Source organism: Manihot esculenta, chromosome 2 (assembly GCF_001659605.2).
Source record: "Manihot esculenta cultivar AM560-2 chromosome 2, M.esculenta_v8, whole genome shotgun sequence".
NCBI classification, from domain to species: Eukaryota; Viridiplantae; Streptophyta; class Magnoliopsida; order Malpighiales; family Euphorbiaceae; genus Manihot; species Manihot esculenta.
Window position 1 is genome coordinate 24,107,941 of NC_035162.2, and position 144,179 is coordinate 24,252,119.

The 144,179-nt window shown below is 38.8% G+C and overlaps 4 protein-coding genes, 2 long non-coding RNA genes and 1 pseudogene across 7 annotated transcripts; 4 read left to right on the forward strand and 3 right to left on the reverse strand.

Annotated features, from left to right (window-relative positions):
- Positions 1-30,775: 30,775 nt before the first annotated feature.
- Positions 30,776-31,514, reverse strand: LOC110620892. The gene is made up of 2 exons (XM_043951009.1): positions 31,338-31,514; positions 30,776-31,298 (listed from the first exon to the last, which is right to left on the reverse strand). The coding sequence occupies exons 1-2, from the start codon at positions 31,497-31,499 to the stop codon at positions 31,185-31,187; spliced, it is 276 nt and encodes a 91-aa protein (XP_043806944.1). The 5' UTR covers positions 31,500-31,514; the 3' UTR covers positions 30,776-31,184.
- A 4,946-nt stretch (positions 31,515-36,460) lies between these two features.
- Positions 36,461-60,264, reverse strand: LOC110620894 (annotated as a pseudogene).
- Positions 60,265-72,451: 12,187 nt separating this feature from the next.
- LOC122722303 lies at positions 72,452-74,258 on the forward strand. Its single transcript, XR_006349271.1, has 2 exons — positions 72,452-72,980; positions 73,780-74,258. It is a non-coding gene; the product is annotated as an uncharacterized LOC122722303 (long non-coding RNA).
- A 1,590-nt stretch (positions 74,259-75,848) lies between these two features.
- Positions 75,849-78,096, reverse strand: LOC110618586. Its single transcript, XR_006349272.1, has 4 exons — positions 77,474-78,096; positions 76,467-76,642; positions 76,281-76,364; positions 75,849-76,176 (listed from the first exon to the last, which is right to left on the reverse strand). It is a non-coding gene; the product is annotated as an uncharacterized LOC110618586 (long non-coding RNA).
- Positions 78,097-80,129: 2,033 nt separating this feature from the next.
- LOC110620667 (probable serine/threonine-protein kinase At1g09600) lies at positions 80,130-84,168 on the forward strand. Of its 2 annotated transcripts, XM_021764481.1 has the most exons (7): positions 80,130-81,562; positions 81,648-81,932; positions 82,023-82,340; positions 82,428-82,652; positions 82,736-82,836; positions 83,027-83,381; positions 83,607-84,168. In XM_021764481.1, exons 1-7 carry the CDS (start codon positions 81,101-81,103, stop codon positions 83,766-83,768), a joined length of 1,908 nt encoding a protein of 635 aa, XP_021620173.1. In that variant the 5' UTR covers positions 80,130-81,100; the 3' UTR covers positions 83,769-84,168. The 2 variants fall into 2 exon arrangements, with proteins under 2 accessions (XP_021620173.1, XP_043808719.1); XM_043952784.1 differs by having other exon boundaries at positions 81,648-82,340.
- Positions 84,169-107,932: 23,764 nt separating this feature from the next.
- On the forward strand, positions 107,933-110,518 carry LOC122723075 (nischarin-like). Its single transcript, XM_043953828.1, has 2 exons — positions 107,933-108,398; positions 110,475-110,518. Exons 1-2 carry the CDS (start codon positions 107,933-107,935, stop codon positions 110,516-110,518), a joined length of 510 nt encoding a protein of 169 aa, XP_043809763.1.
- Positions 110,519-114,218: 3,700 nt separating this feature from the next.
- Positions 114,219-115,519, forward strand: LOC122723076 (extensin-like). Its single transcript, XM_043953829.1, has 2 exons — positions 114,219-114,675; positions 115,410-115,519. The coding sequence occupies exons 1-2, from the start codon at positions 114,219-114,221 to the stop codon at positions 115,517-115,519; spliced, it is 567 nt and encodes a 188-aa protein (XP_043809764.1).
- The last annotated feature ends 28,660 nt before the right edge of the window (positions 115,520-144,179 follow it).

Consider the following 144,179-nt stretch of genomic DNA (forward strand, 5'->3'; position numbering starts at 1 on the left):
AATAGTCAAAAATATATTTGAATTTCAAGCCCTTAATCTCATACCGAAAAAGGGTAATTCAATTTGACTTATTTTAAAATTGAAGACACATAAATATCTATTAGGGCTATCTTTGAATTTCAATTCTTTAATCCCTGATGAAAAAAAAAATGGCAATGGATAAAATACATATTAAACTCATCCTATTTAAATTAAAGTCGATTCAAATATATTTTAAATTATTTAAATCAATATTAAATTTAAATATTATTATCCGAATAATATTAAAACTATTTAGTCTTATATATATATATATATTATATTTACAAGTAATATATAAAATATTTAATTAATATTAGAATGACAAAAATTAAGATTGATTTGTATAATTTCTTTTTTTAAAAAAAATTCGACCATTTACGTTAATCTTTCTTTTAAATTGAAAAAAAAGATATGTATATGTAAAAATTCAATTGACTTTCTTTTATATTGGTTTATTTCCAATAGAATGCATAATAAAAATAAAATTAATACATAAAATGCTAAATACAAATAACATGATAAATATATATATATATATTACTATTCATTTCAAATTTATTTGGACAACCTCCTACAAAGACGATTAGTTATTTTAATTTCAAAATCCTTAAAAAATTAAAAGTAAAACTTAAACCTATATATGGAAAATGCTAAAGCTAGCTAAAATCTAAAGGAAAAATTAAGTATATGTATGGATTGAGTGAAAAAGCAACTAATTGTATTTTGCAACTAATCAAACAAGCACTTCCTCATGGAAAAGTGATTTGAAATTTAGGTCTTCATTATGAGAAAATACATGCTTATGAGAATGATTGCATGCTATTTTGAAAAAACGATTCTAATGTCAAGCATTGTTTCGTCTGCAGTGCGTTGAGGTGGAAATCAATTCATGATAAGATTCTGTAAATGAAGGCAAAAAGATTCCTAAGAAAGTTTTACGCTATTTTCCTTTGAAGCTTAGACTTCAAAGATTATTTGTCATCTAATATAGCTAGAATATGAGGTGGCATCATATTAGTCGTTTAAAAGATGGTGATCTTAGACATCCAGCTAACTCTGACGCTTTAGAGATCCTCATAATGTTAGACTTGGAATATCAGCTGATGGCATCAACCCTTTCAGTAACATGAGTATCTCTTAGAGTGTTTAGCTAGTGGTTGTTACTGTGTATAACCTACCGAAGAAAGAAAATAAGGAAAAAAAAAAGAAAAATAGGGTTAATTTATATTTCTCTTTTTTCTTGAATAAAAACAAGTAGAATAGAATTTACCTTCCTTTAAGCAGTTAAAAAAAATTAATAATAACTTACCACCAAAAAGATCCCATTAAGTCCAGAATTATCCAGAAGGTTTAATTTGCTCCAAAAATAACGGAGAAATTAATTAAAACTGAAAATTAAAAGAAACTCACTGGTGACTCTACAGGCTTGGACAAGTCTGTAACTTTGGGTTGCCTCCCAAGTAGCGCTCTTGTTTATTGTCCTAGGCTAGACTTCAGTGACATGTTAAGCTTCATCCACTTCCATCTTCGTATTCATTCAGCACCCAAATCAACTTCACTACTTTTAAAGGATTTAACTTGGAGGTGATTATGATTGGAAGTGTGTTATTACTTCCCGAAAATGCATATCTCAAATGAGTTGGAAGCATTTTTAACTCAAGTTCTGGTGCCTTGTGGCTCAAAGTGTCCAATGAGTGGACTGTTTCTTTGATTTATTCACTAAATTGTGATGTGCTATTTTCAAGGCAATCCATTGTCAAGTTTTTGGTTAAAACTACCTCTAACTTATCTTCCTTTCTTAATCCAAATGCTTCTTGAGCGAGTGGATTAATAATGTCTATGTTTCAAAGAGAAAAATTATCATCAGAATACTTCATTGCATTGTAGATATTAAATTTTACCTATTTTTCATCAAACTCCATTTTGAGCGTGCCTTCATGCACGTCGATCTTCATTCTAGCTGTGCTAAGGAATGGTCTTCCTAGCAATAAATCTATAGAGTTGGATGAACTATCATCTTCCATATCCAATACAAAGAAGTCTGCTGGGAAAATTAATTTTTCCACTTGGACCAAAATATCATCTAACACGCCTTTAGAATAAACTATTGATCTATCGGCGAGTTGGAATATAATTCCTATTTGTTTCAAAAGACTTGCATCTAAAGACAAATAAACTGACAGAGGCATAACATTTATGGAAGCTTCTAAATCACACATTGCCTTCTTGACTTCAAGGTTTTCAACTTTACATGATATTGCAAACATGCCTTTATCTTTGCATTTTTATGGAAACTTTCTTTGAAGTACAACTGATACATTCTCCCCTACTTTAATCTTTTCATGCTCATACAATTTTCTTTTATTAGTACAAAGGTCTTTTAGAAATTTCGCATACCTGCGTATTTGCTTTATGATTTCAAGAAGGGGTATATTTACCTAGACTTTGCAAAAAATCTCCAAGATCTCTTTTTCTTCCTTTTCTCTTTTTGATTGAGCAAGTCTTTCAAGAAAAGGAGGACGTATTACTTGAATTTGGGGCTGTTCTACCTCTGATTTTTTAGGCTGATTCTCTGCTAGAATTTTTATTTCTACTTCTGCCTGCAAGTCTATCGTATTGCCTTAGGCAGCCTCTTCGGGCTGGCAAATTCCAACTCCTTTCCGCTTTGCAGCGTAATTGCGCTTGCGATATGTTTTGGATTTGGCAAGATTTGGGAGACTAGTTTCCCTTAAGATTCCAGCTTGCTCATTGACATAGCACGTTAGTTCACTTGATTTTTCAAATTCTGTATGCTTGATTTCGTTTTCTGTTGAAAAGCAAGAGTGCTATTAGCAAGGGATTGAATAATGTCTTCTAAAGACATACTTGATTTTGCAGCTTAATAGTTGGTTCTTGGATGGTAATTCTGTTGTCTATTCTCATAGCTAAGATTTGTATGATCTCTCCATCCCAGATTGTAGGTACTTGAAAATGGGCCATAATTCCTTTGTTATCCATTAAACCCTCCAATAGCATTTACCTGTTGCTCTCCTTCCTGAAGGATAGGACACATATCTGTGGGATGGTAAGCTTGTTTGCAAATACTACAAGTTCGTGCATTATTCCCTGCAATCAATTGTTGAATTGCAGCTGTCAGTTGTGAAATTTTAGAATCTAAAGATGCAATACTTACCTCGTTGGCATTTCTTGAAATGTCCTCCTCTTGGCCATACTGTCTAGAATTGGTGGCCATTTTTGAGATTAAGGTTTTACCTTCTTTAGGTTTCATTTCCACAATAGCTCCTCCACTAGCAGCATCTATTATTCTTCGTTCTAATGGCAAAAGTCTTTCGTAGAAGTGAAGGTTAAGCTGTTTTAAAGTGATTCCATATTTTGGATAACTTGTAATTAATTTCTTATAACATTCCCAATATTCATGTAAAATTTCATTTTTTCTTTATTTGATTTCACTTATTTCCTTTCTTATAGATGATGCTTTGATTGCTGGAGAAAACCTTTCTAAGAATAAGTCTCTAATTTGTGCCCAAGTGGTGATTGAACCTGGGAAGAAATAGTATAGTCAATCTTTGGCAGATTCAATCAAAGTAAAAGGAAAAACTACGAACCTTATTTATTCGTTAGTTATACCTTATGGTCTCATACTTGAACAAACCACATAAAAATCCTTTAGATGACGATGAGTCTTCAATCTCCAAACCTTGAAGTTTTGATAACATGTGAATAATACTTGTTCGCAATTCCAAGGGTGCATTCAACACTGAGTATGTGATGCAAAGGGGTTGTTCTTCAGCGGCAGCAGCGGCCATAGTTATAATACCCGGCTAGACTCCGGTACCGGAATTCCTACCGTCCAGTGGAATCTCGGATGTCGAAAACCTCTAGAAGGGTAAAATCATATTTTTATAAAATATTTTAATACATTTTAAGGTTTTAAGTGAGAAAGAAATTGAATTTTGAATGAAAAAGACCTTAGAGGGAATTCCAGGTTCGGCCGCCGAACCCCATGTTCGGCCGTCGAACTTGCATGAGTTTTGGAGGCACTTTAGGCTTCCGAAGGTGGCCTGGCCAACCCCTATAAGAAGCCCCATGGCCGAAAATGGGCGAGTTTCTTCCCCATTTCTGGCCAGAGGTGAGTCCATGCCCTCCCACGGTTGGTTTTGATGATTTTCCTCAAATCTTTCAAGTTTTAACGAGTTTTAACTTAGTTTTGAAGTTTTGAGCTAAAGATCAAGTTTTTAGAGCTTGGAGACCCAAGGAGCTAGATCTCTCCCATCTCCGAGTTGGATTGCCTCTCCTCTCGATCTTCAAGAGGTAAGAGTAGATCCTCACCTCTTTTCATGTTTTGGTTAAGTTTCATGAAGATTCTTGAGGTAGAAATGCATGTTTAGGTTTATGTGCTTGTTTGGTTAATGTGTGTTGTATATGTATGTTTTGTGTTGTTGTTGGGGGTTTAGGATAGCTTGAGGCCCCTATAAGCTTATTTGCTTGAGTATGCATGTTGTAGAATAGCTAAATGCATGTTTGAATGGTTTGGGAGGCAAAATGTGCATGAGGAGGCGGGGTTCTGCCACTTTGGGAGAACCCAGGTTCGACAGTCGAAGGCCCTTTCGGCCGTCGAACCTGCCTGTGGAGGCAAACTTTTGGCTGCCGAACCCTGCCCTCGAAAGTGGACTTTCAGCTCTAAAAGGGAGTTTCGGCCGCCGAAGGTGCCGCCGAACATGCACGAGTTTTGGATCTGGAAGGAACCTTCGGCCGCCGAAAGTGCCGCCAAAGGTGCATGACTTTCGACTCTGGAGGGACTTTCGGCCGCCGAACCTGCCGCCGAAAGTGCCCTGTTCAGCCTTCCTTTGCATGATTTCTATGATTGTTTTAAGGTGTTTTAAGGGGTTTTTGGGGAGTAGTTTAGAGTCATGTTCATGTATGTTTGGTCCATCATTTGAGTCCACCTGTGTAGGTTCGGACCCGAGGAACCGAGGACCCCAGCAGTGAGATAGCTGCTTCAGTGTGTTCTCAGAGCTAGCCTGAGGTGAGTAGAATGACTCCTTATGTTTCAAAGTAAAATAATGAAAGTTTTAGAATGATTCATGCATCATGAATGCCATGAGATATATTAGGGTGCTTGCATTAGAATTCACGAATATGTTGCATTGCATGTTATGTTGTTGATGTGGATGAATGTTGGATAATGCTTTAGCCCTCACTATGATATGATATGATATGAGATAGTGATGATACGGTATGAAAGACCAGTGAGGCCTATTCTACGCTCCTGGCACTATTGGAATGTGTAGAGGGCTATTGGTGACAAGTTCATCCTTGATTGTGATTTGTTTGTGATGTGATGCATTCCATGAGATCATATGTTTTATTATTCTGCTCACTGGGCTCTAGTAGCTCACCCCATTCCCTTAACCCCAGGTTTGCAGGTACGGGATAGACCAGGAGGTCAGCCAGAATAAAGTCATGTTTTATGTAATAGCTAGATGTGGACATGAAAAATTATTGTAATATAACGTATAGTATAGTAATGTAATGCAATGATGTATATTGAGGTATAGAATTGTGCTTGGCCCTAGTGTATGTTAATCCCTTTTTGGGTACATGATCTTTTTAATGAAAGGTTTTATTGATGTTTACGTAAACCAAGCTTAATGTATGTTATGTTACCCCATTGGAGCATTTGATGAGGGCTCCAGTGTGGGGTTTTATGATTATGAGTTGTGCATGCACAGGTTAAGCTTGGTAAATGAAAGAAAAGTTTAAATTTTTATGCTTTTGTATGATCATGTATGGGATTAAACAGGTATACAGGATGTATGATAAGGCTTGCTATGGGTCCCAGCAACCTTATGTCGATCTGGATCCTAGCACCGGTAGCGGTCCGATTTTCGGGTCGTTACAGGTTGGTATCAGAGCCCTAGGTTCATATGGTCGGACCTATAGAGAGTGTCGGGCTCATAGGTGTTATAGAAGGGCAAGCACAATAGGAAAAATCATGTCCACTAGGATAGGATGTAGAGTCTTGTCTTGTATGATGATGTGAAATGCCATGATGATATGCATGTGCATTAATGATATGTGATGTATGTGATGCGGGTTCATGTGTTTCCACATAAACCATTTGATGCTAATATTTTATGTGATGTGTGCTGTTTTTCAGTAAACAGGATGAGAGGAACTCGTCGATCTGCACGATTGATTGGAGTACCACCTCAGGACGAGGGCACGGATGCCCGTCCTCCTGCATTGCCTAGGACAATGTCCTGCAGGTCTAGCAGGGAGAGAACATCGAGGGACCCTAGAAGGTCTTCTGATGTGAGCAGAAGAGAAACAGTTCAGGGAGGAGTGTCAGAAGATGTGGGGAATGATATGGATGTGGATCAGAGGAGGGATGACAGTCTTGGTGTGAGCATGTCTGAAGAGGGCATGGGAGAGTCTCAAGGAGGCACTCAGGCCTCGGGGTTTGTTCAGCCACCCCAATACCCACCCTTTTCACAGAATCCCGGGTATTCGATGGGAGGTACGTCGGATTACTCCAGCTTTAACCCTTACCCTTCTCACATGCCATACCCACCTTTTTACCCACCATACCCACAGTACCCTATGTACCCACCTCCATCTTTCTATCCAGGTACAGCAAACCCTAATCCAGGGGATGTTGCACCTCCTCCACCACCAGCAGAACCTACTGTCCTAGAAACCCAAGTACCTAAACCTAACTCATCTGGAGGGAGCAAGGTCAAGATGACCGATTACATGAAGCTGGGTGCTCCCCAGTATGAAACAGGTGATGACCCGTTTGAGTACCTTGGGAGGGTTAAGATGATTACAGATGAGATAGAAGCTGATGATAGTAGAGCCATTCTAATGGCTGGGTTCACACTGAAGTGCAAGAAGGCCCGAGAGTGGTTTAAAAACTATGTGAACCCGAGGTTGGATAGCCTATCATGGGAAGAGTTTGCTAATGAGTTTGCAGGATGGGCTTTCCCTGATAGCTCAAGGGAATTGAAGATGATTGAGTTCGAGCAGTTAAGGCAGACGGAGGAGATGAGTGTAGATGAGTACACAGATAGATTCTTGGAGCTGTTGCCGTTTGCAGGGCAAAATCTTGACACAGATCAGAAGAAGGCTAGGAGGTATATCATGAGGCTTCATTCCAGGTATTCCTCCTTTATCCAGTCAGCAGAGAGGGAGAGTTTTCATGCCATAGTGGATATGGCCCGGAGAATGGAGGCTAGTGCAATCATTGAAGGGAAAGTTAAACAGTATGTAGCACAACCTTCTGGTTCCAAGACCCCAGGTGGGGGAAAGTTAGATCCCTCATCTTTGAGTGCAGCAGCTTCAGGCAGCAAGAGGTGGAGCAGTACCACCAAAAAGTCAAAGAAGAACAAGTTCTGGAACAATATCAAGTCAGGTCTGGGATTAGAAGGTGGCTCGAGCTCAGGTGCAGACAGTGTAGTATGTATGAAATGTGGGAAGCCGCACAAGGGAATATGTCGGTTTGGGATGACAGCCTGCTTCAGATGTGGGCAGGAGGGACACATGGCACGGGAGTGTCCTAGAGCAGCTTTTGTGGCACAGTCCCAGCAGACAGCTTCTAGTAGTGTGACTCAGCCAGTAGCTCTAGCCGCAACGCAGGCCAGTGGCAGAGGCAGAGGGAGAGGGGCAGCCTCTTCTTCAGCGGGTTTCAGGGGTAAAGGTCTATCAGCTCCAGCACGAATCTTCACTATGACACAGCGGGAGGCAAATGCATCAAACACCGTGGTGTCAGGTAATCTCATCATTGGTTGTTCTGATGTTTATGCCTTAATGGACCCTAGTGCATCTCATTCGTTTATTGCTCCGAGAGTCGTTGAGAGGTTGGGGTTGATGGTCTCTGGGTTAGAGTGTCCCCTATGGGTCAGTGGACCCAAGTGTGACCCGTCAGTGGCAGAGTCAGTCTGCCAGTGTAGTCCAGTTTTTGTTGAGGGGAGATGCCTTTCAGCCGACCTTTGGTTCTAGATTTGACAGATTTTGATGTCATTCTAGGGATGGATTGGCTATCTACCCATGGTGCTACCTTGGACTGCAGAGACAAGGTAGTCAGGTTTAGAGGTCAGGATGGGTCAGAGGTTGTCTTTAGAGGAGACAGAAGGGGTACACCTAGAGGTTTGATATCAGCCCTACAGGCTCGTAGGTTGCTCAGGAGGGGTTGTCAGGGTTTTCTAGCTCATGTGAGAGAGCTGGATAGTCATGTTAGAGAGCCCGCCTTAGTGCCCGTGGTCAGAGAGTTTTTAGATGTTTTCCCAGACGAGCTGCCAGGTTTACCACCTGCTAGGGAGATAGAGTTTGAAATTGAGTTGATGCCTGGAACCAGACCGATCTATATCCCTCCCTACAGGATGGCACTAGCTGAGTTGAAAGAATTGAAAGATTAGTTGCAAGAGCTGGTGGATAAGGGCTTCATCCAACCTAGTAGCTCGCCTTGGGGTGCTCCAGTGCTTTTTGTGAAGAAAAAGGATGGATCTCTCAGACTTTGTATCGACTACAGGCAGTTGAACAAAGTCACTACCAAGAATAAGTATCTGTTGCCTAGGATCGACGATCTATTCGACCAGCTAGCAGGAGCAGGTTGTTTCTCCAAAATAGATATGAGATCCGGGTATCACCAGCTGAGGATAAGAGAAGAAGATGTGCCGAAGACGGTGTTTAGGACCAGATATGGGCACTATGAGTTCCTTGTAATACCGTTCGGGTTAACAAATGCCCCTGTAGCATTCATGGACCTCATGAACAGAGTTTTCAGTCAGTATCTGGATCACTTTGTTATTGTCTTCATAGATGATATCTTAGTGTATTTCAGGAATGTAGAGGAGCATGCCCATCATCTGAGGTTAGTCTTGCAGACCTTGAGGGAACACGGCTTGTATGCCAAGTTCTCCAAGTGTGAGTTCTGGTTGAGGAGCATATCATTCTTAGGGCATGTTGTGTCAGAAAATGGAATTGAAGTGGACCCCAAGAAGGTGGAAGCTGTAGCCAACTGGCCTAGACCCACTACAGTGACAGAGATCAAGAGCTTTTTGGGTTTAGCAGGTTACTACAGGAGGTTCGTTCAGGATTTCTCAAAAATTGCCGCTCCCATGACCAGATTGACTAAGAAGAATCAAAGGTTTGTGTGGACTGACCAGTGTGAAGAGAGTTTTGAAGAGCTAAAGAAGAGGTCAACGGCAGCACCGGTGTTAGCTCTGCCTATCAGTGATGAGGATTTCACAGTGTATTGTGATGCGTCCCGTGTGGGACTAGGTTGTGTGCTGATGCAGAATGAGAGGGTAATTGCTTATGCTTCTAGGCAGCTAAAGAAGCATGAGTTGAATTATCCTACACATGACCTAGAGATGGCAGCGGTGATCTTTGCACTCAAGATGTGGAGACATTACCTTTATGGGGTAAAATGTGAGATCTTTACAGATCATAAAAGCCTGCAGTACATCCTGAGTCAGAGAGAGTTGAACCTGAGACAGAGAAGATGGGTAGAACTGCTTAGTGACTATGATTGCAAGATTCAGTACCATCCGGGTAAGGCGAATGTTGTGGCAGATGCCTTAAGCCGGAAATCACTTGGCACTTTGTCCCATATCACAGCAGAGAGAAGACTGGTGGTGAGAGAGTTCTATAGGCTAATTGATGAAAGGCTGCAGTTAGAGTTGTCTGGTACAGGTGCTTTGATAGCCCAGATGAGAGTGACACCTGTGTTTCTGGAGCAGGTGGCTCAGAAACAGCATGAGGACCCAGAGTTAGTAAAGATTGCCAGGCCTGTTCAGTCAGGCAAGAATGATGAGTTCAGATTTGACAGCAAGGGGAACCTCCGCTATGGGAATAGATTGTGTGTACCAGATGACGTGGGTCTGAAGGGAGACATTATGAGGGAAGCTCATAATGCCAGATACAGTGTTCACTCTGGAGCCACCAAAATGTATCAAGATCTGAAGAGAGTTTCTTGGTGGCCAGCTATGAAAAGAGAAGTGGCACAGTTTGTGTCAGCCTGCGAGATATGTCAGAGGGTGAAGTTGGAACATCAGAAGCCGGCTGGAATGCTTAACCCACTGCCGATTCCAGAGTGGAAATGGGAGAATATCGCTATGGACTTCGTGGTGGGGTTACCGGCAACGTCCAACAGATTGGGCTCCATATGGGTGATTATGGACAGACTGACCAAATCTGCTCACTTCATCCCTGTTAGGAGTGGCTATTCTGTGGACAAACTGGCGCAGGTGTTTATTGATGAAGTTGTCAGGTTGCATGGGGCTCCTGTTTCAATAGTGTCTGATAGAGGACCCCAGTTCGCCTCTAGGTTTTGGCGGAGTCTGTAGAGTGCTATGGGTACCAGGCTAGACTTCAGCACTGCTTTCCATCCTCAGACGGACGGACAATCAGAGAGGACCATCCAGACAATTGAGGATATGCTCAGAATGTACGTGCTAGATTTCGGCAGTTCTTGGAGGCAACATCTACCTTTGGTGGAGTTTGCCTACAATAACAGCTATCATGCTAGCATAGGGATGGCTCCATATGAAGCTTTGTATGGAAGGAAGTGCAGGTCACCTGTCTGTTGGGAAGAAGTTGGAGAAAGGGCCTTGGCAAGGCCTGAGCTAGTAGAGATCACCAGCAGAGTAGTACCCATAATCAGAGAAAGGATCAGAACTGCTGTGAGCAGGCAAAAGAGTTATGCAGATGTCCACAGAAGACAAGTAGAGTTTTAGGAGGGGGATTTGGTATTGCTCAAGGTGTCTCCGATGAAAGGGGTGATCCGGTTTGGGAAGAAAGGTAAGTTAGCTCCACGGTACATCGGACCCTTTGAAATCTTGCAAAAGATCGGGAATGTATCGTACAAGTTGGACTTACCTGCTTCAATGGAGAGAATCCATCAGGTTTTCCATGTTTCCATGTTACGAAAGTTCGTGTCAGATCTGGGCAAGGTTCTTAGTGAGCCTGATGTGGAGATCCTTGGAGATCTCACCTATGTAGAGCAGCCAGTGCGGATCCTGGACACGCAGATCAGAGAGCTAAGGAACAAGGAAATCCCGATGGTGAAAGTCCTTTGGAATCACCACAACATCGAGGAGTGTACCTGGGAGACACGGGAGTCCATGCTCCAGCAATATCCTTATCTCTTCTAAGGTGAGTGTTATGTGTTTTCATGAGTATGTTTATGTTTATGTTATGCATGTGCTAGTTGAGGAACATTCGGGGACGAATGTTCTTAAGGGGGGAGAATGTAATACCCGGCTAGACTCCGGTACTGCAATTCCTACCGTCCGGTGGAATCTCGGATGTCGAAAACCTCTAGAAGGGTAAAATCATGTTTTTATAAAATATTTTAATACATTTTAAGATTTTAAGTGAGAAAGAAATTGAATTTTGAATGAAAAAAACCTTAGAGGGAATTTCAGGTTCGGCCGCCGAACCCCATGTTCGGCTGCCGAACTTGCATGAGTTTTGGAGGCACTTTAGGCTTCCGAAGGTGGCCTGGCCAGCCCCTATAAGAAGCCCCATGGCTGAAAATGGGTGAGTTTCTTCCCCATTTCTGGCCAGAGGTGAGTCCATGCCCTCCCACGGTTGGTTTTGATGATTTTCCTCAAATCTTTCAAGTTTTAACGAGTTTTAATTTGGTTTTGAAGTTTTGAGCTAAAGATCAAGTTTTTGGAGCTTGGAGACCCAAGGAGCTAGATCTCTCCCATTTCCGAGTTGGATCACCTCTCTTCTCGATCTTCAAGAGGTAAGAGTAGATCCTCACCTCTTTTCATGTTTTGGTTAAGTTTCATGAAGATTCTTGGGGTAGAAATGCATGTTTAGGTTTATGTGCTTGTTTGGTTAATATGTGTTGTATATGTATGTTTTGTGTTGTTGTTGGGGGTTTAGGATAGCTTGAGGCCCCTATAAGCTTATTTGCTTGAGTATGCATGTTGTAGAATAGCTAAATGCATGTTTGAATGGTTTGGGAGGCAAAATGTGCATGAGGTGGCTGGGTTCTACCACTTTGGGAGAACCTAGGTTCGGCAGCCGAAGGCCCTTTCGGCCGTCGAACCTGCCTGTGGAGGCAAACTTTTGGCTGCCAAACCCTGCCTCCGAAAGTGGACTTTTGGCTCTGGAAGGGAGTTTCGGCCGCCGAAGGTGCCGTCGAACATGCACGAGTTTCGTGTAATACCCAGCTAGAGTCCAGCATCAGAATTCCTGTAGTCCGGTGGAATCTCGAATGTCGGAATCCTCTAGAAGGGTAAGAATGATGTTTTTCTAAATGATTTTCTTCAGTTTGAATGTTTTAAGTATAAAGAGAATGAGTTTTTGAAAGAAAAGCACCAAGGGAGAAAAGCCAGGTTCGGCCGCCGAACATGCATGGCTTGCGGAATCACATTTGGCCGCCGAAGGTGGTCTGGCCAGCCACCTATAAAAGGCCATAGATCGGTGAATGGATAAGATTTTCTTTCCATTTCCACCAGAGGTGAGACCATGATCTTCCTTGGGTGATCTTCATGTTTCCTTCAAATCTTGCAAAGTTTTGAGAAGTTTTTATGTTGTTTTGAAGCTTTTGAGCAAAAGAACAAAGTTTTGAAGTTTGGAGACTTTGAGAGCGAGTTTCTCCATATCTCCACGTTAGGATCACCGATCCTCTCGATCTTCTAGAGGTAAGTGGAGATCCTTAGCTTCTTTGATGTTTTCTGAAGGTTTTATAGAAGTTTTATGGGTAGAGATGCATGATTAGGTTTATGTGAGTTTTTGTGTAAAAGCATGTTTATGTGATGAGTTGTGATGCTTGTTGGGGTTTTGAGTTAGTTTTGAACCCTTTTGTACATGTACTTGAGTATATGCTTGTTGTTGAGTTGTTGGTTGCATGTTTAAGGAAAGTTGGGAGAGTTTTGCATGAAGCAGAGCAGGGTTCTGCCTTACTGGAGAACCCAGTTTCGGCCGCCGAAGGAAGGTTCGGCCGCCGAAGGAAGGTTCGGCCGCCGAACATGCTAAGGAGGTGGTTTTGGCTGCCTAAGCTTGCCCCCGAAAGTTTGGACTTTCGGCTCTGGAGGGAGGTTCGGCCGCCGAAAGTGCCGCCGAATATGCATGAGTTTCGTCTCTGGAAGGACTTTCGGCTGCCGAAGGTGCCGCCGAAAGTAGCTGAGTTTCAGCTCTGGAGGGACTTTCGGCCGCCGAACCTGCCGCCGAAAGTGCCCTGTCCAGCCTTCTTTTGCATGTTTTAGGTGATTGTTTTAGGATGTTTTAGGGGGGTTTTGGGGAGTTTTATAGAGTTGTTCTTGAGCTAGTTCGGTCCCTCATTTGAGTCCACCTGTGTAGGAACGGACCAGAGGAACCGAAGAGATCAACAGTGAGCACTGCCTCAGTGTCAGTTCAGAGTTAGCCAGAGGTGAGTGGAACGAAATTTAATCTCTTATATGAGAAATTAAAAATTAAATGCTTTTAGCATGTTTCATGCACCATGATTATACAATAGGTTGATTGCATTAGAATTCACTAAGATGTGCATTGCATTATTTATTGAACTTGCGGACGGACATAGTTTGGATTCATTAGCCCTCCTATCAAGTCTTGAGGAGCCCGAAGGGCCGGGCACAGAGTACTTTTGTACTATTGTTTGTATTATCAAGTCCTGAGGAGCTCCATCGCTGGCCGGGCATAGTTTGAGGGAGTTTTGTTTCCGTCCGTCCGGTATGTGATTACTTGTGATGTGATGCATTCCATGAGAGCATGTTTTTATTGTTTTACTCACTGGGCTATAGTAGCTCACCCCTCTCCCTTAACCCCAATCTTGCAGGTTCAGAGTTTAAGGGAAGTTCAGCAGAGTACAGAAAGAGTAAAGAGTTATGTAATAGCTTAGTGTGGACATGTAATATTGTAAAGAGATGTTGTATAGCATTGTGCTTGACCCATATGTTTGTAAATCCCTTTTTGTATACATGGTCTGGTTATGTAAGTGTTTTATTGATGAGAATGAAAACCAGGCTTAACATATATAGTGTGGACCCAGTTGGAGCATTTGATGATGGCTCTAGTAAGGGGTCTGTGCACAGAGTTCAGAGTTAGTGCATGCACAGGTTGAGCCTTGGTACAGAGTAGAGTTTTTTTCAGTTTTTACGGAAAATGTTTGATCATGTATGGGATTTTACAGGTACGCAGAGAGTTTAATAGGCTTGCTACGGGTCCCAGCGACCTTAAGTCGACCTGGATCCTAGCGCCGGTAGCGGTCCGATTTTTGAGTCGTTACAGATTGGTATTAGAGCCCTAGGTTCATATGGTCGGACCTATAGAGAGAGTGTCGGGCTCATAGAGGTTATAGTAGGTCAAGCACAATAGGAAATCATGTCCACTAGGATAGGATGTGGAGTCCTGTCTATATGATGATGATGTGGAATGCCATGATTTATGCATGTGCATTCTTGATATGTGATGTATGTGATGTATGTTTGAGGGTTCATGTGTTTTCACACGAACCATATGTTGTTAATGTGTTATGTTATGTGTTGTTTTTCAGAATTAAGATGAGAGGAACTCGTCGATCTGCACGATTGACTGGAGTCCTACTAGAAAATAAGGGTGTGAATGCTCGTCCTCCTGCGTTGCCAAGGGCAATGTCTCAGAGATCAAGCAGGGAGGGTACGTCAAGGGACCCTAGTAGGTCTTTTGACGAGAGCAGAAGAGGAACAGATAGAGGAGGGAGGTAAGATGAAGTGAGGGAGGCTATGGATGTTGATCAAGGAAGAGATGAAAGCATGGGTATGGACAGGTCTGAAGAGGGTATGGGAGAGTCCCAAGGAGGCGCTCAGGCCTCGGGGTTTGGCTATCTACCCTTTCCACAGGACCCAGGGTATCCGATGGGGGGTACGTCAGATTACTCTAATTTTACCCCATATCCTACCTTCATGCCTTGTATGCCTTATCCTTCTTTTTACCCACCATATCCCATGTATCCACCCTCAGCTTTCCATCCGAGTACAGCATACCCTGATCCAAGAGATACAGCACCTCCTCCTCCACCAACAGAACCAGTAGCCCCTATTGTCCAAGCACCTCAGCCTAGCTCAGCTGGGGGAAGTAAAGTGAAAATGACAGAGTATCTAAAGTTGGATGCTCCCAAATTTAACACGGGAGATGATCCATTTGAGTACCTCAGATCGGTTAAGATGATAACCGATGATTTGGGAGCTGATGATAGCAGAGCCATTGAGATGGCGGGGTTCATACTGAAGTGCAAGAAAGCCCGAGAGTGGTTCAAGAGTTATATGGACCCCAGGTTGGACAGCATGTCATGGGAGGAGTTCGCCAATGAATTTGCTGGGTGGGCTTTTCCTGACAGTTCCCGGGAGATGAAAGTCATAGAATTTGAGCAGCTAAGGCAGTCTGAGGAAATGAGTGTTGATGAATACACTGATAAGTTCCTGGACTTGCTACAGTATGTGGGTCAGGCTTATGACACTGACCAGAAGAAGGCAAGGAGATATACTTTGAGACTTCATCCCAGGTATTCCTCCTTGATTCTTCCAGTAGAAAAAGAGAGTTTCTACTCTAGAGTGGATGCGGCCAGAAAGATGGAGGCTAGTGCCATTATTCAGGGGACAGTTAAGCAGCAAGTGGCACAGTCTTCGGGTTCGAAGACCCCTAGTGCAGCAGCTTCTGGCAGCAGAAAGGGAGACAAGTTTAAGTCTAAGAAGGGCAAGTTCTGGAGCAAGATCAAGTCTGGACTGGGAATGGGTAGTGGCATAAGCTCTGGCACAGGCAGCTCAGTTTGTATGAGATGTGGGAAGCAGCACAGGGGAGTTTGTCGATTGGGATCTACAGCCTGCTTTAAGTGTGGGCAGGAGGGACATTTTGCACGGGAATGTCCTACAGCGACCTTAATGGCACCATCCCAGCAGATGACTTCTGGCAGTGTGGCTCAGCCAACAGCTTCAGCCATGCCTCAGAATAGTGGCAGAGGTAGAGGGAGAGGGTCAGCCTCTTCTTCAGTAGCAGGTTCCTAAGGTGGAGGTCCAACAGCCCCAGCACGGATATTCACTGTGACTCAGGAGGAGGCAAACACGTCAAACACAGTGGTGTCAGGTAATCTCATCATTGGGTGTTCTGATGTGTATGCTTTGATGGACCCCGGTGCTTCTCATTCCTTCATTGCTTCTAGAGCCGTAGAAAGGTTGGGTCTGATAGTCTCTGGGTTAGAGTGTTCTCTCTGGGTCAGTGGACCCAAGTGTGATCCATCAGTGGCAGAGTCAGTCTGCCATTTTAGTCCAGTGTTCATAGAGGGTAGATGCCTTCCAGCTAACCTTGTGGTTCTAGATTTGACGGATTTTGATGTCATTCTAGGGATGGATTGGTTATCTACATATGGTGCTACCTTGGACTGTAGAGACAAGGTAGTTAGTCTCAGAGATCAGGATGGGTCAGAGTGTGTCTTCAGGGGAGACAGGAGGGATACACCTAGAGCATTGATATCAGCCCTTCAGGCTCGTAGGTTGCTCAGGAGGGGATGTCAGGGGTTTCTAGCTCATGTGAAAGAGCTAGATAGTCAGGTTAGGGAACTAGTCTCGGTACCGGTAGTCAGAGAGTTTCCAGACGTGTTCCCAGACGAGCTTCCAGGACTACCACCTGATAGGGAGATAGAGTTTGAAATAGAAGTGCTGCCTGGTACCAGACCGATCTCTATTCCTCCCTACAGGATGGCACCAGCTGAGTTAAAAGAGCTGAAAGAGCAGTTGCAAGAGTTGGTAGATAAGGGTTTCATCTGCCCTAGTACCTCAACTTGGGGGTGCTCCAGTGCTTTTTGTCAGAAAGAAGGATGGATCCCTCAGACTTTGTATCGACTACAGGCAGTTGAACAAGGTCACTACCAAGAATAAGTATCCCCTACCTAGGATCGACAATCTATTTGACCAGCTAGCTGAAGCAGGTTGTTTCTCTAAAATAGATCTGAGGTCCGGGTATTACCAGTTGAGAGTCAGAGAAGAGGATGTGCCAAAGACAGCCTTCAGGACTAGATATGGGCATTATGAGTTCATAGTACTGCCGTTCGGGTTGACTAATGCCCCTGCAGCATTCATGGATCTCATGAACAGAGTTTTCAGTCAGTATCTGGATCACTTCGTTATTGTCTTCATTGATGATATCTTAGTGTATTCCAGAGATGCAGAGGAGCATGCCCATCATCTGAGGATAGTTCTACAGACCCTGAGAGAGCATGGCTTGTATGCCAAGTTCTCTAAGTGTGAGTTCTGGTTGCGGAGCATTTCATCCTTGGGGCATGTAGTATCAGCAGAGGGTATTGAGGTAGACTCCAAGAAGATAGAGGCTGTAGCTAACTGGCCTAGACCCACTTCAGTGACTGAGATTAAAAGCTTTTGGGTTTGGCAGGTTACTACAAGAGGTTCATACAGGACTTCTCAAAGATTGCCGCTCCTATGACCAGACTGACCAAGAAGAACCATAAGTTTATATGGTCTGATCAGTGTGAGGAGAGCTTTGAAGAGCTAAAGAGAAGATTGACATCAGCACCGGTGTTAGCTCTGCCAGTCAGTAATGAGGACTTCACAATGTTCTGTGATGTGTCCCGAGTGGGACTAGGTTGTGTGTTAATGCAGAATGAAAGGGTGATTGCTTATGCTTCTAGACAGCTGAAGAAGCACGAGTTGAATTACCCCACACATGACCTAGAGATGGCAGCAGTTATCTTTGCACTCAAGATGTGGAGGCATTACCTGTATGGGGTTAAATGCGAGATCTTCACAGATCATAAGAGTTTATAGTATATCTTGAGTCAGAGAGAGCTGAATTTGAGGCAGAGAAGATGGGTAGAACTGCTCAGTGACTATGATTGTAAGATTCAGTACCATCCGGGTAAGGAGAATGTTGTGGCAGAAGCCCTAAGCCGGAAATCACTTAGCAGTTTGTCCCACATAGCAGCAGAAAGAAGACCAGTGGTGATGGAGTTTTATAAGCTCATTGACGAAGGGCTACAACTAGAGTTGTCTGGTACGGGTGCATTGATAGCATAGATGAGAGTGACACTAGTGTTTCTGGAGCAGGTGTCTCAGAAACAGTATGAGGACCCTGAGTTAGTGAAAATTGCTAGGATTGTTCAGTTAGGCAACAGTGCAGAGTTCAAATTCGACAGCCAAGGGATCCTCCGCTATGGAAATCACCTATGTGTACCAGATGACACAAGCCTGAAAGGAGAGATTATGAGGGAAGCTCATAATACCAGGTATAGTGTTCACCCTGGAGCCACCAAGATGTATCAGGATTTGAAAAAGGTGTATTGGTGGCCAGCTATGAAGAGAGAAGTGGCACAGTTTGTGTCCGCCTGTGAGGTTTGCCAGAGGGTGAAACTGGAACATCAGAAGCCGGCTGGAATGCTTAACCCACTGCCGATTCCAGAGTGGAAATGGGAGAATGTAGCCATGGATTTTGTGGTGGGGTTACCGGCAGTGTCCAACAGACTAGACTCTATATGGGTGATTGTGGACAGATTGACTAAATCTGCTCACTTCATTCCTGTTAGAAGTGGCTATTATGTGGACAAGTTAGCACAGGTTTATGTGGAAGAGATAATAAGGTTGCATGGGGTTCCAGTGTCTATAGTCTCAGATAGAGGACCCCAGTTCACCTCCAGGTTTTGGCGGAGTCTGCAGAGTGCTATGGGCACAAGGTTGGATTTTAGCACTGCTTTCCATCCACAGACTGATGGACAGTCAGAGAGGACCATCCAGACCATAGAAGATCTGCTCAGAATGTGTGTGTTAGATTTTGGCGGTTCTTGGAGGCAGCATCTATCCTTGGTGGAGTTTGCCTACAATAACAGCCATCATGCTAGCATAGGGATGGCTCCTTATGAAGCCCTATATGGGAGGAAGTGCAGATCACCTGTTTCCTGGGAAGAAGTGGGAGAGAAGGCTCTTGCAGGGCCTGAGCTAGTAGAGATCACCAGCAGGTTAGTGCCCATTATCAGAGAGAGAATCAGAACTGCTGTGAGCAGACAGAAAAGCTATGCAGATGTTCGCAGGAAGCAGATAGAGTTTTAGGAGGGTGATATGGTGTTGCTGAAGGTGTCTCCAATGAAAGGAGTGGTTCGGTTTGGAAAGAAGGGTAAGCTAGCTCCACGGTACATTGGACCCTTTGAGATCTTGCAGAGGATTGGGAATGTATCGTATAAGCTGGATTTACCTGCTTCTATGGAAAGAATTCACCCGGTGTTCTATGTTTCCATGCTCCAGAAGTTCGTGTCAGATCCGGGAAAGGTTCTTAGTGAGCCTGATGTAGAGATCCTTGGAGATCTCACCTATGTAGAGCAGCCAGTGCGGATCCTAGACACGCAGATCAGAAAGCTGAGGAACAAGGAAATTCCGATGGTGAAAGTCCTTTGGAACCACCACAATTTAGAAGAGTGCACCTGGGAGACACGGGAGTCTATGCTCCAGCAATATCCATATCTGTTTTGAGGTTAGTTTGTTTCTCCTTTCTTATGTGTTTAGTTGTTTGAGGAACATTCGAAGACGAATGTTCTTAAGGGGGAGAGAATGTAATACCCGGCTAGAGTCCGGCATCGGAATTCCTATAGTCCGGTGGAATCTCGGATGTCGAAATCCTCTAGAAGGGTAAGAATGATGTTTTTCTAAATGATTTTCTTCAGTTTGCATGTTTTAAGTATAAAGAGAATGAGTTTTTGAAAGAAAAGCACCAAGGGAGAAAAGCCAGGTTCGGCCGCCGAAGGTGAAGTTCGGCCACCGAACATGCATGGCTTGCGGAATCACGTTTGGCCGCCGAAGGTGGTCTGGCCAGCCACCTATAAAAGGCCATAGGTCGGTGAATGGATAAGATTTTCTTTCCATTTCCACAGCCAGAGGTGAGACCATGATCTTCCTTGGGTGATCTTCATGTTTCCTTCAAATCTTGCAAAGTTTTGAGAAGTTTTTATGTTGTTTTGAAGCTTTTGAGCAAAAGACCAAAGTTTTGAAGTTTGGAGACTTTGAGAGCGAGTTTCTCTATATCTCCACGTTAGGATCACCTATCCTCTCGATCTTCTAAAGGTAAGTGGAGATCCTTAGCTTCTTTGATGTTTTCTGAAGGTTTTATGGAAGTTTTATGGGTAGAGATGCATGATTAGGTTTATGTGAGTTTTTGTGTAAAAGCATGTTTATGTGATGAGTTGTGATGCTTGTTAGGGTTTTGAGTTAGTTTTGGACCCCTTTGTACATGTACTTAAGTATATGCTTATTGTTGAGTTGTTGGTTGCATGTTTGAGGGAAGTTGGGAGAGTTTTGCATGAAGCAGAGCAGGGTTCTGCCTTACTGGAGAACCCAGTTTCGGCCGCCGAAGGAAGGTTCGGCCGCCGAACATGCTAAGGAGGTGGTTTCGGCTGCCTAAGCTTGCCCCCGAAAGTTTGGACTTTTGGCTCTGGAGGGAGGTTCGGCCGCCGAAAGTTCCGCCGAACATGCATGAGTTTCGTCTCTGGAAGGTCTTTCGGCTGCCGAAGGTGCCGCCGAAAGTAGCTGAGTTTCGGAGGGACTTTCGGCCGCCAAAATTGCCGCCGAAAGTGCCCTGTCCAGCCTTCTTTTGCATGTTTTAGGTGATTGTTTTAGAATGTTTTAGGGGGGTTTTGGGGAGTTTTATAGAGTTGTTCTTGAACTAGTTTGGTCCCTCATTTGAGTCCACCTGTGTAGGAACGGACCAGAGGAACCGAAGAGATCAGCAGTGAGCACTGCCTCAGTGTTAGTTCAAAGTTAGCCAGAGGTGAGTGGAACGAAATTTAATCTTTTATATGAGAAATTAAAAATTAAATGCTTTTAGCATGTTTCATGCACCATGATTATGCAATAGGTTGATTACATTAGAATTCACTAAGATGTGCATTGCATTATTTATTGAACTTGCGGACGGACATAGTTTTGATTCATTAGCCCTCCTATCAAGTCCTGAGGAGCCCGAAGGGCCGGGCACAGATTATCAAGTCCTGAGCAGCCCGAAGGGCCGGGCACAGAGTACTTTTGTACTATTGTTTGTATTATCAAGTCCTGAGGAGCTCCATCATGGGCCGGGCACAGTTTGAGGGAGTTTTATTTCCGTCCGTCCGGTATGTGATTACTTGTGATGTGATGCATTCCATGAGAGCATGTTTTTATTATTCTACTCATTGGGCTATAGTAGCTCACCCCTCTCCCTTAACCCCAGTCTTGCAGGTTCAGAGTTCAGGGAAAGTTCAGCAGAGTACAGAAAGAGTAAAGAGTTATGTAATAGCTTAGTGTGGACATGTAATATTTTAAAGAGATGTTGTATAGCATTGTGCTTGACCCATATGTTTGTAAATCCCTTTTTGTATACATGGTCTGGTTATGTAAGTGTTTTATTGATGAGAATGAAAACCAGGCTTAACATATATAGTGTGGACCCAACCATTTGATGAGGGCTCTAGTAAGGGGTCTGTGCACAGAGTTCAGAGTTAGTGCATGCACAGGTTGAGCCTTGGTACAGAGTAGAGTTTTTTTTTCAGTTTTTACGGAAAATGTTTGATCATGTATGGGATTTTATAGGTACGCAGAGAGTTTAACAGGCTTGCTACGGGTCCTGGCGACCTTAAGTCGACCTGGATCCTAGCGCTGGTAGCGGTCCGATTTTCGGGTCGTTACATTTCGGATCTGAAAGGATCCTTCGGCCGCCGAAAGTGCCGCCGAAGATGCATGACTTTCGGCTCTGGAGGGACTTTTGGCCGCCGAACCTGCCGCCGAAAGTGCCCTGTTCAGCCTTCCTTTGCATGATTTCTATGATTGTTTTAGGTGTTTTAGGGGGTTTTTGGGGAGTAGTTTAGAGTCATGTTCATGTATGTTTGGTCCCTCATTTGAGTCCACCTGTGTAGGTTCGGACCCGAGGAACCGAGGACCCCCAGCAGTGAGATAGCTGCTTCAGTGTCTTCTCAGAGCTGCCTGAGGTGAGTAGAATGACTCCTTATGTTTCAAAGTAAAATAATGAAAGTTTTAGCATGATTCACGCATCATGAATGCCATGAGATATATTAGGGTGCTTGCATTAGAATTCACGAATATGTTGCATTGCATGTTATGTTGTTGATGTGGATGAATGTTGGATGATCCTTTAGCCCTCACTATGATATGATATGATATGAGATAGTGATGATACGGTATGAAAGACCAGTGAGGCCCATTCTACACCCCTGGCACTATGTAAGAGAAAGACCAGTGAGGCCCATTCTACGCCCCTGGCACTATTGGAATGTGTAGAGGGCTATTGGTGACAAGTTCATCCTTGATTGTGATTTGTTTGTGATGTGATGCATTCCATGAGATCATATGTTTTAAATACAATGTTTTATTATTCTGCTCACTGGGCTCTAGTAGCTCACCCCATTCCCTTAACCCCAGGTTTGCAGGTACGGGATAGACCAAGAGGTCAGCTAGAGTAAAGTCATGTTTTATGTAATAGCTAGATGTGGACATGAAAAATTGTTGTAATGTAACGTATAGTACAGTAATGTAATGCAATGATGTATATTGAGGTATATAATTGTGCTTGGCCCTAGTGTATGTTAATCCCTTTTTGGGTACATGATCTTTTTAATGAAAGGTTTTATTGATGTTTACGTAAACCAAGCTTAATGTATGTTATGTTACCCCATTGGAGCATTTGATGAGGGCTCCAGTGTGGGGTTTTATGATTATGAGTTGTGCATGCACAGGTTAAGCTTGGTAAATGAAAGAAAAGTTTAAATTTTTATGCTTTTGTATGATCATGTATGGGATTAAACAGGTATACAGGATGTATGATAAGGCTTGCTACGGGTCCCGGCGACCTTATATCGATCTGGATCCTAGCGCCGGTAGCGGTCCGATTTCCGGGTCGTTACAATAGTGTCTCTTCGGTTGGTGTCAATTAGAAGCTCGATTGGTGTTGAAGACGTGGTGTCTTCGATGCACAAAAGTGATCGGGCAGGTTGTTGAGAGGCACTTGAATCAGCCTGTTTTTATAACTTGGTTGCTTTTCTCATCCTTTTTGTAGTCTTCTCGATTTTTAGATCAAATTTAATTATGTTATTTTCATACCTGATCATAAAAATATAAGCAAACTGTTAAAGGTCCCCGGCAACGGCGCCAAAATTTAACGGGTGTTGAATTCACCAATTAAAATTTACTTCCCTTTCCTTAATTTAATAAGAACTTGTAGATAGGGTAAGTGAGTATCGATCCCACAGAGACATTAACTCTGTTTAATTTAGATGTCTAGTTGAAATAGAAGAGTAGTTTAATACAAAAAGTGAGAAGAACAGAGTTTTTGATGAAATTGGTTTTTGCCTTGGGCAAGCCAAAAATACTTAAAAGAAAAACAAGCAATGCAATTGAGATCTTGAAATAAATAATTAAATTAAATTCGGCTAAAAGGTAATCAAATTGAGGGGTTTGGCAGTTGATCATTGATTAGAAAAATAATTCATTTTATTATCTATTGTTTGGTTATAGTGGTCAAACATGTGAATTCCACCAATTATTTCTTACAATTAAATTAATCTATTTCGCGCTTAAATTAATTCATAGTTAACTAACAACCCCAAAACGCGTGTAGATTTAATTAGTTAACTGCTTTAAAAAAGAAGAACCCAAACTTGATCAATAATAACACGTGAATTATTTAAATCAAATTTACTAATTTCTTAACATAAACGAATATGCTAATTGCTACTTGTTATTAATCCAATTAAAAAATTACGGATTTAATTGGGTTAATTAGCAATATGTTGTCTTTCCAAGAGATTCAATGGGCCCCTTGAATTCCTAAGAGGACAATAATGAAGTTAGTGTTCCTCGAAAATAGAAATTAATAGAAAATAGAAATAAGATGAAGAGAATTTAAGCACATAATCTCACAACTTGAATAAAACCTCAATTTGGATTAACTTTCAACTGAAAAGATTTGTTTAGCTTCTAAGATCCATGATAAAATTGCAAAAACTAAAAAAAAAAAAGAAAAAGGAGGCGGCAAGGAGTGGCCGAATATGGGAGAGGAGAAGAAGAAGAGAAAAATATGATGTAGGTTTAATTTTTTGAGAGCCTTTATATAGGTTTTTTCCTCAACAAAAAGATAAAATTTAATAATTTAAAATAAACTCTACTACTCTTATCTCATCCCTATCTTAATCTGATTGTATTTGATGCAATTTGAAACTGATCTTATCCTTACTTAAGTGGAAAAATCGGGCTTAGGTGATATTTTTTGAAATCTGGAGCTGTCCATCGCCTTGGGCTACAGGCTTGCCCAAGGCTATAAACTCCCAGTCCGAAAATCTTCCAATTCAGCCTCTTTTCATTCCTTTTCTTAACTTTCGCTGAAAAACCTGTCTAAAACCAAATTCCAAGTAAAAATTGATTATTTATATCAAAATTATAGCAAAATCATGGAATTTAATAAGGAAAAAGTGCTGAGTTTTGCAACTCATCAAAATCTCAAATAGACAAAAAATTTTAGTAAACTTTTCAAACTTCTTTTAGGCTCAACAAAATACTTGATTTGATTTTTTGAGGATCAAGTTATGGGACCTAGAAATGGTACCGTACCACTCACTAGAAGCGTCCAGAACTAGATCCCTCTTAATATTTGAAAATTCATAATATTTTGTAGAAAAAATCATATTAATACAAATAATATATAAAAATCATAGAAAATTTCATTAAGAAACCAGTAAAAGTATTTTAAAAGGCATTGTTCCTATAATCCGAGATGTATTCTCAAGCAGAAGGGACTTGCAATCTAGCTAATATGCACAAAGTTGTGTTGGTCTTAAATATCACATAAAACTTTATGGAAGGGATGTCCAACACTTCAAATAAATTAAAGAACATACTTTAGGATGCTAGTATGCCTTGGTTAATTATCCTTGAAAGAGATTATCTTTATTTAGATAAAAGAAAAAGAAAAAAAAAAAAAGAAAGAAGACAATTGTGAGGGTAGCAACACTAAAGGAAGATTGACTATCCAAGGGTTTTATTTTTCTCTGGTACTTGGGAAGCGGAGTATAAAAGGAGTATGTGCGATTGTGTGATTGAGTGAATGAATGATCTACCCTAGGGTTAGGAGATGCTTAAAGGAGTTTGTAGACTCCTAATCAAAATTGAAGAACCAAAACCTTAGATTTTGGATAGCTTGGCAAGTCATAAGTGGTTCATTTGACTGATTTTGGTTCTTAAATTATTTAATTTTTCCTAAAAAAAAAAGTCCCCTAAAGATTAATGAAATTAAACTTAGATTTCATGTAATCTTAGTTGGCTAAATAGGCTAAAGTACATAGCCTATTTGGCCACCCATTTAATTTTTTAATTCAAATCCGTTAATCTTAAGGGCTAAATAGACCTTAGGCCTTATGGAAGAGATCTAGGAATATAAATGAGGCCCATAGAACATACCTTTGACTAAATTGCCTAAGGTTTTAGCCCAATTCTCTTTATTTTTGCATATCTTATTTTATTTTATTTTTCTTTCGTTATTATTTTTATTTAATTTATTATTTATTTAGGAACAAAACATTATCCTAGAGCTCTTTTAATTTACTTCACTTTCATCCCGAAGCTCATTTAATTTACTTCACTTTCATTCCGCAGCTCATTTAATTTACTTCACTTATATTGGAACTGTGGATGATTTTCATCATCAAACTCTTACTACATTAGATATGCATGAATTTAGCCTTTAAAGTATACCAAATAAATTTTAAAAAATGATAAAAATACCAAAATAATAAAATTGACGTAAGTGCAATTCGGCCATATATGCATTATGCAATCTAAAATTGTGTCACGTATTCACATGTGTTGAAGAGAGTGTAGCTCGTTTTATTACTATCCATACTTTCCAAATATAGTTCTCATCTTGTAATCATTGAATTAAGCAATGGTAACTTGTTTCATCATGATTTGGAGCTTCCCATATTGAATCTTTGAAGAATGTGAAGACTTCAATGCACAACTTGTTATTAAAGAATTGTGTCATTCCCGTACTCGCATTATTCTCTCATTCCTCAAAAAGATTCGTCCTCAAATCTTCAACCATAATGACAAGAAATGGATTGACATGCGCAGGATCATCTCCATACAGGTTGTCTTGTGCAAGAATGTCAAAGGTAATTTGAACCTCAACTTCTTGAATGGAATAATCATCTGAATCAGAATTAGATCACTAATATCAGAATTTTGCTCAATTTTAATATCTTGAAAATCATCCTCATATTGGTTGTGTCTTTCAACAATTATTAGGGTAACATGAATTTTTTAGAATTGATCTACCAAAATGCTTTCTATCACATCTTTTGGCTTTCTTCTATATGACAATGTTTAGATTCAGAATCATCTTCTTTATTATTTTTAAATCGATCTACATCATTATTGGTGGTTCATTCTTTCTCTTTCTGAATGGCTTTCTCCATGATTTTCATAAAATCTTTGAATTCAATCTGAAATTTTGCAAATAAAGCACTGAACTTTGATATCTATCCTTATTTTTTTAACAATCTCACACAATTGAAATGAAACTTCTTTTTTCTTCTTTTTTTTTTCTACATAAATATGTCTAAAACATTTTTCTCCTTTTTTTTACAAACTGAAATTATGAGATAAAACTAAAATTAAATAAAAATAAAATTTTAAACTTATGAAATAAATAAACATAGATAAATAGAAATTTATCTATCACCGTGCTCTGTTACCAACTGATGTGAAATCCAGGATCAACTCGTGATCAAAAATCTCGAATACAACTTGATAAAGAACGAGGTAAATTCTTGATAAGTTAACTAAGCATAGATAATCAAGTGATTACAACTAGAGAACGCTACTAGAAATTCTTGATAAGTTAACTAAGTATGAAGTGAGGAAATTCATATTAGAATGCCATGAGGTTGAACCTTGATAAGTTGTTAAATAATGGAGAAAAATCAAAGTTCTAAGAATAAATTCTCATCATGGAGAGAGATCAACTTCTTTAACTTATTGATCAATCAATGATATTTCATGGCTGCCACCTAAAGGATGTTTTTATAGTCTCAAATCTCTAATTCTAGTATAGAAAGTATAATTCTAATATAGGATGTGTATGAAGTCAAATAGTTAAATTTAAATTATATTAAAGATAATTTTTCTAAATTGTCTTAGAGAATATTTCTTTCCAATAGGGCTGCACGAATTTAGCATTTAAAGTAAGCCAAATTAATTTAAAATAAATTTCATAAAATATTAAAATATTAAAATAATAAAATTGGTCTAAATGTAATTTGACCATACATGCATTATGCGATCTGAAATTATATCACATGTCCACATGTGTTGAAGAGCGTGTGGCTTGTTTTCTCATTATCCATACTTTCTAAATATAGTTATCATCTCATAAGTCTTGAATTAAGTGATGTGATTTGTCATGATTTGGAGCTTCCCATATTGAATCTTTGAAGAGCATGAAGACTTCAATGCACAATTTATTGTTGAAGAATCGTGTCATTTTTATGCTAGCATGAGGCATCCAATTTAAGGTATTCATTTTTGTTTTATCTCCTCCTTCAGGGTTGATTCTTTGTGGCTGGATTTTTGAGACTATTGCTTCTATAGGGCGAGGTACGGGTGTAGAGCTCCATCTTCTAAGTAAGGTCTATTAGTTTTTGGTATTATAGTAGAGGTGTATACATTGGGTAAGGCTAATATGGTGGGTAATATGGTGGACAGGACAAGTAGGATAGGTATGAGTGCTAAGAAAAATATCTCACTGATTTCACCATTGGAAATCCAATAATCATAAGGTAATGTTGATGTTATGGTGGAAAGACTAATTCTAGCCTTGAAGCGTCTCTGAATCTCCCTTCAAATCACCAACACCCTATTTGTAAATTCACATCTCTTTTCTATTCATTTCAATTTAGATTTCTATTATCTACTAATATTCTACCTGGATTTGTTCTCCTTTAATTTATATTAAAGGACCTTTTACGATATCTTGATGATTCTCTCTTACTGCTTTTACTAGCTCGATCTTTGGCTACAAAAGTAGGTGGAAAGGTATTTATTTTCAAATTAGCCATGTGAATTTCTTTATTAGAGTCAGGTCTTCTTTTTTTTTTTTTTTTTTTTTTTTTTTTGAAATGGAGAGTCAGGTCTTCTAAATTTCTAATATTATTAGCAAATTAAATCTTATAAAGTTGATCATAAGGTTGTTTGTCAATTAGAAAATAATTAGTAAGCTGATGCTTATTAGTTTAATAATTAAGGAAAGATTAGATTAGTAGACCGTATTAACATCTATAATCGGCTGATCAGATATTAAAATAAATAGCCTTGCATCTATGATCAATCCCGCGAGATTAATATTGAAATATTCTTAAAACTAGATATTTTTCTAATAGAAAAATTATTTTTTTTCTTCTTTGAGATATAACATAATTAACGTATTTGTCTCTCTATTTTTAGAATCTAATACTTTAGTCCTTCAACTTTAATTCCATCCAAATTAGAGGTCTCTCTGTCAAAAATGTTGTTAGTGAAAGAAGAAATTACCTAATTACCCTCTTTAAAGCCTAACACTTTAGTTCCTTAAGTTTAATTTCATCAAAATTAAAGATCCTTCTCTCAAAAAATTGAAGCAATAAAACCTTATCTTCCTTCAAATCCACCCAACCAAGAGCCAACCATAATTCAAATCCAAAACCAAAAACATAAAATTAAACCCAACTTAATCCAACCCCAATCTCCAACCCAAACATAAACACTAAAGATTCCTAGACGACTAAACCTACATCTTCCTTCAATAATTAAAAATTTTCAGTTCCCAATCTCCACGCTGACTACCGCACCAGCCCCCATGCTTTGTTACATGAGTTTCATCTAGTTGACGGCTTCGAAGACTTCTCTATCTGGTCGACATTGAGCATCTAATGTCCAACCTTCGCAATCGAAGTCATCTTCTTCCATCTCGTCAAGCCTTTGAGGTTGAGCCTTGAAAGCCTCTTCTCCATCTCGTTAGCATCTCGAACTAACGTGAATCGTGAGCTGTCGACTTCTGTTTTAGGTTGCAGCATTTCAAGCCTCTCCTTTCAGCTTTCAAGCCTCAATTCCACTGATTGCAGGTCATAAGTCGCAAAAGGGTTAATGGAAAAAGTGGATTTTGCTTTTAGATGAAGGAGAGCTAACTGGAGGATGATTTTCATTTTTTTGTTCATCTCCTATTAATTTTCAGATTGCTTTTTATTTGGTTTTTGTAATTTATTTGAATTTCAATTGATAAAAAATTAAATCGAACTGATATTTTTTGGTTTGGTTCAGCTCGATTATCTTAACACTTTTGGTTTAATTCGATTAGAATAAATAGTGATTTTATTTTTTCAATTTTTGGTTTTAATTCGATTCAAAATCGAATCGAACCGACCACTCACTCCTAATTTTGGTGATGGATTAGATATGAATAATGAAAGGAATGAAAGAAATTTGAGGATTTGAAGGGTAAATAATTTTTATTAATGATAAGAGTATTTTTAGGATTATATTTTACTCTCTTTCTTTTGACTAGACTTAAATCATTAATATAACATAAGTTTTTGGACGAAAAAACTTTGAATTTGGACAGAATAAAAGTTGGAGAATTAAAGTATTAGGTTTTAAAAATAAAAAAATAAAATCGTTAATTATGCTATAATTTGAGGACGAAAAAATAATTTTCTCTTTTCTAATTTAATTACTTGATTTAGTTATTTGCTGCCCAATCAATTTTCATTTTATTTCATCTAATTTAGTTAATATTTATGAATTCAAAATCCTCAATTTTATATTTTATATTTTTTATTAAATAATAGAATTAAATTATTGTTTGTGGATTCAAAATCCTACTTATCATATTTACCGTTTATACTTGGGAAAAAGCATAGCATGACTTATTTTTATGTATTCGACACTCACTAAGACTTGTATATGTTTTTAGCTCAATTTAATTCATATATTTTTATATATTTTTAAAAGTTAAAGAGTTTATTTATTTTTAAAAAGTAAAAGAAAAATTAATTTATTTTTATATTTAAAAGATTTATTGAATATATTATTTAATTAAAAATTAAAAATTTTATAATTTATTAATGGCCTGTTAATTAAACATATTTGTAGAAAGTATGAAATTTAAGCTCCAAGGACATCATTTATTTTATAAAAGTTTTTAAATGTAAATTATGCCTCGATTTTTTTTTTTAAATATCTCGTTGAGTCCTTGTAAATATTTTTCGCTCTTGCCTCATTACTAAGCACAAATATAATTTCTAATTTCTAAAAGTATACTGTAAAATAATTTCAAAGTCAGAATCTTATTATCAATCTATTTCAAAAAAAGAATCTTATTATCAATAAACATGCAAAAACTACATGAGGGAGAGAAAACACGTGACTGAGCTTTTTCCTTCCCCTTTCGTCTTGATCAATTTCTCCGTCTCCCTCATTCATCCACCGCGCTCCAATCACCCCAAACCCGTCAGCGAATGCCCACTACAGCCTGGGGGAACTCCCATGACCCAGTAAACTCGAGAGACAATAGGAAATAGAAGAGAACTCATCAAACTTTTTAGTGAAACTAATGATTATGGAACTCTAGAAGTTGAGAAATGAGATGCATATTGCGATGTTGATTGAAATACGCGACATCCAAGTAAGACGTTGGGGACCTACACCTTCTGTATAACATTTATAATAAAATCATTCTGTCACTGGACATATGTATGAAAGAAAAGCTCATATTTCTTACCAATTGAGACAATTACAAAAGCAACCACTTGACTTTCATAAATATATCATAAAGCAAGTACTTCTTTATATCTTATTTCTCTTAATGTTACTGATAACAACGATAATATTGAGATATAAATAATATAAGGGCAACGAGCTAATCTTAGGGAGCATAGCCGCCTCCATGGCCACCACCTGCACCACTCCCTCCGCCTGCTCCATATCCTCCTCCATGGGCTCCTCCAGCTCCACCACCACTAATGCCACCATTGCCACCACCTCCGTATCCAGAACCACCAGCACCGTAGCCTCCACCAGATCCAGCTCCTTCACCTCCACCATAGCCGGCACCACCTGAACCAATTTCGGCTCCACTCCCGCCACCAGCTCCACCACCAGCTACGCCACCACCGCCATAACCAGCACCCTTTTCTCCTCCAGAACCATATCCAGCACCACCTCCATTACCACCACCGCTGCCATATCCAGCACCAGTAGCCCCTCCAGCAGAACCTGCACCACTTCCACCACCAGTAGCCCCTCCAGCAGAACCTGCACCACCTCCACCACCATTACCACCGCCGCCACCACCTGTATATCCTGTAGCACCACCACCTTCACCTCCACCACTACCATATCCTGCACCACTTGCTCCACCAGCATAACCGGCACCACCGCCTTCGCCACTACCATCTCCTCCTCCACCACCTGCATGCCCTAAAGCACCAACACCAGCACCACCACTACCATATCCAGCAGCACTGGTGTAATATCCGGCTAGACCCCGACATAGAAATTCCTACCTTCCGGTGGAATCTCCGTTGGAATCTGGAATTTCACCGATGTCGGAATCTTCTAGAAGGGTAAAATAAAGGTTTTCTAAAATGTTTTTATATGTTTTTATGGTTTGATTAAGAAAGAAAATTGAGTTTTGAAACAAAAAAAAAGTTTTGAAGGGAGATGCCAGGTTCGGCCGCCGAACCTCATGTTCGGCTGCCGAAAGTGGCTCCCTTTTGCTGCCGCCGAATGACAAGTTCGGCCGCCGAATGACAAGTTCGGCCGCCGAATGTGGTGGAGTTGTGGAAGCACCTTTGGCCTCCGAAGGTGGTCTGGCCAACCACCTATAAAAGGCCCCATGTCCAAAAATGGGCGAGGTTTCTTCTCCAATTTCGGGCAGAGGTGAGTCCATGCCCTTCCATGGTTGGTTTTGATGTTTTCCTTCAAATCATTCATGTTTTGATGAGTTTTAACTTGGTTTTGAAGATTTTTGAGCAAAGATCGAAGTTTGGAAGCTTGGAGACCTCAGGAGTTAGTTTCCTCCATATCTCTAAGTTTTGATCGCCTCTTCTCTCGATCTTCAAGAGGTAAGGGTAGATCCTCACTATCTCTTATGTTTTAAGTAAGTTTGGAGGGGTTTTAAGGGTATATGATGCATGTTTAGAGTAGATCTAAAGTGTTAGGGTTTATGTACCCATTATGGTAAATGTATGTTAAATGTGATGTTTGTTGGGGTATAGGCTAGTTTTAAGCCCCTAAATGCTTAAGAATGTGTTTATGCATGTTTTAGAATAGTTAAATGCATGTTGTGAGGTTTTGGGGTGGCGAATTGCATGAAGCGAACCGGGTTCTGCCATTCTGGAGAACCCAGGTTCGGCTGCTGAAACCATGTTCGGCCGCCGAACCCTGCCCCCAAAAGCTTGAACTTTTGGCTCTGGACAGGCTTTCAGCCGCCGAACCTGTCCCTGAAGGTTGCTGAGTTTCGGATCTGGAAGGGACTTTCGGCCGTCAAAGGTGCCGCCGAAAGTGCCTGAGTTTCGACACTGGAGGGACTTTCGGCCGCCGAACCTACCGCCGAAAGTGCCCTGTCCAGCCTTCCTTTGCATGTTTTCTATGAATGTTTTGTGATGTTTTAGGGGGTTTTTGGGGAGATGTTTAGAGTTATGTTAGAGTATGTTTGGTCCCTCATTTGAGTCCACCTGTATAGGATCGGACCTGAGAGACCGAGGAGGTCAGCAGTGAGCTAGCTGCTACAGAGTTAGTAAAGCGTCAGCCAGAGGTGAGTAGAACAGAACTTGTTTATTTTAAAGAAAGACACCTCTTTTACTCTTGACGACTTCCCGGTCTATCCTGAACCTGCAAACCTGGGGATTAGGGGAAAGGGGTGAGCTACTAGAGTCCAGTGAGCAGAATAATAAAATAATTTATAAAGATATGCTATCATGAAATGCATCACATCACAAGTAAATCACCTTAAGATGGTATTGTCATCAATAGCCCTCGTCATATCCAATAATGCCCGGCCCTCGATGGAGCTCCTCAGGACTTGCTCTTAACATCACATAACATGTCCAATTGTGCCAGGGGCGGTTAGGCCACACCTGGTCTTCTCTTATTCTGTGCCAGGGGCGATTAGGCCACACCTAGTCTTTCCATCTCATATCATATCATATCGCATCAAGGGCTAATGGGTCATCGAATATCCATCCACGACATGTGAATTGTAAAATAATGTAATGATGATTAGTTTTGTGCTTCGCCCTAATGTTTATAGTTCATCCCTGTTGTACATGATCTTGATATAAATGTTTTAATGTTATGGTATGTTGAACCAAGCTTGATGTATGAGATGTTGACCCAACTGGAGCATTTGATGAGGGCTCCAGTAAGGGGTTTTATGTTTATAGTTCAGTGCATGCACAGGTCAAGCTTAGTATATGTGAAAGTTTAAAGTTTTTTTATGAAAATATGTGATCATGTACAGGATGTATACTAGGCTTGCTACGGGTCCCGGCGACCTTAAGTCGATTTGGATCCTAGCGCCGGTAGCGGTCCGGTTTTCGGGTCGTTACAGATTGGTATCAGAGCTCTAGGTTCATATGGTCGGACCTAGAGTGTGTTGGGCTCATAGATGTCATAGAAAGGCAAGCACAATAGGAAAAATCATGTCCACTAGGATAGGATATAGAGTCCTGTCTTGATGATGATGTGAAATGCCATGATAACATGCATGCGCATTAATGATGTGATGTATGTGATGCGGGTTCATGTGTTTCCACATGAGCCATGTGATGCTAATGTTTTGTGTATATGTTATGTTCTCAGAAACCAGAATGAGAGGCACTCATCGATCTGCACGATTGACTGGAGTTCCACTAGAGATGAGGGCATGGATGCCCGTCCCCCTGCGTTGCCAAGGGCAATGTCTAGTAGATCTAGCAGGGAAGGGACATCAAGGGACCCTAGAAGGTCTTTTGATGTGAGCAGGAGGAGATTAGTTCAGGGTGGTATGTCAGCGGATGCGATGGGATCAGAGGAGGATGAACAGAGAAGAGATGGTAGCTTGGGCATGAGTATGTCAGAAGAGGATATGGGAGAGTCCCAAGGAGGCACTCAGGCCTCGGGTTTTGTTCCACCACCCCAGTATCTACCCTACCCTCAAGGGCCAGGGTATCCGATGGGAGGTACATCGGATTTCTCTAGCTATAACCCATATCCCACCTTTGTGCCCTATCCTCCCTTTTACCCGCCATATCCACAGTATCCTATGTACCCACCCTCACCCTTCTTTCCAAACCCAGCAAACCCTAACCCAGGGAATACTGCACCTCCTCCACCACCAGCAGAACCTATAGTCCCGGGTGTCCAAACATCCAAACCTAGCTCATCAGTGGGGAGAAAGGTAAAGATGACCGATTATCTGAAGTTGGATGCTCCCAAGTTTAGGACAGGAGACGATCCATTTGAGTATCTCAAAACGGTAAAGATGATAACGGATGAGCTAGGAGCTAATGATAGTAGAGCCATTCAAATGGCAGGGTTCACACTGAAGTGCAAGAAAGCAAGAGAATGGTTCAAAAATTATGTGGACCCAAGGTTGGAAAGCCTATCCTGGGAAGAGTTTGCAAATGAGTTTGCTGGATGGGCGTTTCCAGACAGTTCCAGAGAGCTGAAAATTATTGAGTTTGAGCAGCTAAGGCAGGCGGAGGATATGAGTGTAGATGAGTACACAGACAAGTTCCTTGAGTTGCTTCGGTATGTGGGGCAAGCATTTGATACAGATCAGAAAAAAGCTAGAAGGTATATCATGAGACTTCACTCTAGGTATTCCTCCCTGATCCTTGCGACAGAGAGGGAGAGCTTCCACACCATTGTGGATGCAGCACGAAAGATGGAGACTAATGCCATCATTGAGGGGTCAGTTAAGCAACAGGTGGCACAATCTTCGGGTTCCAGAATCCCAGGGACAGAGAATATTAGTCTCTCCTCTCCGAGCGAGGCTGCCACGAAGAGTAAAAAGGGAGGCAGAGGCCTCAGAAGATCGAAGAAGAATAAGTTTTGGAATCGGTTAAGATCTGGTCTAGGATTAGGCGATGGTTCGAGCTCTGGTTTGGATGGCTCCGGATGTGCGAGGTGCGGTAGGCCACACAAGGGAGTCTGTTGGTTAGGGTCAACAGCATGTTACAGGTGCGGACAGGAGGGACACATAGCACGTGAGTGTCCCACTGCGACCTTGTCGACACAGTCCTAGCAGACAGCTTCAGGTAGTGTGGCACAACCGGTAGCTCCAGCTGTGACTCAGGGCAGAGGCAGAGGGAGAGTGACAGCTCCTTCTTCAATAGGTTCCCACGGAGAAGGTCCATCAGCTCCAGCTCGGATTTTCTCCATGACCCAGTAGGAGGCTAACACATCGGACATGGTGATGACAGGTAATCTCATTTTCTTATGTTCTGATGTGTATGCTTTAATGAACCCTGATGTTTTTCTCTTTCTTTGTTTGCTCCGAGAGTCGTAGATAGAGTGGGTTTGATAGCTTCTGGGTTAGAGTGTCCCCTTTGGGTCAGTAGATCCAAGTGTGATCCATCAGTGGCAGAGTCAGTCTACCGATATAGTTTAAAGTTTATTGAGAATAGATGCCTTCCAGCCAACCTTGTGGTTCTAGATTTGACTGATTTTTGACGTCATTCTAGGGATGGATTGGCTTTCTACTCATGGTACCACCTTGGATAGCAGAGACAAGGTAGTCAGGTTCAGAGTTCTGGATGGATCAGAGGTAGTTTTTAGAGGGGACAGAGTAGAGATACCTAGAGGTTTGATATCAGCCCTGCTGGCTCGTAGGTTGTTCAGGAGAGGTTGTCAGGGGTTTCTTGCTCATGTTAGAGAGCATAACAGTCAGGTCAGGGAACCAGTTTCAGTGCCCGCCGTCAGAGAGTTCTTAGATGTTTTCATAGACGAGTGGCCAGGTTTACCACCTGCTAGGGAGATAGAGTTTGAAATTGAAGTGATGATGGGAACCAGACCCATTTCTACCCCTCCCTACAGGATGGTACTTGCAGAGTTAAAGAAGTTGAAGAGCAGTTGCAAGGGTTGGTAGATAAGGATTTCATCCGACCTAGTACCTCATCTTGAGGTGCTCTAGAGTTGTTTTATGAGACTAAAGGATGGATCCTTAATACTTTTTATCGACTGCAAGTCGTTGAACAAAGTCACTACCAAGAGCAAGTATCTGTTACCTAGGATTGACGATCTATTTTAGACCAGCTAGCAGGAGTCGGTTGTTTGTCCAAGATAGATCTGAAATCTAGGTATTACCAGTTAAGAGACAAGGAAGAAGGTGTACCAAGATGGCGTTCAGGACCAGATATGGGCACTATGAGTTCCTAGTGATGCCGGTCAGGCTAGTTAATGCCCTTGCAGCATTTAGGGATCTCATGAGCAGAGTTTGTAGTCGGTTTCTGGCTCACTTTGTTATTATCTTCACTGACGATATCTTGGTGTATTCCAGAACGTAGAGGAGCATGTCCATTATCTGAGGATAGTATTGCAGACCCTGAGAGAACATGGCTTGGATGCCCAGTTCTCCAAATGTGAGTTTCGGTTAAGGAGTATGTCTTTCTTGAGTCACGATATGTCAGAAAAAGGGGTTTTGAGGTAGACCCCAAGAAAGTTGAAACTGTAGCTAACTAGCCCAGACCCAGTACAGTAATGCGGTCTAAGAGCTTTTTGGGTTTGGCAGGTTAACTACATGAGGTTCATTCAGAACTTCCCTAGAGTTACTGCTCCTATGACCGGGTTGACCAAAAAGGAATCAGAGGTTGGTTTGGTTAGGATAGTGTTAAGAAAGCTTTGTAAAGCCAAAGAGAAGGTTGATGTCAGTACTGTTGTTAGCTTTGCCCACCAGTAATGAAGACTTCACAGTGCTATGTGATGCGTCTCGGGTGGGACTAGATTGTGTGTTGATGCAGTATGATATGGTAATTGCGTATGTTTCTAGGTAGTTGAGGGAGCATGAGCTGAATTACCCTACACATGATCTAGAAAAGGTAGTTGTGATCTTTGCACTCAAGATGTGGAGGCATTACTTGTATGGGGTAGATGTGAGATCTTTTCAGATCAGGAAAGTCCACAGTACATCTTGAGTCAGGAAGAGTTGAACCTGAGGTAGAGAAAATGGGTAGAATTGCTTAGTGACTATGGTTACAAGTTTCAGTATCATCCGGGTGAGGCAAATTTTTTTGGCAGATGCCCTCAACCGGAAATCACTTGGCAGTTATCCCATATTACAGCAGAGAGAAGACCGGTGGTCGGAGAAAGAATCAGAACGGCTGTGAGCCGGCAGGAGTGCTAAGCAGATGTCCGTGGAAAGCTTGTAGTGTTCCGGGAGAGAGAGTTGGTGTTGCTCAAGGTGTCTCCTATAAAAGGGGTGGTTCGTTTTGGGAAGAATCCGTGGAAAGCTTGTAGTGTTCCGGGAGAGAGAGTTGGTGTTGCTCAAGGTGTCTCCTATAAAAGGGGTGGTTCGTTTTGGGAAGAAAGGTAAGTTAGCTCCATGATACATCGGACCCTTCGAGGTCTTGCAAAAAGGTTGGGAATGTATCGTACAAGTTAGACTTACCTGTTTCCATGGAGAGAATCCATCCGGTTTTCCATATTTCCCTGTTATGGAAGTTCGTGTCAAATCCGAACAAGGTTCTTAATGAGCCAGATGCAGAGATCCTAGGAGATCTCACCTATGTGAGCAGCTAGTACGGATCATAGACACTTAGATCAGAAAGCTGAGGAACAGGGAAGTCCCGATGGTAAAAAGCCCTTGGAACCACCACAGAATGAAAGAGTGTGTCTGGGAGACCCGAGAGTTCATACTCCAGCAATATCCTTGTCTCTACTAGAGTGAGTGTTATAGGTTTTATGTGTTTCTCTTAATTCTATGTTTGTTTGTTGAACATTCGGGGACGAATGTTCTTAAAGGGGGGAAGAATGTAATACCCGACTAGACCCCGACACCGGAATTCCTATCTTCTGGCAGAATCTCTGTTGGAATCCGGAATTTCACGGATATTGAAATCTTCTAGAAGGGTAAAATAAAGGTTTTCTAAAATGTTTTTACATGTTTTTATGGTTTGATTAAGAAAGAAAATTAGGTTTTGAAAGAAAAAAAAAAGTTTTGAAGGGAGATGCCAGGTTCGGCAGCCGAACCTCATGTTCGGCCGCCGAAAGTGGCTCCCTTTTGCTGCCGCCGAATGCCAAGTTCGGCCGCCGAACATGGTGGAGTTGTGGAAGCACCTTTGGCCTCCGAAGGTGGTCTGGCCAGCCACCTATAAAAGGCCCCATGTCCGAAAATGGGCGAGCTTTCTTCTCCATTTTCGGGCAGAGGTGAGTCCATGCCCTTCCATGGTTGGTTATGATGTTTTCCTTCAAATCATTCATGTTTTGATGAGTTTTAACTTGGTTTTGAAGATTTTTGAGCAAAGATCGAAGTTTGGAAGCTTGGAGACCTCAGGAGTTAGTTTCCTCCACATCTCCAAGTTTTGATCGCCTCTCCTCTCGATCTTCAAGAGGTAAGGGTAGATCCTCACCCTCTCTTATGTTTTAAGTAAGTTTGGAGGGGTTTTAAGGGTATATGATGCATGTTTAGAGTATATCTAAAGTGTTAGGGTTTATGTACCCATTATGGTAAATGTATGTTAAATGTGATGTTTGTTGGGGTATAGGCTAGTTTTAAGTCCCTAAATGCTTAAGAATGTGTTTATGCATGTTTTAGAATAGTTAAATGCATGTTGTGAGGTTTTGGGGTGGCAGATTGCATGAAGCGAACCGGGTTCTGCCATTCTGGAGAACCCAGGTTCGGCTGCCGAAACCATGTTCGGCCGCCAAACCTGCCTGGGAGGCAGTTTTGGCTGCCGAACCCTGCCCCCGAAAGCTTGGACTTTCGGCTCTGGACAGACTTTCGGCCGCCGAACGTGCCCCAGAAGGTTGCTGAGTTTCGGTGTAACGACCAGAAAATCCGGACCGCTACCGGCGCTAGGATCCAGATCGGCATAAGGCCGCCGGGACCCGTAGCAAGCCTACTATGCATCCTGTACAGCTGGTATAATCCCAAACATGATCAAACATATCCATAAAACATTTAAAACTTTACCTTTAACTAGTTTGACCTGTGTATGCACTATGACTGAACTCATAGAACCCCTAGGGTCAGCATACCCTATGTCAAACTCGGTCCATCACATGTAGCAACATAAAATAAAACTCATGTACAAAGGGATTATCCAACTCGGGCCAAGCACAATACTACAACTCTGAACATATAACATAATATCATTATGCAATACAACTCTTTTTTACAATAATACATAAACTTACATTACATCATGTCCACTACTATTCTATTACATAAACATGACCATGGACGTAACCTGCTGATCTCCTGACTATCTCTGACCCTGCAAACCTGGGGCTAGGGGAGAGGGGTGAGCTAAAAAGCCCAGTGAGCGGAAACCATACTAGCAAAACAGTTCATTTACAAGTATGCCATCATGGAATGCATCACATCACAAACATATCACATCAAGGATGAACTTGTCACCATTAGCCCTCTACATATCGAAATATGTCCAACTATACCAGGGGCGATGAGGCCACACCTAGTATTCGCTTACTTAAATCATATCATAACATGTCCAACTACACCAGGGGCGATTAGGCCTCACCTAGTGTTCGCTTTCATAACATAGTGCCAGGGGCGACCTGGTCTTTCTATCTCATATCATACCATGGCATATCATATCATTTCATATCGTACTAAGGGCTAAAGGATCATTCAAAATTCATCCACATCAACAACATATATTATGCAATGCATCATATTCGTGAATACTAGTGCAATACAACCTATTACATATCATGGCATTTTATGATGCATGAACATGCTTAACATTTGATTTATTTTAAAATATAAGGTTTAGTTCCACTCACCTTTTACTAGCTCTGAGCCGACTCTGAAACGGCTGACACTGCTAAACACCTCGGATCCTCGGGTCCGATCCTACACAGGTGGACTCTAGTGAGGTGCCAAACATACTCTAAACAACTCATAAACAACTCCCCAAAAACCTCCTAAAACATCATAGAAACATGCATAGAAAACACCCAAGAAAAGGCTGGACAGGGCACTTTCAGCGGCCGAAGGTCCCTTCTAGAGACGAAAGTCGGGCAGGTTCGGCGGCACCTTCGGCGGCCGAACCCTCTCTCCAGAGACGAAAGTCATGCACTTTCGGCGGCCGAACATCACCTTCGGCGGCCGAAAGTCTGCTTCGGTCCAAAACATAACTTTCGGGGGCAAGGTTTGACGGCCAATCTAAGCATCCATGGGCAGGTTCGGCGGCCGAAACCACCTTCGGCGGCCGAACCTGAGTTCTTCCCAGAAGGGCAGAACTCAGCTTCTCATGCATTCAAGCCTCCCAAACCTTCCAAACACCCCAAAACAGGCACCCAACTTAACCAAAACATGCATAAACCTTTAACCATGCACAAAGGAGCTTAACAACTTGATTAAACTCCAAAAACAACATCAAAGCATACATAGACAGTTTATGACCCACATAGGCCAAAACCATCAAAACAACCAAATCCTCACACACTCTTTCCCAATCATGCATACTCACTCCCACAAGCATAAAGGAGCATAAACTAACATAAACTCCTCAACACAAACATCACATAACATACATTGGGCATAAAACCCACATAAACCTAAACATGCATATCTACCCATACTCAACCATCAAAACCTTCATAAAATTTCATAAAAACACTAGGGACGCAAAGATCCACACTTACCTCTTGAAGATCGAGGGTGGTGTGATCCCTAACTCGGAGGTGTGGAGAATCTAAGCTCCAAGAGCTCCAAGCTCCCAAAACTTGATCTAAGCTTGAAAACTCTTCAAAATAACCATGGAACTCTTGAAAACATGAAGGAGATGAAGAAAGAACATGAAAACGGCCAAGGAAGGACAAAAACTCACCTGAGCTCGAGAATGGGGAGAAAACTCTCCCATTTCCGATCTGAGGGCCCTTTATAGGTGGCCTGGTCGAAGACCTTCGGCGGCCTAACGTGCCCCCTAAACTCATGCAAGTTCGGCGGCCGAACTTGACTTTCGGCGGCCGAACCTTGGCTCGTTCAAACAAGACTTTCGGAGGCCAAAGGCGCTCCCGAAGCCTTTCCATGTTCGGCGGCCGAACTTCACTTTCGGCGGCCGAACCTGGCAATCGCCTCCTTGGTATTTTCTTTTCAAAACTCAAATCTTTTTCATTTAAAACCATGAAATCAGTAAAAACATTTTAGAAAACACATTTTACCCCTCTAGAAGACTCTGGCATCATCAAAATTCCATATTCCAACGGAGATTCCGCCGGAAGGTAGGGATTCCGATGCCGAAATCTAGCCGGGTATTACATTCTTCCCCCCTTTAAGAACATTCGTCCTCGAATGTTCAAACAAACAACTCAAAACATAGCATCTAACATACATAAGCAAGCAAGCAACAAGCAAGCAAAACCTAAAAAACCTCTCTTCTAAACGAGAGACACGGTCATTGCTAGAGCATAACCTCTCGGTCTCCCCGGTGAACTTTTCATCTTAAGGTGATTCTAAGGGGCTGTCACCATCGGGATTTCCTTGTTCCCACACTTTCTAACTTGTGTGCCTGCGGTCCGTACTAACTGCTCAACATAGGTGAGATCCTCTATGATCTCCACCTCTGGTTCTTTCTAGAACCTTACTCGGACCCGACACGAACTCATATACCGTGGAAACATGGAAAAACGAATGGAGCTCTTCCTTTGCAGTAGGTAAATCTAACTCGTGGAATACATTCCCAATCCTTTGCAGGATTTCAAGGGTCCAATGTATTTGAGAGCTAATTTACCTTTTTGCCCAAAATGAATCATCCTCTCTTTAGGAGACACCTCCAGCAACCTCAACACGCTTCCGCGGCGCACTCTGACAAAACTCTTCTCGCTTCTGAAACCTTACATGCCTCTTGCGGACGACTTCATGCTCTCCTGCTGACTCACAGCAGTTCTGATTCTTCTCATCTTCTGACTATTGGCTTCCTTCTTACTGTACTAAGGGACGGGATAAGCTGTCAAGTGGTTTTCGGTTGAGGGCATCTATCAAAAATATCTGCCTCAGCCGAATGATGCTAAACCTTGAAGTCGCGAATACCACGCAGTTTTTACCCATCTCTTATACCTCATGTCCTTCTCCCTTGACTCAAGATGTATTGTGAGCTCTTTCGATCTGTAAGGATCTGTCATCATACCTTATACAGGTATCGCCTCCACATCTTGAGTGCAAGTATTACCATTGCCATCTCTGGATCGTGTGTAAGATGATTCAACTCATGCTTCTTCAGCTACCTAGAAGTATAAGCAATCATCCTGCCACTTTACGTTATCACACAATCTAGTTCCACTCGGAACGCATCACAGGACAATGTGACATCCTCATTTCTGGTGGACAGAGCCACCACTGGTGCTGACATCAACAGTCCCCTTGGCTCTTCAAAGCCCTCTTCACACTGAGTAGACTACACAACTCTCTGGTTCTTCTTGATCCATCTGGCCATAGGAGCGGTAACTCTAGAGAAGTTCTAAATGAACCTCCAGTAGGTAACCTGCCCAACCCAAAACACTCTTGATCTACTCCACTACAATGGGTCTGGGCTAGTCAGCTACAACTTCAACTTTCTCGGGTCTACCTCACTTTTCTCTTTCCGACATACAATGACCTAAGATTGTAATACCCGGCTAGACTCCGGTATCGGAATTCCTACCATCCGGTGGAATCTCGGATGTCGGAGATCTCTAGAAGGGTAGAATCATGTTTTATAAAAATGTTTTCCTATTTTAATAGTTTTAAGTATGAAATTAAATGAGTTTTTGCATGAAAAGTCTTTGGAGGAAAACCCAGGTTCGGCCGCCGAAAGTCAAGTTCGGCCGCCGAACGTGCATGCGTTTTGGAGGCACGTTAGGCCCCCGAAAGCATGAGTGAGGGCAGTCTAGGTTCGACCGCCGAAAGTCAAGTTCGGCCGCCGAACATTTCATGGATGCGGAGGCACATTCGGCCCCTGAACGTGGCCTGGCCAGCCGCCTATAAAAGGGGCACTTAGCCGAAATGGGCGAGCTTTCTCCCATTTTCGGCCACAGCAAGCTTCCGACCTTCCCTTTGCAAATCTAGTGTTTTTCCTCCAAATCCCCACCATTTTTCTTGAGTTTTAAGCTTGCATTGAAGGTTTTGAACTTTTGAAACAAGTTTTGGAGCTTTGGGGACTCAGGAGCTCATTTTCTTGGATCTCCAAGTTTAGGTCGTCTCCCTCTCGATCTTCAAGAGGTAAGAGCCGATCTTAAGCTCCTCATGTGTTTTAAGTAAGTTTTAAGTGATTTTATGGGTTAGAATGGCATGTATAGGGTTGTATGAGTTTTTAAGCAAATGTTAGGTTTTATGTGATTCTTGAACAATGTGGCATGTTTGAGTATGCTTGGAGTGTTGTAGTTGGGGCATTTGTTTGTTTGAGGCCCCTAGGAACTTGTATGCATGATTTAACTGAGGTATATGCATGATTGGTGAGTTTGGAGGCGAAAATGCACAAAGGAGCCAAGTTTCTGCCCTTTGGCAGAAACCAGGTTCGGCAGCCGAAGGCACTTTCGGCCGCCGAACATGGCTGGTGAGGCAGGCCTTTCGGCTGCCGAAGTTGCCCCCGAAAAGAGACTTTCGTCTCTGTCTGGGACTTTCGACCGCCGAAGGTGCCGCCGAACATGCATGAGTTTCGCCTCTGTCTGGGAGTTTCGGCCGCCGAAGGTGCCGCCGAACCTGCCTGACTTTCGGCTTTGGAGGGACTTTCGGCCGCCGAAGCTGCCGCCGAAAGTGCCCTGTCCAGCCATTTCTTGCATGTTTTTATGAAGTTGTTTCTTGATGTTCTAGGGGGGTTTTTGGGGAGTATATTAGAGTTATGTTTATGTATGATTGGTCCCTCATTGGAGTCCACCTGTGTAGGTTCGGACCCGAGGAACCGAGGACCTCAGCAGTGAGATAGCTGCTTCAGAGTCTGTAGAGCTTCAGCCAGAGGTGAGTGGAATAACTCTTATGCTTTTAAATAAATAAATCAGTTTTAGCATGATTCACGCATCATGAATGCCATGAGATAATAGGGTGTTGCATTAGACTCACGAATATGTTGCATTGCATATTATGTTTGATGATGTGGATGGATGTTGAATGATCCATTAGTCCCCCTATGCTATGATGATGATGATACGATATGGAAGACCAGTGAGGCCCATTCTACGCCCCTGGCACTATGTGAGAGAAAGACCAGTGAGGCCCATTCTACGCCCCTGGCACAGTTGGACCATGTTATGTTATGTTATGTTATGTAAGAGAAAGACCAGTGAGGCCCATTCTACGCCCCTGGCACAGTTGGTCCATGTAGGGGACTATTGGTGACAAATCCATCCTTGATGTGATTAGCTGTGATGTGATGCATTTCATGTTATCATATGTTTTAAATGTTTTACTATTCTGCTCACTGGGCTTTGTAGCTCACCCCTCTCCCCTAACCCCAGATGTGCAGGTACAGGGTAGACCAGGAGGTTAGCCAGAGTTTTGAAGCATGTTTTTTTGTAATAGTTAGATTGTGGACATGACAATTGTAATATGATGTAATGTAAAAGTGTTTTAAGTTATGTTATGTAATTTGAATATTGAGGATAGAGTTGTGCTTGACCAATACAGATTGTTAATCCCACTTGTATGTACATGGTCTTTATGATATGAGATATGAGGTTATGTTCAGCCAAGCTTATGTATGATGAGATACCCCATTGGAGCATTTTGATGAGGGCTTCAGTGGAGGTTTATGTTATGTTTATGTTTATGTACAGGTTGAGCTTGGTTGTTATATGAGAATGTTTACAGGTTTATGAGTATTGTTGATCATGTATGGGATTAAACAGGATTACAGGTTATGTCAGGCTTGCTACGGTTCCCGGCGGCCTTATGCCGATCTGGATCCTAGCGCCGGTAGCGGTCCGATTTCCGGGTCGTTACAGAATGGTATCAGAGCCCTAGGTTCATATGGTCGGACCTAGAGTGTCGGGCTCATAGATGTTCTAGAAGGTCAAGCACAATAGGAAGGTCATGTCCACTAGGATAGGATGTTGAGTCCTGTCTTATATGATGATGTGAAATGCCATGATTTTGTACATGTGCATTGATGATATGCTATGCTATGTGATGTATGTGATGAGGGTTCATGTGTGCCCACATGAACCATATGATGCTAATGTTTGCTTGTTATGAGCTGTTTTTCAGAGAATAGGATGAGAGGAACTCGTCGATCTGCGCGATTGACTGGAGTGCCACCTGAGGATGAGGGCACGAGCGCCCGTCCTCCTACATTGCCTAGGGCAATGTCTTGTAGAGCCAACAGAGATAGAGTGTCAAGGGACCCTAGAAGGTCTTTTGATGCTAGCAGAAGGGGGACTGATAGAGGAGGAAGTTCTTCAGATGTGAGGGAGGTTATGGAAGAGGATCAGAGGAGGGATGGGAACCTGGATGTGAGCATGCAGGAAGAAGGGACAGGGGAGTCACAGGGAGGCGTTCAGGCCTCGGGGTATGGTTTTCCACCCCATTATCCACCCTTCCCACAGGGTTCAGGGTATCCGATGGGAGGTACATCGGATTACTCCAGCTTTAACCCCTACCCTACCTACATGCCTTATCCACCTTTCTATCCACCTTACCCACAGTACCCAGCTTATCCACCCTCACCCTTCTATCCTAACTCGGCAAACCCCACCTCGGGGAATGCTGCACCTCCACCTCCACCACCTACAGAACCAGCAGCCCCAGTTACTCAACCTCCTAGACCTAGCTCAGTCGATGGGAGCAAAGTGAAAATGACAGATTACCTCAAGCTAGATGCTCCCAAATACAAGTTAGGGGATGACCCCTTCGAGTATCTGAGAGTGGTGAAGACAATAACTGATGAGCTAGGGGCAAGTGACAGTAGGGCCATTCAGATGGCAGGGTTCACTTTGAAGTGCAAGAAGGCACGGGAATGGTTCAAGTGTTATGTGGACCCGAGACTAGACGGTATGACATGGGAGGATTTTGCGAATGAGTTCGCTGGGTGGGCTTTTCCAGACAGTTCTAGAGAACTGAAAATGATTGAGTTTGAACAACTGAGGCAGTCAGAGCACATGAGTGTAGAGGAGTTCACGGATAAATTCTTGGAGCTATTGCCTTTTTCAGGGCAAGCTCTAGATTCAGATACTAAGAAAGCCAAGAAATATGTTATGAAGCTGCATTCCAGGTACTCCTCGTTGGTTCAGTCAGCTGAGAGAGAAAGTTTCCACACGGTGGTGGATATGGCTCGAAGAATGGAGGCAAGTGCTATAGTTGAGGGGTCAGTGAAGCAATCAGTGACCCAGTCTTCAGGGGTTAAGACCCCAGGCTCTTCTTCTTTTAGTGCAGCAGCTTCAGGCAGCAAGAGGTGGAGCAGTACCACCAAGAAGCCGAAGAAGAATAATTTTTGGAACAAGTTGAAATCCGGTCTGGGATTTGGCGGTGGCTCGAGCTCAGGCTCATATGGTACAGAATGCCAGAGATGTGGAAGACCACACAGGGGAGTGTGTCGAGCTGGGACTAATGCATGTTTCAGATGTGGACAGGAGGGACACATAGCTCGGGATTGTCCTAGAGCGCCTTTTATGGGCCAGCCCCAGCAGACAGCTTCTGGTAGTGTGGCACAGCCAGCAGTTCCAGCCACAACTCAGGGCAGTGGCAGAGGTAGAGGGAGAGGGGCAGCCTCTTCTTCTGGTTCCCGAGGTGAAGGTCCATCAGCTCCAGCCAGGATCTTCACCATGACTCAGCAGGAGGCTAACACATCCAACACCGTGGTGTCAGGTAATCTCGTCATTGGGTGTTCTGATGTGTATGCATTAATGGACCCGGGTGCATCTCATTCATTTATTGCTTCGAGAGCCGTTGAGAGGTTGGGTCTGATAGTCTCTGGGTTAGAGTGTCCCCTATGGGTCAGTGGACCCAAGTGTGACCTGTCAGTGGCAGTGTCAGTCTGCCAGTACAGTCCAGTTTTTATTGAGGGAAGATGCCTCTCCGCCGACCTTGTGGTTCTAGATTTGACAGACTTTGACGTCATTCTAGGGATGGATTGGCTATCTACCCTTGGTGCTACCTTGGACTGCAGGGACAAGGTAGTCAGGTTCAGAGATCAGAACGAGTCAGAGGTCGTCTTCAGAGGAGACAAGAGGGGCACACCTAGAGGTCTGATATCAGCTCTTCAGGCTCGTAGGTTGCTTAGGAAGGGATGTCAGGGGTACTTAGCTCATGTGAGAGAGCTAGATAGTCAGGTCAGGGAGCCGGCCTCGGTGCCAGTTGTCCGAGAGTTTCAGGATGTCTTTCCAGATGAGCTTCCAGGTTTACCACCTGCTAGGGAGATAGAGTTCGAGATAGAGTTGGTGCCTGGAACTAGACCGATCTCTATCCCTCCCTACAGGATGGCCCCAGCCGAATTGAAGGAGTTGAAAGAACAGTTGCAAGAGTTGGTAGAAAAGGGCTTCATCCGACCGAGCACTTCACCGTGGGGTGCACCAGTTTTATTCGTAAGAAAGAAGGATGGATCCCTTAGACTTTGTATCGACTACAGACAGTTGAACAAAGTCACTACCAAGAATAGGTACCCATTGCCAAGGATCGATGATCTATTCGACCAGCTAGCCGAAGCGGGTTGTTTCTCCAAAATAGATCTAAGATCGGGGTACCATCAACTAAGGATAAGGGAGGAAGATGTGCCGAAGACAGCCTTCAGGACCAGATATGGGCATTTTGAGTTCCTTGTAATGCCGTTCGGGTTAACCAACGCCCCTGCAGCATTCATGGATCTCATGAACAGAGTGTTTAGCCAGTACCTGGATCACTTCGTTATTGTCTTCATAGATGATATCTTGGTGTATTCCAGGAATGCAGAGGAGCATGCCCATCATCTGCGGTTGGTCTTGCAGACTTTGAGGGAACATGGCTTGTATGCCAAGTTCTCTAAATGTGAGTTCTGGCTGAGGAGCATTTCGTTCTTGGGGCATGTAGTGTCAGAGAATGGTGTTGAGGTAGACCCCAAGAAGACAGAAACTGTAGCTAACTGGCCTAGACCCACTTCAGTGACAGAGATTAGAAGTTTCTTGGGTTTGGCAGGTTACTACAGGAGGTTCGTTCAGGACTTCTCGAAAATAGCAGCTCCTCTGACCAGACTGACCAGGAAGAATCAGAAGTTTCTGTGGACCGACCAGTGCAAAGAGAGTTTTGAAGAGCTTAAGAAGAGGTTGACTTCAGCACCAGTGTTAGCTCTGCCATCTAGTGATGAGGACTTTACAGTCTTTTGTGATGCGTCCCGTGTGGGACTGGGTTGTGTACTGATGCAGAATGAGAGGGTGATCGCTTATGCTTCTAGGCAGCTGAAGAAGCATGAGTTGAATTACCCCACGCATGACCTAGAGATGGCAGCAGTAATCTTTGCACTCAAGATGTGGAGGCACTACCTCTATGGGGTTAAATGTGAGATCTTCACAGATCATAAAAGTCTGCAGTACATCTTGAGTCAGAAAGATCTGAATTTGAGGCAGAGGAGATGGGTAGAGCTGCTGAGTGACTATGATTGCAAGATTCAGTACCATCCGGGTAAGGCGAATGTTGTGGCAGACGCCTTAAGCCGGAAATCACTCGGTAGTTTATCCCACATATCGGCAGAGAGGAGGCCAGTGGTGAAGGAGTTCTACAAGCTCATTGAGGAAGGTCTACAGTTGGAGTTATCTGGTACAGGTGCCTTGGTAGCCCAGATGAGAGTGGCACCCGTGTTTCTGGAGCAGGTGGCTCAGAAACAGCATGAGGACCCGGAGTTAGTGAAAATTGCCAGGACTGTTCAGTCGGGCAATGATAGTGAGTTCAGATTCGACAGCAAGGGGATCCTCCGCTATGGGAGCAGAATATGTGTACCAGATGACATTGGGCTAAAAGGAGACATTATGAGGGAGGCTCATAATGCAAGATACAGCATTCACCCCGGAGCCACCAAGATGTATCAAGATTTAAAGAAGGTTTATTGGTGGCCAGCTATGAAGAAAGAAGTGGCACAGTTCGTGTCAGCCTGCGAAGTGTGTCAGAGGGTGAAGCTGGAACATCAGAAGCCGGCTGGAATGCTTAACCCGCTACCTATCCCAGAATGGAAATGGGAGAATATAGCTATGGACTTCGTAGTGGGGTTACCGGCGGCGTCCAACAGAGTGGACTCCATATGGGTGATTGTGGACAGACTCACCAAATCTGCTCACTTCATTCCTGTCAGGAGTGGCTACTCTGTGGACAAGTTGGCGCAGGTGTATGTGGATGAGATTATCAGGCTGCATGGGGTTCCTGTTTCGATAGTGTCAGATAGAGGGCCCCAGTTCACCTCCAGGTTTTGGCGGAGTCTGCAGAATGCCATGGGTACTAGGTTGGATTTCAGTACTGCCTTCCACCCCCAGACCGACGGACAGTCAGAAAGGACCATCCAGACTATCGAGGATATGCTCAGAATGTGTGTGCTGGACTTTGGCGGTTCTTGGAGGCAGCATCTACCTTTGGTGGAGTTTGCCTACAACAACAGCCATCATGCTAGCATCGGGATGGCTCCATATGAAGCTTTGTATGGAAGGAAGTGTAGATCACCTGTTTGCTGGGAGGAAGTTGGAGAAAAGGCCTTGGCAGGGCCTGAGTTACTAGAGATCACCAGCAGGGTGGTACCCATAATCAGAGAAAGAATCAAGACTGCTGCAAGCAGACAGAAGAGTTATGCAGACGTCCACAGAAGACAGTTAGAGTTTCAGGAGGGGGATCTGGTATTGCTCAAGGTGTCTCCTATGAAGGGAGTGGTTCGCTTCGGGAAGAAAGGTAAACTAGCCCCACGATACATCGGACCCTTTGAAATCTTGCAAAAGATTGAGAATGTGTCGTACAAGCTGGATTTACCTGCTTCGATGGAAAGAATCCATCCGGTTTTCCATGTTTCAATGTTGAGGAAGTTTGTGTCAGATCCGAGCAAGGTTCTTAGTGAGCCTGATGTGGAGGTCCAAGAGGATCTCACCTATGTTGAACAGCCAGTGCGGATCATAGACACCCAGATCAGAAAGTTAAGAAACAAGGAAATCCCGATGGTGAAAGTCCTGTGGAACCACCACAACTTGGAAGAATGCACTTGGGAGACACGGGAGTCTATGCTCCAGCAGTACCCTCATCTCTTTTAAGGTTAGATCCCTATGTGTTTATGTGTTTTGCTTGTGTGTTATGTTTTATGCCATGCTATGTGTGCTAGTTGAGGTACATTCGGGGACGAATGTTCTTAAGGGGGGGAGAATGTAATACCCGACTAGACTCCGGTATCGGAGTTCCTACCGTCCGGTGGAATCTCGGATGTCGGAGATCTCTAGAAGGGTAGAATCATGTTTTATAAAAATGTTTTCCTGTTTTAATAGTTTTAAGTATGAAATTAAATGAGTTTTTGCATGAAAAGTCTTTGGAGGAAAACCCAGGTTCGGCCGCCGAAAGTCAAGTTCGGCCGCCGAACGTGCATGCGTTTTGGAGGCACGTTAGGCCCCCGAAAGCATGAGTGAGGGCAGTCCAGGTTCGGCCGCCGAAAGTCAAGTTCGGCCGCCGAACATTTCATGGATGCGGAGGCACATTCGGCCCCCGAACGTGGCCTGGCCAGCCGCCTATAAAAGGGGCACTTAGCCGAAATGGGCGAGCTTTCTCCCATTTTCGGCCACAGCAAGCTTCCGACCTTCCCTTTGCAAATCTAGTGTTTTTTCTCCAAATCCCCACCATTTTTCTTGAGTTTTAAGCTTGCATTGAAGGTTTTGAACTTTTGAAACAAGTTTTGGAGCTTTGGGGACTCAGGAGCTCATTTTCTTGGATCTCCAAGTTTAGGTCGTCTCCCTCTCGATCTTCAAGAGGTAAGAGCCGATCTTAAGCTCCTCATGTGTTTTAAGTAAGTTTTAAGTGATTTTATGGGTTAGAATGGCATGTATAGGGTTGTATGAGTTTTTAAGCAAATGTTAGGTTTTATGTGATTCTTGAACAATGTGGCATGTTTGAGTATGCTTGGAGTGTTGTAGTTGGGGCATTTGTTTGTTTGAGGCCCCTAGGAACTTGTATGCATGATTTAACTGAGGTATATGCATGATTGGTGAGTTTGGAGGCGAAAATGCACAAAGGAGCCAAGTTTCTGCCCTTTGGCAGAAACCAGGTTCGGCAGCCAAAGGCACTTTCGGCCGCCGAACATGGCTGGTGAGGCAGGCCTTTCGGCTGCCGAAGTTGCCCCCGAAAAGAGACTTTCGTCTCTGTCTGGGACTTTCGGCCGCCGAAGGTGCCGCCGAACATGCATGAGTTTCGCCTCTGTCTGGGAGTTTCGGCCGCCGAAGGTGCCGCCGAACCTGCCTGACTTTCGGCTCTGGAGGGACTTTCGGCCGCCGAAGCTGCCGCCGAAAGTGCCCTGTCCTTGCATGTTTTTATGAAGTTGTTTCTTGATGTTCTAGGGGGGTTTTTGGGGAGTATATTAGAGTTATGTTTATGTATGATTGGTCCCTCATTGGAGTCCACCTGTGTAGGTTCGGACCCGAGGAACCGAGGACCTCAGCAGTGAGATAGCTGCTTCAGAGTCTGTAGAGCTTCAGCCAGAGGTGAGTGGAATAACTCTTATACTTTTAAATAAATAAATCAGTTTTAGCATGATTCACGCATCATGAATGCTATGAGATAATAGGGTGTTGCATTAGACTCACGAATATGTTGCATTGCATATTATGTTTGATGATGTGGATGGATGTTGAATGATCCATTAGTCCCCCTATGCTATGATGATGATGATACGATATGGAAGACCAGTGAGGCCCATTCTACGCCCCTGGCACTATGTGAGAGAAAGACCAGTGAGGCCCATTCTACGCCCCTGGCACAGTTGGACCATGTTATGTTATGTTATGTTATGTAAGAGAAAGACCAGTGAGGCCCATTCTACGCCCCTGGCACAGTTGGTCCATGTAGGGGACTATTGGTGACAAATCCATCCTTGATGTGATTAGCTGTGATGTGATGCATTTCATGTTATCATATGTTTTAAATGTTTTACTATTCTGCTCACTGGGCTTTGTAGCTCACCCCTCTCCCCTAACCCCAGATGTGCAGGTACAGGGTAGATCAGGAGGTTAGCCAGAGTTTTGAAGCATGTTTTTTTGTAATAGTTAGATTGTGGACATGACAATTGTAATATGATGTAATGTAAAAGTGTTTTAAGTTATGTTATGTAATTTGAATATTGAGGATAGAGTTGTGCTTGACCAATACAGATTGTTAATCCCACTTGTATGTACATGGTCTTTATGATATGAGATATGAGGTTATGTTCAGCCAAGCTTATGTATGATGAGATACCCCATTGGAGCATTTTGATGAGGGCTTCAGTGGAGGTTTATGTTATGTTTATGTTTATGTACAGGTTGAGCTTGGTTGTTATATGAGAATGTTTACAGGTTTATGAGTATTGTTGATCATGTATGGGATTAAACAGGATTACAGGTTATGTCAGGCTTGCTACGGTTCCCGGCGGCCTTATGCCGATCTGGATCCTAGCGCCGGTAGCGGTCCGAGTTCCGGGTCGTTACAAAGATAGGTATGCTCCTCGACCGTAACTCACATTTTGGAGAACTGCGCATCCAAGCCAGGTTCTCTCAGGATCTGTAAATCCTGATTTCAGATAATGGGCATACCCTTCTGCATTTCTGGAACTCACCGAGGTACCGTCCATGAAGACAATAACGGAGTGATCCAGAAACCGACTAAAACTCTGCTTATGAGACCCATGAATGCTGTAGGGGCGTTCATTAACCCGAACGACATTCTTAGAAACTCATAGTGCCCATATCTGGTACTAAACACTGCTCTCTGAACATCTTCTTCCTTGATCTTAACTGGTGGTACCTGGACTTCAGATCTATCTTGGAAAAGCAACTAGCTCCTGCTAGCTGATTTCAAATAGATCGTCGATCCAAGGTAACAAACAATTATTCTGGGTAGTGACTTTGTTCAACGACTTGTAGTCGATACAAAGTCCTAGGGATCCATCCTTCATCCTCATAACAACATTGGAACACCCCAAGGTGAAGTGCTCAGTCAGATGGGAACCCTTGTCTACCAACTCTTGCAACTGATCCTTATAACTCTTTTAACTCTGTGGATACCATCCTGTGGGGAGGGATAGAGATTGGTCCAATTCCATGCATTACTTCTATTTTGAACTCTATCTCCCTAACAGGTGGTAGTCCTGGGAACTCGTCTGGGAACACATCTAAGAACTTTTCTAACAACTGGCACTGAGGCTGGCTCCCTGACCCGACCATCAAACTCTCTCTAAAGAGCTAGAACCCTTGATAACCTTTCCGGAACATCCTACGAGCCCGTAGGGCTGATATTAAACTTCTAGGTATCCCTACACTGTCCCCTCAAAGGACTACCTCTGATCCATCCCGACCTCTGAACTTGACTACCTTGTCTCTGCAGACCTAGGCAGTACCACTAGTAGAAGAACCAATCCAACCCTAGAATGACGTCAAACAGTCAAATCTAGAACCGTTAGGTCAGCTGGAAGGCATCTACTCACAACACATACTCTGACTATACCGGCAGACTGACTCTGCCACCGATGGATCACACTTGGGTGCACTGACCCCAAGGGGATACTCTAACCCATAAGCTATCAAGCCCAACCTCACAATGACTCGCAAGCAAACAAAGAAAGAGAAACATCAGGGTTCATAAAACATACACATCAGAACACACCAGAGTGAGATTACCTGATCCCATCGGGTTCGATGTGTTAGCCTCCTGCTGGGTCATAGTGAAGATCCGCGCTGAAGCTGATGGACCTTCACTTGGGAAACCTGCTAAAGAAGGAGTTATCCCTCTTCCTCTGCCTCTGCCCTGCGCCATGGATGGAGCTACTGGGTGAGCTACACTGCCTGAAACTGTTTGCTGGGACTGTGCCAACAAGGTTGCAGTGGGACACTCACGTGCTATGTGCCCCTCCTGTCCGCACCTGAAGCATGCCGTTGTCCCCACCAAACAGACTCCCTTGTGCGGCCTACCGCACCTCGTACATCTGGAGCTACCCGAACCAGAGCTCGAACCATCACCAAAACCCAGACCAGACTTTATCTGATCCCAGAACTTGCTCTTCTTTGACCGCCTGAGGCCTCTGCCTCCCTTCTTACTCTTTGTGACAGCCTCGCTCAGAGGGGAGAGATTAACCTCACTTGTCCCCGGGACTTGGAGACCCGAAGACTGTGCCACAGACTGCTTAACTGTCCCTCGGATGATGGCACTAGCCTCCATTCTCCGTGCCATATCCACTATAGCATGGAAGCTCTCCCTTTCTGCTGATTGAACCAACGAGGAATACCTGGAGTGAAGCTTCATAACATATCTCCTAGACTTCTTTAGGTCTGTGTCAAGACCTTGTCCTGCAAACGGCAACAGCTCCAGGAACCTGTCCGTAAACTCCTCTACACTCATCTCTTCCGTCTGCCTTAGCTGCTCAAACTCAATCATCTTCAATTCTCTGGAACTATCTAGAAAAGCCCATCCTGCAAACTCATTGGCAAACTGCTCCCAGGATAAGCTCTCCAACCTTGGGTCCACATAGTTTTTGAACCACTCCCTTGCCTTCTTGCATCTGAATGGCTCTACTGTCACTTGCTCCTAGCTCATCTGTTATCATCTTTACCGTTCTGAGGTACTCAAAAGGGTCATCGCCTGCTTCGAACTTGGGGGCATCCAACTTGAGATAATCTGTCATTTTTACTTTACCCCCAACTGATGAACCATGTTTGGGTATCTGGACATCAGGGACTATTGGCTCTGCTGGTGGAGGAGGAGGTGCAGCATTCCCTGGGTTAGGGTTTGCTGAACCTGGGAAAAAGGGTGAGGATGGAAACATGGGGTACTGTGGGTACGGTGGGTAAAAGGGAGGATAGGGCATAAAGGTGGGATATGGGTTATGGCTAAAGAAATCTGATGTACCTCCCATCGGATACCCTGGCCCTTGCGGGTAGGGTGGATACTGTGGTGGAACAAAGCCCGAGGCATGAGTGCCTCCTTGGGACTCTCCCATATCCTCTACTGACATACTCATGCCCAAACTACTATCTCTTTTCTGGTTATCCTCCTCTGTTTCCATCACATCCGCTGACACACCTTCATGAACTGATCTCCTCCGACCTACATCAAAAGACCTTCTAGGGTCCCTTGCTGTACTTTCCCTGATCGTCCTACAAGATCTTGCCCTCTGCAGAGCAGGGGAATGGGCATCCATGCCCTCATTCTCTGGCGGAGCTCCAGTCAATCTAGTAGATCGACGAGTTCCTCTCATCTTAACTTCTGAAAGCACAACATAGCACATAAATATTAACATCAAATGGTTCATGTGCAACACATGAACCCGCATCACATACATAACATAGCATTAATGCACATGCTCATCATCATGGCATTTCACATCATCATACGAGACAGGACTCCACATCCTATCCTAGTGGACATGATCTTCCTATTGTGCTTGCCCTACTATAACCTCCATGAGCCCGACACACTATAGGTCCGACCATGTGAACCTAGGGCTCTGATACCATTCTGTAACGACCCGAAAATCCGGACTGCTACCGGCGCTAGGATCCAGATCGGCATAAGGCCGCCGGGACCCGTAGCAAGCCTACTATGCATCCTGTACAGCTGGTATAATCCCAAACATGATCAAACATATCCATAAAACATTTAAAACTTTACCTTTAACTAGTTTGACCTGTGTATGCACTATGACTGAACTCATAGAACCCCTAGGGTCAGCATACCCTATGTCAAACTCGGTCCATCACATGTAGCAACATAAAATAAAACTCATGTACAAAGGGATTATCCAACTCGGGCCAAGCACAATACTACAACTCTGAACATATAACATAATATCATTATGCAATACAACTCTTTTTTACAACAATACATAAACTTACATTACATCATGTCCACTACTATTCTATTACATAAACATGACCATGGACGTAACCTGCTGATCTCCTGACTATCTCTGACCCTGCAAACCTGGGGTTAGGGGAGAGGGGTGAGCTAAAAAGCCCAGTGAGCGGAAACCATACTAGCAAAACAGTTCATTTACAAGTATGCCATCATGGAATGCATCACATCACAAACATATCACATCAAGGATGAACTTGTCACCATTAGCCCTCTACATATCGAAATATGTCCAACTATACCAGGGGTGATGAGGCCACACCTAGTATTCGCTTACTTAAATCATATCATAACATGTCCAACTACACCAGGGGCGATTAGGCCTCACCTAGTGTTCGCTTTCATAACATAGTGCTAGGGGCGACCTGGTCTTTCTATCTCATATCATACCATGGCATATCATATCATTTCATATCGTACTGAGGGCTAAAGGATCATTCAAAATTCATCCACATCAACAACATATATTATGCAATGCATCATATTCGTGAATACTAGTGCAATACAACCTATTACATATCATGGCATTTTATGATGCATGAACATGCTTAACATTTGATTTATTTTAAAATATAAGGTTTAGTTCCACTCACCTTTTACTAGCTCTGAGCCGACTCTGAAACGGCTGACACTGCTAAACACCTCGGATCCTCGGGTCCGATCCTACACAGGTGGACTCCAGTGAGGTACCAAACATACTCTAAACAACTCATAAACAACTCCCCAAAAACCCCCTAAAACATCATAGAAACATGCATAGAAAACACCCAAGAAAAGGCTGGACAGGGCACTTTCGGCGGCACTTTCGGCGGCCGAAGGTACCTTCCAGAGACGAAAGTCGGGCAGGTTCGGCGGCACCTTCGGCGGCCGAACCCTCTCTCCAGAGACGAAAGTCATGCACTTTCGGCGGCCGAACATCACCTTCGGCGGCCGAAAGTCTGCTTCGGCTCCAAAACATAACTTTTTGGGGCAAGGTTTGGCGGCCAATCTAAGCATCCATGGGCAGGTTCGGCGGCCGAAACCACCTTCGGCGGCCGAACCTGAGTTCTTCCCAGAAGGGCAGAACTCAGCTTCTCATGCATTCAAGCCTCCCAAACCTTCCAAACACCCCAAAACAGGCACCCAACTTAACCAAAACATGCATAAACCTTTAACCATGCACAAAGGAGCTTAACAACTTGATTAAACTCCAAAAACAACATCAAAGCATACATAGACAGTTTATGACCCACATAGGCCAAAACCATCAAAACAACCAAATCCTCACACACTCTTTCCCAATCATGCATACTCACTCCCACAATCATAAAGGAGCATAAACTAACATAAACTCCTCAACACAAACATCACATAACATACATTGGGCATAAAACCCACATAAACCTAAACATGCATATCTACCCATACTCAACCATCAAAACCTTCATAAAATTTCATAAAAACACTAGGGAAGCAAAGATCCACACTTACCTCTTGAAGATCGAGGGTGGTGTGATCCCTAACTCGGAGGTGTGGAGAATCCAAGCTCCAAGAGCTCCAAGCTCCCAAAACTTGATCTAAGCTTGAAAACTCTTCAAAATAACCATGGAACTCATGAAAACATGAAGGAGATGAAGAAAGAACATGAAAACGGCCAAGGAAGGACAAAAACTCACCTGAGCTCGAGAATGGGGAGAAAACTCTCCCATTTCCGATCTGAGGGCCCTTTATAGGTGGCCTGGTCGAAGACCTTCGGCGATCTAACGTGCCCCCTAAACTCATGCAAGTTCGGCGGCCGAACTTGACTTTCGGCGGCCGAACCTTGGCTCGTTCAAACAAGACTTTCGGAGGCCAAAGGCGCTCCCGAAGCCTTTCCATGTTCGGCGGCCGAACTTCACTTTCGGCGGCCGAACCTGGCAATCGCCTCCTTGGTATTTTCTTTTCAAAACTCAAATCTTTTTCATTTAAAACCATGAAATCAGTAAAAACATTTTAGAAAACACATTTTACCCCTCTAGAAGACTCTGGCATCATCAAAATTCCATATTCCAACGGAGATTCCGCCGGAAGGTAGGGATTCCGATGCCGGAATCTAGCCGGGTATTACATTCGGATCTGGAAGGGACTTTCGGTCTCCGAAGGTGCCTGAGTTTCGGCTCTGGAGGGACTTTCGGCCGCCGAACCTGCCGCCGAAAGTGGCCTGTCCAGCCTTCCTTTGCATGTTTTCTATGAATGTTTTGTGATGTTTTAGGGAGTTTTTGGGGAGATGTTTAGAGTTATGTTAGAGTATGTTTGGTCCCTCATTTGAGTCCACCTGTGTAGGATCGGACCTGAGAGACCGAGGAGGTCAGCAGTGAGCTAGCTGCTACAGAGTCAGTAAAACGTTAGCCAGAGGTGAGTAGAACAGAACTTGTTTATTTTAAAGAAATGAAATCCTTTTAGCATGACTCATGCATCACAAATGCCATGATATGTATTAGGTTGTTTTGCATTAGAATTCACGAATATGACGCATTGCATTATTTATTGTTGTTGTGGATGGATATTGGATGACCCATTAGCCCTTGATGTGATATGATATGATATGAGATGGAAAGACCAGGTGTGGCCTAATCGCCCCTGGCACAGAATAAGAGAAGATCAGGTGTGGCCTAATCGCCCCTGGCACAATTGGACATGTTATGTTATGTTAAGAGCAAGTCCTGAGGAGCTCCATCTAGGGCCGGGCATTATTGGATATGACGAGGGCTATTGGTGACAATACCATCTTAAGGTGATTTACTTGTAATGTGACGCATTTCATGATAGCATATCTTTATAAATTGTTTTATTGTTCTGCTCACTGGGCTCTAGTAGCTCACCCCTTTCCCCTAATCCCCAGGTTTGCAGGTTCAGGATAGACCAGGAAGTCATCAAGAGTAAAAGAGGTGTCTATGTAATAGAATAGTAGTGGACATGATGAAATGACATGTAATGTAATGAATTGTAAAATAATGTAATGATGATTAGTTTTGCGCTTGGCCCTAATGTTTATAGTTAATCCCTGTTGTACATGATCTTGATATAAATGTTTTAATGTTATGATATGTTGAACCAAGTTTGATGTATGAGATGTTGACCCAACTGGAGCATTTGATGAGGGCTCCAGTAAGGGGTTTTATGTTTACAGTTCAGTGCATGCACAGGTTAAGCTTGGTATATGTGAAAGTTTGAAGTTTTTTATGAAAATATGTGATCATATACAGGATGTATAGTAGGCTTGCTACGGGTCCCGGCGACCTTAAGTCGATCTGGATCCTAGCACCGGTAGCGGTCCGGTTTCCGGGTCGTTACAACTGGTTTCTCCAGCATGGGCAGCGCCGCCACCACCTCCTCCGCCATTACCACCTCCACCACCTGCATACCCTATAACACCACCAGAGCCGGCACCACCACCTTCACCACCACCACTACCATATCCAGCAGCACCGGTTTCTCTAGCATGGGCAGTACCGCCACCACCTCCTCCGCCATTACCACCTCCACCACCTACATACCCTATAACACCACCAGAGCCGGCACGACCACCTTCACCACCACCACTACCATATCCAGCAGCACCAATTTCCCCAGCATGGGCAGCACCGCCACCACCTCCTTTTCCCCCGCCACCACCCCACCACCAAGTCCTATAGCGCCACCATATCCCGCACCACCTCCTTCACCACCACCAGTGCCATATCCAACACCACCAGCTCCTCCAACATGAGCAGCACCACCCCCACCACCGCTACCTCTACCACCTCCTCCACCAATTCCAACACCACCACCTTCTCCACCACCAATACCACCTGCATAAGTATTAACCCCATGTCCCCCTACAGCTGCATACCCTGAACCACCTCCACCACTTGAGCCACCTCCATGTGCAATACCACCATAACTAAGTGCTTTAAAGGAAATGAGGTTTCTTTTGGCAGAACATATGCCTAAAGCTAAGAACACAAAGAGAATGGTTAGAAGAACTTTATGATTATCCATGGGAATGTATTTGTATCCCATAACTTTGATTTGGCAATGCATGCCAAAGACATGCTATTTATAGGGATGGAGTTGAGGTTCAAAAGGGTTGTTTGCTTCATAGGGAGTAGGCAGGTGAAGTTAAATTTTAAAAAATTAGATGTTGGACTAATGACCCCACTAGGTGGTCCAATAGACAAAACACATAAAAATAAACACTCACACTAGTAGAGCCACTAGTGATGTGCTTTTGCTATCTCCACGCACTTTGTCTAATACATGAAAGATTTGTTAGGCTAATAATGACATATTTTACCTAATTTTTATTATTCTTTAAGTGCTGAATGACTCGTATCATTTCACAACAATGTATAGCATAGCATGTAGATTCAAAATAGAATGCATATAGTTAAACGAAACGTTTTGGTTGAATAATATTACTAATTTGTTCGTAAATCACTCTTCTTGTTGCTTGTTAAGCAACCATGGAGCCAATTGTTAGCTCTTTGGTTTTGACTATATTACAATTTTTTTTTAATTAGAATATTATTTGGTGCATATTGGGAAACCAAAAGTCTGGCTGAGAGACGCATATGGGGCATGAGAATGTTTTGCTGGAAAGAATAGTTGAAATTGACGTGTGTTGTTGAATACAGTGGTGTTGCTGCCTTGCGAAGCAAAGATTTCAGCACTACTGACTAGTATTTATAAAAATTAAATCTGAATTATGATTTTTATTTTAAATTTATTTTAACTATTTAATTAACTGCAATGTTATCACATCTTAAAATCAAATTTAAAATAGATATATCTAGTTAAATGATCTCTCTATTATTTATTTATTTATTTAGGACTCCGAATACTTAAAGATTTTAAAATGATATCAAAATATATATCAAATATACTTGCAGATTACACATTACAAATGCTATTGTACTTGGATTTAGTTATCATAAAGATGAGCACCATTAACATCTTCCAATATCTTCAACCCTCCATTTCACATATATACACATTTCATCCGTTTTCCCTCCATCTTCCAACAACTCTAAGTCTATAATACACATATATACACATATACTCATAACAATCCGTTTTTCCACTAAATATTGAAGTTTTATTATTTTATTAATAACACTATAAAAATCAATCTTTTTAGAGCCTACAACTCCTACTAGAACACCATTGTCTTTAATTCACTTAGTATAAAACCTGAAACCATTTATAATATATCCTGTAAACAGTTTAACACCAAAAAGAGGACCTCAAGCCAAAGACAACAATTCATTATTTGCATTTTTTTCTTCATACAATTGCACAGTCTATTAGAAAAGAAAAATACAAATTATATTAAAGCTAAAAGTAATTTATTAATATTATATCAATAATAGGAATAAGATACGAGTAGTAGAGTTTATTTTAAATTATTAAATTTTATCTTTTTGTTGAGGAAAAAACCTATATAAAGGCTCCCCAAGAATTAAACCTACATAATATTTTTCTCTTCTTCTCCTCTCCAATATTCGGCCACTCCTTGTTGCCCTTTTCTTCTTCTCTTTCTTTAGTTTTTGCAATTTTATCATAGCCCTTAGAGGCTAAACAATTCTTTCCAGTTGAAGGTTAATCCAAATTGAGGTTTTATTCAAGTTGTAAGATTATATGCTTAAATTCTCTTCATCTTATTTCTATTTTCTATTAATTTCTATTTTCGAGGAATACCACCTCCATTGTTGTCCTCTTAGGAATTCAAGGGGCCCATTGAATCTCTTAGAAAGACAATATATTGCTAATTAACCCAATTAAATTCGTAATTGTTTAATTTGGTTAATAAGGAATTAGTAGATTTGATTTAAATAATTCACGTGTTATTATTGATCAAGCTTGGATTCTTCTCTCTTAAAGCAGTTAACTAATTAAATCTACACGCGTATTGGGGTTGTTAGTTAACTAGAAATTAATTTAAGTACGAAGTGGATTAATTTAATTATAAGAAAGAATTGGTGGGATTCGCGTGTTTGACCACTATAACCAAACAATAGATAATAAAATAAATTATTTTTGTAATCAATGATCAATTGCCAAACCCCTCAATTTGATTATTTTCGGCTGAATTTAATTTAATTATTTATTTCATGATCTCAATTGCATTGCTTGTTTTTCTTTTAAGTATTTTTGGTTTGCCCAAGACAAAAACTAATTTCATAAAAAACGCTCTTCTTTTTACTTTTTGTATTAAATTACTCTTCTATTTCAACTAGTCATTTAAATTAAACAGAGTTAAAGTCTTTGTGGTATCGATACTCACTTATCCTATCTACAAGTTTTTATTAAATCAAGGAAAGGGAAGTAAATTTTAATTGATAGCTCGACACCCATCAGATTTTTATGTTTAGGCCTTTAAACATATGTCATATCAAATACAAAATCAATGTTAAGAATCTGTCAATTTTTGGAACAACCATCTTGTGATGGTAATATCTCGAGTTTTATAGAAGTATTATGCATGATTTTTCTAGTTTTTAGTTTTATTCTTTTATTTTATTTTTTAAAAAGTTCATATTTTTTTGGTTTGATTTTTTTTTTTTGTTATTTTCTCTAGTGGTGCCAAAATTTGTCCAATCAGGTATACAACAGACAAGCTCTTTTCATATGTTCTTGAGTTCTTTCATTCATTCGTTCAATTTTCTACATTTTAATCTTTTTTTTTATAATTTAACATGTACTTTTATATTAGAACAGGATCTAAGGTAGCTAGGGTTCCCTTTTTTATTCATATTGTTCGAAAATTGATCTTTACACTCAAGATGTGGATGCACTACCTCTATGGGGTGAAGCGTGAGATCTTCATATATCATAAAATCCTATATTGCATTTTGATTCAGAGAGAACTGAATTTGAGGCAAATGATTTAGGTAAAAGTGCTTACTAACTATGATTATGAAATCCAGTACCACCTAGGTAAGCAAATGTAGTAGCAGATGCCTTTAAATAGAAATAAGTTAACATTTTGTTATATATTATATTGGAAAGAATGTTAGTGGTAATAGATTCTTACAGCCTTGTCAATGAAGGATTACAGATTGAATTTTCTAGTAATGGTGCTTTAGTGGCACAAATGAAGGTGACACATGTGTTTCTAGGGTAAGTAGCATAAAAATAGCATGAAGACCATAGTCAATGAAAATAGTAGGAGTATTTCAGCATAAAAGAAATGGTGAATTTAAATTTGATGATGGATGGATCCTTTAATGTAGAAGTAGATTGTGTGTACCATATGACATAGGATTAATTAAAAGAAGATACTGTGAGAGAAGCTCATAATGCAAAGTATAGTTTATACCCCGGTAGCCCTAAATAGAGAGAGAAGTTATTTAGTTTGTGTTTGCTTATGAATTGTGTTAAAGGATAAAGTTAAAGCATCAAAAGCTAGCTAGAACAGTTAACTCACTACTAATTCTAGAATGAAAAATAGGAGAATTTAACAATGGCCTTTATAGTAGAATTACTAGTGACATCTAATAAATATGACTCAATATGGTTTATAATGGATAAATTGAACAAGTATGCTCATTTGATCCCTACTAAGAGTAGGTGCTTTATAGATACGCTGATACAAATATGTACGAAGGAGATCATTACGCTTAATGGAGTCCAATTTTCTATAGAATTATATAAGGGACCCCAATTCACTTAAGTTTTAATAGATTCTACAAAATGCTATATTCAATAGGTTAATCTTTGCATCATCTTATATCCCCAATTCACTTAAGGAGATCATTACGCTTAATGGAAGCAACATTTTCTTTTAGTAGTTTGCTTATAACAACAATTACCATGCGAACATTAAGATGGTGCCTTACAAATCTTTCCATGAAAGTTTACACTATTTTTTTAAGGGGGTAGGTGAAAAATTCTTAGTAGCACTGGAGATAGTAGGGTTTACTAACAAGGTAATGCCTATAATCAGAAAGTGGCTCAGAATAATATTAATAGATAAATACATATGTCTATAGAAAATAAGAGACTTTCAAGAAGGAGATATGGTATTGCTTAAGGTTTCTTTGACGAGGAGATGATCTGTTTTGAAAAGAAAGATTAATTAGCTCCAAGAATCCTTTGAGACCTTACAAAAAATTGAGAATATACCTTACAAATTAGATTTACTAGATTCCATCAAGAAGATCCATCCAAGTTTTTATGTTCCAATGCTATGGAAGTTTGTGTTTGATCAAAGCAAAGTCTTTAGCAAGGGTGATATGGAGATCTTAGAGCATATCATAACGTGGAGGAGTGTACCTGTAAAACCAAGAAATCCATACTTAAACAATACCTTCATCTTTTTTAAGGTATTTGGTTAGGTGGTCTTTATATGTCCTTTTCCATATGTTGCCATTGGTTTAATGCGGTTGTTATGTTGTATTATGCTTTTGTACTCAATATAGTATTGTGATATTAGTTTTTTCATGTTTAGTTGAATATTTGAGGACAAATATTTTTAAGGCAGAAAGAATGTAATATTCACCTAAATTTCAATGCTAAAATCCCGAATTCTTAAAGAAATCTGTGTTGAAATGTAGACCTTTGAGGTTAGAGATTTTAGACAAGGGTAAAATGGTAATTATATATATATATAATTACTATTTAGCCCTTATAATATGAAAAAATTCATTAGTTGATCACTTAGTTTTGAAAAATATAATAAGATATTTTTGAGATTTTAAAATGTTTAGTAATTAGTCTCTCCATTAATTTTAATTGTTAAGTATTGGAGAAAAGTTTAAAATACGCTCAATATGGAAAGACTAATAGTAGTATTTTTAAAACTTTAAGGATATTTTAATACATTTATCAATACTGAAGGTTAACTATTAGTGTTTTTCATACTATATAGACTAAATAGTAATTATTTAATGATTAAAATTAATATAAATATTAATTAATATATCTTTTAAAATAAAGGAGATCAACCAATAAATTTTTTTATACTATATAAATAAAATAATAGCTTTTTCATATAAGAAAAATAATGGATAAAATTCTCTAAGTTCACTAATTTTTAAAAATTAAAATAATAATATCTTAACTTTTTATTACTAAAATAATAAATAAAAATAATATTTTATGATCACCGCTGGATTTTCGCACCCCGGTCTGGGACCAAGCCTACGATACCAGCACATTATCTAGAGACCCTCAAGCTTCGTACGTGCATCAAGTCCGTGCCACTCAGCCTGGGGACCGGACTACAACCAATTTCCTCATCCAGGCCGGCCTAGATCTTTGGGCCCGACGAACCAATCCTCTCTGGGCTCAGTCCATATCATATCTTCTGGTCCAACTCGGAATCAGGAAGAAGACCTGCCCATCCTTCACGTGGGACCACCCACACGCGCGTCCGGGAGAATTAGAGGCCGTTACGCATGGGGCAGTGGTCTGATTTCCTCGTACGTCCAAATCAACATGACAGGGACAGGTGGCCCAATGACATACATTCTGTTACACGTCACTAGCGGTCAGTGGCGGAGCCAGGAGCTTCCCTTTGGTAGGGCACCGGCTGCTCCGCTGCGGCACCTTCATCCCCCTTCAAAGTATTTTCCGGTCGCCGGTACGGCACGTGCCCCCCTTGCCGTGCCTTCCCTCCGCCCCTGCTAGCGGACAAAAGGAAACAGATAAAAGGAAAAATACTCTCCTCTAGGTCTAAGTTTTTTCATTGCTTACAGAATCTCTGTAAAACCCTATTTTCTGGATCTCAGATAATCATTTTATTATACAAAATATTAACCACTTAAAAAAAAATTCAATAATTAAAATAATAATGTCTTAATTTTTTATTACTAAAATAATATTTTATTATACAAAATATTAACCATTTAAAAAAATATTTTAATCATTAAAAAATGTATAATTTTTAGTCAATAATTAACTAATATATATATATATATATTTAAATAAATATCAAAATTTAAAGATTAATTTATTATTGAAAACTTAGTAAAAGACTATTTTATTAGTTTTTTGAAATTTTAAAAACCTCCAAGTAAATTACGAGGAACATAAGGGTCAACGAATGTAGGAGGAGAGAAAGTCACTCGCTCAGCAAAATCAGATAGACGGATCCCACCGAGAGGGTGCTCCTGCATGTGCTTCCCCTATCTTTTGCATGCGCATGTTCTACATATGTTGGCTACATTAGTTGTTGAAGATTTACAGAAAATAATTAAATTTATAAAAATTATAATAATTAAACACAAATTAATTATATTATTAAAAATTTATATAAAAATTAAAAATAGTTTAACTTATTATTAATTATACTCAAAATTTTATTAATTAAATTTTAAATTTTCATAAATTGATAAAATCATTCTCATTACTCCCATCTGAATTTCTCAAATTATAAAACATCATATTTAGTCATATATATGTTTAATTTTTATTTTTTATAATAATTTTTTAATAAGATAATTAATTTATATTTAATTGTTGTGAGTTTTACGAGTTAAAGTTTTTAGTAAATTATGATTTTTAGTTGAAGTTTTGAATGGATTAATAACCATTGAAATAGTCTTTGCTCATCCGAATAAACTTGTTCAGAGAAAAATCTTCATATTCTCCAAACGTTGAGTACATTTGGCTCCAGAATTTTTTGTTCAAAGCTCCTGCTTTTCTTTTTTCTTTCTAGCAAAATTAGGTATAGAGAATCAATAGACTTTTATTTAAGGTAATAAAATTTATGTGGGTTTTACTTCTATGGGTTCATCTATAAGTCTATTTTTTTAGAGTATATAATATCATTCAAAATTAAACAATTTGGTTTGATTCAAAAATTTTGATTTTTCACCATAATTGATTTAACAAAATTAATAATTTGACTTGAAAGGAACCACAAAATCACTTGAAGTAACCAGAATCAACCCATAACTCAAAATAATCCAAAATATTTTTGAGACTAAACCTATCCGATTGAACCTACTGCCATCTCTATTCAGATGCACTTCACTTAGGTGCCAGAAATTATTGAATACAGCTTAAACGCATATGGCTATGACTATGAGATGAATTGTAAGCTTGGTTGGATAGCACCAATTTGCAAAAGTTTCCATTAACGAGTATATCTCACATGGAGGGTTGAAGACGTTTTAGGATTTTATTATATATATGTATATTTTTTTTCTAATTTTCCAAGTAGGAAAGCAAGGATATAAAGCAAGATTACCCGATGGGCAAGTCGCTATATCAGGCTATAAGATGCCAAAATCCATAAGCATGTCATGTGAGATAAAGAGGAAAAAATTAAAATGAGTAGGTAAACATCATATAAATATGTAAAATGATGTTAAAAAAAATTAAAAATGGTGTGCTAAAATGTTAACCCTAATAACAAGGTTCACTATCTAGGTATGTTATGATTGGATGGGAGGAAAATAATAGACAAAGAAAAATTTAGAAGAAAAATAACAACTCTTATTTTATTTGGATCAATGGAAAATAAAAAATAAAAATAAAAGTAAAAAATAACAAATTAAAATTAATATTGATGAATTTTTCACTAATTTTGTAATATTCTTAAACCTATAATTAGAATAGTGATATCATTGGTTATTTCACTATTAGAGCAAGTGGCATTAGGGAAGGTGTTAGCTTACCCCGAACTACTTAGGAGAGGTGTTAACATAACTCTAAACTGCTAATAACTGAATTATAGAAAACTCAAATAAAGAAACGGATATATCAAGAAATAAAGTAGAAAGTGTGATTAGCGAGTCGGAAATGAGTCACTTTCAGGAGGTACTTAGGGTTTTTCGATGTGCTTGTTTCAGATAATTGTTAAAATCTGACATGCTTACTTAAGTGAAAAGGACTTCTAAAAACTAAAAGCATAATTTAGTAGGTCAATCTATGAATATTGAAAGTTTGAAAATGAAATTGAAACATGGTAAAGTGTTTAGTAGGTTAAAGTGTGAATATAGAAAGTTTAAAGATCAATGGGGTCATGGAAAGAAAACTCATCCAACATAGCTTATGAGATTGAGTAAAGCACATCAAAACAGAAAACAAAACAAAAACTGTGGCTATTCAGAACTTAAGAAGACGCAAACTGTGGAACTGAAAGAGAAAAAAAATCGCAAAAATGGGATTGAAAGAAAATAAAAATAGCAAAAACACAATGGAACTGAAAGAAAAGAAGAAACTCGCAAAAAGGAACTAGAAATAAAAGATTGACTGAAAATAAAAGTTCAGAGATATGCACCCCCCACATCTAAATCATGCATTGTCCTCAATGTATTGGAAATATTGAAATGCAAAAGAAATTGAGTACTCCCCTGGGTGTGGTGGGCATGGTGCGATCCACTTGATCAAGGCTCAAGTAATTGGGGAAGGGAAAAGGGTCCCAACTGAATTGAGTAGAAAGTGTAGCACTCCTTTTGATATGGTCATTACCCATCTTATTTTTTCCATGTACTCATGAAGTAACATGATTAGCTTCTCCTCCTTCAGATGAGGTGTGCCTCTAGCCCTTATGTTTGCATTTTTTAGCACTTCCAATTTCAATTCATACTTCTCCATAGCTAGCTGCAATTTAGTACTGAATTCAGACAAAATAAACTCTACCTTATCCGGAGGTTTGGCAAGGCATTGATCCGCATGGTCCTTTGGTTTAGGTGCTTGGAATACCATTTGTTCCTTGTGAGCATGGGCTGTTTGCGTTGGATCTATGGCTTAATTGGTTTCAGTTTGCTCCTTCTGCGCAAGATTGGTCTGCAATGGAAGGCTGGAAGGAGTTTCATGCAATGGAAGCCGAATAGGTGCGATGGGAAGTGTTGCAGGACTGTCCTGCGATCCAAGCTGAGGTGGTTTGGTTGGAGTTCCCTCTGTCTGCGCAAGGCTGATCTGAAGAGGTGCGATTGGCTCTCCCTTGTTCTGCGCATGGTTACAGTCCACCGGTTGGATGCAACAGACAGTGTCCTTCAGTTTTGGTTCTTCCTGGCTCTCTTCCCTGCAAAGATCATTGTTTAGTATATCATCTTGATTTATATCAAAAACATCTTTGCTCAAACAATCAATGATATCTAGACTATCAACAAGTTCTGTTTGACTAGTTTGTTTGGACAAACAGTATTCTGGTTGTTTCTCTTCAGCAACTTGTTCTTGTACTTGTGAACTCTCATCATCTGTCTCATCATCTTGAAACTCTTTCTCTCTTCTTAACATGTTTGCATTTAATGAGGTGGTCATTTGATCTATCTGCTGTTGGAGCCTTTGCGCAGAAACTACCAATGTCTCTATAATCTTCTCAAGGTGCTAGTTGGGCTTGATTTATTTGATAGTCCTGTTAGTTGTTAGCCCCTGCACAACTGAAGTCTGGATAGTCTCCCCAATATGGATTGTATGTGTTATAGTATGGATCATGTCTTGGCTGTTCATATAATCCTCCAAATGTATGTCTAGGCTGACTATTGAATCTTTCAAACGCATGCACTGCTTGGTCATACTCATAAAGTGTAGGACATTGATCAGTTGGGTGTCCCACATATGCACAGATCCTACATGGCCTTGGTGGCTGAAATTGTTGAGCTCGACCTATGACAATACTTTTCACAACAGATGTGAGTTCAGAAAGTTGAGAATAGAGAACAGATGTACTTACCTCATCCATGAATCAGTTCTGCGATGGTGACTTGCTTTGGTGAGAGGATGGGTAATCTGAATTGTGAAGAGAAGGTGAGATGTGCAATGGGGATGTTTCAGAAGAGTGATCTGCGGCTTGATGGTGCGATGGAGAGGCTTCAGAGATGGGATATGCGATGGTGGCTTCTTCAGAGGCAGATTCGGTGGTGCTTTGTTCCTGATTTGGTCCTGAAAGAAAAATAAATTAGTTGAATCAACTCCCCGGCAACGACGCCAATTTTTGACTCGCGATTGTCGAAGCCGGTAAAAAATAACATTTTCGATTATCAATAATATTATTACTGCAGATAGTGGTAAAGGATCGAATCCACAGAGAATTGAAAACTCACCTATCTTCCTTATCAAGACCAAGAAAATTAACTGAAACAAAAATAAACTGAAAGCGAAATAAACTGAAGGCAAATAAACTGAAAGTAAAATGGGGGGTTTGAGATTGATTTAATTGATCTAATTCTGAAAGCAATAAAAGAAGACAGATAATTAAAATAAAGGAAATCAATAATGAGAAAGCTGTAGTTGAAGAGTTGGATCCACTTTAGTTGTTGGGATTGATCATTGAAACTTATGTTCTTTTGATTAATTCAATAGATTAGTTATGGAGATGGAAAACGCTTCTCACCACCATGTCTCTCCTTAATCATAAACCAATTAGGAAACGTCCTCTAATTAATTACTAATCAATAAGTTGCCAAGGAACGTCCTTGGACCTTAGGCATCAAAACAACTGTCAATTGCATTAAGAGATAGAGAGAGCCAATCCTAGCTACCCAAACGCATGAGATGTTGCTAGATCATATAATTTCCTTAGTTTTTACACCAAGTGTTCTTGTGTTTGAATAATCAAAGCAATTACGGACTTAAAACTATTCAAACTAACAATATATCACTTTGCAATCAAGAATCAACTAGCCACATTGATGAAAATAACAAAGCAATAATAGAATCAAGCATGAAATTGCACAAATACTGAATAACGAAAAGATGAACAATATATGATCAAGTCTCACAATCCATAAAACAAGCAAAGTTTCACCTGATCTTCAACTAAAATAAAAGGTTTCAGCCACTCATGACTGAAACAAAAATAAAAAATAAAGAAAGGAAGAAGAAGAGATGGTGTCACTTGCAATCCCATAGGTGTGTCCAAGGGAGAGTAGAAAAAGCATGGGGAGGCTCCTTATGTGTCTTTTTATAGTTGAAAGTGTTGCCCTAGGTCCTTACTTACTGCCCAAGAGGCTACTTGCTGCCCAAGTTGTGTCTGAAAAGGAAGGAAGCGCGTTGCAAGGCTCTCAGAAGGCAAGAGGCGCGCGGATTGGTCTTCAAAGGGAAAGAGGCGTGCGGATTGGTTGTGTAGAAGGAAAGAGATGCTGTCCAAACTTTTCCTTTTTAGGTAGAGCCTTCGTTTGAATTTTGAATTTTGAATGCTGAATGCGGAAGAGGCAAGTGCATCTTCTTGAAATCTTGCTGCCTAAATAGGAAGATTTGACTGCTGAAATGTTTGCACATCTTTAAACAAGGAAAGAAAGATCTGCAATTTGAATTTCAAATAATCTTCTGACTGCGCTTTCCTTATTTGCTTTTGCTTCTGCACTTTCCTTATTTGAAAACTTTCCTTTTTCTGAAAACTTGCCTTATTTGAAAACTTTCCATATTTGGCACTTTTTAGCAGTTTTACGAGCATTTTCACCATATTGTCTCTTTACACCTAATATCTGCAAAAAAATATTAAAACCACAAAATTAGACAGAAATGATGTAAATAAACATCAATAATATTATGATAAAATGGTCTAAAATGTGCTCTATCATCACCATTCCGGCTAGTTTATGGCAAGCCTTGCCATTTGCTGGTTGAGCTAGAGCATAAAGTTTTTTGGGCGATAAAGTAGTGGAACAATAGCTTAATTGAGGCAAGCACTAACTAAAAGTTTCAATTGCAGGAATTGGAGAAAATAAGGAATGAAGCCTATGAGAGTGCTAGAATTTAAAAGGAGAAAACCAAGGCATTTCATGATGAATCAATTTCTCGAAAAAGTTTTCAGGCGGAGTAAAAGGTTTTACTTTTTTATTTTCTGTTAAAACTTTTTCTAGGGAAATTAAAGACACAATGGATTGGTCTGTTTGTTTTAATTAAGACTTTTAACCATGGAGCCGTGCAAATTCAAAGTTTTGAAACTGATAAAATTTTTAAAGTGTTGGCCATAGGCTTAAACCCTTATATGAGGGGTTCAAGCCCAAGAATGAAGAAATTATGGTTCTGGAGACACCACAAATCGAAGCTTGAAGGAAGGGAAAACCAGCCTAGGACAATAAACAATGGCGCTGCTTAGGAGGCAACCCAAGATTACAGGCTTGCCCAAGCCTGTACAGTCACTAGTGAGTTTCTTTTAACTTTTAGTTTTTAATTTATTTCTTTGTTATTTTTGGAGCAGATTATACCTTCTGAACAATCTTGGACTTTATGGGACCATTTTAGTGGTAAGTTATTATTTTTAAAACTGCTCCAAAGGAAGGTAAGTTCTATTGTACTTGGTGTTATTTAAAAAAAAAATCAGAAAAATATAAACTTAACCCTATTTTCTTTTTTATTTTTTCTCTTTCTTCCCGAGACTCCTCCTCGTGCCTCTCTCCCATTGCAGGTTCTTCAATGGCGAGGACTCAGCCCGATGCTGCCGCTTAGCCCGAAGCCCACTCCTTATCGCGCTGTCGCCGGACCTCGTCGATGACACCAACAGCCTCGGCGACTGATTCGTGCATGGATGGCAGATCCAAAGCCGCATCCCCAACGCCAGACGCACCACCCTCACTGCCCATAAAGCAACCTAAGACCACAACATTGGTCTTGGAGGCTTCAGAGGACAGCAGCGAGAATACAACCTCGACTGCTAGTGATAAAAGACCAACGGGTCAGGAGGCAGAAGCCACCAGTGAGGAGACTCAGGTTGATTCTCCTCCAAAGAAAAACTAGAAAAAGTGAATGCCCAGGATAGCTGATAGAAAGGCCAGATATCTACCCGCGAAGCATGACCTGCACGACAACTTTAACTTTGAAGGCGACGATGAGGTCAGGTATAAAATCTTTCTCCATTCTAATATATTTATTTGTAAGAAAACAAATGATGATGCCTTGATCCAATTGCAATTATATGATGAGATTTATGCTTTAATTAACAATATTGGGTGGAGAAAATTTTGACATAAACTGTTCTTCCTATGTTGAACTTTGCCATGAGTTTTATACCGCCTATGAATTTTCTTTTGATGTGCAGAATTTTAATTTGAATATGCTTATAATTCAGTTTAGGTTGCAGAATAAAATGGTTAATTGTTCAGTCACAGCTTTTAATTTGCATTTAGGTGTTTATAATGACGAATATGTTAAACTGCTGAGTATTTGGACTTATTGTGTGATTATCTAGTTGGTTGGGATCCAATTTTGGCATATAAGGAATTAACAGGGAAACCTGAGGTTAAATTAGGGGTGGGAAATCTAAGGCTAATAATATTTAGAGCCCTACCCTTAGATACATTCACAGGTTCCTTTGTTATATATTTTATGGAAAAAATAAGGATCCCACCATGCTGACAAAATATGAACTCTTCTTCTTGTGAAGCATATTAAATAAAAGAAAGGTTAACTTTGGTTTTTGGTTAGCTTCCCAGTTTAAAAGTATATCTGATGTTGAGCGTGGTATATATCTTGGTTCTATGATTTTAATACTAGCTATAGGATTGGGTGTGCTTGACACTGAAAACATTGATTTTGCACATAGCTGAGTATATTCTTCCATTTGATGTACCTGCACTTAATTCTATGGGCTTACTTTGCCTCCTATCATTCAACTATGATCACGCTTATTTCGGACAGAGGACAAGTCAGCCCCAGCTTCCTTAGCAGCACCTCTAGAACCTAGTGATCAAGCCGCCTAGCTAGAATTGAAGTGAAAATGCACCACATTGATGCAAAATTGGACGCCATTTTCTCTCATTTGGGGTTACCCATACCCCAACCACCACCAGCCTGAGTTTTTAATGACTTACTCTTCAGGGAAGTTCTCTTTGACTCACTTTTGCTAATTTATTTGTAAACTTCCCCCGTTGCTTGAATTTTTCCACATTGAGTACAATGTGAGGAGTAAGTTTGGGGGGGGGGGAGGGGGAGAAGTAATTGGGATAGAAGTGATTTTTTTGATTGGTTGATGGGTTGATGTACATATTTTTCTGTGTTTAGAAAATTTTTCTTCTATTATGCTGTTTTTGCACAATTTTTCTATTGATTGCTAGAGGTTTGCCCAAGCCTGTAAGACTTTTTCTGATTCTCGGCAGTTTCTCAACACTTGCACTTGCTGAATTGTTCTCGGATTTTAATTTTTCTGGGTGTTTCCAGTATTATTTTCAGTTTTAAATTTTATATAAAAAAATATCATAGAATTCAAGTCCTTATGACATTTGTATGCTAGCTTAAATAAAATAAATTCATCATTGTTTATTTTATTAGTTTTATTTTTTAAGGTTTGTTTTGGAAACTCATGAAGCATGATCCTTATTTAAATAGTTGGGTAATGAATGCATATTCTTTTAAATGAGTTGTTGCCCTTTGTTGAGAATGATTTAAAGGGCATTATCTAGACCATGTGTTTATGTGAAAATTAAGGGGTGTCATCAAAGAAAGAAAGAAAAAAAAAAAGAATAATAGCAAAAGCAAAAATCAGAAATTAATGCCATATGACCCACTCCTCTAGTTGCTTGATTAATTGGTTACCAACTTGATGGCCTAAGTAGTGCGGTATTTGGTGACTCCTTAAGGTGATTCTGTATAGAACAATCGGTGTTTGAGAGAGTATCACCCCTTCGTAGACCATTTAAATACTCGCTCCATGTCCTTTAATTTGGTGACTATGAGTGGAGCTAGTAACCACCTAAGCTGAATAACCTGAGGCAAGTGGCTCAGTAACCATTTGTTTCATGTTTACTTTATCGGTTAGTAGGAAGTGTAAAAAAATAATCTCCCAAGTCTTTGAATTTTATTGGTCTAACCAAGAGTTTCTAAGAGTTTATTCTTTCAAAAGGGCAGTTTAATATTATATAGCATTCTAATATTTTGTGTGCTTAAAATTGATTGAGGGCCAACTTTATATATTGAGAAACACGCTTTAAACATGAAACTTGTTGAAGTGAACTTTGGTGAAATTAAACTATTTCTACTGTCATCCTATTGCATGACAATTTAGTTCTTTGTTTTGAACAAAATAAATTTCAGATTGGTTGAGGATAAGACTGTGTTTTCTTGTTATATTTGAATTTCTATGCTTGGGGACAAGCAAAGGTGCAAGTGTGGGGGAAATTCGATGAGTTGCAAAACTCACAACTTTTTTCTTATTAAATTTCATAATAGTTAAAAAAAATTATTAAATAATTTAGTTCACTATTTTGAAACAAATAAAAAATGAGTCCGAAACTTATCTGGATCTATTTGAACTACAATTGGTATATAGGCACTCTAAATTAAAAAATTATACGAAATTAGTGGATATGTGAACTCGAGACATTAACTAATCACAATATTTAATGGCTCCATTCTGATTTAGCAATTGTATTGTGTGTTTCGATTTAATTTATGATGATACTGTTATAATATTAAGCGAAAAAAATTAAATTTATAAATAAGTAATAAAAATTATTAAATAATTTAAATTAATCATTGAATTTATAAAATGTGGTTCCCAGTCGGCTGATTTTACTTTTTCTTAACTTTGTTTGGTGTAGGGATGGCAACGGGTAGGGTACCCGCGAAATTGGGAGTACCCAAATCCGAACCCGATTATATATAAAATTTCCAAATCCGTCCCAAACCCGTTTAGTGTTTTAATTTTACTACCCGTACCCGTTCCAAATCCGTTTAGCAATACCCGCACACTACCCGAACCCGATTTTTATAATTCAATTCAATGATAAAAAATTAAAAATTTACATATTATAACCCAAATAACAAGCTCCCTATTTTTATAATTCAATTCAATGATAAAAAATTAAAGATTCACATATTATAACCCAAATAACAAGCTTGAATTAGGAAATTTAAATATACTAAAAGTAAATAAATATATTACAAATTCATCATAACACAACCATTAATCAATTATCTATCCAACATAACATTTTGAACAAATGAAATGTTCCAAAAGTTCATTAAACTACATTGATTGAACATAAAATATATTTAATTGGTCATTTCAATCTCCAACATCAAATTGTGCTTGAAAAGCTTCAAAAAAACAAATACAGAAAAATTAGAATATCACAGTTGCAAAATAATACACATTATCATAAAAAATAATGAAATAAAAAAGAAATAAAAATCAAACTTACATATTAAAATTGTGAAATGCATGATTTAATTCACATCATCCTCAGCATCCCATAAACAAGATTTACTCTCATTTGAACAACCAGCTACATAATAATATAGAAAAAATTATTAACATTTATTAGTTTTACATTAAAATAAAATAAAATAAAATAAAAATAAAAATAAGAGTTTATTGTTGTAATTACCTTCAATTTCTGAAGCGGCTGGCAATGAATGAGAGGGATTGATTGGTGTAGATGGCTCCAATTGAGAATGGGTGGAACTATTAGCGGGCTGAGTGGTTGAAGAAGGTTGAGAAACAGTAGTAGCTTTACAACTCGCTACATCTTCGGAACTATTAAACGTTGACATTTTAAATATCCTAAATATGAAGAACAATAACATGTATTAGCAAACAATACATAACCATAAGAACAAATATAGTAACTTAATCAACATATAAATTTATTCAAATCAATACATAACCACAAACTAAAATAACCACTAAAGTTCACTTAGTTAACAATCAGATTAACAGTGATCAAATAGCAAATAATCAGATCATCAGATTAATAGTCCATAAATTCTAAAATTCTTTAATAGCAACTTTTAGTCCATAAATCAGATTAATAGTCCATAAATTCTAACAATCAACAGTAACCAAATAGCATATATAGCATATAGTTAGATTTTTTAACAATATCTAAATAATCAGATTAATAGTCTATAAATTTTAAAAATCTTTAATAGTAACTTTTAGTCCATAAATCAGATTAATAGTCCATAAATTCTAACAATCAACAGTAACCAAATAGTAAATAATTAGATTTTTTAACAATATCTAAATAATCATATTAATAGTCTATAAATTCTAAAAATCTTTAATAGCAACTTTTAGTCCATAAATCAGATTAATAGTCCATAAATTCTAACAATCAACAGTAACCAAATAGCAAATAGTTAGATTTTTTAACAATATCTAAATAATCAGGTTAATAGTCTATAAATTCTAAAAAATCTTTCATAGCAACTTTTAGTCCATAAATCAGATTAATAGTCCATAAATTCTAACAATCAACCGTAACCAAATAGCAAATAGTTAGATTTTTTAACAATATCTAAATAATCAGATTAATAGTCTATAAATTCTAAAAAACTATTTTTATGTATCTTTGATGTGTTTATGCAGTATAAAAAAATGAAGTTAACATACCCGAAGAGATTTCAGTAAAAGAAGATGTCACTGACGCCGATTGGGGAGAGGCACGGGTTGTCTCCAGTCGTCAGTGAAGTGGGGGAGAGAGGAACGAGTAGATGTCACTGACTGTGGAGAGAGAAGGAGATGTCGCCGATGCCAACCGAGGAGAGGGAAGAGTTGTCTCCGACTGGAAAGTGGGAGATGTCGCCACACTAGAGAGAGAAGGAGATATCGCTGACCGGAAGTGGGGGAGGGAGGCGTTGACTAGGAAGTGGGAGATATCGCCGACTGGAGAGAGAGAAGGAGATGTCGCCGGTGCCGACTGGGCTGCCGGCAGTCGTCAGTGAAGTAGGGGAGGTGTCGATTGGAAATTATGGGAAGGGAAGGGGGGAGAGAGGCGCAAAGAGAAGGTCGAGTAAAATAAGAAAATGAATTAGGGATAAGGGAATTTAGGGTTAGTTTTGAAGTATAGCTAATCGGGTTCGGGTAACGGGTATCCGATTACCTAACCCCGAACCCTACCCGAATCCGAGACGGATAAAATTTTTCAAATCCGAATCCGCCAAAATCCGTTTTGTAAATACCCAAATCCGTCCTAATAGGGTTTGGACGGATCGGGTACCCGCGAAAACCCGCCCGCCTGCCATCCCTAGTTTGGTGGCCCTCCTTTACATTATAAAAAAAAATGTAAACCATCCAATTTTTTAAGTAACTAACGTTTAGGTTTTGATTTCTAAAAATTCATACCGACTCGTATCCCACCACATTATTATTATTATTATTTAGAAAATTAATTATTTATATATATTTCCAATTTTAATAATAATTTTGATTTTTCACTTTAATTTTAATTTTTCGGCTATTAAATTAAAAGTACTTAAATTAATTAAATATTTTATTTCATAAAAATATTATTTAGTAAAAAACATGAAACTTATCAATAAAATATAATTTTAATGCGAACAAACTAAATTTTAGATTCTATAATGTTAATAATTTTATACATTTCATTACCAAACATTTATTATTTTAATTATGATTTTATTTACAAATATTTAATTTAATAATCCAAGAAATGTATGTCTATATTAGCATGTTAGATAAAATAATCTAAATTTTCTTATGAATTTACGTCAAACTGTAATTTTGATGTTGTTCATAATTTTAAAGTTCAAATCAATTTTAACTAACTTTAGATTTGTCATCTATTATCTTACTTAAAATTTTTTATTATTTTGAAATTTTTATTTTTTTTTTTTTGCTTATCGAGCAAAATAATACCAACCTTTTTGAGAAATTACCTTTAAATTCTAAATATTTAAATCATAATGTTAATATGAATCATGATTAAATTACGGTTAAATCTTGATTAATATCTAAAATATAATTTTTAAGCTCTTTTTTTATATATATTTCTTATGAGAACATAATTAAATTCTATTAATAAAATTTAATTTATTTTTACTTATAAAAAAAATTATTTATTTGAAATTAAATTTAAATATAATAGAATTCAATTAAATTCTTTTATATTCAATAAATTAATAATAAATTCAAATTGATTTAATTTATTTATAGTTCTTATTATTTTTAAACTACACATAAATATTTATTTTTATAAATAAAAATTTTTTTTATCATATTGATTGAAAAATCATTATTAATATTTTTATAATTTTTAAAATATGAATTATACATAATCTTTTACTATTAAAAAAATTAAAAATTAAGATTTTTTAAATTAACAAAATAATATAATAAATTCCTTGATATTAATTATAAATTTATTAAATATTGATACTCAAAATTAAATTAAATTAAATTTTTAAAGAATAATTATTAATTAAAAAATAAGAAAAAAATTTAAAATTAAAATAAATAATAAATAAAGTGTAAAAGGAAAAAAAATATTAAATAATTTTATATAAATAGTATTAAGTGAAATTATTTCTTATAAATTCTAATAAATTTATGAAGATTTACTTTTAATTTAAAATCAATTCTCACAAAAAATTATTTTACAAAACACTAAAAATTAAGAAAAAAAAATCATTTCTATTAAGGAATAAATGAATTAAAATCCATAATTCACCAAACAAGGCCAAACACTAAATACCAAAATTTCACTAAAACTGTAATCTTATTTGACTTTCCTTCTACAAACTACTTTATTTATTCCAGTGTTACTGTTTTTTTTTTTATTATTATTATCACTCTAAATATTTTAGTTTGATCCTTTTACTTATAGTTGGAGTTGTAAAGAAAATGGCCGGCTAAAGTAATTTTTTTTCTCTATTAATTCTTTGGCTAAAAATGTTACTGCTGATGTTTTAGGTGTCTTACAATAATTATATTTATAAAGATTGAAAGAAATATAAATTCACGAAAAAAAAATTATTTTATCATAGACTAAAAATATTAAAATATAAACACGAATTCATGAAAATATTTATATTATTTTATACTATAAGTTAAAATATAAATAAAAAACAATAACAAATGTCGAGCAGAATGACGGGTTTGGTCAAAATTGATTTTAATTAATGTCAAATTAAGATGGTAGTTTAATAGTGCAAAATTAAAAAATATGGGATATAAATTGATTATTCAGACTTATATATATTTTGAAATAAACTAACAAACTATAAATGAAGGCAGGTCCTAGAGCAAGTCTGACCTATAATACAACACATTACTGCTAGTCACGTCTGCGTTTCCCAGATTCTCCACTTCCCCTCTAACCTCCAATCTTCACCGGAATTTCAAGATTTTCTCTCGAACCTCAAGAAAAGTAGCATGAGAGCTCGCCAAGGGAGATAGCCGTTGTGGGGTTTTGTTAAGTAGTGATGAGCGTAGTGAAAGGAGACAGAAAGGTATGAAATGGAATCACAACGGCGGTGAGGTTGTCCAATCTCAAAAATCTGTGGCATCTCGCGTTTTTAGCTTCCTTTATTCCAGATAAGCAACTCCCTTTCTTACCCTTTATTTTTAACCAAAGTTTCATCTTCATCGTATATATTTTTTATTTTTCGTTCTTCATTTTTCTTATTTTTAGATTTTCCATAATTGTCCTACGTTTTCACCTTCCAGACTACGCATGAAAACTTTTTTTCTTTTGATTTTTTGAAGAAACAGTAGGAACTAGGAAATCAAAACTACACATGTAACCTGATACATGTGATGTCCAGAACTCTTGCATAAGACATTGGATTGCATATATATAAACATATATATATAATCTTCATGTTCAATGCTGGAATTCTGGTCTAGGTTTTGATTCCCTTGTTTTCATCTTCTTCAACTTCATTGTTCTATTTATACTAGCAGACAATATTTTCCACTCGCTTCCTTTCTGCTGCCTCTTTTCTTGGATTCAAATCAAATCAATTCTCGCTTCTGCCACATTTCTCTTCCTGGTTTTCAAGATTCTAGGGTTTTGGAAATCTGTGAATTTGTTTTCCCAAAGAACTTTCTGATATTTGTGTGGTTCATTGGTTTTGCGAGATTACAAGGAAAAGAAAATGGTAAATTTGGGTTTCCAGCTTAAATGGCAGGAAACCCATTCTAGATAAAATTAGAAAAAGGTGATAGTTTCTGCATGTATTCATCAGGAATTCCCTGCTAGGCCTTGGTGAGATTATTATGGGCTGCATCTGCTCCAAAGGAGCAAACGAAGATATTGACATAAACGAAATTGAAATAGAGAAACAAAAACAGAATGAATTCGATAAATCATCAGTGCAATTGGTTGCTCCGGCACCGTCAAAGAAGGAGGAAGATGATTTCAGCCGCAAGGATGGGTCTGCTTGTCGCGCTTCAAAGCCAAATGGAGGGGCAGCCGTTGTTCCATTAGAAGGTGGAGGAGAAAAGAATACAATGATTGTTGAGAGACCTTTAAATGTTCGTCATCGGAGATGCGCAACAACGGATTTGGGTTCCACTGGACACCACAACCAGCAAATGGGTAGGATTGTTGCCATGCCGCATGGTTCTGAAGGAGAACTAAATGTTGCAGGTTGGCCACAGTGGTTAACCTCAGCTGCCGGCGAAGCAATCAAAGGTTGGCTTCCTCGACGAGCAGATTCCTTTGAGAAGCTAGACAAGGTTAGTGCTTACCACAAATTTTCTTGCAGTGCGAAGTGGAATATTTGAACAACTTATTATTTCATTTTCTCTTTTGGGTTTGCAGATTGGACAAGGAACTTACAGCAGTGTATATAAAGCCCGAGATCTGGATACTGGGAAGGTTGTTGCAATGAAGAAGGTCAGATTTGTGAATATGGATCCTGAAAGTGTACGTTTCATGGCTAGGGAAATCCATATTCTTCGAAAACTCGACCATCCAAATGTTATGAAACTTGAAGGTATAGTCACTTCCAGAATCTCTGAAAGCTTGTACCTTGTCTTCGAGTACATGGAGCATGATCTTGCAGGACTTGCAGCAACTCGTGGGATCAAGTTCACAGAACCACAGGTACCTTGTCTTTCGAACAATGTGACTTTGGAAATTATTAACACTAGATTATATGATTTTTCCAGGGATACTAATCTCATTTTCTTGCAGATTAAATGTTATATGCAACAACTTCTTTGCGGACTTGAACACTGCCACAGCCGAGGGGTATTACACAGAGACATTAAGGGTTCAAATCTTCTGCTTGACGATAATGGAGTTCTCAAGATTGGAGACTTTGGTCTGGCAAACTTTTTTCAGCCTGATCAAAATCAAGCATTAACAAGTCGTGTTGTCACCCTCTGGTATAGGGCACCTGAGCTTTTACTTGGTGCGACACAATATGGAGTAGGTATAGATTTGTGGAGCGCTGGTTGCATTCTTGCTGAGTTATTTGCCGGGAAGCCTATTATGACAGGAAGAACAGAGGCATGTTTGTGACCACTTCTCCAATCTATTATCAATGAGTAGGAAAAATTGTTTATGATAAATAATTGATCTGATAAATTTTTCCAGGTGGAGCAAATGCACAAGATTCTCAAGCTTTGTGGTTCACCCTCTGAAGACTACTGGCAGAAATCAAAACTGACCCATACAACTAGTTTCAAACTGCAATCTTACAAGCGTTGTCTCTCTGACACATTCAAAAACTTTCCCCCTTCAGCTTTGTCCCTCGTTGATAAGCTCCTGGCACTGGAACCAGAAGCTAGGGGTTCTGCGACTTCAGCTTTAAGGAGTGAGGTATAGTTTTGAGGTTTTAATTATAATTAGCCTCTCAAACTATGTTTGAAAATTAATATCTAATATGCAATTTTCCTTCTCAGTTCTTCAGCACAGAGCCCTTACCTTGTGATCCATCAAGCATACCAAAATATCCTCCGAGTAAGGAACTGGACGCAAAGGTTCGAGAAGAAGAAGCAAGAAGGTATGCTATGCACATTATCTTGAATTGTATATTTCAGTTGATTTGGGTTCGACAAGGATTCAAACTTTAAAACTTAAGATTCTAGATATGACTTCAGTATCACTGAGCTAAAGCTTAGTAGAGAAATTATGTATATATTTGAACTGAATTCTAGATATTCTCAAGCATGCATCCCACGTTTTGTTTTCAGGAGAAGAGCAGAGGCTAGAGGACGTAGACATGCAAGAGATCTTAAGAGAGACCAGTCACCAGAATTCATTGCTCAAGGGCAGACAACAAGCACAAGTTACAAATATGATCCTGATGAGGACGCTGGTTCTGGTTTCCGAATTGAGCCTCCCAGATTTGCTCATAAGAACAATGGTTTATCTCAGCCTAGTTCAATGATTCATCCTGTAATAAGATCATCGGTTCATAAGAATGTAGGCTCTTCAGCGCATAATACAGATGTGATTACCCAGAGACCTTGCATACCTCAGACTGCTGCAGAGATCTCAAACACAACTCTTAAGAAGGATCAAAGGATTCCTAACAAAGACTCTGTGGTAAATTTTCAAACAACTTTGTCCTTATGCATATTTTATATTTTCCTTTAATTTCTTTTGAGCAATTTTATCTGGATCGAATCTACATAGATCCATAGTATAAATACACAATGCTTCATGTTTGCCACACTATCATTTTACATTAAGCTCGACCTACAGTCCATGTGCCCCTTTATTGTTTGATTCTTAACGACCAGTTTAACGAAATTGGAAATGTGGTTTCAGGGGTATGTTCCTAGGAAAAACAGGATTAACTTCTCAGGACCATTGATGACTTCTGGAGGAAACATTGACGACTTACTTAAAGAACATGAGAGACAAATCCAACAAGCTGTCCGAAAAGCACGTCTGGAGAAGTCTGGAACAAAAACTAATGTTGATGGTTAGAATCAGCTACATGAGTGATTACAAAAAATTATTCAGACTCTTACATTTTACGAGAAAAGAATCCTTTGTTGTAGTGTCTGTTTTCCTCACCTGCAGGACCGAATTACAAACCAGCAGAACTTCCAGGGAGATAATAACATTGCATTATTGGGTTTGACTATAATATAGTTGATTGTACTAGAGTAGATATTTCCAGATAAATCTGTCGCAATATTTCTTTTAAGAAAAAAAAATGTGTATAATGAAGCAAGGTGGTGCTTTTGGTATGATTTGAATACTTAGAGCTGAAAATGGCGGGGAATTTGCTGTACAGTGGACAGTGGGTAGGGCTTGTTGTGTAGTGGCTGATATATATCATACAATTGTAAGTTGTCGAATTTCTTCTTCCAATCATTCTATTTTAAACATAGGAAACACCGTAATAGTACGGTCCAAACTGATCCAAAAAACTTTTAAATTTATTTTGCATTTAGTCTAAAATAGTTAATGTAAATTACTTAATAGCTTTTGCTAACTATTTATAAACCTATAAATTTTATTTATAAACCCATCAATTTTGCTGTAAAGGATCAATGTGAGGCAAGTCGAATCAGCCTTTGACTATTGTGGTTCACTAGTCCCTTAGACTGTTTTACTTCGTCTCGCATTGATGCCTTTGGGAGGAGGGTGGATGATCTTGCCCCATTGTCTAATACCTTTGCCACCCAAGAGGGGATGGCACGAGAGATTGCTTCTTTTGCCAGTGCCTGGTGGTGCTAGAAAAAAACAAAATATATATATATATATATATATATATATATATATATATATATATATATATATATATATATATATATATATATATATATATATATATATATGAGCAAGTATTGGCTGTGGTAGTATCAAAGTGAAGGGAAGCCCACAGTGGTGGTGCCGACCTAAAATCCAGATTCTCGGAATGGCACTTGGTGAGGTGATCTTGAGACAAAAGTGAATAAGATTGAGGCAGTGGCCTCCTGAAATAAAATTGGGGCAGTGGCCTCTTGACATGAAATTGAGGCAGTGGCCTCCTGAAACAAAATTGAGGCAGTGGCCTCTTGAAACAAAAATTGAGGCAGTGGCCTCCCTAAATACAATTGAGGCAGCGGCTTCCTTGAATAAAACTGAGGCGGTGGCCTCCTTGAATAAAACTAAGGCGGTGGCCTCTTTGAATAAAACTGAGGCGGTGGCCTCCTGGAATCAAACTAAGGCAGTGGCCTCCTGTGTATTATGTAAATGAACTGGAGGATCAAATAGCAACGACGAGAGTTGTAGGCTAGTTCCTATGAGAGGGCCAATGAAGCAGACCCAATCAAAACCAATGGGAGAGTTGCTAGCCAATACTAAGGTGGATGCCTATGAGGGAGGCAATGTTGAAAGCCTAGGAAAGCAAATCGTGGCACGATGCAAGAGATGTTTGGAGGTAAATGATTTCCTCTTCATTATAAATTTATTTTGGTTCTATTAAAGATTGTTATTGTGTAGAGAGGATGAAAGTTATATCCATATATTGGATCAACAAGGCTTTCCAGTATAGGAAGCTGAAAGGGAGATTCTAAGGAATGGGATGTATAACTCACACCTATGAGATAGCGAAGAGAGCATGTAGATGCAATTTTACTCTAAGAACATGACATTTAACCCTCGAGGGAGTTGGTAAACTCCAATATTGAGTACATGCAAGTGATATTTTTGCCTCTTGTTGGTAACATAAAGATGTGATGGAGCTTATTGGATTAGATGATTTTTAGAGATGGTTGAACGCTGAGACAAAGAATTTTGTGAAGGAGGAATTGGGGGAACAACCCTGTGGAGTGCAAGAGGCGTTGGTGGCAGCAATTGTGGGCAGGCAGTTGATAGGGTGCTGGTAGGCCTACGAGAGAAGGCCCGCTATCAACTGGGCCTGCGAAATGCGTCGTTGGCCTACGGAGTTGGTTGGCCTACAAAGTTGGTTGGCCTACGGAGATGGTTGGCCTACGGAGTTGGTTGGCCTGCGGAGCTGGTTGGCCTACGATGCGAGGCACATAATGGACTGGAAGGCACGCGAAGCTTCCAGAAGCGCTTGGGGCGAGAGGGAATGAGCCAAAACACACTGGTTGGCCTACGAAAATTCCAAAATGCCCCAGAATTGGCTAGTTCCACCCCAGTCAGCCAGTAATCAACCAGAACAGCCCAGAAACTGGTTGGCCAGCAGATTAATGCCGTGGAACCCACTTGGCTAGGGTGAAAAATTACATTTTAGCCCTTGAAAGTAATAGAAACAGTTGCAGGTACCAGGTTCATTGACCAATGTGCCATGGATATAGTCACATTGAAGCTGAGACTAAGGGTGCGATAAGACAAAGTAAGCGAAAATGTTGTAGTCAAACTCAATACATTGAGCATTGTGGTAAGTCCTTGAGGTATCCATTCAATTGGAGACTTAGAAAGGTGAAATAGATTTGAGGAGAACCCTCTGAATGGTTTGAGGTGTTAACCACGGTGGATCTTCGCAAGGACTACAAAGGTGATCTCTATTCCAATTGGTGAAGATGTTGGGAAATCCCGAGATTATTGCAATCCAAAGGCGCAGCGGAAAAATAAAATTTCTCTGATTTCCTTTGCCAGAATCCGAGTGCTTCGTTTAATTCACAAGAAGGATATGAGACTAACCTGTTAATCTCGTCGAGAAGATACAATGCTGGACTGATGGTGCTGCTTTTTTAAACGAACACCCTCTATGGTATCCACATAGAACGTCTTCTATCCTTCTAGAGTGCTAACTCTCTCAAAGATAGATAGATTATGTGCTCCACAATCTGCAGCCTTTTAGACTAAGTTTTCTCAAAAAAATCATCACTCCTAAATTCGTAGAAGGAGTATTTATATGTTTCAGTCTTTTGTTTTCACACAAATCCTTTTCCTAAAAGGAGTTGTGTTCATCCCACAACTCCTTTTCCTAAAAGGAGTGTTCATTCCACTATCACAATCTCACAGATACTCAAATATCTTATGTGGTAGAGTCATTTATCTGTAACAGTTACAGATAGACTGCAGATCTTTTAAATATTATTATCTCATAATAATAAATTATTAATAATAATAATAACACTTTATTATTATTAATTATATTAATGGGCTTTGGGCTTTTAGCCCATTAATATGACATAGCACATCAACAACGTTCTTTTGTGAGTGACCCAATAGGCTCACATTAATTGGCAATAGGCCCAGTCCCACAAGGCCCATAAGTCATAAGTGGCCTCTAGCAAGACATTATGACTACCCAACTAATATGAGGATCAATAGTCCAATAAAGCCTAATAAATAGAACCTGTATTAATCCATTTGTCACACGATATCTAGTTTGAACATAAGTCATGGTCAATGTCAAACTTATAATGTTCAAACTTATGATTTCTCGATCTCTAAGTGGACTGATAAATTCAAATGATATTGATCACACTATCAATTCATTTGAGCACGGCCATGCATTTCTCAGTCTCACTTATCGAGGGGCCTAGAAGATATCTCTCTTAGAGAGGGACAAATCCTATCTTGATTGTTAATTATCCTCTACATAAATTCTATTATGCTCAATTATAACCTTTTATGATTGTCTGATTAAAGACAATGTTTGGTTATGTCAAAACATAATAGTCCTCATGTTGGAAACTATGACAATCTCAAGTCAAATGATTAAGACATAACTACTTTGAGATTCACTTATGACAATAACCCATGTAGTGATCTCAGTGCGGGTCCATCCAATACTTTGTTCTCTAACAAGTATCTATGATTATTGAATTATATCAACATATACATAATCATCTCATGATTATCAATCAATAATCATACTAGTTATATTTTATTATTATCAATATAATAATAAGTAACCAGGGATGATAATCATTATTATGTAAAATGCAAACAAATAATAATGATAAAAACCTCTTTTATTAATAACCAAAACGACATACAAAAAGGTCCAAGATAATGGCCTAGGGCATATACACTAACAATCTCCCACTTGCACTAGGCCTTATCATACAAGTATCTAATACCCATAGACCTAGTGTGCTGATCATGCTTGACCTGTGAAAGAGGCTTGGTCAGTGGATATGCATTGTTGTCATTTGTGTCTACTTTGCATATTTTGATATCTCATCTATCAATGATCTCTCAAATAAGGTGATATCGCCTGAGTATGTGTTTAGATCTCTGATGAGATCTGGGCTCCTTTGCCTATGCTATGGCACCATTGTTATCACAATAAAGGTCCATAGGATTTGCAATGTTGGGAACCACTCCCAACTCTGAGATGAATTTCTTCAACCAGACTGCCTCCTTAGCTGCATCTGATGCTACTATATACTCAACTTATGTTGTAGAATCTGCTACAGTGCTCTGCTTGGAACTTTTTCAGCTAACAACTCCACCATTTAAAGTGAATACGAATCGTAACTGCGATCTCAAGTCATCTATGTCGGTTTGGAAACTAGCATCTGTGTAAGCATTTACAACTAGCTTGTCTTCCAATCCTCCATAAACTATGAATGCATCCTCAGTCCTTCTAAGGTACTTTAGAATATTCTTAACAACTGTCTAGTGACTTTCACTGGGATCTGCCTGATATCTGCTTGTTGTGCTTAATGCATATGAGACGTCTGGTCTAGTACATAACATGGCATACATGATAGATCCAATAGCAGAAGCATAAGGAATCTTATTCATCCGTTCTCGCTCATCAGATGTCATAGGACATTGATTCTTGCTGAGATGAATACCATGAGACATGGGTAAGAATCCTCTTTTGGAATCTTGCATGCTGAACCTTTTCAGCACCTTGTCAATATAAGTACTTTGACTCAAACCAATTATCCTCTTAGATCTATCCCTATAGATCTTAACACCAAGGATATAAGCAGCCTCACCTAAGTCTTTCATTGAAAAAGAATTCCCTAACCAAGTCTTAACCTTTTGCAAGGCAGGGATATCATTTCCAATGAGTAATATGTCATCCACATATAGGACTAGAAACACAATGCACTCCCACTAACTATCTTGTAAACACAAGGTTCATCTTCATTCTTGATGAATCCAAAGTCCCTGACTGTCTCATCAAAATGAAGATTCCAGCTCCGAGAAGCTTGCTTCAATCCATAAATGGATCTCTGAAGCTTGCAAATCTTTTTAGAATTCTCAAGGATTTCAAAACCCTCAGGTTGTGTCATGTACACATCCTCGAGCAAGTTTCCATTAAGGAAAGTTGTTTTGACATCCATTTGCCATATCTCATAATCATAGTATGCAGCAATGGCAATGAGAATTCTAACCGACTTAAGCATTGCTACTGGCAAAAAGGTCTCATCATAGTCTATACCATGAATCTGTTTGAAACCTTTTGTAATAAGCCTTGCTTTGTAGGTATGTACATTTCCATCCATGTCAGTTTTCTTCTTGAAAATTCATTTGCAACCAATAGTCTTAACACCCTCAGGGGGATTAATTAATGACCAAACTCGATTGTCATACATGGATTGCATTTCAGATTTCATGGCAGAAAGCCATTTCTCAAAATCTAGACCTGACACAGCCTCTTGATAGGTAGTAGGCTCATCTTGATCAATGAGCAAAAGTTTACGGCTATCAGTCATGAGAAATCCATATCTCTCAGGCTGATGACGTGTCCTATCAGATCTGCGTGGGACTTGTGTCACCCTTTCAGTTTTCACAACTGTTTGTGGTTCTGAAAGTGGTCCTATCGGCGGTTCAATGCTCTCTTGTGGTGCTTGAATTTTCTCAAGTTGCACTATACTCCCACTGAATCTCTGAGAGATAAATTCCTTTTCTAAAAAGGTACCATTTCAAGCAAAAAACACTTTGTTCTCTGAGGGAATATAGAAATAGTATCCTTTGGTTTCCTTAGGATACCCCACAAAATTGCACTTGGTAGATTTTGGAGCTAGCTTATTTGAAATTGGGCGTTTCACATAAGCCTCACAACCCCAAATCTTAAGGAAAGACAAACTGGGCATCTTGCCAGTCCATAACTCATATGGTGTCTTTTCAACCGCTTTCGATGATACTCGGTTTAAAATGAATGCAGCTGTTTCCAAGGCATAACCTCAAAACGATAAAAGGAGATTTGTTTGACTCATCATAGATCGAACCATATCTAATAAAGTTTGATTTCTCCTTACAGAAATACCATTCCATTGTGGAGTTCCTGGAGGAGTCAATTGTGAAACAATTCCACAGTTTCTAAGATGTTCATCAAAATCTTGGCTCAAATATTCACCATCTCGATCAGATCGAAGTACTTTAATAGTTCTACCAAGTTGATTTTGTACTTCATTTTGAAAGGTTCTAAACATTTCAAAAGATTCATGCTTATGTTTCATTAGGTAGATATAGCCATACCTACTGAAATCATCAGTGAATGTAATGAAGTACTGATAACCTCCCTTAGCACTAATGCTTAGTGGGCCACATACATATGTATGTATTAAGCCCAATAAATCTGAAGCCCTTTGACCTTGTCCAGTGAAAGGGTCCTTTGTCATCTTACCAAGCAAACAAGATTCACAATTTTCAAATGATTCAAAATCAAATGAATCTAATAAACCATCTTTATGGAGCTTAGATATGCGATCCTTATTTATATGGCTAAGACGACAGTGCCATAAATATGTTAGGTTTACCTCATTTGGCTTAGTTTTCTTAGAAGTTATGTTATAGATATTGTTGTCTTTAGAATCATCTAGATCATGGACATAAAGGCCATCATATGAATTTGCAATACAATAAAGCAAATCATCTTTATTAATGGAGCATTTCTTATTCTTAATAAGAAATGAAAAACCTTCATCGTCCAAAACAGAAACTGAAATAATATTCCTACTCAAAGTAGGAACATAAAAGCAATTGTTCAAAACTAACAAAAGCCCATTGGGCAACACAAGTTCATATGTCCCTACAGCTATGGCAGCAACTCTTGCTCCATTGCCTACACGTAGGTCTACATCGCCCTTTTTCAGTTTTCTACCCCTTTTGAGACCCTTCACATTTGTACAAATGTAAGAGCCACATCTGGTATCTAATACCCATGAAGTAGAAATAGATAAATTAATATCTATAACATAAATACCTAAAGTCGTAGTCTCACTACTATTCTTCTTCTTGCACTCATCCAAATAGAGTTTGCAATTTCTCTTCCAATGCCCTGGTTCCTTGCAATGGAAGCAGATTCCTTCCTTAGGAACTATTTCCTTAGGAACTTTTGCCTTGGATTGCCATTTAGGCTTGCCTCGTCCCTTAGACCCATTATCTTTCAGTTTATCCTTCTCAAAGATGGATCGCAGTGATAAGGTGGAATTGTTATTAGCAGCCATAATTATCTACAAAATATGCAAATATAATCAATTTAGTAAATTAATATTGAGGTGATAATAATCTCCCACTAAAATATAACCCTCAAAAATAATAATATTTAAGTGGGTTAAGATCCATATTTCACCTAAAAATTAAAATTATCTAAATGCTCCAATCATTCATCCATAATTATCATGCCATTCTAATAAACATATATCGCATATATAATATCAATCATGGCATAATTAACTGAAACGAAAAACACAGGTTGGCTCTCATACCACTGTTGGAAAATCTCGAGATTATTGCAACCCAAAGGCGTAGCGGAAAAATAAAATTTCTCTGATTTTCTTTGCCAGAATCTGAGTGCTTCGTTTAATTCACAAGAAGGATACGAGACTAACTTGTTAATCTCGTCGAGAAGATACAATGTTGGACTGATGGTGCTGCTTTTTCAAACGAACACCATCTATGGTATCCACACGAACGTCTTCTATCCTTCTAGAGTACTAGCTCTCTCAAAGATAGATAGATTATGTGCTCCATAATCTGCAGCCTTTTATACTGAGTTTTCTCAAAAAAATCATCACTCCTAAATTCGTAGAAGGAGTATTTATATGTTTCAGTCTTTTGTTTTCACACAAATCCTTTTCCTACAAGGAGTTGTGTTCATCCCACAACTCCTTTTCCTAAAAGGAGTTGTGTTCATTCCACTATCTCACAGATACTCAAATATCTTATGTGATAGAGTCCTTTATCTGTAACAATTATAGATAGACTGCAGATCTTTTAAATATTATTATCTCATAATAATAAATGATTAATAATAATAACACTTTATTATTATTAATTATATTAATGATTAATATTAATAATAATAACACTTATTATTATTAATTATAGTAATGATTAATAATAATAACATTTTATTATTATTAATTATATTAATGGGCTTTGGGTTTTTAGCCCATTAATATGACATAGCACATCAACAACGTTCTTTTGTGTGTGACCCAATAGGCTCACATTAATTGGCAATAGACCTAGTCCCATAAGGCCCATAAGTCATAAGTGGCCTCTAGCAAGACATTATGACTACCCAATTAATATGAGAATTAATAGTCCAATAAATCCTAATAAATAGAACTTGTATTAATTCCTTTGTCACACGATATCTAGTTTGAACATAAGTTATGGTCAATGTCAAACTTATAATATTCAAACTTATGATTTCTCGATCTCTAAGTAGACTGATAAATTCAAATGATATTGATCACACTATCAATTCATTTGAGCACGACCATGCATTTCTCAATCTCACTTATCGAGGGGTCCAGAAGATATCTCTCTCAGAGAGAGGGACAAATCATATCTTGATTGTTCATTATCCTCTACATAATTTCTATTATGCTCAATCATAACCTTTATGATTGTCCGATTAAAGACAATGTTTGGTTATGTCAAAACATAATAGTCCTCATGTTGAAAACTATGACAATCTCAAGTTAAAGGATTAAGACACAACTACTTTGAGATTCACTTATGACAATAATCCATGTAGTGATCTCAGTGCGGGTCCATCCAATACTTTGTTCTCTAACAAGTATCTATGATTATTGAATTATATCAACATATACATAATCATCTTATGATTATCAATCAATAATCATACTAGTTATATTTTATTATTATCAACATAATAATAAGTAACCAGGGATGATAATCATTATTATGTAACATGCAAACAAATAATAATGATAAAAACCTCTTTTATTAATAACCAAAACGACATACAAAAAGGTCCAAGATAATAGCCTAGGGCATATACAATAACAGAAGACCCCTGTTAATGGAGAGAGTGTTTGGCCTGGAGTAAGGGGAGCATAGTGGCTATCCAACACAAGTGGATTAAAAGTAAACTTAACATCGATTATCAACGTATAAGGCTGAACATTGGTATTGCTAATTTATGAGTAAATTTATTATTTTTTCCATTATAATTTCCTTTTGTAAACCAACATAAGCTTGATACTTAACTTGTGCACAAAGTTGTTTCCTTATGGTTGGCATATTTAGCAATAAAGTGGTATTGGTGCTAAAGTGAAATTCCTATACCAAGGGAGAGCTCAGGTTACTAACATTACAGAAGGAAGAATGGTGTTATACGATGACAATCAGAGACAGAGTTTTCTATCTAAACAAAGCGAATCAAGAAGCAGAACAAGTGCGGAATCCCATGAGTGGGATTGGTATAAGTATCTCTTGAATTTCTTGTAATGTTATATAAGACCAATGGTTTTGCATGTCTTTGTGTGGTGAGAAATCAGGTTTCTTGTAACCTACTTGATAAAATTATAGTAATTGAAGGTAAGAACATAACATGTTTTTTAACTGTTTCAAATTGAGTTTGTGCCCCTTAGATAAACAGAGAAGAGAATGCTACCATTGTTCATGTGTAAATCAACTTATTGAAATTTACAATCAAGCACAAGAAGAATTCAAGAATGCCAGCGTAGAAAAGTTCTGCGAAGGGGTGAGAGGCGATTAAGAATAAAGGAGTATTGAACGATGGGTGCCAGTGACAAAGCAATCATGATGGTGGAAAACGTGTTCACTCTTCAAACAGTTAAAAGCAACCTTTCAAGTTGCAGTGGAAAGAAGCTCGTGTAAATTTGGGGAAGGCAGAAGAGAGGAGGATCATCATGCCAATTAAAGTTTGATTTCTACTCGGAGCGGTACCTATGGAAATTGTCAAGGGAGCTACAAATGCATCAAGTGTCAATGGAAAACCACAATTGTGATGAAGCTAAGAAATCACACGATGAATAACAAAGTACAAATGGAAGGTAATTAGAGAACAACACAAGATATGACCTTGAAGCCAGACAACAAAAGTATGGTGTCCAAAGTGATGATCATAGGTGGAGTCCTAAAGGTAACTCGGAGTTATCAAATGGTAATGTGAAGGACCCCTCAACCTCTAATCTGGTACAATGTTTCCTAAATTTCTTGACACATTTCATTACATAAATTATTCTTGGACATTTGAAAGGTTTTAGTCGAGTTCTTCATGTGAGGGACTCAAGAAAATTTGAACAAACCGATATTGACCATATATATTGTGTAGCTATCTATAAGCAAGGAATGGAGTATAACATGGTTTTGTTAGAATTCAGTTGGGTTTCAGTCAGGTATTGAATAATGCATAGAACTCATGAGACCAACGAAGATAAAAAGAAAGGCGCCAACAGAGAAGAACGTCAAAGAGGACTAAGGAACATATGTGTAACTTGAGACAACGGCTATGGTGTTGCTATTGGCAGAATAAAGGGAGTCTCTCTTATCAATTCATTACTATTGAGTTAAAATAGTGTTGCTATTTGTTTTGGATAACGTGCTTGAGTAATTATTATCTTAGGAGACTAATGATATTTCTTATGAGACTATTATAGATATAAAGAAGGAAGACTGACGTATCTTAGGAGATTAATGATATTTCTTATGAGACTATTACAGATATAAAGAAGGAATACTAATCCTCGAATGGAGATTTTACAAGCCTAATCGTCACTCAAAACCAGCAGTTAATAGAGTTCATTTCATAATTTCACACAGAGAATTGAAGCACCCACCTCCAAATAGAATTGCAGAAGATTGGGACACCAAAGGACGGAGCATTCAAGACCAAGTGTTCGATCAAATACCAATTTTTGTGCAAACAACGTACAAGCGAACCTATGAAAGCAACTCCAAGTGTGATAAAGAATCAAGTGTCCAAGCAGAAGATTGAAGACCTCCAAGAAGTTTAGTCGATGAGGACATCGACTATTTAAGTGGGGGAGAGTGTTAGGGTCCTAGAATCTCAGGGACCAAAACTGTAATTTTTCAACAGTTGAGTTTTAGGAAAATAATATTGGGATAAATTAGTGTAAAATATTAGTTAGCTAAAGGCCGTATCAGATATTTGAAATTCCCTTTAGATTATTTATTTAGAGGGGTGTCTCATCTGAGACATATTGATGTCTTCTCCTGTCATAAGCCAAGTTGTTCATAAGGCTCTTTAGGAGGGAGTGACTAGTTGGCCACCAGCAGGGACTGGGCCCAATTGGCTATCGTAGGCCTATGGAGATCTTGAGCTGTGCCTTCACTCCTTGTAGACTGTCTCCCTGTCTACAAGGGAGGTGAGAATTATTGTAATGATGGTATCGATGATAATGTATAATTACTATTTTGCCCTCGGAATAAAATAAGTAGCATGTTCATAAATTATCATGTTCAGTTCTTATCTTTTGTACCTACTATGAGGTTTCGAATTGAATGCTGCCTATTGGCTTCGTTGTTCGCGAATGTAACATTGACTAATCAGGATATTCATGTTCATAGGGTAGGGGTGAGCATTCAGTCGGTTCGGTTCAAAATCGAACCAAACCGAATAAACTAAAAATCAAAATTTTAGTATTTATAAAAACTGAATCGATTTTGATCAGAAACTGAATCAAACCGAACCGGTCTGATTCGGTTCTATTCAATTCTGTTTGATCAGTTTCGATTTTTAATAAATTTTTTATTTTTTACACTTTATTTTTAATATTTTAAAATTTAATTAAAATATTTTAATTTCTCTATATTATTAAAAATAACATATTATTATCACTAATCGGTTCGGTTTTTTTGATTTTTTTTATAAAAATCAAACCGAACCGAAATAACCGAAATTTTTGAAATTAAAAACTAAACCGACACGAATTGAATAAAAAATCAAACCTAATTTTAAAATTAATTCGGTTCGGTCAGTTTTTTCGATTTGAATCGAATACTGCTCACCCCTATCACAGGGGATCGGGTGATTCCTAAGACTGACTTGGCTTGAAGGCATTCAAGTAAAGTGCCGCACAGTCCCAAACGAGTGTCAAAATGCGAGCCCGTGACACCGCGGATGCAGCGTGGCGTGTAAGGTGTCGGACACTTTTCATGTATGCATCCGCCTACACGCTGCATGCGCGCCAGGTGGACTTGCATGCGCGCGAAGTGGACTTGCATGTACAGCCCCAAGACTTTGGCTTTTAACCTTTTGGCTTTTTATGTATGTATCCCCATTTTCCTCATTTTTCATCTCTGTATTATTTCTTTTCTTCTCCCTCTCCACACTTGCTCTACACTTCCTTTTCAAGCATGCGACCTCAGTCCTCCAGCATCTCCACACTTGCTCTACACTTTCTCCTCCAGCATTCCACCTCCAGCATACTGTGATCTCCATGAGGTTTTTCTATAAACTAATTTTTATTTTGCATACTGTGATCTCCATGAGGTTTTTCTATAAACTAATTTTTATTTTTAAATATTATATAATTTTTTTTTAACATATAAAATTATTTTTAAATGTGTATATAATTTTTTTTGAGATATAAAAATAAAATTATAAATTATAATTTAATATGTGATTATAATTTTTATTTTTATATGTATTGAAAATTTTAGCAGAATAATTCTTATTTTAAAATTTAATTATCTAAATATTAAATGTTAATAATTAAAAATATAAGGTATTTCAGACTAAATAATATTTTTAATATAATTTTTATTTAATTTTTATAACTTTAAAAAATTTATTAATTAAGTTTTAAAATTTTTTAAAATTAATTAATTAGTATTTTTATTTAAGAGATTAAATAGTTAATTTTTTAAAAAAGTTTTAATCGCCCATAAATTATATAATTAAAAAATTATTTAATTATATTTTTATATAAATTTATCTCTAAAATATAATTATAAAATTAAATAAAGCTAAATAAACATAATCTACATATTTAAATTTTTACAAATAAATTTGTGCAGAAACTTTTAAAACGATAGTTTTAAAAATAATTATTTTTTATAAAATATAATATTTTAAATTTTAATATTATAATAATATATAAAATGATTAGCATTAATTTTATTTTATGTTTAAGTTTTTTTAAATATTTTTAAGATTTAATAAAATTTAATTTTTTTAAGATAAATGTAATTAAAAAATTAATAAAATTTAATATTTTTTAAAAATTATAATAATTTAAAATTTTAAAATTTTTTGTTCGTCTTAAACTTCTTTTTATTTTTTTTAAATTTGTAATTATTTTATTTTTATATTATAATAATATATAAAATGATTAGTATTAATTTTATTTAATGTTTAAATTTTTTAAAATATCTTTTAATAATTAATAAAGGTGTAGGGTCATGGAGGGGCTTGTCCAACAATTGTCCAACAGGCATGTTCGGTATTTAGGATGCGGAACATGCCACCTCCACCACATGCCGCCTCCACCACCAGGGGAGCATTTACAATGCTCTCGTATCATGAAGCACCTTGTTCGACACCAATGATGTCGAACAAGCCGTTCCCATAGTAGTTCGACACCCACTGTCGAACTGTCCACTGTTCGACACCCATGGTGCCGAATTGTCGAACACGCTTCCTGTACACACAGAATTCGAAAATATTTTCAGATTCTGCGTGAATTGATAAATTTTTTTCAATTATGCATGAATTGAAAAAAAGCTCCACTAGTTCTGCACACATTTGTCATTCAGATGACTCTAATATCAATTGTAACATTTCGGTCAAACTGACTTAAAAAATTTCTAGACTCATTTTTTATTTGACCTAAAATGATTAACCAAAATTATTTAGTAGTCAAACTACTGACTTAAATATTTTTCTAGATTTAATTGGAATGTTAATAGAATCTACATATCGATATATTACATAGATTCGAACCTTTATATTTAAATTTGGAATCGATAAAATAGTTGGAACGTTCAAAGAAGAACAAAAAAATCAAATTAAATGTAACAATAAAAATTGAGATTCACTATTATATTAAGTAACAATATCTTAATAATAGATATGAAATTATTGTCATAATTCTGTATGACAATAGTTTATCACCAATTTAAAATTGTTATAAAAAATTAATTTTTATTATATATAATAATATATTTTAATAAATAATTTGATTTATGTTTAATAATATTACGGTAACAAAAGCATATATAGTAGTCCTTGAATTGTTGTTTTTAACGTATGAACACTGTTTATATATATAATGATAGCAATTCGTTATCTTTTATTGAATATATAATATATTTTTAGGAAACTTTAGTCTATTATAACATAACATAATTTTAAAATTTAATTACTAAAGTGCAATTAAACTAGGAAATCTTAAATAAAAAAATTTGCTCACTGTATTAGGGAGACAAAAATCAACAAGATAATTTCCACTCTAAACTCTATGTGGGGGGGCAAGGAATCGAATGACATTAGTTTAAGACCAGTTCTAATGTATTATCTAAATTAGCAAATTTATGATATTTTATATAATTAGGCTTCTTTATTATATAAATTATGTTAAAGAATTACTTAAGTTGCTCAAATAGGACCTGATCAAATATCTCTACTGAAATTTATTTTTGTGTTTCAGTTTTTTTAGCTGATTATGGTTTCATGCCGTTAGTAGCTAGTTTTTAGGAAGTTGTTAAACAGGTAAACATGCTCCATTATATTATTTAATTTCCTTATGCATTAACTGAATTTTTTCTGTATATAAGCAACATTCAGTTTTATAACAAAAAAAAACTTTTCAATACAGATTTATTTTTGCTGTTCTTACTTTCCATCTCTATTTGTTTATTGTTCTTCAAACACAAATTAGAGTTTGAGATTTCTAATGATTAGTATCGGAACTTTCTTTCTTAGGGACTTGTGAGAAATTTGTGAGAACACACAAAAAGAGATGGAAACTGGATTACTAAGTTCAAAAGCATTTTTCACTGCCATTGCACCACCAATGTTCGATGGTGAAAATTATCACATTTGGGTTATAAGAATAGAGGTTTATCCGAATGCAAATGATCTTTGGGAGGCTGTTGAGGAAGTTTATGAAATTCTTCCATTACCAAACAATCCTACAATAGCTCAAATGAAAAGTCACAAGGAGCGGAAGGCAAGAAAGTCCAAGGCAAAGGCCTGTTTGTTTGTTGTAGTTTCACCTACGATCTTTATCAGAATCATGACCTTAATCTAAGTAACAATAGGATTATCTCTCAAGAGAGCTGGTTCTCTACCAGTTTCAGTCACCTCCCACAGATCAAAAGCTATGAGATAAACCTTTATCTTCACAGCCCAAATCGCATAGCCTTCTCCAAAAAATACAAGTGGTGAAGGACCAAAATACCCACTAGAATCCATTACTCTCCACTGTAGTATTTAAAGGTTTTTGTGGTGAAGGGGATTCTCACTTGTTTTCTCTCTTTTGCAGGCCTTTAAAGAACATAAGGAGTTTTGATACCATTGCTAGGAGTTGGAGCAGAGAATAGATAACTAAATGCTAAAATTAGATATTTAGAACTGAAAATAGATATCCAAAATCAGTACGAACTGAAAAAAAATAGAGGATCTTAGAACTTCTCTAACTCTCTCCTTCTCTTATTCAGAGAAGATGATTTATTGATTAAATAGTCAAAATGAGACTAATTACACAGATTACAAGATAGATTAGCAACTTTTATAAGTAAAGTAAGAAAGTATGGTTAAGGTATGGTTAACTGTACTAAAATCAGCTACCTAGCCATTAAATCATTATATCTAAGGTAAAAAGTACACTTTAAACAAAATATTAACTAAGATTTAAGCAACCTAAGTATCTAGAAAAATTCTCATAGTCAAGAAATTTGACTAAAATTAGTCATTTCAAAAGCTTGCAACATGTCTAGTTTGAACTTATCAATTAGTTTTGTATCACTCTGTGCAATCAAAAGGTTATCCACATAAAGAGAGATAATAAGAATTTCAACACCTTTGCATTTTACATAAAGCGTAGATCCTGAAAGGCTTTTTCTTTAAATCTAAACCAAGCACATAATTGTCAATTTTACTACACCAGACCTTGGGTACCTTTTTTAGGGGCTTTTTGCAAAATAAAGTTTAAAAAAAATATATTTCTTAAATCCTGGTCCGCGAGAAAATATTTCCCGGACCAGGGTGAATCGGTCCTCTACTCTACCGCACTTATAAAATGTGGCAGAGAGTCCTGAATTCAAAAATAAAATTTTTTTAAACAAAAAAAATTCTACTGCACTTTTAAAGTGTGGTAGAATTTGATTTAAATTTTTTTTAAAATAAAAATTATACCGCGAAATAAAAGTGCGGTAGAATATTATGCAAATTTTAAGAGGATTGCAAAGATCTGAATCAATTTCTCAATTTTTAAATTACCGCACTTTAGAAGTACGGTAATCTAAAGATTTATTTAATATATATATTATATTAATTTTATTTATTTATTTATATATAAAAAATTTTCAACTTTTAAATTACCACACATTAGAAGTGCGGTAATCCAAAGGTTTGTTTCATATGTATATTATATTAATTTTATTTATTTATTTATATATAAAAATATATATAATTATCAAAATTATATTAATATTAATCATTTAATATAATAATAATAATTATATATAAATTTATTTTAATAATTAAAATTATATATATATAACATTGTAATTATATTTATTTTAAAAATAATATCATATATTTTATATTTATTTATAAAATTTATTATTTTTATTAAAATTATATTTATAAATAAATAAATAAAATATTTATGAATCATAAAAATTTAAAAATATATATATAAATAATTAAAATTACGGAATGTAATAAAAGTAAAACAATATAATTACAAATAATAAAATAGAAAAATAATGCTAATGATGTCCCAAATGTCCTCCCGTGCCATATGGACGTCCCTTCTTTCATGTGGACGTCGAGTTCTATATGGTCTGCGGTCACCACTTATACCTTCACCTTCAGGAGCAGCAGGATTAATATTTAGATCAGGAGCTACCGAGTTCGGATCTTGTGTTATTTGTAGTATATTTACCATCGCATTATACTACAACACAAGATCCGAACTCGGTAGCTCCTGATCTAAATATTAATCCTGCTGCTCCTGAAGGTGAAGGTACAAGTGGTGACTGCAGACCATATAGAACTCGACGTCCACATGAAAGAAGGGGATGTCCATATGGCACGGGAGGACATTTGGGATATCATTAGCATTATTTTTCTATTTTATTATTTGTAATTATATTGTTTTACTTTTATTACATTCCGTAATTTTAATTATTTATATATATATTTTTAAATTTTTATGATTCTTAAATATTTTATTTATTTATTTATAAATATAATTTTAATAAAAATAATAAATTCTATAAATAAATATAAAATATATGATATTATTTTTAAAATAAATATAATTACAATGTTATATATATATAATTTTAATTATTAAAATAAATTTATATATGATTATTATTATTATATTAAATGATTAATATTAATATAATTTTTATAATTATATATATTTTTATATATAAATAAATAAATAAAATTAATATAATATATATATGAAACAAACCTTTGAATTAGCGCACGTATAATGTGCGGTAATTTAAAAGTTGAAAATTTTTTATATATAAATAAATTAATATAATATATATATTAAATAAATCTTTAGATTACCGCACTTTAGACGTGCGATAATTTAAAAATTGAGAAATTGATTTAAATTTTTATAATTCTCTTAAAATTTACATAACATTCTACCGCATTTTGATTTTGCAGTAAAATTTTTATTTTAAAAAAAAATTTAAATCAAAGTCTACGGCACTTTAAACGTGTGATAGAATTTTTTTTATTTAAAAAAATTTTATTTTTGAATTCATGACTCTCTGCCGCATTTTATAAGTGCGGTAGGCTCTACCGCACTTATAAAATGCGGTAGAGGACCGATTCACCCTGGTCCGGAAAATATTTTCTCGCGGACCAGGATTTAAGAAATTTTTTTTTTTTTAACTTTATTTTGCAAAAAGCACCTGATTTAGCCCATAAAGTGTTGTGTGCAATGTATAAATTGTACTCGGTAAAACTAAATGAGAAATTCTAGTACATAAAATCCTTGATTCAAGATAATCAGGAAGTGACAAACTAATTCCTAAAGAAAAACAATAAACTCAATTGACTGAAAATTATTCAAAGAAAAACTGAAATAATAAAAATATGTGGTGCATCCCAAAAGTAATAATCCTAACATTATATAGTTGGGTGAAAAATATCAAATTTTATTTTTCGGTTTAAATATGCTATTGAACTATAATTAAAAGGTTAAATAAATCCAAATAAGAGCAAAGAAATTGAGAGTATAGCTTTTACTTTTAAATTATAATAAATGATTACTTTATTTGGTTTTTGATGATAATTCAAAAGCAAATTTGAATCTAAAGATGAAATTTGGTGTTTTTAACCCGCTTTATGATTTAAGAGCAGAATTAAGTTTTCAGTCAAAGTAGGATATTCTTTCGTCTCCATGTATATCTTGTATTTACGTGTTAATGCTGCAATTAAAATGGTCTGCTGGTTTAAAGTCATCAAAAATTGGCTGCATAGTGCAGAACTCTCTTCAAAATTGTGAAATTAGGGTGTAAATTCTAATTTAAACGTTTGACTTCTTGATTTTTAGATTAAACTTCTTAATATTAATATATTATATAATAAACCTGGGTTTTCCTTAAACAATGAAATTAATTAATTTGAGAATGTTGAAATTACGGCTTTATCCGTTGTTTTGACGATCACACAATAAACTCATAATTAAGAAAACAAAATTTGAAAAATCTACTAATTAATAAGATAGAGTATAATGTCTATTATTTACCAGATAGATTGATAAGATATATGTGAGAATCCCTTAATAATTAAAGACGAATAACCGTTTTCCTCCTCCAAATACCTGTAAAAAAAAATAGAGCATAATGTATTAATTAATTAATATTGTGGTTGACGTATAGGTTTTTTAATCGATAGATATTTGTGCGGAGAGGAGGAGAATTGGACCGGGTAAATCTCAAACATGCCTTACCTTAGCATGTACGGTGGTAGGCGAATGGACGGATTTAGCCATATGAATTTAAATTTGAACCAAATCCCTCCTTTAAAAGCTTTAAATGACAATAGATTTATAATCACTCCAAGAACTAGAGATTTAAAACAACTAATCTTGATTTGTTATTTCAAATCAAAATTTTCTTTTTTAACACACGTCATATGTTATATGGTTAATAGACAAATTTAAAAATCAAAATTCAAATTTTTTTTAAATTTATAGAATTCAAATTTTAAATCTTTAAGATAATATTTGAAATCTAAATTTTAAAATCCAAATCTATACATACAAACAGAACCTAATAAAAATTTAGAATTGCATATAACATATCTAGCTAATCAACAAAAGCAAAATGTAGAGTTAGCAAATCCAAAATCTCAGATTCTTTCATTCATCAAAATACAACACAATTTAGTCAAAGTATACATCCAAAAAAATATGCTTAGAAAAAGCAAAAGAATAAGAAGAAAGAATCTACACGGTTCAAACACATTTCAAGATCAAGAATCGACCTTGACCAATCAAAGAATATCTTTATTATTATTATTATTATTATTATTATTATTATTATTATTATCTTTTTAATTTGGTTTCTTTTCAAAGAATTAAGCAATTTGGTCAAAAGGAATTGAAGCAGAGATTATTAATTATGGCACCAAAACATTGGCAAAGTTGATTCGTGATGATTAGAATGTTGACCCATCAAAAAGTGTATTCTTTTGGTTCTCTCATTAGGCTTTGAATGAGAATTTTCCAACAATTGATCTTTCAAATTATAAGATAATTTAAATCCTTTATTATTATTATTATTATTATTATTATTATTATTATTATTAAAAAAATATTAAAAATTACTTTTATTGATTTTTTGCTTAAATCAAAATAGCAAGTATGATATCCAACCGTTAATAAATAGTCGCAATTTTTAGATATCGTTAAAAATATTGATATAAAAATCATATTATAAAATATTAATTTAATACAAATAGAAATATATAACTGAAATAAAAATGAGTGAAATCACAAAATATTTTTTTATATTTTTTAATTAATAATTATATTTTATTTATTATATCAATATTTTTTAATGGTGTTAGAAAATTACTATTATTTATTAACGATATAATAACATATATATTATTTTAATATAAATTAAATTATAAATTATTATTTTAATATAAATTAAATTATAAATTTTAAAGTGAAAAATGAGTAAAACACAAAATATTTTTTATATTTTATTATTATGATTTTGGTTCCTTTCAATTTTCCACAAGCTTTGAATTTGTGACTTCCATGTTTTTTCACTGATCTGCCTTAAAAGTATAAATTATTACAATATTTTTATATTTTATAAAATCAAATTTTAATGTTTTTGTGCATTTCTATCATGAAAACACTAATATATTTTTTTACTATAAAAATATCATCAATAGAAAAATCCGTTGTTAATGGTATTTCTCAGTCACTGAAACCTTCAAAAATGGATTGTTGACGTAATCAAATTTATTATCGCCACTCTTGTTGATAATTTTTAACATCAATTTTCTGCAATTTTGCCGTTGCTAATTTTAATGACTACATAATTTATTTTCGTTGAGTTTCTAATTCTCAATGATATTATGGTAAATTTTCGTCCCTAATGCTTTCATTAAAATGAGATGGTTAGGCCTAATACTTTACTATTTATTCCATCGTAAATATGCTGCAAACCCTACACTACTTGTCAGTAATTTGATTTTTTTAAAAAAAAAATCATTACATCATTTAAATAAAATAATCAGGATACCTATAAATAAGTGAATAAATCAATTACAATATTCTTAACTTACATAATCTAATTTCATAGATTTATAAAGATTTATCGTTAATCAAGATGTAATCTCCTTGAAGAGTAATGTACTTAACATTAAAAATAAAAATATAATATAATATAATATAATATAATATAATATAATATAATATAAGTGCTATTTATACAAACTATTCATCTTTATTAATTTGGATATATCATATAAATCATTAAGATTACAATGTAATTGCTAAATTAATTCCAAAAGTCAGAAAATGTTTATAACTTGTTGAATTCTTCTTTAATCTAGATCTTCATTTGATGTGAGTACGGGAAATCGTAATCTTCATTTGATGTGAGTACGGGAATAACACGATTTTTCAATAATAAGTTGTGTATTGAAGTATTCATATTTGGAAAATTTTAAATTTTGACAAATCAAGTTAACATTATGAATTCAAGACTTACGAGATGAAAACTATATTTGGGAAGCATAAATAATGAGAAAACAAGTCACACTCTTTTCAATACATGTGGACGCGCAACACAATTTTAGATCGCATAATCAATTTTATTATTTTGGTATTTTAATATTTTATTGAATTTATTTTATAATTTGATCTATATTAGAAACCAAATTCGTGCAATTTATTTAGAAATGAAATTTCTCTAAGACAATTTATGATAAGAATCTTTAATATAATATAGGTTTGACTATTTAACTATATATTTTTTCTATATTGTAATTAAATCTTCCTATACTAGAATTAGGATTTTGAGACTATAAAAACACTCTTAAGGGTGACAGCCATGAATGATGGATTGATCAATAGATAAAAGAGTCGATTCTTAGAACTTTGGTACTTCTCCATTGTTTAGCAACCTATTAAGGCTCAATCTTGTAGGGTTCTAATATGGATTGCATCTATACTTAATTAACTTATCAAGAATTTCTTATGGCATTCCTTAACTGGAATCACTTGATTATCTAATGTATCAGAGGTGTATTAGAGCAATCTTTGCAATATATCTTAGTCTCGGTTTTTATCAAGTTGTGTGACGGGATTTTTTATTACAAATTAATACTGGATTCTGTATCATCACCCTTTCCTTTTGCTTTGATTATGCTTCATGGGTTTTCAACCTGACTTTTACTTTTACCTCTTTTTTTTCCTTTTTATTTTTTTTTATTTTTTAATATTTTTATCCTAACTTTTGTCTAAACTACCAGCCTCACAAACTATCTTATATAAAATACTTCGTGAGCCTATCCAAATTTATTGGTTCTTAAAACACAATATTGTTAAGGTCAATAAAATAATTCCCTCAAGTAGGATATGCTTTACTAAATACGGATTATCTTAATTAGGCTTGAACTTCTCTTTGGTCAAATGGTAATGAGTGAGCCTACTTCAACACTATAATCCCTACCTTAATCTATATGAGCTTAACCTTTTTATTGAAAATATGGGCGATCTTCTTTTGATAAGATTGAATATAGCATAAAGTCGTTATTCTCTTTTTATTAATTAATGTGATCAAACATAAATTAGCCACATTTTTATTATCTTTATTATTGCTTATTTACACATTTTTTAGCTTAATTTATGGTTTTTATCTTATTTTTACAAAAAATGAAGAAATTGAAAAATTGGAGAAAAAGTGCAGAAAAGGGCTGGAAAAGTGATGGGGTCAATGTGATTTGGCCAAATCACTCATAGAGACAGAAAGCTAAAAACTGGACTGACTCACAGAAAGCGATTGGGGCAAGTGATTTGCCCAAATCACCCGCCCCAATCACATTGACAGTAGAAACCGACAGCAGAGCGGGAAAAAGGAAAAAAAAATCAGATTTAAAAAGAAAAGAAGTCCAAATCCATCTTAAACTCCACCAGCTCAATTCCAAAAGTCACGAGGATGTCCTACCAAGAGAATTCCATCTACAACAAAATTCAAAGACAAAAGAGGAATTAAAGACCACAAAGACCACAAAGACCAAGTCAAAATAAGGATTCCAAACCCTAATTGAACTTGGACTCTCCAACTATAAGAAGGCAGCCTCCAGACCAGCAAAGTATCTTCTTCCACCTTCGAAAATCTGCAGAATTCAGCAGGAAGCCTACGGCAGTCCCTTCTTCTTTTCCTTTCTTCTTTCTTTTGTGTATTTTGTCCACCATGAGTGGCTAAATTCATTCTTTTCTAGTTGAAGTTGAGGAAATTCAGATTTGTGATGAATTGGGAGATTTAAAACTCCATTGTTAAACTCTTATTTGCTTTCAATATTTATGCAACTTGATCTTTTCTATAATTGTTACTTTGCTTTTAGAATCAATAAGGGCCCATTGCTTTTAAATTGCTTGAGTAATAAATTGTTTGAATGATTTAAGTTCATAATTGCTTATATTATTTGAACACGAATATAATCAGTTGCATAATCTAGACTTGACCACGCGGTTGGCAAGGATAGAATTGGGTTTCTCTAAGTCTTAATGCAGTCAACAGTTGTTCGATGCTAAATGCCTCAAGGACGTTCCTTGGCAACTTGTTGATTAGTGTTTGATTAGCGAACGTTTCCTAATCGAACTAGAACTAAGGAGGAATTTGGTTGTGAGAAGCGTCTTCCACAACCAAAACTAATTTATTGAAATAAAATAGGAGTCTTAAATAGTCAATGATCAATTCTGAACAAGCTGAATTAAACTCATATTTCAACTAGAATATCTTTCCCATTGAAATTCTCATTTATTTAAATTATTGCTTTCTCTTGCTTTCTAGATTTAATTCATCAAAACAAAACCCCCTCTTTTATTTATTTGTCATTTATTTGCCTTAGTCATTATTAGGAAAATCTTTGGTGTCAATTTCCTGTGGTTCGACCCTATTGCTACTATCTGCAAGTTAATTGCTGATTGTTTAATAGGTTTATTTTTGACGGCTTTGACAATCGCTATCAAAAATTGGCGCCGTTGCCGGGGATTTGATTTAAACTAAAGTATTTTCCCTTTATGACTAGGGCTGGCCGTAAAGAAAATCTTCTTTACGATCCAAAGATAGAGCGCACTGCCAAGAGCTTAAGAAAGCAAGTAAACTTGAGGAACCAAGCCTCAAGAGCATCTTCATCTTCACCAGCAACAAGTCTGGAGTCTACCATCCGATCTGCCACTGCACCAGCAAACAGAACACCTACTGCCCCTGCTGCAGAAAATCCTGCACCAGCAAATTCACCTATTGTCGCACCTGCTACTGCTGAAATTGCACCAGAAATTGAGTTCCGGGTTGCTGCAGAAAATCCAGCAATGTCAGAACAACCTGCTGCACGTGAAGAAGCTGAAATTCAAGCTGGAAACTTGCCTGTCCAAGCACCACAGCCACGAGAGAGAACACTTCGAGAGCTAGATATGCCAGCTGAAGACCAAGCACCATTATGCATAACTTATCCCCAACTGACAACACCTTTTGAATTGAAGACAGGTCTGATTCATCTCCTTCCCAAATTTAGAGGCCTTGAAAATGAGGATCCTCACAAGCATTTGAAGGAATTCCACATTGTTTGCTCAACCATGAGACCTCAAGGAATTTCAGAAGACCATGTCAAACTTAGAGCTTTTCCTTTCTCTCTTAAAGATTATGCCAAAGATTGGCTATTCTACTTGACACCCGGATCCATTACATCATGGGCCGATATGGCAAGAGCATTCTTGTGCAAATTCTTTCCAACATCGAAAGCCATTGGTATCCGTCGAGAAATAAGTGGTATAAGGCAAAAGCATTCTGAAGACTTATATGAATACTGGGAGAGGTTCAAAAGGCTGTGCACAAGATGCCCTCAGCATGATATTTCTGACAAGTCTCTCATAGAGTATTTCTATGGAGGTTTACTACCTGCAGAAAGGAAGTTTATAGATGCAGCATGTGGAGGATCAATTCGAGATAAATCACCTCGAGAGATGAGGAATCTAATTTCCACCATGGCAGCCGCATCTCAACAGTTTGGAGACCAAGAGCAGCCACCAAGAAGGGTGAATGAGGTGAGTACATCCGTTTTGGCATCCCAAATCTCTGATCTCACCAGTGCTGTCCGTAACCTTATTGTGGGTCAAGCCCAACAAGTCCAGCAAATTTAGCAACCAAGGCTATGTGGGGTATGTGCAAACATAAACCACCCAACTGATCTATGTCCATCCCTTCAAGAAGAATACCAACAAGTCAATGCTGTTGGAGGTTTCAATGGGCAAAGAAGGTATGATCCCTATGCAAACACCTATAATCCAGGTTGGAGGGACAATCCAAATTTCAGTTATACAAGGGGCAATCAATATCCAAGCTACTAGCAGAGGAATCAAACTCAAGCTGCACCTCAAAAGTTCAAGGGGTTTGAAGAGATTGTGAAGACCTTAGCAAATACTGTGCAAAATCTTGAGCAACAAGTGAGCCAAATGGCTACTTCAATGAGCAAATTGGAGTCACAAGGGAAGCTACCATCCCAAACTGAGATAAATCCAAGGCAAAATGCTAGTGCCATCACATTGAGGAGTGGAAAAGAGTTGCAAGATAGTAGGGCTGAAAAATTGCAAAAACAGGCCATGGAAGAAAATCTGCCGGAAAGTGATCAGGGCAGTCGATCTGCCCAAATCACTGACCCAATCGCAAGACAGACTGAGCTGCCCAGCAGTGATCTGCCCAAATCGCCAGACAAGGCAGAAATCGATCTGCTCAAATCAACAGATCAGGCAGAGTCCAGTTAAAGGCAGAAACAGCAACCAGCAGAAAAATTTAAGGTACCTCCTCCCTTTCCCAAAAGATTTGCAAGGTCTCAAAAAGAAAAAGAGGAAAAAGAGGAAAAAGAAATACTTGAGACACTTCGCAAGGTAGAAATCAACATTCCTCTACTTGATGCTGTCAAGCAAATACCAAGGTATGCCAAATTTCTCAAGGAACTATGCACCAACCGAAGAAAACTTGCTGAACGTGAGAAGGTAAGTATGGGGGAGTGTGTCTCAGCTGTCATTCAAAGAAAACTTCCAACCAAATGCAAGGATAGAGGAATGTTCGCTGTTACATGCAAAGTAGGCAACATGGGGATAAAGAAGGTCATGTGTGACCTTGGAGCCTCAATTAATGTCATGTCCCTTTCTATCTTTAACTTGTTAAATGCATGTACACTCAAGGGCACTAGTATTGTGATCCAATTGGCTGACCGATCAGTTGTCTACCCCAAGGGAGTACTTGAAGATGTGTTGGTGCAAGTAGACCAGTTAGTCTTCCCCGCTGACTTTATGTAATTGACATGGAGGAAGACAAGAGTAACACAACCTCTGATATCCTACTTGGAAGGCCATTCTTGAGCACAGCAAGAACCAAAATTGATGTGCATGATGGCACATTGACCATGGAGTTTGAAGGGAAAGTTATCAAGTTTAATGTTTATGATGCCATGAAATTCCCCAATGATGTTTCTCCTGTTTATGGCCTTGATATTATTGATGATCTAAGTCAAGAATTTTTTGATTTTGATCAAGAAAACTTACTTTATGATGGTCTTTGCAGGAAAAGAGAAGTGGACAGCAGTTGTGCCGAGACAGAAGCAGTGAAGACAACAGACTACTGTACATTGCTGGTGGCGGATGATCTGCCCAAATCACCTAGCCAAGCAGAATCTGATTTGCCCAAATCACTACGACAGACAGACATGACAGAAGGTGATTTGGCCAGACCACCCAAACAGACTGCAAGCAATCTGCCCAAATCAGTAAACCAGCAACAATCTGCAGATAAGACAGCAAATGCACCAAATCTGAAGCCCTTACCAGAACACCTCAAATATGCCTTCTTGGGAGCTGGAAATACACTTCCAGTTATAATTTCCAACCAGCTCAGCCCACAAGAAGAAGAAAAGCTCCTAGAGGTGTTGGGAAAACACAAGAAGGCAATTGGGTGGACCTTGTAAGACGTAAAGGGTATTTCACCCTCAATATGCATGCATCGAATACTCATGGAAGAGGAGTGCAAACCTGTCCGTGAGGCACAAAGAAGGCTGAACCCACCAATGATGGAGGTTGTGAAGAAAGAAATTGTGAAACTCTTAGACACTGGAGTCATTTACCCCATCTCTAACAGTAAATGGGTGAGTCCCATTCATGTAGTACCAAAGAAGACTGGGATTACTATCGTCCCTAATTTTGAAGGTGAGTTGGTACCCACTCGTGTGCAAAATGGGTGGAGAGTGTGCATGGATTATAGGAAGCTTAACACAGCCATAAGGAAGGACCACTTTCCCTTGCCCTTCATAGATCAAATGCTTGAGAGACTTGCTAGAAAGAGCCATTACTGCCTCCTAGATGGATATTCGGGAATGTACCAAATTCCCATTGCACCTGAAGATCAAGAGAAGACCACTTTCACATGCCCATTTGGCACCTTCGCATTTAGAAGGATGCCTTTCGGTCTTTGCAATGCACCAGCCACCTTCCAAAGGTGCATGATGAGCATTTTTTCTGACTATGTGGAGAAGATTATCGAAGTCTTCATGGATGATTTCACGGTGTATGGCAACTCATTCAATGAATGCCTAGCTAACTTGAAGAAAATACTTCAAAGATGCTTGGAGTCAAATCTGGTTCTCAACTACGAGAAATGCCACTTCATGGTCAGCCATGGCTTAATCTTGGACCATATTGTTTCAGCAAAAGGGATTGAGGTGGACAAAGCTAAAATTGACACCATCAAAAATCTGCCCTATCCAACCAGCATTAGGGAGATTAGATCTTTCCTTGGCCATGCTGGTTTTTACAGGAGGTTTATCAAAGATTTTTCCAAATTAACTCAGCCTTTGTGCGGATTATTACAGCAGGACGTGCCATTCGAGTTTGATGACAGCTGCAAAACAACTTTTGATTTGGTCAAATCACTACTGGTCACTGCCCCAGTCATCCAGCCACCTGATTGGACCCTGCCATTTAAGATCATGTGTGACGCCAGCAACTTTGTTGTGGGTGCAATGTTGGACAGCGAAAAGGTAACTCTCCTCATGTCATACATTATGCCTCACGCACCCTAGATGTTGCACAATGCAATTATTCCACCACAGAAAAAGAGTTGTTGGCTGTTGTGTTTGCATTGGAGAAATTTCAGTCCTATCTACTTGGGACAAAGGTGATCATTTATTCAGACCATGCTGCATTGAGATATTTAATCAAGAAAAAGGAGTCCAAACCAAGGCTGGTGCGATGGATATTGCTGTTGCAAGAGTTTGACTTAGAGATCCGTGACAAGAAGGGAAAGGAGAACCTTGTAGCTTATCACCTCAGTAGAATTCTGACCGAGATGGAGACATGCCCCATCAATGAAAAATTCCCTGATGAGCACCTCTTTGCTATCCAAGAAGAGGAACCATGGTATGCTGATATAGCAAACTACCTTGCCACAGGTGATTTGCCTACTGATTTGCCCAAACACTTGAGAGACAAGATCAAGAAAGATGCAAGGTATTATGTGTGGGATGAGCCTTACCTATGGAAGCATTGTGCAGACCAAGTCATAAGGAGATGCATCCCAAATCAAGAAATAAATTATGTCCTAGCCTTCTGCCACTCATACAGCTGTGGAGGACATTTTGGGCCACGCAAGACAGCCTTGAAAATACTTGAATGTGGGTTATTTTGGCCTAATATATTTAGAGATTCTTATTTATTTTGTAGGTCATGTGCAAGATGCCAACAAACGGGAAACCTTGGCAACTGAAGTGAAATGCCATAAGCACCCATCATGGTGTGTGAAATCTTTGACATATGGGGCATTGACTTCATGGGACCATTTCCACCTTCCTTTGGCAACACCTACATACTTCTAGCTGTGGACTATGTGTCCAAACGGATTGAGGCCAAAGCAACAAGGGCTGATGATGCAAAAACAGTTGTTGACTTTATGAAATCCCATATATTCTCAAGATTCGGTCTGCCCAAAGCCATTATCAGTGACCGAGGCACCCATTTTTGCAACAAGGTAGTAGAAACTCTCCTCAAGAAGCACCATGTCATCCATAGAACCTCTACTGCCTATCATCCTCAAACAAATGGACTGGCCGAAGTATCAAATAGGGAGATCAAGTCAATCTTGGAGAAAACAGTCTGCCCAAGTCACAAGGACTGGAGTATGCGCCTAAATGATGCCTTATGGGCATATAGAACAGCATATAAAACTCCAATTGGGATGTCCCCATATAGGCTGATTTATGGGAAAGCTTGCCATCTACCTGTGGAACTTGAACACAAGGCCTATTAGGCTGTCAAAAGGTGTAATCTTGATGAAAAAGAAGCTGGAGTCCATAGAAAGTTGCAAATTCAAGAGCTTGAGGAGATTCGGCGTGATGCATATGAAGCTTCATGGGATTATAAAGCAAGAACCAAAGCCTTCCATGATAAAAATATCTCTAGAAAACACTTCCAGGTTGGTGATAAGGTTTTGCTTTTTGATTCAAGGTTCAAATTATTTCCTGTGAAGCTTCGGTCTAGGTGGATTGGGCCATTTGTGGTTGAGCATGTCTATCCACATAGGGCTATTGACATACGGAGTCCACAAACAAGCAAAGTTTTCAAAGTTAATGGACATCGTTTGAAGAAATTTTATTAAGGATTTACTGTTCATCTTGTGGAAGAGATCCCCTTGGATCCCCCTTCCCTAGACTGCTGAGCAAGACACTGCTGTCCAGCCCAAGACAAAAAATAGGGCGCTACTGGGAGGCAACCCAGCTGAAGCGATATGCCCAAATCACAGCCCAGTCTGGGGCAAATCGCCTGCTTGCACCATAGTCACAAGTAATTGGGGCAAGTGATCTGCCCAAATCGACAGGCCAAGTCGACAGGGTTCACCTCAGTAAGAACAAAATCAACCAGGCAGTTGCACCAAAGAAGTGATTTGCCCAGGTGATTTGACCAAATTACTAGGCCAAATCAACAACTTCGCCTACCAATAGAAAAAGGCGTGAACAGTACCAGCCAAGCAACAGCAAGGAAGAAAGTGATTTGGCCAAGTGATTTGCCTAAATCACTAACCAAATCATCCTGTCAAGAAATCAGAGACTCAGCATTTAATGATCAGGGCAGTTCAACTACCCCAAATCACTTTAAATAATTTTTATTATTATTTTCTTTTCCCTCACGCTATCTTTTCTGCTCCATCTCCTCCTTCTCTTTCAAGTCTTCCCTCACCGACGACCACCGGCGACAGCAAAGCACCATGGCCAGAAGCAAGATGATGGTTACCGGCGGCCCCGGGATGTGGAGGAGGCGCGGGATGCCTAGACCGGTACGCATTCCCACCGACAGTGATGAAGAAGCAATGGAAAACCCACCACCCGTCCCCAACGACGCTGACACTGAAGCGACCGACGAAGCAAGAAACACCGCCAGTCCAGCAACCCAGACCTATCACCGTCGGACTAGGGCGTCGTTGATTACACCACCACCTTCCTCACCTTCAGTCACGACAGATACCCAGGGAGGCAAAACGCCTCAAGAAGACACTCCTTCCGCCAGTCATGGCCAGAAACGGCCAAGAACACCATCACTAAGCTCGGAGCGACAACAAGAGACACCCAGTGCCACACCTCCCGTAAGCCAAGAAGAAGGCGAATTGCCCAGCGATTTTCCCAAACCAACCCACCCTGATCACATCACTCAGACCCTGACGTTCAACAAGGCGTCCGAAAGGGCTAGGCTAGACAGAGTTTCCTCTACACCCTACCACCCAGGTAAGTACATTCACCTTGGCACTCTTGAAGAACTGAGACTCCAACGCCAGGTACGTACCTTCATCTCTGCCATTGGTTGGGACGAATTCTTCTTCCTCCAGTTTCCATCCTTCACTGAACTCACACATGAGTTCTTCACTACTTTCTATTTTGATAGACCAGCCATGCACAACCTGCACACACCAGACATCATTGGATTCAGGCTATTGGGACAACGATTTCGCTTGTCCCTACAAGAGTTTGGCACTGCCATGGGCTGTGAATGCCCTGACTCCACTTGGGATTTTTCTGCAGAATTCAATCCCAGCACTGCCTATCTGGAATTATGTGATAACCCCCTGACTCTTACTCACCCACCAGGTCTAAGGACCTGTACCTCAAAAATCCAAGCCTCAAATACATTCATAGGTTTCTGGCCTACACATTTTCTGGGAGGAAGGATGCACCCAACATCCTGACCAGAACGGAGCTGTACATACTGTGGTGCATGCACCTACACCAGAAAATACACTTTGGTTACTGGGTTGCAACCCAATTATCTAGCATTATCCAGTACCACCACCCCCTGATCCTTGGGCACTTGATCACTGCCATTACAGTGAACCTGAAACTTTTACAACCTGCCCATACTGATCTCACCCCCACTAACAAGCCAACCCCCCTGGACCTTCGATCTTTAGATGATATGGGGTTACTTTGCAAAGTGGGGGACATTTTTTCTCTTTCGCCTGCAGGACCTCTCACACCACGCCATGAGCGTGTGTTCAAGAAGAAGAAGGCCACCCAAATCTCAGCAGACCAGCAGCCTGCACCAGCAGTTGGGACACCAGAGGGAACACAATAGGTACCACCAGATGAAGCACCCCCAGTTGCACCCCAGCAGGAAGCACATCAAGCCCCTGACGACGTAGCCCCCAACCAGACAGTAGAGGCTTGTCTCAGTAGAATTGAGGATCGAATGCATCATGTTGAGCACCTATTGCAACTGCTGGTGGACCATTTCCTGCCCACAGCTCAGCACAGACAGTGATTTGGCCGGGTGATTTGCCCAAATCACCCACAGGCCAGGAAGTCCCTTTCCCTTTCCTTCTTAATTTATATATATATATGTTTACACATTGAGGACAATGTTTGTAATAGGTGTGGGGGTACTGCTAGGTTATCTTTGCATTGATTACATTATCTTTTGCTTTCACATTATCTTTTGCTTTCTTTTTGCATTTTTTTTTTTTGCATCTTTTTGCCCTATAACACACACACAAAAAAAAAATTTCTTTTTGCACACATTTCTCACTCTCTGCACACACACACAAAATTTTTGTCTTAGTTTTTGCTTTACTCAGCAAAGATAACAAGGTAAAAGAGCTTCCTATCCCATGACCCCATTGATTTGCCACCCCTTTAAGCCTAAATTGAATCACTCACAGTGTGCTACCTTCACTTTGGAAAATTCTTTTCTTGAATTGAATCCTTAAATTTGCTGTGGTCAAGGAAATAAAAATATAAATGCATGCAAATAAAAAGTTAGTGTAACCCCCTATGAGCTGATTTGCCCAAAACCATTATGAAAAGAAAAGAAAAAGAAAAACCAGCACAAAGCACAAATCTGTTCCAATGGTAAAATAAGCTATGAACAGAGCTAGTAGCCACTTGAACAAGTGACTAACTAAGTAACCGGGGGTGGGTATCACCAATATGCACCTTTGCGTAAAAAGGTTAGTGACTTTTTCAGGCAAGAATAAAAAGTGCTGCTGAATAAAATAAAATAAATTGCTCAAAGAAGGGCAAGTCACTCTTAGAGGTTGCATTGAGCTTATACAAAGAGAATAAGCATGATTGAATCAAAAACCTTTCTCTTGGCCATGGTAGGTAAAAGGAAACAAGGAAAAGGGAGAACAACCTTAGTGCATGTACTCTATACTGTGATACTTCAATTTGGGAGTCTAGGGGGGCTGATTAAGTGGTACTTAAACTCTGAAGAAAAATGGGCTTGATTAACTAAGTTGTTTGTTGCTTGAGGACAAGCAAAAAGCTAGGTGTGGGGGTATTTGATCAAACATAAATTAGCCACATTTTTATTATCTTTATTGTTGCTTATTTACACATTTTTTAGCTTAATTTATGGTTTTTATCTTGTTTTTACAGAAAAGGAAGAAATTGAAAAATTGGAGAAAAAATGCAGAAAAGGGCTGGAAAAGTGATGGGGTCAAAGTGATTTGGCCAAATCATCTGCAGAGACTGGCCAAATCACTCACAGAGACAGAAAGCTAAAAACTGGACTGACTCACAGAAAGCGATTGGGGCAAGTGATTTGCTCAAATCACCCACCCCAATCACATTGACAGCAGAAACCGACAACAGAGCGGGAAAAAGGAAAAAAATCATATTTAAAAAGAAAAGAAGTCCAAATCCATCTCAAACACCACCAGCTCAATTCCAAAAGTCACGAGAATGTCCTTCTACCAAGAGAATTCTATCTACAACAAAATTCAAAGACAAAAGAGGAATTAAAGACCACAAAGACCAAGTCAAAATAAGGATTCCAAACCCTAATTGAACTTGGACTCTCCAACTATAAGAAGGCAGCCTCCAGACCAGCAAAGTATCTTCTTCCACCTTCGAAAATCTGCAGAATTCAGCAAGAAGCCTGCGGCAGTCCCTTCTTCTCTTCCTTTCTTCTTTCTTTTGTGTATTTTGTCCACCATGAGTGGCTAAATTCATTCTTTTCTAGTTGAAGTTGAGAAAATTCAGATTTGTGATGAACTGGGAGATTTAAAACTCCATTGTTAAACTCTTATTTGCTTTCAATATTTATGCAACTTGATCTTTTCTATAATTGTTACTTTGCTTTTAGAATCAATAAGGGCCCATTGCTTTTAAATTGCTTGAGTAATAAATTGTTTGAATGATTTAAGTCCGTAATTGCTTATATTATTTGAACACGAATATAATCAGTTGCATAATCTAGACTTGGCCACGCGGTTGGCAAGGATAGAATTGGGTTTCTCTAAGTCTTAATGCAGTCAACAATTGTTGGATGCTAAATGCCCCAAGGACGTTCCTTGGCAACTTGTTGATTAGTGTTTGATTAGCGAACGTTTCCTAATCGAACTAGAACTAAGGAGAAATTTGGTTGTGAGAAGCGTCTTCCACAACCAAAACTAATTTATTGAAATAAAATAGGAGTCTTAAATAGTCAATGATCAATTCTGAACAAGCTGAATTAAACTCATATTTCAACTAGAATCTCTTTCCCATTGAAATTCTCATTTATTTAAATTATTGTTTTCTCTTGCTTTCTAGATTTAATTCATCAAAACAAAACCCCCATCTTTTATTTATTTGTCATTTATTTGCCTTAGTCATTATTAGGAAAATCTTTGGTGTCAATTCCCTGTGGTTCGACCCTATTGCCACTATCTGCAAGTTAATTACTGATTGTTTAATAGGTTTATTTTTTACGGCTTCGACAACCGCTATCATAATGCCATCTCACTGTACTTATTTTATGCTCATTAATTTTTCAGGATTTTCGCTTCCAATGCCACTCATATGGTTTCCACTTCTATTGATGTTCTCCAAGTTTTTTTATATACCCATAAAGCATGTGGAAGCTTTTCCAATTAGTCTTTGTGAGCTTACAAAATTTTCCTTAGAATTGTTTTCATATTCTTATTGTCTACTTCTATTGCTATGTTTTTTTAGGAAAATATGGTAAAGAATTATGTTGTTGGATATGAAACTCTTTCTGTAGATCCAAAAATTCTATTTTAAACTGGGTTCCATTTTCTAAAACTACCTTGTATGGCATGCCAAAGTGGTAAATGAGATTCTTTCTAATGAAGTTTGTAATACTAGGCTAAATTTCAGCTTTGAAAATTCAACTTTCAGCGGAATCTCCATTGAAATCCTGCCAAAGTGGTAAATGAGATTCTTCCTTATGAAGTTTGTAATACTAGACTTAATTTCAGCATCGAAAATTCAACTTTCGGCATAATCTCCGTTGAAATCCAGAATCTCGAAATCGAAAATTAGAGAAGGGTAAAAATGGGTTTTTACAAAAAAAAAAAATTTAAGTATATTTGAAAATATATTTTTAAGTTTAAAAAAAGTTTTCAAAAGTTTTAATATTTGGCTGTTGAACCTTTCAGGTTTGGGCACTGAACATTAGCTGGCAGGTCCACCTATAAAAGATTTTAAACTCGAAAATGGAAGGAAAGCTAGTCCATTCTCGGCCGTCAAGGTGAGTCCTCTCGTCTCCTCAATGTCTCTTCAATTTTTGAGTTGAAACCTTTAAATTCTAATACTTTGGGCTTGTTATTTCATGAAGATTAAGGCTTTAAACGTTTGAGTTCAACCATGTCAAAGTTTTTCTCAAAATTTGTCCTCTTGAAGAAACCTTCTGTCAAGGTAAGAGAAATTCTCAGTTTTTACCCTCTCCTTTTGATTTTCTTTTCTTTCAATACATAATTTTTGTGTTGGATCTTACATGCAGAGAGAAACCTTTGGTTGCTTTGCATGCTAAGCTTTTAGCCTATTGCATTAAATCTTGAAATTCATGAGTAAATCCTTGTTTGATGGATGTGTATATATATATATATATATCATTTTGGGCTAGATGTATTGATAAAGTATGGTTTTAAGGCTTAGTCGAGAGTTTCATTTAAGTTTAGGGGTTGATGCATCAAGGCATAATTAGGTTCTATATTGTAGAAATACTCAGGTTCAACTGCCAAACCTACTTTTGAAGGCTTTCAACTTTAGCAGCCTAACATGCCCCTAAAGAAATGGACTTTTAAGTCTATAAGGAGACTTTAGACCATCGAACCTGCTGTCAAAAGTCTCCTATTCAGTCGTTTTCAGTCCTTTTTTTATGTTTTTTTAGTATGCTTTTAATTCTTTCGTAGGGTAGTTTTAGGAGTTATGAAAATTATGTTTGGTCTCTCATTCAAGTCTGTCTGTGTAAGATCAGACTTGGCAGACTATAGAGGCTAGCAGTGAGATAAGTGCTATAGAGTGAGGTTTGTATCTGCAAGAGGTGAGTATAATTAAACTAAATTCATGTTTTAATCAACTCAAATATTTTAAGCATGCTTCTGCAATATGAATGCTATGTATATTTAAATAGGTTGTTATGCATTAGTTTCATGAATATGATGCATTACATATTTAATTATTGTTGTTATGGATGGATATGGGATGACCCACTATCTCTCGTGATACAATATGATATATTTATGTATGACAGATATGGAATTTCAGATCGAGACTCATTCTATACCCCTATTATTATGTAAGAGAAAGACTAGGGTGCCTATTCTATACCCCTATCACTATAGATATGCTATGTTTAAGAGGAAGTCCTGAAGAGTACCTATTATGGGTCGGACACTATTGGATTTTATGGAGGGTTACTAGTGATAAGACCAACTTGTTGTGATTTATTTGTGTTATGACACATACATGTGAGCATATATTGTATTAAACTATTTATACCATGTTTATACTCATTAGGCTATCATAGTTTATCCCTTTCCCCTATCTCCAGGTTTGCAAGATCAGAGTTAGAGTGGGAGTTTAGTAGATCCCTTGGGTATAGTTTTTTATGTAACAGTTTAGTTGTAGACATAGAATGTTGTTATGATTTAGTATTGTGCTTTGTCTGGAAATTCTTTTATGATCCCTTTGTCGATGATCTTAGTATATAAAAGTTTCAAATTTCATGTTATGTTTGAGTCAAACTATGGTATGTAACGATGACTATACAAGAGCATTTGATAAGCACTCTAGTATAGGTTTATGTTTACAGTTATGGATGTATGCACATATTGAGTTTGTTCATGTTATAAAAATATTTTAAGTATATTTTAGAGATCATATTGGGATTATATCAGATGCAACAGGATGTATAGTAGATTTACTACGGGCTCTGGTGACCTTAAGTCGATCTTAATCTTAGAACCGATAGCGATTCGATTTTCAAGCCATTATAAAGTTACCCCAATAATTTTAAAGGGTTTGGCTTTCACTCATTTCATAATGTAATAAATAAACAAAACTATACATTGATGCCCATTAAACATTGTTGGTAAAATTTTACATATAATGTGAAATCCTTAAATTGAAAAATTCTGATGAGGTGCCATATTATAAAAGTCACTTGGTATCAAGTGATTCAGATTACCATGAATCTGTCACTTGTAGCATCTTTAGATAAACTTTTCATAATCATTCTTCATGGTAAACCATAAGTAGCCTAATCTCAATATTTTTTTCCCATCCATTTGCGGCCCACTTTCTTTGCATGTACCTATTTCATGATTTGCTGCTTGTTTCCATGACACATAGCAACAATAACCCTTATAAAATCTCTTATAGAGTTTTCCCTTTCTAACATGAATTGGGCTGCCCATCTTCAAATTATTGCTCTATCCTTCTTGTCAATGCCTCAAGATACTCCAATTATTTTGTTAGAAAAATAGGATATAATAATAAAACCTAAGTCGTGTTGGACATTGTCCTTAAGGATTTATTTTGCAATTCTTCAGTATAAAATAGGTTCTTCTGAAATTTTAATTTCTGAGATCAGAACAACAAGAATTTATTTCTAATTGTAACTCAGTAGAGAGCATAGAGAAGGAAATGAATAAAGAATAGGATGAGAGTGGTTTTCTCTGTAAACGTACAGGCTACTTATAATGGAAAAACTAACCGTTATAAGCTGTTATAAAAATCTTGAGATAATCTAATCAAATATGCATAATATCATAACAATCAAATCTAAGATTATATTTAAATATTAAATTTGCAATAGGCAAAACATCTCACAAATAAAATCTTCAATTGCTATAAAATCTTACAAGATGAGGTAATTATATTTGAGATATAAAAACATTTAAAAGGTCAAAAAATGTGTATTTATAGGTAAGAAAAAATCTTTTTAAATATATACTCTTTTTTTTCAATAATCCCCCACATATTTCAAAAGGTTTTCATTATTGGATTTAATATTTGAGTATATAAAAATCTGGTGTCTTTTGGACTATGAACTAAACCTAGACATTAAGACTTAACATACAGAATAATTGGTAAAACTTTTACTTCTATGAACTAAAAACTCTTTTTGGTAAGCTAATATCTCATCAATCTCATAGCACTCCACAAATCTTGCTGTCAATACTATTTTGCGCTAATAGGTCATGCGCACACCGAGTAGTTTATAAGTGCTTTAAAGATTATGCCACAATCTTATAGAAGCGATACCACTCCACTCTTACATCGGTGATATCATCAAGTGTATATTGCAACTCATACACCACCCATAAGGGATATGAATATCATTAAAAGCTTCTAACTCATCCTCTTATTTAATGCAGTCTAACACTCCTTACATTACAGGAAGGGATAACAATAAATAGTGCTAACAGAACTAACAAGTGACTTGTTATTCATATGAATATTTTTTATGTGATCTCCAATAACAAAGGTTGGGTTCCTATCACTATTAATTTTAGATTGGCTCAAACCCATTCTCCTTGATGGAAATTCATTAACTTTTTTCTTCAAACTTTTGTTAGAGCATTAGCCAAATTCACTTCTGACTTTATATAATTAATGGATGTAATTATATTTCTTAACAGCTGCTTAACCATATTATATTTTAGACAAATATGTCTATTTTTACTATTGAAAATTTTATTCATTACAATAACTATTGTTATTTTCCAATCACAACGCACCAATGGTGTTGGTTTTATTCTCAATAGAGTATTTTCTAATTTCTTAGCTACTCAATCTCATTGCCCTCTAATTCTAGAGCAATAAACTTTGACTCTATGATAGATTTGACAATGATAGTTAGGACTTTAGAGACCCTAGGTATGGTAGCACTGATTCAGATAGTTAGGACTTTAGAGACCCTAAAATTGAAATTGATTCTTATTGAAAACCTAAAATTAGGTTTATGGCTCTGATACTATGAAAATTTTGGAGAATTTTTTAGTGTATTTTTGTATTTCTCTCTTGATCTTTACAAGCAATTTATATGCCTATTTATACACAAAGAATTGCAACTAAAAAGAAAACAAACAATTTCAAGATAATTTTCCACAATTAAGACTCCTAAAACTATGCCTATAATCAATAAGCAAATCAATGACAAATCAGTATGTGAATAAGCCAACAGTAGAAATATTGTTGAATGAACCATTAGACTAACTCTTCCAATCCCTTTTAATTGCAGCTTCTACACCATGGTGAAAAGGAAAAAACCAAGGAATTTTATACTTATTCAGTTTAATGGTGTTATTCATAATCATGTGAGACATAAGTTGAGCCTTTGGGTTACTAGTGCCTTCTAACTTAAGTAGGTCGATCATTTTGTATTTCTTCAATAGGCCTCCTTTGATGTGGATATCAAAGTTATCAAAATAAAAGAAGCCTATGTCCAAATTTATTTCCTCATATTGGCTTGACATTTCTCAAATCTAGCTATCATGAGTTCCATCTTTTTACTAGACCTTTTGTCTATTTTGGCAACCTCATATTTTAAGGAATCCTCCTTATCTTATAACCCTGCATAAAAAAAAAATCAAGATTCTTCCTTATGAGTTTTTCCCTATTACTTTCACATTTGGCTTGTGAGTCTTAGCCCTACTGCTCCCTTTAATAAGTTGCTTGCCCAAGATTTTTGGTAACTTGGCCATTATTTATTCCATTTTGTTATACTAGGTCTCATTTAACATGTTTTTAGCATGGTCCCAATTTTCTCCATTTTAGCATGTTTAAGCTAATAAGTTCCTTCTGTTGTGTAGTTAATCAAATTTTAAGAAGAGTTGATTTTGCAATCTATGTTTCTGTGGAAGAAGGCAAAAAAATTTGCTTGTATACTTTACATTTGTTTCCTATTGAATCTAATACCCATATTTTGATTTTGAAGTCTTATGGAACCATAAATTTGGACTATAACAATATATACTAAATTCTTAAAATAAATTTTAAAAGTATTAATTATAAGTAATTTAAAATTTATACATATTTTAGCTTTACAATTATTGTTGACAAAATTCCTTTAATGATGAACTTAGAGACTTTCTCCAATCAAAATAATTGAGTGCATACAAATTATCTTTTCATGCAAGAGTAGCTAATCACCTTCCTTATATTCCTCCATATTTTTTAATTATTAGCATAACTCATTAAAATAAACTATAATTTTATAACCTTCTATCAAATTCTATATATCTTTAAAGTGGCAACTCTTCTTCTACTAACATTACCAATCATTACAAAATTTAAATAAAAAGGAATCAAAAGAAAATCACATTCAATAAATCAATTTAAATTAAAAGGCTCACCCATAACAGACAATTCATATTGGCAAACTTGCTCCCTATGGTCTTCATTTATTATTTCATCATTGTTTTGTCAAGTGAATGATCTATTAGTTATTGATTGCATAAGGATTGACACCCAACTTGCAATGGTGGCTACTTGCTGAAGGAATAGTTGTTAGGATTCAATTATTGTTGCTCTACTAGTTAGTTGTAGTTAAAATTAGGTGCACATCCTGTATAGGTATCCTCATCTTCATCTAGATAGGACTTTCCTGTATCATACAAATCTCTTACTTTATTAAAATCACATGATGCAAGCCATAATTTCAAGCATCTTACACATAAAATACATTATTTGATTGAAAAGACAATATAAAATGGATCACCCCTTAATTGTTCATGAGTATGTATCAATCTAGGGAGTGTTAACCAATTTGAATCATGTTTTAAATCTTTAGGTAATTTTATATCCACCTAAATACCATGTAATAAAAGAAATTTAGATTCACCATAATAATTGTACTCATGTATATATATCATGATATGGTTGTCCATTTACTTCAATCATAACCTAGAGTTTTGGGTTTTCCTATAGTTTTGATACGGAACAACTAACAATGAATTTTACGGTAGATTTGGACCAAGTCTAACTTTTATTGCCGACGTCCGATGGAGACCCACGACAGCTTTTCGGAAAGAGAATTTCAAGACGAACGACTTTCAAAAGTATAACGAGAGTCACAGGCCCATCACAAAATTCGACATGGAAGTTCCATCGTTTAGGGGGTCAATTTTGCATTTTAATTATTTTTTTTGGATATTTTTATAATTTTGCATATTAGGGTTTTTTTTTCTATTATAAATAGTTTTTCTTGACTATTAGAAACTCACTTTTCAATTTTTGAAAAATTTCAATAAAAATTTTCGACTTTTAGCCTATCTTTCTCTTTTATATTGTTTTATCAAACGATATTGGTTAAAACTCCTAACGGAGTATAATCGGTTCTTTATCAAACTTTCATAATTATGTATATGGAATCGAAAACCATTGATAATGCAACCACTTTATCTTTTTAACAATATTGTTAGTGTAATACCTAGCTAGACTCCGGCATCGAAATTCCAATCTTTCGACAGAATCTTCATTGGAACCCGAAATCTCGAAGCTGGAATCTCCTTAGGACGGGTAAAATAAGGTTTTTATATAATGAATTTGAAAATTTTAAGGTTTTAAGAAAGAAAGAAAAGAGTTTTGAAGAAAATAGTTTTGGAGGGGAAAAACCAGGTTCGGCCGCCGAAGGTGGTGCCGCCCGGGGACCTTCTCTTTCGACTCCCGAAGGTGGTTTATCCAGCTACCTATAAGAGGCCTTCAGCCCGAAAATGAGAGAGCTTTCTCTCCATTTCCGTGCAGAGGTAGGTCCATGCCCTCCCTTTGTGGTTCTTGTTGTTTTTCCTTCAAATCTTTTAGAAAATTCATGAGTTTTCTCTTATTTTTGAAGATTTGAGCTTGAATCCAAGTTTTTAAACCTTGGAGACCTCCGGAAACTGTTTTGCTTTATCCCCAAGTTGGGGTTGCTGTCACCTTTAGATTCCAAGAGGTAAGTCTAGATCTTTGCTTTTACTATGTTTCAAATAAGTTTTAAGAAGGGGTTAAGGGTTAATAATACATGAAATGTTTAGATCTAAAGTTTTGTGTTAGTTTTGATGATAAATGCTCCCTCTTGTATTGTTTTTGTTGTTGCTTGTTGGGGATTAGGCTAGTTTTATGCCCCTTATGCTTGATGAGTGAGTATGCATGTGTTTGAGTTGTTGGGAGTGAGGATTGGAGAGTTGGGTGGCTGTGTGCATAGGGCAGAATCGGGTTCTGCCTTGCTGGAAAACACAGTTTCGGCCGCCGAACCTGCTTGTGGAGGTAGCCTTTTGGCCACCTAACCTGCCCCGAAAGCATGGACTTTCGAATCTGTGAAGAGGTTTAGGCCGCTGAACCTGCCCCCGAAGGTTGCTGACTTTCAGATCTATGTGGAGTTTAGGCCGCCGAACCTGCTCCCGAAAGTCCCTGACTTTCGGATCTGTGAGGGACCTTCGACCGCCGAACCTACCGCCGAAAGTCCCCTGCCCAGCCTTCCTCTGCTTGTTTTATATTCATGTTTTGTTATGTTTTAGGGGGTTTTTGGGAGTTGTTTAGAGTTATGTAATAGTTATGTTTGGTCCCTCATTTGAGTCCATCTGTGTAGGATCGGACCTAGGAGACCGTAGAGGCCTGCAGTAAGATAACTGGACCAGTTTTAGGCAAGCGTCAGCCAGAGGTAAGTAGAACTGAACCATCTTGTTTTAAAGTAATCAAACTTTTTAAGCATATTCACGCATCACGAATGCCATGTTTATGTATTAGTTTGTTTGCATTAGAACTCATGAATATGATGCATTGGATAATTTACTATTTTTATGGATGGATATTGGATGACCCACTAGCCCTTGAGATGTTATGATATGATATGGAAAGACTAGGGCTGCCCATTCTACGCCCCTGGCACTATGTAAGCGAAAGACCAGGGCTTACCATTCTACGCCTCTGGCATTATGGATATGTTATGTTATATTTAAGCGAAAGTCCTGAGAAGCTTCGTCGCGGGCCGAGCACATTGGGATATGTAGAGGGTTACTGGTGATAAGTCCATCTTGATGTGAATTGTTTGTGTTGTGACGCAACTCATACGAGCATATGTTTATAAAGTTGTTTTTATATTCTGCTCACTAGGCTCTTGTAGCTTATTCCTTTCCCCTAACCCCAGGTTTGCAGGGTCCAAGATAGCTCGGGAAGTCAGCATAGTAGCGGGTATAGCCTAATGTAATGGAATAGTTGTGGACATGTATTGTTTAATGGATTATAATTGTGCTTGGCCCTAGTTTTCTTTATCTTTGTAATCTCTTTTAACATGATCATTATGTAAAAGTTTTTAATTATGAGTTATGTTTGCACCAAGCTTGAGGCATGTGATGTTAACCATACTAGAGCATTTGATGAGGGCTCTAGTATGGGTTTTTATGTTCTCAGTATGATACATGTACATGTTGAGCTTGGTTTCATGGAATGTTTAAATTTTTGTGATAATGTATGATCCTGTATGGGATTTTATCAGGTACACAGGATGTATAGTAGGCTTGCTACGGGTTCCAGTGACCTTAAGTCGATCTAAATCCTAGCGTCGGTAGCAGTCCGGTTTCCGGGTCGTTACTGTTAGGTCCTCAAGTTATTAATAAAAGTTCATTTGAACACATACGGTTAATTATCTTTTGCACTTAAATTATTTTAAGGACAATATTAAACATAAATCTGAACTGTATAAAAAATACAAAGAATATAATAAACGACAAAAAAAGTAACCTGTGATATTAGCCAGTCCTTAAATTTTTCTAAAACTACCTTTGCTCAATTATTGAATTAGATTTAGAAGGTCGAAATTATTGCCTTGGGAGTAGACAAAAATTTGCTTCTCAAACACATATAAAATTACGTTATCAATATGTGAATCCCATAGAGTTTTTTATGTTAACTTGTGATAACTTGAAATCTCATTATATTTAATTAAGATAAACTTGTAATAGTGTTTTATTATCAAGAACAAACACATCATCCTTATGCAAAATCTGTCCTAGATTGTTAAGTAAGTTATTTATGTTATATTTAATAATGTTAATATTTCTAGTTAAACAATTGAAAACTATCTGAACACCATCAAAATATGTAGAATAAAATGTTATGCATTCATTAACTATATACCATTATATAATTGACCCTTTAGCTAAGCTTTATTATTTATTTTGGATTTGTGTTCACCCATATTGATATAAAACTAATTAATGAAATGCATGAGAAGCATTAATTTGAAGATTGATATGCACTTGAATACATAATCATATTTTTAATTGGAGACAAGAAAAAGTATTATCTCTCAATAAGGTAATCCACCAATAATGCACAACGAATATGTAGAGGGTTACTGGTGATAAGTCCATCTTGATGTGAATTGTTTGTATTGTGACGCATCTCATACGAGCATTTGTTTATTAAGTTGTTTTTATATTCTAAACACATACGGTTAATTATCTTTTGCACTTAAATTATTTTAAGGACAACATTAAACATAAATCTGAACTGTATAAGAAAAATACAAAGAATATAATAAACGACAAAAAAGTAACCTGTGATATTAGCCAGTCCTTAAATTTTTCTAAAACCACCTTTGCTCAATTATTGTGTTAGATTTAGAAGGTCGAAATGATTGCCTTGGGAGTAGACAAAAATTTGCTTCTCAAACACATAAAATTACGTTATCAATATGTGAATCCCATATAGTTTTTTATGTTAACTTGTGATAACTTGAAATCTCATTATATTTAATTAAGATAAACTTGTAATAGTGTTTTATTATTAAGAACAAACACATCATCCTTATGCAAAATCTGTCCTAGAATGTTAAGTAAGTTATTTATGTTATGCTTAATAATGCTAATATTTCTAGTTAAACAATTGAAAACTATCTCAACACCATCAAAATATGTAGAATAAAATGTTATGCATTCATTAACTATATACCATTATATAATTGACCCTTTAGCTAAGCTTTATTATTTATTTTGGATTTGTGTTCACCCATATTGATATAAAACTAATTGATGAAATGCATGAGAAGCATTAATTTGAAGATTGATATGCACTTGAATACATAATCATATTTTTAATTGGAGACAAGAAAAAGTATTATCTCTCAATAAGGTAATCCACCAATAATGCACAAGGAATATGTAGAGGGTTACTGGTGATAAGTCCATCTTGATGTGAATTGTTTGTATTGTGACGCATCTCATACGAGCATATGTTTATTAAGTTGTTTTTATATTCTGCTCACTAGGCTCTTGTAGCTTAATCCTTTCCCCTAACCCCAGGTTTGCAGGGTCCAAGATAGCTCGGGAAGTCAGCATAGTAGCGGGTATAGCCTAATGTAATGGAATAGTTGTGGACATGTATTGTTTAATGGATTAGAATTGTGCTTGGCCCTAGTTTTTTTACCTTTGTAATCTCTATTAACATGATCATTATGTAAAAGTTTTTAATTATGAGTTATATTTGCACCAAGCTTGAGGCATGTGATGTTAACCATACTAGAGCATTTGATGAGGGCTCTAGTATGGGTTTTTATGTTCTCAGTATGATACATGTACATGTTGAGCTTGGTTTCATGGAATGTTTAAGTTTTTGTGATAATGTATGATCCTGTATGAGATTTTATCAGGTACACAGGATGTATAGTAGGCTTGCTACGGGTTCCAGTGACCTTAAGTCGATCTAAATCCTAGCGTCGGTAGCAGTCCGATTTCCGGGTCGTTACTGTTAGGTCCTCAAGTTATTAATAAAAGTTCATTTGAACACATACGGTTAAATATCTTTTGCACTTAAATTATTTTAAGGACAACATTAAACATAAATCTGAACTGCATAAGAAATACAAAGAATATAATAAACGACAAAAAAAGTAACATATGATATTAGCCAGTCCTTAAATTTTTCTAAAACCACCTTTGCTCAATTATTGAGTTAGATTTAGAAGGTCGAAATGATTGCCTTGGGAGTAGACAAAAATTTGCTTCTCAAACACATAAAATTACGTTATCAATATGTGAATCCCATATAGTTTTTTATGTTAACTTGTGATAACTTGAAATCTCATTATATTTAATTAAGATAAACTTGTAATAGTGATTTATTATTAAGAACAAACACAACATCCTTATGCAAAATCTGTCCTAGATTGTTAAGTAAGTTATTTATGTTATATTTAATAATGTTAATATTTCTAGTTAAACAATTGAAAACTATCTCAACACCATCAAAATATGTAGAATAAAATGTTATGCATTCATTAACTATATACCATTATATAATTGACCCTTTAGCTCAGCTTTATTATTTATTTTGGATTTGTGTTCACCCATATTCATAGAAAATTAATTAATGAAATGCATGAGAAGCATTAATTTGAAGATTGATATGCACTTGAATACATAATCATATTTTTAATTGGAGACAAGAAAAAGTATTATCTCTCAATAAGGTAATCCACCAATAATGCACAAGGAATATGTAGAGGGTTACTGGTGATAAGTCCATCTTGATGTAAATTGTTTGTATTGTGACGCATCTCATACGAGCATATGTTTATTAAGTTGTTTTTATATTCTGCTCACTAGGCTCTTGTAGCTTAATCCTTTCTCCTAACCCCAGGTTTGCAGGGTCCAAGATAGCTCGGGAAGTCAGCATAGTAGCGGGTATAGCCTAATGTAATGGAATTGTTGTGGACATATATTGTTTAATGGATTAGAATTGTGCTTGGCCCTAGTTTTTTTACCTTTGTAATCTCTATTAACATGATCATTATGTAAAAGTTTTTAATTATGAGTTATATTTGCACCAAGCTTGAGGCATGTGATGTTAACCATACTAGAGCATTTGATGAGGGCTCTAGTATGGGTTTTTATGTTCTCAGTATGATACATGTACATGTTGAGCTTGGTTTCATGGAATGTTTAAGTTTTTGTGATAATGTATGATCCTGTATGAGATTTTATCAGGTACACAGGATGTATAGTAGGCTTGCTACGGGTTCCAGTTGTAACGCCCCGGAAATCCGGACCGCTACCGGCGCTAGGATCCGGGTCGACTTAAGGCCGCCGGGACCCGTAGCAAGCCTGACATATAACCTGTAAACCTGTATAATCCCATACATGATCAACAACATGCATAAAATTTAAAACTTTTCCTCATACATACTGTCATCAACTAACTCAACCTGTGCATACTCTGATCATATACATAACATAGTCCCTCTGTGGGATCTCATCAAGCCTTAAAGGCAAAACAACCTGTGTTGAGTTAGTTTACATAAACATCATAACATAAGATCATGTATATACAAAAGGGATTAACAATACATTATGGTCAAGCACAACTCTATCCTCAATAACCTCATTACATAACATCCTGAATATTTTTACATCTCATCATAATACAGTTGTCATGTCCACAAACTAACTATTACATACATAAGACTTTTTCTCTTCTTGCCTTCTCTATCTATCCCGTACCTGCAAACCTGGGGGTTAGGGGAGAGGGGTGAGCTAGATGCCCAGTGAGTAGAACTATAAAAGAAAATATTTAAAACATGCTATCATGAAATGCGTCACTGCACAATTAAATCACACCACGGATGGACTGATTCAAAAATCCCTCAACTCCATGCCCGGCCCTATTATGGGCACCACAGGACTTCGTATTGCCCGGCCCTATTATGGGCACCACAGGACTTCGTACTCGGAGTTATTGCCCGTCCCTATTATGGGCACCACAGGTCTTCGTATTGCCCGGCCCTATTATGGGCACCACAGGACTTCGTATATAGAAGGCTAATGAATCATCCTAATGTCCATCCACTATCATCTATCACAACAATACAATGCGGCATAGTCGTGAATTCTAATGCAAACAACCTATAATATGATCATGATGCATGAAGCATGACAAAAGCATTTCATTTCTTAATTTAAAAAGGTTAAGTTTAGTTCCACTCACCTCTGGCTGACTCTGACAAACTCTGTAGCAGCTGGCTCACTGCTGGGGTCCTTGGTTCCTCGGGTCTGAACCTACACAGGTGGACTCCAATGAGGGACCAAACATACATAAACATAACTCTAATACAATCCCCAAAAACCCCCTAAAACATCCTGAAAATATCACATAGAGATATGCATGAAGTGGCTGAACAGGGCACTTTCGGCGGCACCTTCGGCGGCCGAAAGTCCTGGACAGAGACGAAACTCAGGTAGGTTCGGCGGCACCTTCGGCGGCCGAAAGTCCCAGACAGAGACGAAAGTCTCTTTTCGGGGGCAACTTCGGCAGCCGAATGCTGCCTCCACAAAGGGGGTTCGGCGGCCGAAACTCCCTTCGGCCGAACCTGGTTTCTGCCAAAGGGCAGAAACTTGGTTCAACCGAACCTCTTGCCTCCCAAAACCTCCAATCATGCATAATCTCGTTCTACAACATACATACCACACATACATTACACCTAGGGGTCTCAAACTATCATATACCCCAACTACAACACTTCAAACACACAAAAATCAACATACATTGCTCAAATCATCAAAATAACCCATAAACTCAACATGTAACCTAACATGCAATTCTACCCTTAGATCTAGCATAAAACTTACTTAAAACATATAAGGAGCTTAAGATCGGCCCTTACCTCTTGAAGATCGAGAGGGAGACAACCTAAACTTGGAGATCGAGAGGGAGACAACCTAAACTTGGAGATCCACGAAAATGAGCTCCTGAGTTCCCAAAGCTCCAAAACTTGGTTTAAATGTTCAAAACTTGCAATGTGAGTTTAAAACTTAAGAAAAATGGAAGAGATTTGGAGGAAGAGCACAAGAGTTTCAAAGGGAAGGTCGGAAGCTTGCTGTGGCCGGAAATGGGAGAAAGCTCGCCCATTTCGGCTAAGTGCCCCATTTATAGGTGGCTGGCCAGGCCACGTTCGGGGGCCGAATGTGCCTCCGCATCCATGCAATGTTCGGCGGCCGAACTTGACTTTCGGCGGCCGAACCTGAACTTCCCTAACTCATGCTTTCGGGGGCCTAACGTGCCTCCAAAACGCATGCATGTTCGGCGGCCGAACTTGACTTTCGGCGGCCGAACCTGAACTTCCCTAACTCATGCTTTCGGGGGCCTAACGTGCCTCCAAAACGCATGCATGTTCGGCGGCCGAACTTGACTTTCGGCGGCCGAACCTGGGTTTTCCTCCAATGCTATTTTCATGCAAAAACTCATTTAATTACATACTTAAAACTATTAAAACATGAAAACATTTTATGAAAGCATGGTTCTACCCTTCTAGAGGTCTCCGACATCCGAGATTCCACCGGACGGTAGGAATTCCGATACCGAAGTCTAGCCGGGTATTACATTCTCCCCCCCTTAAGAACATTCGTCCCCGAATGTACCTCAACTAGCACACATAGCATGGCAAGGAACATAACACACATACAAGGCACATAAACACATAGGGATCTAACCTTAAAAGAGATGAGGGTACTGCTGGAGCATAGACTCCCGTGTCTCCCAAGTGCATTCTTCCAAGTTGTGGTGGTTCCACAGGACTTTCACCATCGGGATTTCCTTGTTTCTTAACTTTCTGATCTGGGTGTCTATGATCCGTACTGGCTGTTCAACATAGGTGAGATCCTCTTGGACCTCCACATCAGGCTCACTAAGAACCTTGCTCGGATCTGACACAAACTTCCTCAACATTGAAACATGGAAAACCGGATGGACTCTTTCCATCGAAGCAGGTAAATCCAGCTTGTACGACACATTCCCAATCTTTTGCAAGATTTCAAAGGGTCCGATGTATCGTGGGGCTAGTTTACCTTTCTTCCCGAAGCGAACCACTCCCTTCATTGGAGACACCTTGAGCAATACCAGATCCCCCTCCTGAAACTCTAACTGTCTTCTGCGGATGTCTGCATAGCTCTTATGTCTGCTTGCAGCAGTCTTGATTCTTTCTCTGATTATGGGTACCACCCTGCTGGTGATCTCTACTAACTCAGGCCCTGCCAAGGCCTTTTCTCCAACTTCCTCCCAGCAAACAGGTGATCTGCACTTCCTTCCATACAAAGCTTCATATGGAGCCATCCCGATGCTAGCATGATGGCTGTTGTTGTAGGCAAACTCCACCAAAGGTAGATGCTGCCTCCAAGAACCGCCAAAGTCCAGCACACACATTCTGAGCATATCCTCGATAGTCTGGATGGTCCTTTCTGACTGTCCATCAGTCTAGGGGTGGAAGGCAGTACTGAAATCCAACCTAGTACCCATGGCATCCTGCAGACTCCGCCAAAACCTGGAGGTGAACTGGGGCCCTCTATCTGACACTATCGAAACAGGAACCCCATGCAGCCTGACGATCTCATCCACATATACCTGCGCCAACTTGTCCACAGAATAGCCACTCCTGACAGGAATGAAGTGAGCAGATTTGGTAAGTCTGTCCACAATCACCCATATGGAGTCCACTCTGTTGGACGCCGCCGGTAACCCCACTACGAAGTCCATAGCTATATTCTCCCATTTCCATTCTGGAATAGGTAGCGGGTTACGCATTCCAGCCGGCTTCTGATGTTCCAGCTTCACCCTCTGACATATTTCGCAGGCGGACACAAACTGTGCCACTTCTTTCTTCATCGCTGGCCACCAATAAACTTTCTTCAAATCTTGATACATCTTGGTGGCTCCGGGGTGAATGCTGTATCTTGCATTATGAGCCTCTCTCATAATGTCTCCTTTTAGTCCAATGTCATCTGGTACACATAGTCTGCTCCCATAGCGGAGGATCCCCTTACTGTCGAATCTGAACTCGCTATCATTGCCTGACTGAACAGTCCTGGCAATCTTCACTAACTCCGGGTCCTCATGCTGTTTCTGAGCCACCTGCTCCAGAAACACGGGTGCTACTCTCATCTGGGCCACCAAGGCACCTGTACCAGACAACTCCAACTGTAGACCTTCCTCAATGAGCTTGTAAAACTCCTTCACCACTGGTCTCCTCTCTGCTGTGATGTGGGATAGACTGCCTAGTGACTTCCGGCTTAGGGCGTCTGCCACGACATTCGCCTTACCCGGATGATACTGAATCTTGCAATCATAGTCACTCAGCAGCTCTACCCACCTCCTCTGCCTCAGATTCAGATCCCTCTGACTCAAGATGTACTGCAGGCTCTTATGATCTGTAAAGATCTCACATTTCACCCCATAGAGGTAGTGCCTCCACATCTTGAGTGCAAAGATTACTGCTGCCATCTCAAGGTCATGTGTGGGGTAATTCAACTCATGCTTCTTCAGCTGCCTAGAAGCGTAAGCGATCACTCTCTCATTCTGCATCAGTACACAACCCAGTCCCACATGGGACGCATCACAAAAGACTGTAAAGTCCTCTCCACTAGATGGCAGAGCTAAAACTGGTGCTGAAGTCAACCTCTTCTTGAGCTCTTCGAAACTCTCCTCGCACTGGTCGGTCCACAGAAACTTCTGATTCTTCCTGGTTAGTCTGGTCAGAGGAGCTGCTATCTTTGAGAAGTCCTGAACGAACCTCCTGTAGTAACCTGCCAAACCCAAGAAACTTCTAATCTCTGTCACTGATGTGGGTCTAGGCCAGTTAGCCACAGTTTCTGTCTTCTTGGGATCTACCTCAATACCATTCTCTGACACTACATGCCCCAAGAACGAAATGCTCCTCAGCCAGAACTCACATTTAGAGAACTTGGCATACAAGCCATGTTCCCTCAAAGTCTGCAAGACCAACCGCAGATGATGGGCATGCTCCTCTGCATTCCTGGAATACACCAAGATATCATCTATGAAGACAATAACGAAGTGATCCAGGTACTGGCTAAACACTCTGTTCATGAGATCCATGAATGCTGCAGGGGCGTTAGTTAACCCGAACGGCATCACAAGGAACTCAAAATGCCCATATCTGGTCCTGAAAGCCGTCTTTGGCACATCCTCATCCCTTATCCTTAGCTGATGGTACCCCGATCTTAGATCTATTTTGGAGAAACAACCCGCTCCGGCTAGCTGGTCGAATAGATCGTCGATCCTAGGCAATGGGTACCTATTCTTGGTAGTGACTTTGTTCAACTGCCTGTAGTCGATACAAAGTCTAAGGGATCCATCCTTCTTCCTCACAAACAAGACCGGAGCACCCCAAGGTGAGGTACTCTGTCGGATGAAACCCTTTTCTACCAGCTCTTGCAATTGCTCTTTCAACTCCTTTAACTCGGCTGGAGCCATCCTGTAGGGAGGGATAGAGATCGGTCTAGTTCCAGGCATCAACTCTATCTCGAACTCTATCTCCCTAGCAGGTGGTAAACCTGGAAGCTCATCAGGAAAGACATCCTGAAACTCTCTGACAACTGGCACCGAGGCCGGCTCCCTGACCTGACTGTCTAGCTCTCTCATATGAGCTAAGTACCCCTGACATCCCTTCCTAAGCAACCTACGAGCCTGAAGAGCTGATATCAGACCTCTAGGTGTGCCCCTCTTGTCTCCTCTGAAGACGACCTCTGACCCGTTCTGATCTCTGAACCTGACTACCTTGTCCCTGCAGTCCAAGGTAGCACCATGGGTAGATAGCCAATCCATCCCTAGAATGACGTCAAAGTCTGTCAAATCTAGAACCACAAGGTCGGCGGAGAGGCATCTTCCCTCAATAAAAACTGGACTGTACTGGCAGACTGACACTGCCACTGACGGGTCACACTTGGGTCCACTGACCCATAGGGGACACTCTAACCCAGAGACTATCAGACCTAACCTCTCAACGGCTCTCGGAGCAATAAATGAATGAGATGCACCCGGGTCCATTAATGCATACACATCAGAACACCCAATGACGAGATTACCTGACACCACGGTGTTGGATGTGTTAGCCTCCTGCTGAGTCATGGTGAAGATCCTGGCTGGAGCTGATGGATCTTCACCTCGGGAACCAGAAGAAGAGGCTGCCCCTCTCCCTCTACCTCTGCCACTGCCCTGAGTCGCGGCTGGAACTGCTGGCTGTGCCACACTACCAGAAGCTGTCTGCTGGGGCTGGCCCATAAAAGGCGCTCTAGGACAATCCCGAGCTATGTGTCCCTCCTGTCCACATCTGAAACATGCATTAGTCCCAGCTCGACACACTCCCCTGTGTGGTCTTCCACATCTCTGGCATTCTGTACCATCTGAGCCTGAGCTCGAGCCACCGCCAAATCCCAGACCGGATTTCAACTTGTTCCAAAACTTATTCTTCTTCGGCTTCTTGGTGGTGCTATCCCACCTCTTCTTACCTGAACTCTGAGAAGAGAAACCTGGTCCTCCTCTGTTTGGGGTCTTAACCCCTGAAGACTGGGTCACTGACTGCTTCACTGACCCCTCAACTATAGCACTTGCCTCCATTCTTCGAGCCATATCCACCACAGTGTGGAAACTTTCTCTCTCAGCTGACTGAACCAACGAGGAGTACCTGGAATGCAGCTTCATAACATATTTCTTGGCTTTCTTCGTATCTGAATCTAGAGCTTGCCCTGAAAAAGGCAATAGCTCCAAGAATTTATCCGTGAACTCCTCTACACTCATGTGCTCTGACTGCCTCAGTTGCTCAAACTCAATCATTTTCAGTTCTCTAGAACTGTCTGGAAAAGCCCATCCAGCGAACTCATTCGCAAATTCTTCCCATGTCATACCGTCTAGTCTCGGGTCCACATAACACTTGAACCATTCCCGTGCCTTCTTGCACTTTAAAGTGAACCCTGCCATCTGAATGGCCCTGCTGTCACTTGCCCCTAGCTCATCAGTTATTGTCTTCACTACTCTCAGATACTCAAAGGGGTCATCCCCTGACTTGTATTTGGGAGCATCTAGCTTGAGGTAATCTGTCATCTTTACCTTGCTCCCATCGACTGAGCTAGGTCTAGGAGGTTGAGTAACTGGGGCTGCTGGTTCTGTAGGTGGTGGAGGTGGAGGTGCAGCATTCCCCGAGGTGGGGTTTGTCGGGTTTGGATAGAAGGGTGAGGGTGGATAAGCTGGGTACTGTGTATAGGGTGGATAGAAAGGTGGATAAGGCATGTAGGTAGGGTAGGGGTTAAAGCTGGAGTAATCCGATGTACCTTCCATCGGATACCCTGAACCCTGTGGGAAGGGTGGATAATGGGGTGGAAAACCATACCCCGAGGCCTGAACGCCTCCCTGTGACTCCCCTGTTCCTTCTTCCTTCATGCTCACATCCAGGTTCCCATCCCTCCTCTGATCCTCTTCCATAACCTCCCTCACATCTGAAGAACTTCCTCCTCTATCAGTCCCCCTTCTGCTGGCATCAAAAGACCTTCTAGGGTCCCTTGACACTCTCTCTCTGTTGGCTCTACAAGACATTGCCCTAGGCAATGTAGGAGGACGGGCGCTCGTGCCCTCATCCTCAGGTGGCACTCCAGTCAATCGCGCAGATCGACGAGTTCCTCTCATCCTATTCTCTGAAAAACAGCTCATAACAAGCAAACATTAGCATCATATGGTTCATGTGGGCACACATGAACCCTCATCGCATACATCACATAGCATATCATATCATTAATGCACATGCATAAAGTCATGGCATTTCACATCATCATGCAAGACAGGACTCAACATCCTATCCTAGTGGACATGACCTTCCTATTGTGCTTGACCTTCTATAACATCTATGAGCCCGACACTCTAGGTCCGACCATATGAACCTAGGGCTCTGATACCATTCTGTAACGCCCCGAAAATCCGGACCGCTACCGGCGCTAGGATCCGGGTCGACTTAAGGCCGCCGGGACCCGTAGCAAGCCTGACATATAACCTGTAAACCTGTATAATCCCATACATGATCAACAACATGCATAAAATTTAAAACTTTTCCTCATACATACTGTCATCAACTAACTCAACCTGTGCATACTCTGATCATATACATAACATAGTCCCTCTGTGGGATCTCATCAAGCCTTAAAGGCAAAACAACCTGTGTTGAGTTAGTTTACATAAACATCATAACATAAGATCATGTATATACAAAAGGGATTAACAATACATTATGGTCAAGCACAACTCTATCCTCAATAACCTCATTACATAACATCCTGAATATTTTTACATCTCATCATAATACAGTTGTCATGTCCACAAACTAACTATTACATACATAAGACTTTTTCTCTTCTTGCCTTCTCTATCTATCCCGTACCTGCAAACCTGGGGGTTAGGGGAGAGGGGTGAGCTAGATGCCCAGTGAGTAGAACTATAAAAGAAAATATTTAAAACATGCTATCATGAAATGCGTCACTGCACAATTAAATCACACCACGGATGGACTGATTCAAAAATCCCTCAACTCCATGCCCGGCCCTATTATGGGCACCACAGGACTTCGTATTGCCCGGCCCTATTGTAACAGCCCGGAAATCCAGACCGCTACCGGCGCTAGGATCCAGATTGGCGTAAGGCCACCGGGACCCGTAGCAAGCCTGGCATATATCCTGTAAACCTGTAAATCCCATACATGATCAACAAAACTCATAAACCTGTAAACATTCTCATATAACAACCAAGCTCAACCTGTACATAAACATAAACATATCGTAAACCTCCACTGGAGCCCTCATCAAATGCTCCAATGGGGTAACTCATCATACATAAGCTTGGTTGAAACATAACCTCATATCTCATATCATAAAGACCATGTACATACAAGTGGGATTAACAATCTGTATTGGTCAAGCACAACTCTATCCTCAATATTCAAAATTCCACAACATAAATTAAAACTCTTTTACATTACATCATAATACAATTGTCATGTTCACAATCTAACTATTACATAACATTGCTTCATACTCTGGCTAACCTCCTGGTCTACCCTGTACCTGCACATCTGGGGTTAGGGGAGAGGGGTGAGCTATAAAGCCCAGTGAGCAGAATAGAGAAAACATATATTAAAATATTTCATGCTTCCATGAAATGCAACACATCACAAACATATCACATAAGGATGGTATTGTCACCTATAGCCCTCAACATAGTCCAATCGTGCCAGGGGCGTAGAATGGGCCTCACTGGTCTTTCTCTTGCATACATAACATAACATAACATTCCAATATGCCAGGGGCGTAGAATGGGCCTCACTGGCAATCCATACCGTATCCTCATCATATCATGCCATAGGAGGACTAAAGGATCATCCAATAGCCAATCCGCATCCACATCATATTATGCAATGCAACATATTCGTGATTACTAATGCAAACACCCTATAATATCACATGGCATATATGATGCATGAACGTGCTCAAAAAGTTATATTTCATTTATTCAAAAACTTAAGGTTTATTCCACTCACCTCTTAGCTGAAGCTCAACAGACTCTGAAGCAGCTATCTCACTGCTGGGGTCCCTGATTTCTCGGGTCCGAACCTACACAGGTGGACTCAAATGAGGGACCGAACATACATAAACATGACTCTAAAATACTCCCCAAAAACCCCTTAGAACATCATGAAAACACCACATAGAAATATGCATGAAATGGCTGAACAGGGCACTTTCGGCGGCACCTTCGGCGGCCGAAAGTCCTGGACAGATCCGAAAGTCAGGCACTTTCGGCGGCACCTTCGGCGGCCGAAAGTCCCAGACAGAGACGAAAGTCTCTTTTCGGGGGCAACTTCGGCAGCCGAATGCTGCCTCCACAAAAGAGGGTTCGGCGGCCGAAAGTCACTTCGGCGGCCGAACCTGAGCTTCTCCCGAAGGATAGAAACTCAGCTCCTCTATGCACATTTTGCCTCCCAAGCTCAAATCATGTAAAAACTAGTTCTAAAACATGCATACCTCACATACATTACACCTAGGGGTCTCAAGCTATAATATACCCCAACTACAACACTTCAATCAACACATAAACAAGCTACATTGTTCATCAAAGCATCGGAACCCATAAACTCAACATATACCCTAACATGCATTTCTACCCATAGATCTTGCATAAAACTTAGTTAAAACACATAAGGAGCTTAAGATCGGCTCTTACCTCTTGAAGATCGAGAGGGAGACGACCTAAACTTGGAGATCCACGAAAATGAGCTCCTGAGTTCCCAAAGCTCCAAAACTTGTTTCAAAAGCTTAAATCTTCAAAACCAAGGGAAAACAAGTGAAAATCTTGAAAGATTTATAGGAAGAACATCAAAAATGGGTGAGGGGCGGCGGAAAGCTCACCTTGGCCGAAAATGGGGAAAACTCGCCCGTTTTCGGCTAAGGGACCCTTTTATAGTGGCTGGCCAGACCACGTTCGGGGGCCGAATGTGCCTCCGCATGCATGCCATGTTCGGCGGCCGAACATGAGGTTCGGCGGCCGAACCTGGACTTCCCTCCTCATGCTTTCGGGGGCCTAACGTGCCTCCAAAACGCATGCATGTTCGGCGGCCGAACTTGACTTTTGGAGGCCGAACCTGGGTTTTCCTCCAAAGACTTTTCATGTAAAAACTCATTAGATTTCATACTTAAAATCATTAAAAACATGAAAATATTTCATAACAACATACTTTTACCCTTCTAGCGGTTTCCGACATCCGAGATTCCACCGGACGGTAGGAATTCCGATACCGGAGTCTAGCCGGGTATTACATTCTCCCCCCCCCTTAAGAACATTCGTCCCCGAATGTTCCTCAACTAGTACATGCATCGTAAAACAACATAACATACATACATATGAAACACATAGGGACTAACCTTAAAAGAGATGAGGGTACTGCTGGAGCATAGACTCCCGTGTCTCCCAAGTGCATTCTTCTAAATTGTGGTGGTTCCAAAGGACTTTCACCATCGGGATTTCCTTGTTTCTCAACTTTCTGATCTGAGTGTCAAGAATCCGCACTGGCTGCTCTACATAGGTGAGATCCTCTTGGATCTCTACATCAGGCTCACTAAGAACCTTGCTCGGATCTGACACGTACTTTCTTAACATGGAAACATGGAAAACCGGATGGATTCTTTCCATAGATGTAGGCAAGTCCAGCTTGTACGATACACTCCCAATCTTTTGCAAGACTTCGAAGGGTCCGATGTACCGTGGAGCTAGCTTACCCTTTTTACCAAACCGAACCACCCCTTTCATTGGAGACACCTTGAGCAATACTAGATCCCCCTCCTGAAACTCTACTAGTCTTCTGCGGATGTCTGCATAACTCTTCTGTCTGCTCGCAGCTGTCTTGATTCTCTCTCTGATGATGGGTACCACCCTGCTGGTGATCTCTACTAACTCAGGCCCTGCCAAGGCCTTTTCTCCAACTTCCTCCCAGCAAACAGGTGACCTGCACTTCCTTCCATATAAAGCTTCATATGGAGCCATCCCGATGCTAGCATGATGACTGTTATTGTAGGCAAACTCCACCAAAGGTAGATGCTGCCTCCAAGAACCGCCAAAGTCCAGCACACACATCCTTAGCATATCTTCTATGGTCTGGATGGTCCTCTCTGACTGTCCGTCTGTCTGTGGATGGAAGGCAGTGCTAAAATCCAACCTGGTACCCATGGCATCCTGCAGACTCCGCCAAAACCTGGAGGTGAACTGGGGCCCTCTATCTGACACTATAGAAACGGGAACCCCATGCAGTCTGACAATCTCGTTTACATACACCTGCGCTAACTTGTCCACAGAATAGCCACTCCTGACAGGGATGAAGTGAGCAGATTTGGTGAGTCTGTCCACAATCACCCATATGGAGTCCAATCTGTTGGACGCTGCCGGTAACCCCACTACGAAGTCCATAGCTATATTCTCCCATTTCCACTCTGGAATAGGTAGCGGGTTAAGCATTCCAGCCGGCTTCTGATGTTCCAGCTTCACCCTCTGACATACTTCGCAGGCGGACACAAACTGTGCCACTTCTTTCTTCATCGCTGGCCACCAATAAACCTTCTTTAAATCTTGATACATCTTGGTGGCTCCGGGGTGAACGCTGTATCTTGCATTATGAGCTTCTCTCATAATGTCTCCCTTAAGCCCTATGTCATCTGGTACACATAATCTGCTCCCATAGCGGAGGATCCCCTTATCATCAAACCTAAACTCTTCATTCTTGCCTGACTGAACAGTCCTGCCAATCTTCACTAATTCTGGGTCCTCGTGCTGTTTCTGAGCCACCTGCTCCAGAAACACAGGTGTCACTCTCATCTGGGCTATCAAAGCACCGGTACCAGACAACTCTAAATGTAGACCTTCATTCATGAGCTTGTAAAACTCCTTCACCACCGGTCTTCTCTCCGCCGTGATGTGGGATAAACTGCCAAGTGATTTCCGGCTTAGGGCGTCTGCCACAACATTCGCCTTACCCGGATGGTACTGAATTCTGCAATCATAGTCACTGAGCAGCTCTACCCACCTCCTCTGTCTCAAATTCAGTTCTCTCTGGCTCAAGATGTGCTGCAGGCTCTTATGATCAGTAAAGATCTCACATTTTACCCCATAGAGGTAATGCCTCCACATCTTGAGTGCAAAGATGACTGCTGCCATCTCAAGATCGTGTGTGGGGTAATTCAACTCATGCCTCTTCAGCTGTCTAGAAGCATAAGCGATCACCTTGCCATTCTGCATCAACACACAACCCAAACCTACTCTGGATGCATCACAGAACACTGTGAAGTCCTCATTGCTGGTTGGCAGAGCTAACACTGGTGCTGAAGTCAACCTTTTCTTAAGCTCCTCGAAACTCTCTTCACACTGGTCGGTCCACAGAAACTTCTGGTTCTTCCTGGTCAATCTGGTCAGAGCAGCTGCTATCTTTGAGAAGTCCTGAACGAACCTCCTGTAATAACCAGCCAAACCCAAGAAACTTCTGATCTCAGTCACTGTGGTGGGTCTAGGCCAGTTAGTCACAGCCTTCACTTTCTTGGGGTCTACCTCTATTCCATTCTCTGACACTACATGCCCCAAGAATGAGATGCTCCTTAACCAGAACTCACACTTGGAGAACTTGGCATACAAGCCATGTTCCCTCAAGGTCTGCAGAACTATCCTCAGATGATGGGCATGCTCCTCTGCATTCCTGGAATACACTAAGATATCATCTATGAAGACAATAACAAAGTGGTCCAGGTACTGTCTAAACACTCTGTTCATGAGGTCCATGAATGCTGCAGGGGCGTTTGTTAACCCGAACGGCATTACAAGGAACTCATAATGCCCATATCTGGTCCTGAAAGCTGTCTTTGGTACGTCCTCTTCCCTGATCCTCAACTGATGGTACCCCGACCTCAGATCTATTTTGGAGAAGCAACCCGCTCCTGCTAGCTGGTCGAATAGATCGTCGATCCTTGGCAATGGGTACTTGTTCTTAGTAGTGACTTTGTTCAACTGTCTGTAGTCGATACAAAGTCTGAGGGATCCATCCTTCTTCTTTACAAAGAGTACTGGAGCACCCCAAGGTGAGGTACTCGGTCAGATGAAGCCCTTATCTACCAGATCTTGCAACTGTTCTTTCAACTCTTTCAACTCAGCTGGGGCCATCCTGT

Coding starts and splice junctions, on each gene's coding strand:
- LOC110620892 (XM_043951009.1), bottom strand. CDS start 31,499: ATGCAGGTGGTGGAGGAGGAGATGGTAGTGGCGAAGGCGGTGGTGCCG. Junction 31,299..31,337: donor TGGTGGTGGAGGTGGTGCAG/GTTCTGCTGGAG, acceptor GAAGTGGTGCAG/GTTCTGCTGGAGGGGCTACT.
- LOC110620667 (XM_043952784.1), top strand. CDS start 81,101: ATGGGCTGCATCTGCTCCAAAGGAGCAAACGAAGATATTGACATAAAC. Junction 81,563..81,647: donor CCTTTGAGAAGCTAGACAAG/GTTAGTGCTTAC, acceptor TTGGGTTTGCAG/ATTGGACAAGGAACTTACAG. Junction 82,653..82,735: donor CTTCAGCTTTAAGGAGTGAG/GTATAGTTTTGA, acceptor TTTCCTTCTCAG/TTCTTCAGCACAGAGCCCTT.
- LOC122723075 (XM_043953828.1), top strand. CDS start 107,933: ATGACTAGGGCTGGCCGTAAAGAAAATCTTCTTTACGATCCAAAGATA. Junction 108,399..110,474: donor ACCTTTTGAATTGAAGACAG/GTCTGATTCATC, acceptor TGGTCTTTGCAG/GAAAAGAGAAGTGGACAGCA.
- LOC122723076 (XM_043953829.1), top strand. CDS start 114,219: ATGCCTAGACCGGTACGCATTCCCACCGACAGTGATGAAGAAGCAATG. Junction 114,676..115,409: donor CTCTACACCCTACCACCCAG/GTAAGTACATTC, acceptor TTTCGCCTGCAG/GACCTCTCACACCACGCCAT.